The sequence below is a fragment of the Cannabis sativa genome, chromosome 9, assembly GCF_029168945.1.
Source record: "Cannabis sativa cultivar Pink pepper isolate KNU-18-1 chromosome 9, ASM2916894v1, whole genome shotgun sequence".
Classification (NCBI taxonomy): Eukaryota; Viridiplantae; Streptophyta; class Magnoliopsida; order Rosales; family Cannabaceae; genus Cannabis; species Cannabis sativa.
The window spans coordinates 10787222-10931400 of NC_083609.1; the positions used below are offsets into that span (position 1 = coordinate 10787222).

The window sequence follows — 144179 nt, forward strand, 5'->3', positions numbered from 1 at the left end:
TTGCAAGGTCTTGAGATGTCTCATCTACAAGTCCTTATGAATTTTGTTCAACATGACTTGGAGCCCTTGTATGAAGCATGGTGGAGATACAAGGCATTTTTAGTGAGATTTCCATATCATGGGTTGTCCAAAGAGTGTCAATTAGAAATCTTCCTAAATGGGTTGAATCCAAGCACACGAAAATGGGTAAAAAGAGGAGATGGTACCACCAATTTCTACCAATTATCAATCGATGAAGCCTATTGGATGTTGGAAGACATGGCGGAGTACAATGAGTGGTGTTGTAATTGTCCAAACAATGATCATGTTTGGGAGGACAACTACAACAATTTGGAGCCAAATTTTGACACTTACACTCAAGTACCAAATGATGAGAAATTGAAGGATTTTCAAGAGTTCAACATAAAAGAAGAGCCTCATCAAATGGTTCAACCAAGCTCACTTGAGGCATTGATGATGGAGTTCATGGCGAAAAATGATGTCTTAATTCAAAGCCAAGCTTCATCCTTGAAGAAATTGGAGAATCAATTTGAGCTTTTGGTCAATGAGTGGTATGCTAAACCCCATGAAACTTTGGGTATTGATAGGGAAAATTCAAGGGAGGAAGAAGAAAATGAAAATATCATTTTGAGGAGTGGTGATGAGTTGGAGATACTTGGGGAAAATTTTGAGCAATTACAAGAGCTCACTTCAATCCAAAGTGGTGAAATAAAAGATAAGGAAGCAAGCATTCCAAGTTGGTCAACATTTATTGCTGCTCATAATGCTGTAGCATTATCACAGCAAAACTGCCCAGTTCTTGATTATTGTGATGTCAACACATTAGAAAGTAATCAAGATTATGCGATTAAATGAATTCCTATGATTTATCAGTATACAAGATTAAACTGATATGATAATCTACAGCGTAGTTTGCTTGCACCTTGGATAAGTGCTATGTCCTTTCTAGAGCATTGGTAAAGTAAGCTTGGATTAGATATATGGCATATGCATCGGAAGGGACCGATATTGAACTTGGACAAGATATAATAAACTTACTGTAATATCTATCTAATTCAATATCACCTAGTTGATCTTAGATCAAATTATCTCAATCCTGAGATGGTTAGGTTCTAGTTCAATTGTATTATTTATGTTCTTCAATTTGTTCGTTAAAGTCGACCAATGGATCTTCTTGTGACATACAGATTAAGGATATGGTAGTTCAATTGAGTGAGAGTGCTAATCATAGATACAGAATCTATAGCTTCTATAAATGCATAGAAGTGAAATAATGATTTCCTTCGAGCTTGGCTTAATAGAGATAAATGTCGGAGTACTCATTTCGGTAATTATATTAGTTTACTGAAATATCATTTATAGGTAGCTAAGTGTTTTAAGGATAAAATACATTGAATGGTGGAACAGTAAATTTGTCCATACTCGATCTAGATCATTTATAGAGGATCATTGATTATTAGGATTATAATAATGAATAATTTATAGCATATCTATATTGTGAAATATATAAAGCATTCTATATAATTAAGAGTGTAATTCCGAATCTATAGTGGCACTAGGGGTGTTCACTAAGTATCCGATCCAATCCAATCCGCACAATCCAATCCGCAAAATGCAGATATCCGCACTTGTGCGGATTTGATTGGATTGAAAAATCTAAAATCCACACTTGAGCGATTGGATGTTGTTTGACCTTAAAAAGTAACCGATCCAATCCAATCCGCACTTAATAATATATATTTTTAAAAAATTATAATATATAATATATATTAATTTTCTAGTAATATTAAAAAAAAAAAGACACAAACTTCTAATTTTTTAATTTTTTTTAGTAATGTATTGAGTTGGTGTATTTTATTTGTTTTATAATAAAAAATACCAAAAAAATTATTCTTATTCACATAGACACATGCACATAAATTTAAATATACATACTAACTTATTTATTTTAGTAATGAGTACATATATATTTTAGTGTAAATCTAAAGATGAGTACATATATATTGACATATATGTATATTTGTTTGATTTATATATAAATGGAGATGAAAATAGATTATTATTGGAGATTAATAAATAATAGTCTTTTTTTAATTTTTTTTCTATGAAATATTAAATAATTTATCATTAAAAAAATAACCGATCCAATCCGCACTATTGCGGATTGGATTGGATTGGATTTAAACTGTTATGCGGATCGGATTGGATCCAAAATATGAAATCCGCACTTAGTGCGAATTGGATGTTGTTTGACCAAAAAAGTGTGGATTGAATCGGATGAACACCTCTATGTGGCACAAGGAGGAATTAAAAGTTAGAGAATTTACTTGGTAAATTCTAGAGCTACTTATTAGAAGCTTAATTATATAGGCTCATAGTCCCCACACTAGTTGAGACAGTACTGCTTGTAAGACTCAGTTAATTGGTTTTAACTAATTAATTATAATTCTAAAATTAGACTATGTCTTATTTATGAATTTTCACTAAGCAATGACTTAATTGTGAATAAAGAGGTTTTAGGGTTTATTTGTTAATTAAGAGACTTTGTAAAGTCTAATTAACAAATAAAATAAATGACAATTTAATTTGATAATTAATTATAATTATTAAATAAATAATTTTGGTATTTATAGGATTAAAATTGAAATATAGGGCATTAGTAAAATAAATGATAAATGGTTAAAAAATAGTAAAATTATAACAAGTGGGATCTATTTATATGGAAGGCCACTATATGCTTATTTTGTTATTATTTTGTCATTTTTTATTCCATACGATTTAAATCTTAACCCTAGGTGGCGTTTGGTTGGAGGTAATGAAATGAAATAGAATAGAAAGGAAACAATTTTCATTCTATTCATTTGTTTGGTTGCATTTTAAAGTATTGGAATGACATTCTAATGGAATACTCTTTTCACCATTTTGGTGGAATGACTATTCCATTTTGAAAATGAAGGAAAGACCATTCCAATGTAACAAGAAAAAAAAAATTAATAATTTTTTTATCAATTTTTTTATGCATCTTAAATTTTATTTTATTATATTCTTATTCTTATTCCTATTCCCATTCTCATTCCTATTCCTATATTTTCATTCCTCCCAACCAAACGCCACTTAAGTGAAATAGTATTAGGGGTGTTTATCCGATCCAATCCGCACTTTTTTGGTCAAACAACATCCAATCCGCACTAAGTGCGGATTTCATATTTTGAATCCAATCCGATCCGCATAAGAGTTTAAATCCAATCCAATCCAATCCGCAATAGTGCGGATTGGATCGGTTATTTTTTTAATAATTAATTAATTAATATTTCATAAAAAAAATTAAATAAAGACTATTGTTTCTTAATCTCCAATAATAATCTATTTCCATCTCTATATATACAAATTAAACCAATGTATATACTTATCTTTAGATTTACACTAAAATATATATGTATATAATTACTAAAATAAATAAGCTAGTATATATATATTTAAACTTTTATGTGTACGTGTCTATGTGAATAAGAATTATTTTTCTTGTATTTTTTATTACAAAATAAATAAAATGCACCGATTCAATATATTACTAAAAAATATTAAGAAATTAGAAATTTGTGTATTTTTTTAATTAATATTTATTACATATTATAATTTTTAAAATATATATATAATTAAGTGCGGATTGGATTGGATCGGTTACTTTTTGAGGTCAAACAACATCCAATCCGCACAAGTGCGGATTTTAGATTTTTCAATCCAATCCAATCCGCACAAGTGCGGATATCCGCATTTTGCGGATTGGATTGGATTGGATCGTGCGGATTGGATTGGATCGGATACTTTGTGAACACCCCTAAAAAGTATAAAAGGAATAGGATGGTCTCATTCTCATCCAATGCACAGTTTACATTCTGTCAGACATTTAGAGTTTTTGAGAGCCTCATTTCCTTGTTAATTTCGAATCCCCCTTTATTGTTCTTCATAAATTTCGAACCTATAGTGAAAGAGTACATGCCCACCCATAGTAAGTCAAGTACTCAATCATAGTGTGTAAGACTGAAGAATCCAACCCTTGAAGGAGAATCGAGCTCAGATCTTGATAATACTCTGCGACAGAAAGACACAAGGGTTAGAGATCTGAGTGGGAGGAGACATATTATTTTGCTTCCATCAATGTAAGGTTACTTAAACTTTATATGTGTTTAATTACATTATTTTAGAGAATTCATATTTAAGGTGTTAATCAACATACTTGTTAGTAAATCTAGCATCCTGGTAAAATATATTCCAATAATTCCATTGCTGACAATCAACTTAGGTTCATATATTTAAAGCAAAAAAAAAAGAGGTTCATAGGTTATTGACTTTTCATTGCGATAATATAAGTCAGTCGAAGTGTGATAAGTAGGGGATGTTCATCCAATCCAATCTGCACTATTTTGCTCATAATGTATTTGATTAACAACAAGTGCGGATTTCATATTTCGAATGCAATTCAATCTGCATAAAAACTCATATCCAATCCAATCCAATTCGCAAAATGCGGATTGGATTACTTATTTTAGATTTGTTACTTTTTAATATTTACTAAAAATATTTTTTTTCACATAACTAATGACAAATAATAAAATAAATTATTATTATTTTATGTCTCCAACAATAAATTAAAATAAATGAAACAAAAATAATAAATTGAAGGGAAGAAGAAAAAAATTGATCGGAGGAGCTTCCGTGATCGGAGGAGCTTCCGTGATCGGAGGAGCTTCCGTGATTAGAGGAGCTTCCATGATTAGAGGAGCTTCCATGATCGGAGGAGCTTCCATGATCGGAGAGCTTCCATGATCGGAGAGCTTCCATTATTGGAGTTGCTTCCGTGATTTGAGGAGCTTTCGTGATTGGAGGAGCTTCCATGATCGGAGGAGCTTCCGTGATCGAAGAAGCCTCCATGACTGGGGAGTATCCAGAATGGGACTTTACCAAGGAAATCAATTTTTGTATTTTTGGCCGTAACTTTTCACTTGAATGTTCGTTTTAGACGTTCTATATACTGTTTTAAAGCTTGTGACGAGCTCTACCATATGGTTTATAAGTTAGAGCCGAACTATGTATTTTTATAAGGGTGTTTTCACTTTATAGTTTGGTAGAAAAACCCTAAGTTCTATTCGGGTATTAGAGAAGTGTTCTAGAGTAAACATTATTGGGTTTTATGTCCTAAATAAAACTCCATTTCAATGTAATCTTTATCTTTTAAATATCAATAAAGAAACAGAAGTATTTTTCATCACTTTGTGTGTCATTTAGTTCATGTTATCATTTACTTGTTTATTTGATTTATAAATTCATCCAAACCCATGTCACATTTATATTCTTGTTTATTGTGTCGTCAGCACAGTAGAAAGTAATAAAGATTATGTGATTAAATATATATTCCTAGATTTATCAGTACACATGGTTTAACTGATATGACAATCTACAACATAGTTTATTTGCACCTTGGATAAGTGTTATGTTCTTCCAGGCATTGGTTAAAGTAAAGCTTGGGTTCGATGCATGGTGTATGCATCAGAAGGGACTGATATTGAACTTTGATTCAGATATATTAAACTTACCGTAATATCTATTCAATTCAATATCACCTAGTTGATCCTAAATCAAATGATCTTAATCCTCATATGGTTAGGTTCGATCTCAAGAGTATTATACATGTTCTTTGATTTGTTAGTTAAGCCTACTTTTTGGTCAGGGTGATACGTACATTTTGGGAACATGGTAGTACAATTGAGTGGGAGCGCTAAACATAGATATGGAATCTATAGCTTCTATCTAGCAAATAGAAGTGAAATGATGATTTCCTTCGAGCTTGGCTAAATAGAGATAAATGGTTGAGTACTCATTTCAGTTCACTAAAATAAGGGGCTAAGTGTTTTAAGGATAAAATACATTAAAGGGTGTAACGGTAATTTAATCCCTATACAATGTAAATCATCTTTAGAGGATCATTGATTATTGGATTATAACAATGGATAATTGATAGCGTATCTATATCGTGGAACATATAGAGCGTTCTATATAACTGAGAGTGCAATTCCAAGTTCTATGCGTGGATGCAATAAGGAATTAGTAAGTCAGTGAATTTACCTGGTAAGTTCTTGGTCTGCTTATTGGAAGCTCGGATATATAGGCCCATGGTCCCCATACTAGTTGAGACAATACTACTTGTAAGACTTTGTTAATTGATTTTAATTAATCAATTATAATTCTAAAATTAGACTATGTCTAGTTTATGAATTTTCACTAAGCAAGGGCTAAATTGTGAAGAAAGAGTTTCTAGGGTTCATTTGTTAATTAAGAGACTTTGGTTAGTCTAATTAATAAATATATTAAATGACAATGTTATTTAATAATTTAATTTTTAGTTATTAAATAATTAGAATTGGCATTTAAGTGGTTAAATTGGAAAATTAGCGTTTTTGAGAAAATGAGATGTCGAAATGATAAAATGGCAAATTTGCAAAAGTGGGGCCCATTATCCTATACATGGCCGATCACTTATGTAGCTTATTTATCATTTATTTTTTTCATTATTTTAATGCCCAATAAATCTAATCTAACCCTAGGTGGTTGACTATAAATAGGTAGTGATGACTTCAGGAAAAATATGATGCATCTCATTCCTTCAGAGAAAACTCAAAGCCTTCTTCCTAAACCTAGCCGCCACCTTCTCTCTCACTTTCTCTCTTCTGAAAACCGAACCCTATAGTGAGTGAGTGAGTGCCCACACACATCAAGTGGTACCTCAATCATAGTGTGGAAGATTGTGAAGAATCCAGATTCAAGAAAAGGACATTCGGGCTCAGATCTTGGTGATACTCTGTGATAGAAAGGATATAAGGGTTAAAGATCTGAGTGGAAGGAGACATTATATTCCGCTGCAACCACTGTAAGGTTTCTTACACTTTATATGTGTTTATTTCATATTGTTTTAGAAGTTCATATTTAGGATGTTAAATAACATACTTGTTAGTAAATCTAAGATCTTGGTAAAATATTTCCAACAAACATTTATCCGTTTTACATTATGACATAGGCCTACATTTAGCACGTGAATTTCCATTTAGGTTGATTGACACACTTGAATCAGGAAACGAGGTAAGACTAGCATAGAATGTATGTATATGTGTATGTGTATTATATGCATGTTATTTGTATGATTCATATACCACTACTACAAACCAAGCCTTTAGATGCACTTTTTTCAGCATAATATTAAAGAACCGACGGCATAGGGTTGGGAAGTTTTGGAAGGAATTTTGACGCCACTTATGGCGTCAGTTATTTGGAAATAACTGACGCCATAGGGTCCACCCCAAAAAACCGACGCCAAAAGGGTTTATAACCCTAGCCCAGCCCATCGTCTTCCTCATTTGACCAGCCAACCCAGAAACCCCCAAACTAGAGAAACCCCAAACCCTCTCCGCCAACCACCACGAAAAATCACCCCCATTTCACCATTTTTTTTTACCATTTTAGCTCATTTTTGTTTCTAAATCTTCTATTTGTCATACCTAAAATTATATACCTTAAAAGATCACATTTTTCTCATTTTTTAGGGTAAACCGAAGGTAGAGGTAGTGGTTGTGGTGGTTATACCTTCGGCCACCGTTTTTAGTGGAGAAAACATTGTATCTCAACGTCTATTAAGGTATGAATCTAATTTCTACTAATTTTAGTAATGTACATTAGGGGTGTTCATAAAAACCGAAAAACCGAAACCGACCATCAAACCGACCAGACCGTAACCGAATTTTCGGTTCCACGTCATCACCGAATTTGGCGGTCGGTTTCGGTTTCGGTTTTTTTGACACGGCGGTCGGTTTCGGTTCTTGAAATAAAAAAATAGTTTAACCAAAAAACCGTCAAAACCGCCAAAAACCGCCCAAAACCGCCAAAAACCGCCTAAAACCGCCAAACCGAAAACCGCCAAAAACCGTACGGTCGGTTTTATACGGTTATAATTTCTAAACGGTCGGTTACGGTTTTCGTAAAATAAAAACCGTAACCGACCGGTCGGTTATAAAATTTTAAAAACCGACCATAACCGACCGATTTTCACCCCTAATGTACATTGCTTTATTTTTTATTTTATAAATTTTTTTAGGGTTTTTCTATATTATTAAATATGTATTGTCCTGTATTGAATATGTATTGTGAGTATATATTGTAAATGAGAAATGTATTGTGTGTATATATATTGTGAATGAAAAATGTGATATAGTAGAGTATATATGTATGTATTTTGTGTTGTATTGAATATGTATTGTGTGTATATATATTGTGAATGAGAAATGTGATATGTAGGAAAGTATTTTATATATTGTATATGTATATATTGAGTATTTTAAACTAATAGTTTTGTTAAATATTGTGAATGAGAATGAGATAAGAGAGTATTAAAATAAAAGTTTAGAAATTATTTTCTAAAAAATTAGTTTAGAAACAAAAGTTTAGAAATTAACTCTATTTTGTATCAATTTTTTCCTATTTTCAATTTTATTCATGTGTTTTTATTTTTTTAGTAGCTAATAGATAGTTAATTACAACTACTTATCAAGTTACTAATTTTCATTCTATTCATGTATTTTTATTACTAACTAGTTACTCATAAATTATATAACTAGTAAGTAGCTAAATAAAAAAAAAAATGTAATTTTGTAGTATTTCTTTATGTTGTAGGTTGTGAGGTCAATTTGCAAGGATCTGACTTATTTGATATTGATCGATTTCTAGCTAGCTCGAGGTATACATTCACTAAATTTTATTATAAATTAATTATGAATGCTTAGTAGAGTTTGAATATCTTAAATATTCATCCGTAGTGAAGTAGGTTCTGTAATATATTGTACTGCGTCGATCGATGGACAGAATAATATGCATGTTAGATGAGTTTGAATATCTTAAATATTCATCCGTAGTGAAGTAGGTTCTGTGAATACATGTACTGCAGTCGAATGGGTAGTAAATTTTTATATTGCTAAATGTTGTTGTGATTATTTTATATTGGTTTGAATTGTGTTTTGTTGTTATTAATAGGTTTGAATTTTTTAGAAACGTTCAATTATAGCCGTTATGCTGCCAAAATTTCGGTAGAATTAAGATAATATTTAATTTTAATTTCTCTTAAACTTGGTTGTTAGGATTTTATCGGAAGTGACTTTATCGGAAGACAAGTACATAATTTTTGGTATAAGGTATGCTTTCTTTAACCTACTTTTATAAGAATATTTTTTATATATATTTAGATAATTCTTAAATACTTAGAGTAATTTTAGAATAATATTGATGTAAAACATAAGATAGATATTGTTGAGTGTTAAGGATAGATATAGTAAGTTATAAAAAAAATACAAAAAAAAGTCTATTGCGATTTGAATTTGTGACCAAAAGGATAAATTAATAAGTCTTTACCAATATACCAAAACACAATATTTGTATAAATTTGCTACTATAAATTTTATTTAAATATTAGAAGAGATAGAAAAGCAAATTAGTATTGCAATTTTCACTGTGGTAAAATTAACAAATACATTATAAACATTGATTCTAATACTTAAATAAGAATTCTAGTTTATTTTAAGTAAAATAGCAACAAAATAAAACACAAAAAATTAGGTGAAATGGGTGCATAACATGAATTTAGTATACAAAACAACATTTTTTTGAAAAATTGGTTGGCCAAACCGCCGTTGGGTTGCGTAGAACGCAAAAAAATACCCAAGTTTAAAAAAATAAATTGCCTCAAACGGACAACCGGATAAAAAATTATTAATGTTCAAAGTTTTTAAAAAATTTCATGCAAAGTTTAGCCCTTTCCTTACAAAAATACAATATACTACAAAAATGATACTAGTATACTAAAAAAAAATTATAAAAATGATACTAATATACTACAAAAAGACAAACACATCATATAAAATATTAATAAAAAGATAGCTGATATACAAACACTTAGAGTAATGTAGATGTCTATTTATTCAACTTTTCAATTTAATTTTTATTTACAGTTATTATATATAATTTATACTTAATTTAATTATATTAATAATAATATAATATCCATATAAATTATGCTAAAATACAAAATTGTAAAGCTGAAAAAAAACCATAGGAAGACTCTATCGCGTCGGTTATTTCTTAATAACCGACTCTATATGTGTCCTATGGCGTCGGTTATATGAAACAACCAACGCCATAGGACCCCTATGGCGTCTTATAATAACCGACGATGGGGTCCTATGGCGTCGGTTGTTTTTACCCCTACAGCGTCAACCGGAACAGCGTCGGTAGCGAATTTCGCCAAAACTGACGCTGAAAGCCCTTAAAAACCGCCTCTAAAGCCCAATTTTGTAGAAGTGTACTATCAACACTCGTACGGTAGCAGTACTGAGTTCATTCATACAACATATGATGTTTAAGGGTACAATCCAGTGTTACCAACACTAGTACAGTTATGTACATGGTGCATGTTGTACAACACTCAGTGGTACTCGGGGTACGGTTTAAACCCTACCAACACTAGTACAGTAGTGGTACGTAGTGCATGTGGTATAGATGTCATACCTTTATTAAGAACGTTCTTAATCATCTGTTAAGTCTTGTGGATAGGTGTATGAGCGCCTAGATACAAGCCGGTGATATATTGTATGTTATATGCTTTTCTTATTAAGTCTGTCGACTCACAGTTATTGCTTGCATGTGTAGGTAAAGAAAAGGCTAAGGCTGAGCATCAATGAATTCGGAGCTCGAGGATGATTGTACATGTCAAGCGGGTACGACCTGGAGAGTTCGATCTTAGGACGACTCAGGCTTATTTTGTAGTCGCTTTTAGGACTGTACAAAAAAATTAGTAAACCACCCAAACCAAATAACCCGCCCAAACCAAACTGAAAAAACTGATAAAAATTACAAACCAAAATAACCCGAAAAAAATTACAAACCACCCAATCTGTTGGGCGGGTTGAAAATAAGTCCAACTCGCCCAATTAAACCGAATGACCCGACCAACCTGATTTTGGATTTTTTTTTACTTTTTAGTTTTTATTATATATAACATAAATAATTAAATATATAATAATACAAAGTTATATACTTAATTGTTAGTTTCAAAGTCATATATATTGTGTTGTGCTTTGGTGGAATGTGATATTTTTGTTGACCAAAAGTCCATCACTCATTTATTTTGATGATAAACAAATATTTGATTATTATTTGTTACTAATCTTTTCTTGATCATTTTGCAAGCAAGTTCACAAAGTATCCATATTTGCTCGGTAAAGTCAAACATAATCAAAGAAGTAGATTCAACAAGTATATAAACTACTTCGTACTTCATAAGAGCAAAAGATTCATCAAGGGATCAACAAGTCAAGACCCTATTCAAAAGAGGTCTTCAAAAAGCTCAAAGTCAAAAGTCAACCCGAAAGTCAAAGTCAAAGTCAAAGTCAAAAGTCAAAGTCAACTCTCGGGAAAAGTCAACATGGGATCAAAACATGCAAATCAAGCTAGGAAGCTCATCTACATCAAGACTACAAACAATCAAATGGTATAAATTTGCTTTAGTCTTGTTAAAGTGATTTGCATAGTATACTAGGATTTATAAGTTCAAAAGTTTGGCTCACTAACTTGTGCGACAAGTTATTTCACAAAAAATGATATCTAAATTTTCTAAATTGATTTTTAAGATCACATATTATTTAACTAAGAGAACGCAACTGGAATTTTTGAAATCGGATAAACGAGTAAAAAGTTATGCACGTTTTAGTTCGAAAAAATGAACCTTTTGCATCTGGAATTCCGGTTCCCATCCGGAATTCCGGTTGCCAACCGGAATTCCGGTTGTAACCAATCCGGAATTCCGGATCATGGCTGAAGTGGCCTCGAAAAATGTGCTAACGGCTATAAACGGCTAGTTTTCATTCCTACACTATATAAACTCGTTTTTCACTCAAAAATGCAGGTTGGTTGAGCTTCTATTCATCATATAATATCATTCTAAGTGTTCTAAACTAAAGAATTATCATCTTTTCATAAACACACCAACCACACACACTTGAGCCAAACTTGTTCTTATCTTCTCTAGTGTGCTTGCAATTCTCTCTAGGATTTTACTTTGTTTTCCATCTTATTAGAGAGAGTTTGCTTTGTATTTCAAAATTACATATTCATTGTATTGAGAGGTGAGGTTGGCACCGGTAGAAAAACAACTCGGTTGTAGGTGAGGTTGACACCGATTTTGTAAACAACCCGAGAAAAGTGAGATTGGCACTTCAACAATCCGGCGAGGTTGATAGTCCTTGGAAGGAAACTATTGTGAGAGGTTTGGGAAAAACCTTGGTGAAAAATTCCCCGGTTGTAAGGGTTAGTCAAGCCCGTTAACTTGGCTTGATATTGGAACTCAAAGCTAGGTCCATAGCTTTGAAGACCAAGGACGTAGGTGGCATAGTTCTACCGAACCTTGTAAAAATCGAGAGTTTGCATCTTCTAATCCTTAAACTCTTTATTTTACAAGTTTGATTATTTGTCATAATATATTGCTTGCCATATTACTTGCTTTTATTTGATTAAGTGGCTAATTGCTTAATTTTGTGTTAAAAGTTTTGATTTACCGAAATTAGTATAAATTTCCAATTCACCCCCCCTCTTGGAAACATATCTTGGGCTAACAATTGGTATCAGAGCAAGGGCTCAAATTATTTGATTAGATTTCACAATCTAGAGCATGGCGTTTCCAAGTAATTCACACAATAACATGCTAGAAGGTTTAAGCACAAGTAGAGCACCATTCTTTGATGGGGTAGACTTTCCTTATTGGAAAATTAGAATGGAAACGTATCTTCAATCCATTGATTATGATTTGTGGCATATTGTATGTTATGGTCCTTACATTCCTATGCATGTTGTAGATGGTGTAGAAACTGTAAAGAAATATGATGCATACAATGAAAATGATAAAAAGATGATGTCTAAGAATGCTAAGGCTAAGTATGCTTTAATATGTGGATTAGATAGAGATATATTTAAAAATATTGAGCAAGCCTCCTCGGCTCATGATATGTGGAAAATGTTAGAAGTAACTCATCAAGGAACTAGTGCCATGAAAGAAACTAAAATTCAACTTTTAGTTACTCAATATGAAAATTTCAAGATGTTACAACATGATACCATTGCTAACATGTATACTCGTTTCACAACTATTACTAATGGTTTGAACTCTCTTGGCAAGGTACTTACACAAAAAGATATGGTCACCAAGATTTTGAGAAGTCTCACCAAAGCCTACCAAGGCAAAGTAGTTGCCATCCAAGAAGCCAAGGACCTCTCAACTCTACCATTGGAAGAGCTCATTGGTTCTCTCATGAATCATGAGATTTTCATGAATGCTCAAGAAGAAGAGGAAGTCGATAAAAAGAAGAAGAACACCATTGCATTCAAATCCACTTCACATGATGATAGTGAAGCTAGTGAGCATGGTGATAGTGATATGGAGGATATAACACTACTCACAAAGAAATTTAAGAAGTTTTTGAAGTTCAAGAAGAATGCAAATAGATTTTACAAAGGGAGTAACTCAAGGGAGAGCTCAAGAAAAGATGATCAAATTACTTGCTATGAATGCAAAAAGCCCGGTCATATGAAAACGGATTGTCCCTTGAGAAAGAGGAATAGAAGAAGGGCAATGGTGGCTACTTGGAGTGAAAGCGAGAAAGAAAGTTCCGAAGATGAACAACATGAGATAGCCAACACTTGCTTTATGGCCATTGATGATAAGGTAAGTAATCCTGACCATTCAAGTGATTTTGAAAGTGAAAGTGATGATGATGCACTTGATATGTCTTATGATGAATTATCAAAATCCTTTAATGATTTGTTTGTTGATTTTGAAAAATTGCTTGCTAAGAACTCAACTCAAAGAAAGAAAATAAGTTTATTGCTTGAAGAAGTTGAGGCTTTGAAAGTAAAAGAAAATGAGTTTTTGATTGAAACCCAATGCAAAAAGTGTTCCTTATTTGAAAAAGATGTTGTAAACTTGAAAGCTAAAATTGATGATTTAAACAAGGTGGTTTACAATTTTACAAAAGGAAAAGAGAATTTTGAAATGATGCTTGGGAGTCAAAAATGTGCTTTTTCAAAAAGTGGTATAGGATATAACACTAGTGTGAAACAAAAATTACTTAAGAATTTCTTTGTCAAGTCATCTAGTAATTTGAACTTAATTTGCACTTATTGTAATCAAGATGGTCACACTAAATCCTATTGCCATGTGAAAAAGAATGGCTATTTTGGTAAGGCTATTTGGATACAAAAGGTTTTAAAGACTAACATCAAAGGACCCAAAGTCATGTGGGTACCAAAAAGAAAGATATAAGTTTGTTTTGTAGGTATCAATAAAGAGGAACCAAAGTTGGCTCTTGGGTGTTGATGCTTAAAGAAGAATGCCAAGTTCCTACATTACCAACAAGTCTCAAAAAGCATAGAAAAAGAGCATGTCAATTCTTGAACACAACCCAAATTAACAAATTTGGGAATCGGTAATATCATTCTTATTAATTTTACTTATTTTGATGAGATTAAGATACACTAGATGAAAAGAAAATGAAATTTGAAGTGTTTGGCTAATTGACTTGCTTTTGATCCTTCTTGTTCACTCTCTTATGCATACATACATAATTGGTATGTCACATACTATTTCTATGAATAAAAGTTTTGATTAGTTGAGTCTTGACATTCTTGAACTATACATGCTGAAAAATTCAGATTATAGGTTATTATGCAAATTTTTGGTGAACTTTGGACATACCTTTGAACTAGTGAATATATGAATTTTTACATATTTGGCTAGTATATGTGTTTATATGTTTGAACATGTCCAAATGAGTGTATTTAGCATTCCTAAAGGTTTTTCTTGATTGAAATATACTTTGAACAAAATTTTGGTATGTCATTTGCTTATTTTTAACTTTTTAAGGCCATAATGGGTGAAATTAGCCAAAATTTCATATTGTTGAGAAAATTGTTGTTTTGAAAGCTTGTACATCTCTAAATACTCATATATAAACTGTCTCAAAATGAATTTTTCAAAAATAATGCTCAAATCTTGATTTTGGTACTATCTTGCATAATTTTGACTTTTTGAGACCTAAAAGAGTGTTTTTCTCCAAACGTGCTCAATTTTTATTATTTTTCAATTCCGTAAGTTTGTACACCTTACATTTGATATTTTTGACCTACTGGAAAAAGAATTTTTCAATTTGGTTGCATAGAACTCATTTTTGGTAGATTTCTAGTTTTTAAGCAAATCGAAAAGCTTACCGAAAAGTTAGGATTTTTGACTTTTTTCTGATTTTCTTGTTTGCGCATGTTTGTTTTATCATATATCAGCTGTCAAAAAAGATTTTGCATGAAAATTTTGCATAAAATCAATTTTTAGTAAGTAAGTTGCTTAAAATGACCTTATATGACCAAAATGAGTAAAACTTGCCAAAATCTCTCATTTTTGAAGCTTTTTCTATTTTTCCAGCTTGTACACTTCATATTAATCATGTTTAAGCTGATACAAAAAGAATTTTTCAAAAAGGATGCATGAAACTAATTTTTGGTACATATGTTGTTTTTGCTTAAATTTTTGAAAAACTTACCAAAAAGTCTCAATTCTTGTCATCTTAGTGATTTAAGTGCATGAACACGTTAGTTTTATCATACTTGAGTCATAACCATGCAATTATTTACCTGCATCTCTTATTTTCAAGGTTTTTGACATATTTTGTTTTTGGTAGATGAATGTTTAAACTTGTTTTGACTATATGAACTTTCATCTTTTTATGCATTTGAAATTTCTCTTTACCTATTGTGCTTCATTGATACAAGTCATATCTTGTATAATTAAGGGGGAGAAATAGCTTGACCTTGCTTCCTATCCCACCCTTTTTGATGAAATCAAAAGGGGGAGAAATATTAGAATTGATTATTTTGGCATTAATCATATTATGTTTTCAAGTATTAACAAGTTTATTGAGTATATGATTAAGGGGGAGCTTTGTCATGTTAAGAAAAGTTAACAATAAATATGCAAAGGTAAAACGGTATAAACAATATATGCATATATTAAGGGGGAGCTAAACTCCACATGTTTCAATTTACTTTTTCTTTCCTTTAAAATAATCAAATATTTTGATATCATCAAAAAGGGGGAGAATGTTGACCAAAAGTCCATCACTCATTTATTTTGATGATAAACAAATATTTGATTATTATTTGTTACTAATCTTTTCTTGATCATTTTGCAAGCAAGTTCACAAAGTATCCATATTTGCTCGGTAAAGTCAAACATAATCAAAGAAGTAGATTCAACAAGTATATAAACTACTTCGTACTTCATAAGAGCAAAAGATTCATCAAGGGATCAACAAGTCAAGACCCTATTCAAAAGAGGTCTTCAAAAAGCTCAAAGTCAAAAGTCAACCCGAAAGTCAAAGTCAAAGTCAAAGTCAAAAGTTAAAGTAAACTCTCGGGAAAAGTCAACATGGGATCAAAACATGCAAATCAAGCTAGGAAGCTCATCTACATCAAGACTACAAACAATCAAATGGTATAAATTTGCTTTAGTCTTGTTAAAGTGATTTGCATAGTATACTAGGATTTATAAGTTCAAAAGTTTGGCTCACTAACTTGTGCGACAAGTTATTTCACAAAAAATGATATCTAAATTTTCTAAATTGATTTTTAAGATCACATATTATTTAACTAAGAGAACGCAACTGGAATTTTTGAAATCGGATAAACGAGTAAAAAGTTATGCACGTTTTAGTTCGAAAAAATGAACCTTTTGCATCTGGAATTCCGGTTCCCATCCGGAATTCCGGTTGCCAACCGGAATTCCGGTTGTAACCAATCCGGAATTCCGGATCATGGCTGAAGTGGCCTCGAAAAATGTGCTAACGGCTATAAACGGCTAGTTTTCATTCCTACACTATATAAACTCGTTTTTCACTCAAAAATGCAGGTTGGTTGAGCTTCTATTCATCATATAATATCATTCTAAGTGTTCTAAACTAAAGAATTATCATCTTTTCATAAACACACCAACCACACACACTTGAGCCAAACTTGTTCTTATCTTCTCTAGTGTGCTTGCAATTCTCTCTAGGATTTTACTTTGTTTTCCATCTTATTAGAGAGAGTTTGCTTTGTATTTCAAAATTACATATTCATTGTATTGAGAGGTGAGGTTGGCACCGGTAGAAAAACAACTCGGTTGTAGGTGAGGTTGACACCGATTTTGTAAACAACCCGAGAAAAGTGAGATTGGCACTTCAACAATCCGGCGAGGTTGATAGTCCTTGGAAGGAAACTATTGTGAGAGGTTTGGGAAAAACCTTGGTGAAAAATTCCCCGGTTGTAAGGGTTAGTCAAGCCCGTTAACTTGGCTTGATATTGGAACTCAAAGCTAGGTCCATAGCTTTGAAGACCAAGGACGTAGGTGGCATAGTTCTACCGAACCTTGTAAAAATCGAGAGTTTGCATCTTCTAATCCTTAAACTCTTTATTTTACAAGTTTGATTATTTGTCATAATATATTGCTTGCCATATTACTTGCTTTTATTTGATTAAGTGGCTAATTGCTTAATTTTGTGTTAAAAGTTTTGATTTACCGAAATTAGTATAAATTTCCAATTCACCCCCCCTCTTGGAAACATATCTTGGGCTAACAATTTTTAATTTATCTTTTTTAATTTTTTATTGATTTTGACTTTGAAACCAAAAAAAAAAAAAAGTTGCCCAAACCGTTGGTCGGTTTATAGATTTGTTTTTTAAATTGGGCGGGTTGCACTTAAATTTTAGCAACCCGAACTTTAGATTGGGTTAGAAAATATATAGAATAAACAGCCCAAACCGATCGATGTACAGCCCTAGTCGCTTTACGAAAAATTTGTAAAGTTTATTTTGATCATGTAAATAAGTTTAAAAGCAAGATTCTGACCTTTTTGTATAATTATATATTTATAGTTATAAAAATTTAATGTTAATCAAAAGTTTAATTTATCACAACTTTCGAGAAAATCCTTTGATTAGCAAAGGAGTGTACAGTAATTAAAAAATCACTGTAGCGTGCCTAATCATTAGGACATTACAATATTTGTAGTATTGACACGAGGTATACATGGAAACTCTGTTGTTAATATAATTTTGGCCATCTACAATAATAATGTGTGAAATGAACAAAATAAATATAAAAACTATAAAAAGAATTACAAATTTAACTAAATTAAAAGGTCGCAAGTGGTATAAAAATATATTGTGCGACCATGTGCGATCCTATGCGAACTTTATGGTCGTCGTACATAATTTTAAAAAGATTTGAAAATAGATTGGGTGACCGTGTGCGACCTTAGTGGTTGTTCAGAGCAAATTCAAGTTTTTTAAAATTAGTTGAAGAACATAAAAGACCATGATAGTCGCATAGTGTAAATTCAAGGTCGTTTATAATTGCTTAGAGCAAATTAAAGTTCTTTAAAATTGGTTGAAGAACATAAAAGATCATGATGATCGCATAGTGTAATAAATTTAAAGTCATTTATGGTAGTTCAAAACAAATTCAGGTTCTTTAAAATTGGTTGAAGAATATAAAAGACTATGATGATAACATAATGTAAATTCAAGGTCGTTTATGGTTATTCATAGCAAATTCAAGTTCTTTAAAGTTGGTTGAAGAACATAAAAGACCATGATAGTCGCATAGTATAAATTCAAGGTTGTTTATGGTCGTTCAGATCAAATTCAAGCTCTTTAAAATTGGTTGAAGAACATAAAAGACCATAATATTCGCATAATGTAAATTCAAGATCGTTTATGGTCGTTTAGAGCAAATTCAAGTTCTTTAAAGTTAGTTGAAGAATATAAAGGATTATGATAGTTGCATAGTGTAAATTCAAGATTGTTTATGGCCATTCATAACAAATTTAAAATATTTTATCCATAAAATTACAAAAATCAGAATTACAATCCAAAAGACTATAATAAAAAATATATGTTACATGTTCATGTTCATTGGGTGGTGTGTGTATTGTGGTTGATGCATCATTTATTGATTCTATTATAATTCCGAATGATTAGTTATTACAAATAAGAGACTGAAAGAAGAAAAATGTTCATGTCGACAACTAGAAAAGATTAAAGAAAAGAAGCAAAATGAGAAGAGACAAGAAAATTATTTGGAGTTTGCTTCTATTGAAATAAATGCCAAATTATTTTGTCTATAACTGTTACCATTTGCTACTATTCATGAAGAAGAAAAAGAAAGAGAAGAGAAAAAATCGTTCACTTTGTACCATTTATGAAAAATCTTCCTACTTGCACGAAGAAAAAAGAGGAGGAGAATCTTATTCTTCTTTGTAAGAAAGTGTTTTTTTTTTTTTTTAATGAGGTTTTAATTGATTTTATTTAGTACTAATTCAATTTTTTAAATGAATTAAGAGCATAGTATAAAATAAAAGTAATATAAAAAGAAAAAAGAGTTATTTTGCAAATTTTATTTTATTGAAAGGTTATTTTGATAATTTTTTTTAACTCATATATTATTTTTGAGTTGCTCAATTATTACTAGATTTTGATTTAGGTTGCTATTTAGATTTTCGTAAAATAATAAAAAAAACCTGCTTAAAAATGAAAAAACCACCAAAAATGAGAAAAAATTGATGAGATGCTACCTCAATTCCCTTATATAGATTTGTAAGTAAAATATATAATTGAAAACCCTAGCAGTGAAATTTGTTACGAACGATGGCCGGAGGAAACCACGGCAAGGGCTCCTCCCACAAGCCATCTATTGCTTCAACCGCATCCTCCGCCAACCACCGCAAGTCCCGATGGGATCCTCCTCCTTCAAATACCAACAACAATTCCAATGCCAAACCCAAAACGACGACCACCACCAAATCTCCAGCCACCGATTCCAAACCCCCAAAACCTAAAATCGACTCATCTCCCAAGCCCGGCCCAACTCCTACCGCGGCCCAACCTAAGCCCACAACGAAGGACACGCCTCCGTCCCGTCCCGGCAACCCACCTGCGGTCCCTTCTCCTGGATCTCATCAATTCCCGTTCCCCGACCCCGCCGCGCTTGGCCCACCTCCGCCGCCGGCATACGGTTTTCACATGCTTGAACGACGCTCGATCGCTCTTGCTGATGGGAGTGTACGGTCCTACTTCGCTCTCCCTCCCGATTATCAAGAGTTCCCTATGGGGAGGTTCGGTCCACCGGGTCCGGGTTATGAAATGGGAGGGATGGACCGGCGTTTCCCACACGGCGGACAGATAAGTCCCGGTGGAGGAGGGTATAACCGGAACCAAGATTACTGGAATTCGCTTGGGCTTGATGGGCGCGGTGGACCCGGTGAAGGGTCACTGAAGAGGAAATACTCGGAAGAGGAAGAGAAGGATAAAGAGAAAGAGAAGGATCTTATGGATGATTTCGCTAAACGAAGGCAGCATCAGCAGCAGTACATGCCGTATGGGAATTCCAATGGTTTTTCGGCGGGTCCTAGCCATCGCGGCAACAAATCTGCCGACAACAATGGCGAAGATTCGAATTCTAACAAACATACGAGGGATGTTCGGGGTCATGATAATAATTTAGGTTTCAGGCAAGGTTCTGGTGGTGGTGGTAATCAAGGGACGCATAAGCATCTTGAAGTTGACCAGAGTGAGCTGAAGAAGTCGTTTCTTCGATTTGCCAAGGTGATTAACGAAAATGCTAACCAGAGGAAGAACTACTTGGAGAATGGAAAGCTCAGCCGTCTTCATTGTATTGCTTGTGGCAGGTTTGACGAAATTGGGTCTTCTTTTAGCTGCTACCATTTGAAATGTTTCCTCTTGTTGATAGTTTTAGGAACTACGCTACATGGACTTGTGGGATTTTTATGCTCAACTTTCTCATTGGCCATTTGCTAGAGTAGATGATAATGTTGTGATATTTCTTATGTCATGCTGTTTATAGTCCCATTTTTAGGTACATTTTGATAGCCGGATAGATTAGTTAAGTATTGGCAGATTTTAATGGCTGTTAAGTGTGCCCTCCTGTGGATGCTAATTAAATATAATCTCCGTACCTTAAGTTTGGAATGAGTTGATGGATAATGGTCCTAAACTCAGCTTTGATTTGCATGAGCGAATTTGTTTGTGTTAGTTTTGGTGCCAACCATAGTGCACGGTCAGTTGTGCTGAAAACTGTAAATGTGATTGTGATAGGCGTAGGAATTGATTACTATAATGGTATTATTTCTTTAATGTAATTCAAGGTTTTGGTGTGATTATGTCACTAGGTAAGTGCCCATTAGTTTAGGAATTAGTATCAGCTGTTTGATTTACATAAACTAAGTCTTTATAATGGGATATGTTCTCTAAGTTTTTCTAATGTGATTGATTGAAACTTGAACTTCTACCATTCCCTAGTGTATTATTTCGGTTGCATTTAAGGATTAGCTGTGCATTGCTTACATTGATACCAGCTTGGTAAATATGCAGGAAGAAGGCTTTCTTTTCTGTTCAATCTTGTGATATTTGTGAATGTAAAGTTATTTCTGTTCAATCTTTGCTGTGTTATTGGAGATCACGGGGAAGTTTTGTTCCTCCTGGGTTCTTCTTCACCTGTTGACATTGGCTTGTTTGCTGTCCATTAATCAATTTCATGAACCTTGACAATGACATAGTTGTTATTTTAGTTTACAAGATTCATTATTAATTTGTTTACTGGATGTTCTTTGCAAGTTCTATTTTCAAGTTATCTAATCCTGTCTTTATTTGCGACTGAAAAGCTAGTTTGAAGATCTATGCAATTTCTGAATTGAATTCTTTCTCATTGGTTATTGTTTTGGATGGCCAGTAGTCCAGGTCTTGAATTTCTTTAGTCTCTATTAAATGGCAGCTTAAATTCCTCTTTAACCTCTAGTGAGCTTGTGGATTTTTATGGTGTTGCTGCTGCTTATAGATGTATGGTATTTTAAATGGACCTGCTGTATTGATGGAAACTAAAACCTAGTTGCTCCTGGTCAAAAGCTTACTGGGTTTACTAACGTTTGATTGTGGTTGCTTTCAACAAAAACTATTTGTAGCCTTAAATTGAAGTTTCAATTTAGCTCAAAGGAGACTGCTGAGAGGATTTTCTACATTTATGTAGCGATATACATCCATTGGTTTATTTGAAGACGAATAAGGATGTGTGATTTTCATGTTTAGGTGTGGGTTGATATCTTGGGTGATTTTCAATGCAAAATTTATTCTCTTTCGTACGTCATCAGTTCAAGCCCTCTCCTAGTTTGTGTATATTGCCTTTTCCTGACCAAGTTGTACTACTTTGTATAAGTAACTGGCCTGAAGCTTGCATCACACTACAGGCTGTTGGGCTCTGCACTTAAGATTGTATAGTCCATATAGAGCTTGATCGTTATAGAAGAAACTAATATTGAGGTTGGGTTAGCTGGCCTAACCCAGATTTGTTTCTTTAAGTATGTGTTTGCTTGCGTATGTAGTTCTATTTCCTATTTCTATTTTTACTAAATAGATGGAAGGTCAATCTCAATGGTTTCCTTAAATGTTCTCAGATGTTCATGACCTAGTTTTCAACTCATAGAAGAGTATATCAATGATAATGATTGCCTGTAGAGGCTGGGCAGTAAAATCTGTTTTTCTTGGTAACTAGTAGTTCTTTTTTCTTTATTCCAGCCTGGTTTTTGGAGTCCACTTCCATTACATCTTTTTTTCTTAATTAGATTGTTTGCAACTCTAATTATGTGAAATGCTTAGGTGGTCAAACAATCTAATTAGAGGAAAATATTATGCAATTGTATTTTCTGTTTGAATTAGGTGGACAGATTTATATTACTATTCACGGATAAGTCTCTTTGCAAATGAACACATTATCATCATTTATGTTCATGATCTAATTACCTGATCACGCCATAATAAATATGGCTCCTTTTGCTTTAGATCTAGCTTGACATCAATTCTTTGTTAGTTTCGAAGCCTTTATATATGTGTAGTACCGCCCTTTTTAATGGGTGTAGTTGCTTATTGGTATTTTTAAAACTCATCAAACCCCTGGCTATCTTGATATTAGAAGTTTCGAGGACATGATTATGATTACTAGGTTGTTGTGGAGCTTTATAGCCTTACATGAGAAGTGATCTATAACCTTTATGTGTGCTGATGTGGAGGCTTAAACTTTGTTCTCTAGATTCATTTCTGAGCCATAGAGTTTGAAATAAAATAACTTTTAGCTGCTGCATGCAGTTGAAATATATATTGATTATACTTGCGCCGGTGGTTTAGAAACTAGATGTTTGTAAATCTGATCAACATTTCTTAAAAAGTAGCAATGGACTTTGCTTGGTCTTGTTGGAACTCTAGAGCTAAACTCAACTTCTGCTTGTTTACTTGCCCTATAGTTGGTGATTCTTATAGCAGGTTGCTTCAGAGAAGCAAGAAATATTATTTTGAAGGGAAAATGTGCCTTCATAGTTGCTGTGTAAATTATAGAGAGGTTAAGAAGTAAGGTTGAGATTGGCAAATAATGACTTTCACAACTTTGTGGTATGGCCTTTGTAGTACATTCTCTAGTAATCCAAGTTTATTTAAAGTTTAAACATTTGTATTGTTTGCCAATCTCAATGACTTTCATGATAGATTTGAACTTGTTTATTTTAAATTTCATTGTCGGGGACACTGAAAAAATTGGGAGGCACAATAATGCATAGGTCAAGTTAAATTTCAATGTTCAAGTTATGTTTCAATCAAAAAGAAAAAAAAAATTCTTTGTTCAATGACTTTTGTGTTAATCTTGTGATTACTTACTGCCATTGCTCTTCAGTTCTTTTTCTGGAAAAAAGTTTAATATTGAAGTTGATGTTTACTATCTTGTTTTGTGAGAAAGTAAACATTGGTTTGTGATGTCTCATTTTCATACTGTCTTTAAGGCACCCTTATAATGGTGAATCCATTTTCCTTCATTTCATATAAGCTTGACATATAGGCCTGTGATGATGTCTGAAAACTTCTTTATAGATATGTTTTTCAATTCCCTTGTATGCAACATTTCAGGTCTTCTAAAGATTTTCCGGATATGCATAGTCTCATCATGCACGCTTACAATGCGGATAATGCTGACTTGCGTGTGGACCATTTAGGCTTGCACAAAGCTCTATGTGTTTTAATGGGTTGGAGCTACTCAAAACCTCCTGATAACTCAAAAGCGTACCAATTTCTTTCTGCTGAAGAAGCAGCAGCAAACCGGGATGATCTGGTTATTTGGCCACCAATGGTTATAATTCATAATACATTAACAGGAAAGAACAAAGAAGGGCGGATGGAAGGTTTGGGAAACAAAAGTATGGATAGCAAAATTAGAGGTACAATGCGCACTTTAAGTTTTTATTATTGTATTGTCACTCTTCATGCTGTTACCAGAATTGTTTCTCTTCAGAAAGTCTATAAGAAGGCAAGTATTATTGCATTTTAAGTCTAGTCGAGGGTCCCATGGTCTAGTATATGAGGTTGATGTTAATAGGTTGAAGTTTTGTTTATTTTTTTAATTCTTTGAAGATTTTCCAGTCTTAAATGTAGCGAGATGTGTTGATAAATGTGCTCACTATGTTGTCAGTGTCACCCTCTTGGGTAGTTGAGGATAAGAAGCATTCTAAAATCAGAACCTTCTCCTTATTGTCAGTATTTTAAAGATGTTGATGTCCTGTGAAGTCGGATATTCGGACAGTATAGTAGAGTAGTAAAAAGGAGCTGTTGTAGTGATTTTAATAAGTGCCTCTTATCAACTTTCACTTTCTTGAAATTAGTTGATATGGGGCTGGTAAAAAAGTTACGAGACCAAGAAAAGTAAGGAGTGTAGTAGACATTGGAGGCTGAAGTAGGCAAGAGAATAGCAATGATAAATAACTCTTCATATTGGGCACTGCAGTAGCCAAGAAGAGGACGCTTAAAAGCCAGCTCATCTTTTGTAGTTTGTTCCTTGTGATCATTGTACATTACTACATTTCACATCTAAGTGATGCTTTGCTGGAAAAATGGTTAGAGCTTGCAAAGCCAACTAGTTTTAGCCTACAGGGTCCACAATGCTTTGGAAAAGGGAGTAGTTGAATGGTCTACAGTATGTTGACTATCAAGAACATTGGAGCTACCTTATTGCTTATGGTTTTCTAGTTGTCTTTATAGGGAAACACTGTCTGTTCTTCTCCACATTGTTGGTTGATTTTCCTTATTGAAGGTTTATTTATGGCAACTAGAAGAATTAATGATAATTTTTGTTCAAATCGTGTCAGATCTGCTTTTTAATTAAGATATCAACAAATTAAGGAGATCATGTAAATTTAATTGAGGATTTTTATTCCATTAACTGTTATGGAATATGTAGGGGTCTTGTCTCTTGTCGAATTTCTTAAACATGGAGGACCAAGGCATTGCCAATTTTAGTTTCCATGAAGAGGCCCCTTAACTCTTAACACTTTTTTAACCTTACTTTTTTGATGATGGTGTTAATCTTGTGGGGTATTCCATTACTTTTTGAGTTATGAGCCACCTTGATGTTGGTATGCTGTTGTCATCTTGGTTCCTTACACTAATCGTAGCCAGATTTGGCTTTTCTGATTTTTGGTTCCATTTTCCTTACTTTTTTTTAAAAAATAAATGTATGGCTGATGTGAACCCCATAATTTTTATCTGAACATGGCGGTTTTGAGATCCAAAATGTGGCTGTGTTGTTTAGATAATTAGTGCTACAATACACTCTAGTATGATCTTTATTAACAGAGACTATTGCTTATAACTAGATTCCTTGGTTCACGCCTTGTCTATCACTTTCTGAACTTGCATGATTTGGGCTTGCAGCCTGATTATTATAGTTATTATTATTTGGTGATTGATTGTGAGGTGAGTAATTCAAATCTGCCAATTAGTGAAAGGTACTTAGTTTTAGGTGGGTTTTGGTCAACTATGTTATATCGTCAAATTGTGGTCTCTTGTCTGCAATGGTGTATTTGCCATTGGATTTAATTAAAGGTAGAAGAACTAAGGTTTTTGTTGTTGTATGTAACAACATTTGATGTTTGCTTTCTGCTTATTCCTTTTTTTTATATCTTACTGGCAATTGTTGTCAGTCAGTTGTGACACTCACTGCTCCATTAAATTAAATATCATAAACTAATTATGCTTGCTGTTGTACGGGAAAGGCAGCCTCCACACCAATGTCCTCACATACTCTAAAGGAAAAAAATAAAATCCAGGCAATCAGTTTGGAAATAGTGCATGGACCGAGTCCTTGTGCTGTTTTTAATATTTGAATACAATTCCAGTTTATTTTTGACAAGTCATGTCTTTGGTTTGGCATTCTTTGTCTTTTCAGAGTTTGGATGCACTGGTGGTAAGTCAAAATCCTTGTATGGTAGAGAAGGCCATTTGGGTACAACACTCATCAAGTTTTCAAGTGACCAAGCAGGCCTTAAGGAGGCCAACCGCTTGGCACAGTATTTTGATCAGGATAACCGAGGACGCGGAGCTTGGACCCGTCTACAACCTTTAACACTAGGAAGCAAGGATGATGAGAACAATCCACACCTTATGAAATTTGATGACAGAACGGGAGAGAAAAAGAGGATTTTCTATGCCTATCTTGGAACTGCCAGTGATCTAGACAAAATTGACTTTGATACGAGGAAGAAAATCGTGATTGAAAGCCAGAGGGAGTACAGATAACCAAATAGACTTTGAACAAAATTGACTTTTGAGGTATTGTGGTAACTTATTCACATTACACTTTTAGTTTAAGCACATTTGGTGCCGATCTTTTTATGGTTGATGTGGGTGGGGACTGTCTTGTTGGTAGGTGATTGAAGCTTTTATGTAAATTTAATAGCCAACAGGGGTGTCATGAGGCCAATAGAGCTCCATTTTAAATATGCCTGCTTATAATTATTGGAAATTTGGAATGCCGTTTTTTGTTATTATTGTTACTAATCTCTTTTGGGTGGATCAGATTGATTTTTCTTGAGGTTTATGTCATCACAATATTTTGTTTTTGCATTTGGCATAGCATTTTTATTTCAAATCTCCTCGTGGAAGAAAAGTTAATTTACCTTGTACCTTACTCTACTTTTTTGAAAGGTCATAGTTTAACGAATTATCTTGTATCTTAAGCAATGCTCTCTCTTTTGTAAATAATTATTCGTTTAGTTTGGGGCTGAATCTAAAAAGTTGGCCTTGTTTTACTCATAGGGGTTTGCTTGGTTCTTCAGTATTACTATGAGGATATGCATATTATGCCTACTTGATGTAAAAGTTGAAAGAAGATGGTTAAGTTGAGTTTATTATTATTTTTTTCCTGTACTTTGGTTGGATTTTGTTACAAGCAAAATGGATTCTGAAAGGGTTAATGCTTTGTTGAAGGATTATCAAATTTGCCTTCACATTTTGATTTCTTTGAAATGGCTTTACATTTTGATTATTGTTACCTAATTCCACATTTTCTGGCTGCACCTACATAATATCATATTACTCTTTACAAGTTGTGTGTAGTCTGGAAAGATCTTGTTTGGATTTGTACCATTTTAAAAATAAATTATATATTATGTATATTAATAAATTTGACGTGCACACCATTATTAGTTCAGTACTGACTGGGACCCATGAAAGCGCGAGTGGTGGTAAAATAATTTAAAATTGAAAAAAATGATAAAACCAATCCTTGCTTAGCCTCCCTAGGATCATCAAATCATTTCGGTTGCTGACCCCATGAGTGGTCCAAAGAATCCTATGGGCCGGGTTGTCCACGTCACGTGTCAAGAATCTAAACTATTGGGCCTTCAAGTGGGCCCATGGCATTTTCTATGTGGGTCCACACCCAACTCAAAACAGTTATCTCATCAATCCTACAAACCCTATTGGGAAACACCATACAAAATTTGAAGGAAAAATACAGTGTGATTAGATTCCAAGGACACCCCTAACATATACTTTTTATTTCTAGTTTTAGATTTTTTTTTTGAACAAACTTACCACCACCACGATATGTGTGTGTACGTGGCATGGTCTTAATTTTTTTGGGTCACGCTTGGTACAGTATTAGCAGCTGTAGCCTGTAGTAGTAGACAATAGGCAGTGTAGATAAATATTCATCCCTCAATGTCTTTACTTTATCTGACTCTACCCATGTGGTGGTCAGTGGGCCTGGCCCACTCCACTTTTGCTTTTTATTTTTTGTTTTTTTTTTTTTTCTATGATCTAACTTCGATTTCCGGGAAAGTGAAGAACTAATTCTCTTCTCTGTTCTACTTCATACGTTCTCCCAAACACTCCCTTCTCTTATCTTAACCTCACCAGTCACCACCTCATCTAATCATCATCATCATTTCCCGCTTTAGAATTTACCAAAAATAATATTACTCTATAGTAGTTCTACACACCATGTGCGCACTTTAGCCTGCTCTCGTGCTCACTCCGCATACACCAAACTTTACCTGTACGCACCCTCGGCGCATTCTAGAGTTGCCTCTTGTTGCAACTTTTTCTCGGACAGCCGCCTCCACGTGTCTCCTTATCAACCGTCCACGTCATCTCAGTGTCTTCTTCTTTGCTCCTCTAGCTTTATCCTTTTTTTTCTTTGCCAATTCTCTTTCTCTCTGCAATTCTAGGGTTTCAGTTTCTGCCTTTACTCTCTTCTTCTTCTTCTTTAGGCTACTGATTACTGAGTTGATACAGTGCTAAAGATATGGGGTCTATCCCCGATCCTGGCGAGTTGACTGAGTTAACTCCGCCGAGTTTTGATGAGTTCCAAAGGCAGACTTCTCTGATGACGAGTTGTACTCTGCTGTGGAAGGAACTCTCTGATCACTTCACTTCGTTGGAGCAGAGCCTCCTGAAGAAGTCGGAGGTTATCAAACGCAAAATTCAGACTCTGGACAACGAGACCAAGGAGTCACTCCATGAGCTCGAGAAGCGTGAGGTAACCATCGAAGGTAGTGTCAAGATCGCACTAGGTAAGGTTGAGGTGAGCAAGGAGGCTGCGATCATGGCCATGGATAGAGGTCCTGGGGACGAGGATGGAGAGGTCGACGATGGCGAGGGCCTCCTTTTGAGGCTGAAATGTTTTTGTCTGAAAATGGATGCAGAAGGTCTCTGGAGGTTCGTGACTGGTAAGAAGAAGGAATTGGATGCTCTTAGAGCTCAGATGCCTCTAGCTTTGGCTGAATGCGTTGATCCGGCAAAGTTCGTTCTGGAAACGATATCGGAGGTTTTTCCGGTGGACAAGAGGGTGGATAAGAGCGATAGAGGTAACGATTTGGGTTGGGCTTGTGTTCTGATGCTGGAGTCGCTGATTCCGGTGGTGGTCGACCCTGTTATCGGAAAATCCAGGCTTCTGGTGACGCCAAGCGTGAAGTCACGCGCCAATAAGATTGCGGAGACATGGAAGGCGAGCTTAGAAGAGCGCGGTGGCATAGAGAACGTGAAGACCCCAGATGTCCACACATTCCTTCAACATTTGGTGACTTTTGGAATTGTAAAGAAGGAAGACGTGGGTTTGTACAGGAAGCTTGTGGTTGGGTCTGCCTGGAGAAAGCAGATGCCTAAGCTTGCAGTTTCTCTTGGTCTCTCTGATAAAATGCCTGGTACGTTCTGCTTCTCTCTCCCTCTTTGTATATTCGAGTTCTCTCTTAGAATTTTTGATATTAAGCCCATGTTGTGGTCTTCCTCATTGTAGATTATACTTATTTCTTTATCACCCATTTAGGAATAGATCATTGATGTGCTCACCAGGTTATGGGTTGTTGATTTTTACCTCAAACAAGTCTAATTGAGTGATTCACTAATGAGAGCTATTTACGATAAATTGGAAGGGTGTCTGATGATGTTCGTGTCATTTGTTTTTGGGGCACGGAAATGGAGTTATGAACTTTAAGTATTAATTATGAAGAAACTATGTTCTGTTTTGTATAAGCTATACATGTCAAGGTATCGGTCTTTGCTTCGAATGTTTACACTTGTTGCGTTTGTAATGGTGAAGTGTTTTTTTTTTTACAGATATGATTGAAGAATTAATTGGAAAAGGGCAGCAACTTGATGCTGTGCATTTCACTTACGAAGTTGGCCTTGTGGACAAGTTTCCTCCTGTTCCTCTGCTCAAAGCTTTTCTCAAGGATGCTAAGAAGGCTGCAGCTTCCATTTTAGAGGATCCCAGCAATACTGGCCGAGCTGCGGTATGTCTTTCTTGATTGCATGCCATAATGTAGTTGTTACATCTATTCTAAAGCTGAGCCCGTGCCCCCTAGTTACCTGTTTATACTTCTGACATGTAGTTTTGTTATGTTCTTGCAAGTATCAACTTATGTCTTTTGTGCCGCTCATATAGTATAGAAGTTGTGTTCTGAGCTTGAATCTTAATGTACAATTTTTCTGTGAACGTTTTTTTAGGACTGTAAAGATTGCTAATTTGTTTATCAATTTTTGTGTGTGGTTTTAAGTTTTGACTTTTTATGCTATTGTTAATAAAGGTGAAACTGCTAATCTGGTCACTTCATTGGCTTGTACTTCGTAGGAAGATAACTTATTGAAAAAATAAGTCTTTATTTTTTATCTATTTCACTAATTGGGAAGGAATCAGTGGAAAAGGTTTACATTTTCAGCTGACCAATGTACTTTTACTTCAATTTTCCACAGCACCTAGCTGGCCGTAAAGAGCAGTCTGCACTCAGATCTGTCATCAAGTGCATAGAAGACTACAAACTTGAGTCTGAGTTTCCTCCAGAAAGTCTCAAGAAGCGCCTTGAACAGCTAGAGAAGGGCAAGCCAGAGAAGAGAAAGACAGTCCAGGTTCCCGCCAACAAGCGAACACGAGCCAACAATGGAGGTCCTATGCCTCCAGCCAAGGCTGGCCGATTGACAAACGCATACGTTTCTTCATTCCCTGCTGCTCCAACATTTGTGAGGTCTCCTTCACATGCTCATTACCCTGCTCCAGTTGCCCCATACCACTCACCACCAACCATGTATGGAAGCAGAAGCCCACCAACAAACCCCTATGTGTACTCACCCGAGGCAGCCTCCATGGCTGGATCATATCCAGGAGCTCCCATGACCTATCCCGCTTATGGCGGTTATGCCAATGGCATGGCACCAGCTTATCAGCAGGCTTACTACCGATAGACATGACTACTCTTAAAGAAGATGGTAACCACTGATATATATGATGATATATAATATATAATATGATATGACCCCAATCTCATCTGCGTTTAAAATGGTGTTTGTCTGTAATCACTAACCTTTTAATGGTAGCGATATGGTCTGTGTGTTAATTAATCTGTGATATTTGTCATGCTTCTTGCTTTTCTCAAAGTGAGAAGCTGTATTCCTAATGTTGATGATCAAACTGTAGTACCTACTTACTAGGTTATTGTGGAAGGTAATTAGGATGACCGCAATACCACCAATGTTGTCTTGTTTAGTTTTTGTAGAAAAAAAAAACAAACAAAAAAAAAAACCTTTATTACTGTTTCTTCGTAATATTCTCAATTGTGGTCGAAATGAAACAAATGCAATCAGTAGTTAAGGTTTTTGTTCTGAAAAGACACTCAAATGATGGTATGTTTTAGTTATGGATCATTTAAAATTTGTTTTTAAAGAATTTTAGATGACATAGACATAGCTTTTAGAATTTGATTAGTTTCTTTTACTGTAGCTTAAGGGTGTTTATCTAATTTAATTTGCACTACTTTGTTCACAATATATTCGATCCGTACTAAGTATTTGATATATTTTGGATTCGATTCAATCCGCACTAAGTAATCGATATTTGATTTGCACAATTTGCAAAAATTCAGATTAGATTGGTTATTTTAAAATGGTTATTTTTAATATTAAATTATTTAATATTTATTAAAAAATATGTTTTTTTCACATAATTAATTATAAAAATAATTAATTATTATTATTTTATATCTCTAACAATAAATTAATATAGTAAGAAAAAAATTGTATGTAAAAACGTAAATTTATTCTAAATTGTTTGTAGAATAAAAAAAATTAATTATATATAAGAATGAAATATATATTTAATAATTTTGAAATATATTTGTATTGTATGTATTAGAATTTTAAATTAATATTTTTTTAAATTAAAAAATTATTTAAATATGTGTGAATTAGATTGGATCGGTTATTTTTATATATCAATCAATATTTAATTCGTATATTTTAAATTTTTTAATTAATCTAATTCGTATAAATGTGAATATTTATACTTTTGCAAATTAAGTTGGATTGATACATAAATTAAATTGACTATTTTATGAATGCACCTAGTGTCAGCCACCATAAAATTAAGTTTGCACCAATCTATTAAAGTTGGAATTGAAAAAAGAAGAAGATAAAAATAATAAAATTAAAGAACTAAAACAAAAACTATGAAGAGAAATAGGTTAGAATTGTTAAATAATTCCAAATTAGCATTACTACAATAAATGGTATAGCATAATTGAGGTTTGTCAATTAGAAGTTCAAACCTGTCAAAAGATTTTTCAAAATCCTTGGGCTTTTTTGACTCGTTAGTAAAAATGATATATTTAAAAGCTAAATTAAGTGATCAGTTACTTATGTATACAAATATGAATTAATTTTTGAGAAGTTTGCACTCAAACTCTTTTATGTTTTCATTTGTATGCACTTAATTCCTTTTTTTTTTTTTTTCAAAATTATCTTACATTTACTTCTATTTGTAAATGTGAATCATTTGTTAATTTTGACTGTTAAATGCCATATTAGATTGCCACTGTGTATACTTGTGTGTTCACGTGACATGTGTTCATTGGTCCAAATAATTTTAATTATTTAAACTTTATAAAATTAATTTAAAAATTAAAAATATTAAACAAAATGAAAAATATACAAAATAAATAATAATATAAAAAATAAAAACCTTAAGTCACGACCTAAGTTATTTCTCTCTTCCTCTCTCTCTCTCTCTCTCTCTCTCTCTCTCTCTCTCTCTCTCTCTCGTGCTGGTGACTGTAGATGTTGGGGAAGTCAAAGGCATTTCCGTGTGGCCAATGGCGAACGATGGTGGTCGTGTCTGATAGAGAATCACTAGAGAGATGGGATTGGGGTTTTATAGATCTCGACAGAACACGACTACCTTCATAGTGATCGACACCAAGTATCTTTGGAAGGTCAACACTCTACAACCTCCAGTGTGAATATAACTGAGGGAACGCTAAATAACTCCAAGGGTCCAACCTAGGAGACATAATGCGACAAGAGAGCTAATGCGAAGACAAGAACCAAAGATTAGAGTAGGTGATGACATTATTTACAAGTCTCCCAAGTCAAAGGATATCACTCAAGACAATCAAAAGTCGATTGCTAATATTGTCAAAATTGATGCCCACCTAGTAGTTTTGTATGAAATAGGCTTAGTCTGTGTCATGAAGTCAGCCTCGCACAAGTGCCAAGATGATTTGGGGGGCAAATGTTTACACGAAAACTAGCCTTGGTGATGTGGAATTCAATGTTTGACACATGACAAGAAAGAAAACATCCCAAATTTGAGTAGTCACGAGTCATAGTAGTCGACCTGGGAGGGGTCCGTAGTCCTGCACCCAGGTTACTCCAAAATGGGTGTTTGTATCCTGCCAAGTTGTTTCCAATTCACCATCTTTCAGTATTTTGAACAATTAAGAGAAGAAGAATCTAAGTCCAAGGCTTGGAAACTGAAAAGAGACTAAACAACACCTTGAAAGTCAAACCGGACGCCTAGGGTTTTCACTTAGCGCCCAGGTTGAGATTCCAACGAGGGTTTCAATTTTCGAGTTTGTCTTAGTGCCAATGGCTCAAACTTTGTATGTTGACATGAATAAGACCTGTCACGAACATTTTTGAGGCATAAAAATTAAAATCAGAGCATTTTTCAGTTTTAAGCACCCGAGGCACCAGGTGCCTATGGCACCCAACGCTCAGGTTGACATAATGTCAACCTCGAGCGCATCCAAAAATAGTTAACAAGATGTCTTCTGTGCATATTCTCTGTTTTCGTCAACAGTTAAGATTTGGGTGCTTTCAGAAACATACAGAGTCATCTGGGAGCCAGAACTAGGACCTAGCGCTCAGGTTGACTTAGGTGTTGGGCCCAGTGCCCATGTTGACATTTTGTCAGCTTGGGCCATTTCTAATCAGTTTTTTGAAAATTCTTCCTAGCATACTTTGTTCTCATAAATAACTGAGATATGAGTGTTTTTGAGAATTAAATGAACTATTTGGTGGAAAAAAAACTGGACCCAACGCCCAAGTTGACATTTTGTCAACTTGGGCTATTTCCAGTCATTTTTCTTGAAAAGTGTTCCGAACATCTTTTTTATTTTCAAAAATAACAAAGATACAAGTGATTTTAGGGAGCAAACAAAATCTTATAGGGTCAAAACAGGGACCCAATGCCCAAGTTGTCAAAAATGGGGTAGAGACCTCGTTCGCAATCTCAAATTTCTTAAAAGTATCAAAAAGCCCTAGGAAGCCACCCGAGAAGCATCCAACGCCCATGTTGACGTATGTCTTGGTGCGTTGGGTTCTACTTATCGAATTCTAGTTTTGTCTCGAGGATCTGAGTATTTGTACGTAGTAAACGAGAGCTAAGAATTCTGACAAGGAAAATTCACTTTGATGTTTCACCCTTTCAACAAGGTGGAATATTAGCAAAATCAAAAAATTTTGAGTTTACCTAATTTCACCAGAAAACAATATCTCTGAGAACTGGTGAACAACTTCACCAAATCTAAAAAAATGGCCAAGTGATGTTAACATATCATTTAGGCATCAAAAAATACAAGTCTGTAATGTTTTTCACTTACCCAGTGTCCAGGTTGATGTTAGCATGTCAACCTAAGCGCTTGAGGTCAACCTGGGCGCTGGGTTGTCAATTTGGGCGTTGGGTGTTGATTAACCTTCAGTAAAATGACAACTCACTCAATATTGATTTGATTGACGCAATTCAAGTTGAGTTTCGAACCTATTTCAAAGATCTATCAAGTCATGTCTCACACCCATATCACAATTTTAAAGATTTCTAGTTCAAAATTTGTCATTAAGAAAGTTGCAATTTTTTCCGCATATTATCCAAAAACGATCCAACGAACGAGATTCAAACTCTAAAAATTGACAATTTTCATCAAGAGTCAATTTTAGCCATTAAGATCATCATCAATGGTCAAGATCAACTCAAAGTGATTTTTTTTCTTCATATTTTTTGTATATTTTTATTAATATTTTAATGGGACCTCTTTTCCTATAAAAAGAGAGTTTCTCTAGTTCATGTTTAACCTTCTACTAAGTCCCCATAAGGTTATAGCATCTCTCTCTCTCTCTCTCCACTTTCTCTCTCTAGAAATTTGAGCTATTTCCTTAGTCAATTCTCTTGTAATTATCGTGAGAAATAAAAACTCAAAGTAGATGTAACTCCATTACCATTGCGACATAGAGAGTGAACTACTATAAATTTTGTGTCTCTCTTTAATATTTACTTAACTCATTATTCATCTTGCCAATCTAGCGAGCTAGTGTTGGCCATTCTCCAGCGTCAATAATCTCCACTATTGGTTGAGTGTGTTACTCAAGGAAGAGTAGTTTCTCACGAGTTAAGAAACTAATATGTAGTTCACACTATACTAAAGTGGCTCTGTTAATAGACCTAGTGAATGGCAAAAAGACCAAAAGGTATGTCGGACGTTCTTACCACACATTTCTAGAAATATATCATTAAGAGTGATATAGTGTACTGAAACCACTTAAGCTAGTGTCTATAAAGTCATATATAATAGAAGGCCTGGAAATAAATCTAGGACCAACTATGTGAGATAATTGATTCATGATGGAATCATACAAACTTTTATGTGAAAAGATAATAGATCCATTTATAAACATTTGAGAGAAAGTTGAGGCACTTCACATAAGACAGACATCTAGAGAGATGAGACTAAAATTCCTCGCATAATAGATTCACCAATGATAGAAACCTGATTTGTTACCCCACTGAGTAAGAAATTCAATGCGTAAGAACACGTCATTGATAAATGGATAGTTTCAATTCTAACAAAATAATAGGTCCCATCTAAGGATGGTTAGTGTTGGTTGCTACGAATTTAAGGTTTAACCGAAAGGTTTAATGAAATTCAGTTTTTGAGAAACAAGCATCTCTAAAAGTTGCAAATATGTTATAAGAATTTTACCTATATGAACTTAGAGGTGATGCCGCCTCTCATGGGAGTAGAGTTTTCTCCTTGGATAGTTCATGAATGGACTAGCACAAGGCCATAATAGTGCTAAGCATGTAAAAGTTGGAGTAACACAATGAAAGTGTGTGGATGTTCACTTGAACGCAATACCACTAATCTTATCATTAAGGACTTGGAGGTTCAATCCATATGAGTACTGATTAGCACCGATAAGGCTTTGTAGTGCTTCTACTAAAGTAATATTCAACTCGAAAGAGATATTGTTTTATGCACCGAACATTGTCTATTTAGAGATGGGAAAGGCATAAGTATTTAATCAAGTGGGGAGATTGTTGGAATTGGTTAAATACTTAAGGTTAAAATATGAAGATTAGTATAGACTAATCAATGAGATATGTTTAACCTAATAATGCAAGTTAAAATACCAAAACACATTAAGAGAATGTGTACTTTAAACTTGTATTTGTAAGACGTGTTAAAACTTATTTTTGATCCTAAAACTTAGTTTTGAGTAAGCTAAGTCACCTGAGAAGTTTTGGGTTGTTCGAAAGTGTCAAATGCATGTTTCAGAGAAAAATGCACAATATTGGGTGACATGTTGCCTGAAACATTTCTAGAATTACGGTAAATAATAACTATCAAAGTCACAGGAGATATATCGCCAATTATAGGCAATATATTGCCTGAGGTGAAATGTTGCCTAATAAGATAGGATTTGAGTTTTTACATTTTTTATTTCCCGATGCTGCGATATATTACCCAGTGGTTGGTGATATATTGCCTTGAGCTTTGCATGAAAAATTTCAAGGTTTCATAAAATACAAGAAATGACCCAAATGACCTCATTAAGTGACCTAACCACATGGGTTAATACTAATGAAGATTCCTACACTATATAAGAGTGTTACGAGAGTAAAATGATATGATCACTCAATTTTATCTCTCCTTCTCTCTCTCTAACACCTCTCTCGAAATTTTCTCTACTTCTCTCCAAGTTTTGTTCTTAGGGTTTTGCTAATCCTAAAAAAATCAAAAGCTTGGAGGCTGTTTGGCTGTATTTTTCAGTTTTTAATTTTTAGAATTGTGTTTTCTAAATTGACAATATAAAATAGTTTCTTTTATCTTTTTAAAAATTTAATAGTGTTTGTCTCAGGTTTTTTAAAACTATTTATATATTTTTTTTACAAAAAAAAAATCAATATTCTACACCATACCATGACATGAACCCATCCAATTCGGACCGAAGCTCGGACCCAGACCTGAACCTAGACCCCGACCCTCAAACCCAAACCCGGTCCCAAACCCCAAACCCAGACCTAGACTAGGACCCAAATCTTGGTCAGGGTCTGGGTCGGGATTCAAGGTACGAGTCCTATTCCGGGTTAGGCTACGGTACGGGATCAGGGTCCAATTTTAGGGTCTGGGTTAGGGTCCGATTTTAGGGTCTGGGTTGGGGTTGGGGGTATGGGTCCTGGTCCAAGTTAGGCCGGGGTCCGATGTCTAGGGTGTGAGTCCAGTTCTGGGTTTGAGTCTGAGTCTGGGGTCCAAGTCTGGGTCCGTGTCTGGGTCCAAGGTTCGGGTCGGGGTCAGGGTCAGGGTCTGGGTTTGGGTTCGAATTCAGGGTTCAGGGTCGGGTCGAGGTTTGGGTTTGGGTTCAGATCGGGGTAGGGGTTCGGGTCAGGTCGGGGTCGGGGTCCAGGTCCGTGTTGGTGTCTGGGTCTGAGTCTGAGGTCAGGGTTTGGGTTCGGGTCGAGGTTGGAGTCATGGTTCGGGTCCAGGTCTGGGTCCCAATTTGGGGTCGGGCGTCGAGGTCTAGGGTTCGGGTCTGGTCTGGGTCCCGATTCCATGGTCTGGGTCCAAGGTCCGTGTATGTGAGCAAAAATGTAAAATATAATATGTTAGACAAAAAAAATTGTTTTTGAATATTGAAAACTACATTTAGATGCTTTTTGTTTTTCAGTTTATTAAAACTCTATTTTTAAAAAACTGTTTTAAGAAAATTTGGCCAAATAACTCCTATTAGTTCTTAAAAATTATTGAAAATATTTTTTAAGTTATGAAGCCAAATAGATCTTTGAAGTCCCAGATCTTATTCCATTAGAGAAGCCATTAACAATTATTGGAGGGTTGGAGTAAAGATTTTTTGGATAGGCGTTAATCTAACCCGACAAGCCTTCTTTGATCAAAGATTGATTCTAAAAATCAATGGTGATGTTTTCTAACTATTCTTTATGCTACTTGTGTTAGTTTTTTATTCTTAGTTATTTTTTTTTTGAATTAGTCTTGTTGTTCATAATAAGAGCATTGTTAATGTTCTTATGATATTATTGTTGATTTAATCCTTTTGTTGTTATTCTCATTGTTGTTGATCTTTATATGTGTTCATACTGCATTAATGTAATGTTAGAATCATAAGAATCCTTGTAAATTCACAACAATTCAAACTCTATTTCGGTGTAAGCTTTTGCTGCTGCGAAGAATGGTAAGCTGTAATGCTTTGTATTTTTTTTTATTGACTTTGGTTTTGAGGTTGGATAAGAGGTGGAAGATGAAATACCCATGTGTTTTATCTATGGGAACACCTTTCTGGTTGCTTTGAGGATGGTTTCATGTCAGTTTAAAATTAAACATTGATCTTCTCAAACTCTGAATGTTTCTCTAAATTAGATGTGCCGTCGACAACCATTATGGGTGCAATTCGGCCAACCCTCAGAGCTGCATTCATTGCAGCAAAAACATATTGGAAACTATCATTTTCCTTCTTTTAAATGTCAATTATTGTTTTAGGGTTTTTTTTAGCATGTACAAGTATTTTGGCAAGAGGCAGATTCTTTTGCGTTTCCACATAGCTGATTTAGTGCGTGTTCCCTACTATCTCAAGCCTTCATGTAGTTCATCTTTACTCTATATCTATCTTTCAGTTCACCTTTTATATTAGTTGGATTGCACTTTGTTTTCAGGCTGAGGAACTTTGCTTGTACGCAATCTGCTATAAATTTTGTGGTTGCTTGTCGTTGATCCCTGAATTTGATAGGTATGCACCCATGTTCTTGTTCATAACTTCTTATTATGAATGTTTGCATGTTCCCATTTTTAGAAGTCTTTAAACTCCACTTGCAATTTGAGTCCAAATAAACAATATTTTATTCTTTAGAGTATGATTTCAACACTTGATATTAATGAAAGGTTTTCTTTATCGCAAAGAAGTATAAGGTATTTATCAATGTATCTTTGTCTTTATATATCTGTCTTTTTTCTATCGTTCCGTGACGTGGATCTGTGATGATAAACATCTATGTGTTGTCAACTTCTTCATCTTCTTTCTGGTTGTTCTGTAGTTTCTCTACAATTTCTGTAGCAACAAGCCTCGTATAGTCAGTAAAGTCAAAATATTCACTTGCTTCTTTTGGCGTTTGCTTTTAGTTCTTTTCTTGTTGTATGGTTGATTCTACTGTTAAAGTACCAGTATCAACTAAAATAACATTACTTGAAACTAGTCCCCGCCTTTGAGCAAATTAGAGTTATTTTGTTGTTGTTGTTGTTGTTGTGCTGTTGTCAGGTTGCTGTACAATTGAGTATCTTGAGTGATGGTCACTTCTAATTATTATCACATTGTTGCACACTATTACTTGGGTAGCTGCAAAAAAGATTGTATTTCTGTTGTTTTTGTATTGTTGAAGGTGTTCACATACAATGGATTTCAAGTGAATCAATTTCCTTGGTTAATAATAGATTTATGTAAAACAACATACTTTTGTAATCTTTGATTTAGAGTGGTTGACAACCTTCCGTTAGTTAGTATTTCAGTTGTATTTAAGTTGTTTCAGGATTGTAGTTCTTGGAAAATTATTCGTACTAGTTCAGCTTAACGAAATCTTTTGATATTAATTGTTCACTTGATTCGTAATTAACATAATGTTTGTTGTCATCCCAATAACCATTGATTTGTACTACTATTTGCAGAGGTTTTATATTCTGAAATTATTTTATTTGTTCGGAATATTTTGTATCAATATTTCTAAACAACTTTTTTAATCTACAAAAACAAACGTATAAACAATTATTTTATGACAACTAACAGTAAATGACCTTAAATGTATAAATAGTTGTTTAATTATAAATTAGTTGCATAAATTTCTTCAGATCAACAAATTTACACTATGAATGATGTTTGGTCTGATTGAGAAACACTAAATAACAACTTAATTATAAAGAAAGACAGTTGAAATATTGGTACCTTATATTTTTTGTCAAATTCTTCCAAATTGATTTTGGGTAAGCTTCGATTCTCATTTCATTGTGTTATTATCAAATATTTTGCACACTATAATTTGAATTGTTGCTTTTCAATTATTTTCTTTTGAATTAATAGAGTTAGAAATTTCTGTGTTTTTTCTTTTTGCTTACCTTTTAATTTTAGATTTGTTAGGATTAGATCGTTATGTTATTGAGATCTACATTGTAGCTTTGTTATTGCACAGAACAAAAATAGAAGAGAAATTTATGCTCTCGTGCAATTGGGAACGAAGAAGAAAAAGGGGTGTGGTCTTTTAGTTTAAACCATACTTTTTTTAAAAGAAATTACGAACTTTGAGTCTAATAAGCCTAGTATAAAAAAAAGAGTAGAAAAAAAGTATATTTTTAGATGGTAAAAATGTAAACATCATTAGAAATATGTATACGTTACATTTTTAAAATAGGCTAGTGCATTGCACGTATATTTAGTTATATTTTTAATTTTTATTTTTAATATATGTATTTTAAAATTTTATAAATTAAAAAGAAATCACTTATTAATTTTTTAATTATTTTTTCAAAATAAAATTAAAGTTTTAAAAATTAAAAAAAAAATAAATATAAAAATTAAAAATATTAAAATTAAACATAATTTTAATATTAAAAATAATAATAAAAAAATAATATTATAAATAATATATTAATATTTATATATATATATTTAAATTAATTTAAAATAAATAATATTAATATTTATATATATTTATAAAACTAACCTTACTAACACCATTAAATTTAACAGAATATTCTTTTATTTATAAAGTATATTTCGTTAAATACCAACCAAAATAGTTAGATAACCACTTTTATATATATATATCTTTATATATTAAAAGTGTCTATTTAACGACATTTCTTGGTTTAACAGAATATACTTTAAAAATAAAGAATATTCTGTTAAATTTAACGATTAGGTTTGATCTCCCGTTAACAAATAAATCCAATAATTAAACCCAAAAAATTAAACAATCTTTTAAATATTAATAATCTCTTTTTAAATTAAAAAACTCATCTTAGCCACATATCTCTCTAACAAACCTCACGTTATCTAATTTTTTAAAAAGGAGAATATTAATAATTTTTTTTATTTATTTTTTAAAAAGGAAAAATCTTTATATATTAAAGTTAACCTCACGTTATCTAATGTTTTCTCTGGATAAACATAGGAAGCAGAAATACCACTTCTATCTTTGTGTGATTGCAGATATACCACTTCTGTCATTGACCCACTTTTTAGCTTTATAAATGGAGATGTTCATATAATATTAACACTTTACAGAATATTTATAGATATAAACTTACATTACAATGCTATGTTAAAAAAAGAACTAAATAGAATAATCTACTACTCCAATAATAAATTTATTTACAATTTTATAATTACACTAATATTATTTTTAATACATTATTAAATAATATTTCAAATATAAATATTTAATTTTTTCAAACAAAAAATTTGTAATCTTTAAAAATAAAATACATTCAAAATCTTAAAAAGACCAAAATCTTAAATGAAACTAGCAATACGTGGCTCGGCACGTACATTCATCTAGTATATATATATATAAAGTTTATCTACTGTAGGCCCCTTTGTTTCTACCTCATCACATGGGGAAGCTTTTTGGGCCAATGAGAATAAAATGAGTAAATGGTACATGTTATGGTAGTATTTTTTTAGTTTTTTTTTTGACAGAAGTGATCTTTTTCTAGTTTAAATAAAAAAAAAATTTCAGTTGTTTTATTGAGTCGGGGCTGCTTGTTATATGGGTTTGATTGTTGTTGTGGTTTGTTATTTAAAAAAATAATATGTTTTTTAATAAGAAGATGTGATCGGGGAGCAAACTTCACTCAATAAAATATTTTTAAATAAAAATATTAATACATAATTTATATAAATATTATAGCGAATTAATTTGAAAGATAATTATGACAAAACTCGTTGTCTAGTTTTATTTGTTACTATTAACTATTTATGTAAATAAATTGGTAACGAAGGTACTTAAATGATCAATTTTGTTATAGTTCACTACTAGTATAAGAAAATTAAAGCAAAGTTCCTAACTAAATATTTTTTTTACAATTAAATACCTACATAAAAATAATTCAAATTAATTTCGAAAAATAATAATTATAATTTTAATTAAAAATTAATAAATACCTAATGCTATGACTATTTCTAAATTTAAAATATTTCTAGATAGACCACTAATTACAACAAAATTTACTATTTTTCGATTTGCCATCTAAGTATTTATATAAGTAGTTAACTTCACTAATAAAACTGCATTAAGAGTTATTCCTTTAGTTTTATTTGAATTTATTGTGTAGGTGATTATTTATTTATTTATGTTTAAATATAAGTGAAGTGAATACATTATTAATTTGTATTATTTGGAAAAAAAAATATACTATGTAAAAGCTCATCAAAATAAATCTTTAAAAAGTTATTTTAAACTTTTAGTTTTTTACATTAATTTTATGAAAATATTATTAAGAAGTAATTTTTTTTTTTTGAAGAAACAACAATTTCATTAAAATTAGCATTCCGAATATAAGATATCCAACATAGTAGTGTGAGCGTTAAACTCATAAATGCTACAATCACAATAGACTCAAGCTAGCCTTGCAACAATATATGTTAGTCGATTTGACTGTTTTACAATATAAATTTTAACACGATCGAGACAAAGAAAGCAATACAAATTGACAATCCTGAACAATAATACCAATAACAGAACTTAAATGAGAATGATTGTGAATAGCTTGAATTGAGAGCAAACTGCCAGATTCTAACTCAACTTATTGCACCCAACCATTTCTAATTTTGACTCCGCTTAAAACTTCCTTGATGTCCATTATGTCAATAACTTCAGGAGCAAAAGAGCCACTACGGTAAGTAGCTTTGGCTTCAATAAGAGCACCTAAATATCACCTAAATATTTTATATTTAAGTATTAATGACAACCTCATCTTTATGCTATTTTGTAGTAATTTTTTCTCCAAGTTATCAATTTGGTAGTAGTAGTATATGCCATTCTTTTATTTGTAAAGTAAACCAATTAGAAAAAGGAGATTGTCCTATTTATAATTATACATCAAGTGGAATAATACAAACTAAACACTACTACAAAAACTCCCTTTAGAGGCGGTTTTTAAGCCCTTTCAGCGTCGGTTTTCGCTAAATGCGCTACCGACGCTGATCAGGGTGACGCTAAAGGGTTTATATGAACCGACGCCATATGTACCCCTATGGCGTCGATTATTAGCTGGGAACCGACGCCATAGGGGTACCTATGGCGTCGGTTCCTAGCCAATAACCGACGCCATATGTGGCGTAGCAACCGACGCCATAAGTACGCGAATTTCAGTTTTTTTATTTTTTTTTAATTTAATTATATAATTTTAATTACATTTTAATTATATATTTATTAATTTATATATTATTTTATTTAATTTAAATTACATATTTATTTAAATTTTAAATTACATATTTATTTAATTTAATTATATATTAATTACATTTTAAATTAAATATTATTTAAATTTGGGTAAAAACATAATTTGATTTCATAAAAGTAATTAAATATTACACAAACACTAATGTAAAATTAGTTAAAAATATTAATAAGTTAATAAATCTAACTACAAGTTAATCTATAAAAATTACATAATGAAGAAAAATTCTTCGACCTTTCAACCTCAATCGTCACCGTGAATCACCGCCATCAATTGTTCGATCCACTTTCGCTGTAGTGGTAACAATTCTATTTTTGGATCGTATTGCTTCTTACCCCCAAACTGTTAAAAAAATTAAAAATTTATATTAGTTTATGTATATGTATATTATATATTTGTTATTATAGAATTTATATACTATAATCAATAATTAAAACTTACAGCTTTTTGATCTTGTATGTAACGGCTGGGGTTGGCACGTGCGACGATGTCACTGACAGTCTACAACAACACAGCTTTCAGATTAAAAAATTCTTTTTTAAAACCATCATAGACCTGAACCCCGTTCTCATACAATTCTATTAAATCGTCAATCAATGGTTCCAAATATACATCGATATTATGTCCAGGTTATTGCGGGCCTGATATCATTAAAGAAAGCATGTTAAATTTCATCTTCATCACTAACCAGGGAGGAAGATTGTACATAACTAGGAAGACATGCCATGAACTATGACGACTACTTAGAGATCTATGTGGATTTACTCCATCCGCAGACAGACCGAGACGAATGTGTCTTGGTTCAAATTTGAATTCAGGATTTATGTAGTTTACTTTTTTCCAAGCTTGGGAATCTGCAGGATGTCTGAGTTTTCCATCTTTCACTCTCTTGGTCTCATGCCAAATCAAATTTTCAGAATGTTCTGCACTACGATATAATCGTTTCAGTCGCGGAATCAAAGGCATGTACCACATCACTTTTTGGGGGATAAGTTTCCTATTCTCCTTACTCTTGTTTACTTTATGGCGAGATAAACCGCAAGTCGGGCAATAATTCATGTCTGCATATTCCTTACGATATAAAATGCAATCGTTCGGACATGCATGAATTTTTTCATACTTCAATCCTATAGAATTTAACGTTTTTTTCACTTCATAAGTAGATTCCGGGAAGCAGTTGGCAAATGGTAAGATATCTTTAAAAGCAGCTAAAAATTGAGTAAAACATTTATCGCTCACTCCATTTTCTGCTTTTATGTTGTAAAACTTTACCATTGTTGGTAATCTTAGTTTTTTACAACCATCGAACAGAGGTTTATCAGCATCACTAAGAAAATTATCGAATTTCTTAGGATCATTAAGAAATTCCTCCTGTGCTTCGTTAAGCAAGTCCAATGGATAATCATCGAAATCATTACCCTCGATATCATCTACCCCCCGCTTTCCTAATGGATATGGATCATTAGGTAAATGTTCGCCATGGTAATACCAATTAGTATAACTTCTATTGAAACCTCGTAAATACACATGGTCCTTAATCATTGTAATATTCCCTTTAGATACATTACAACAATCTACACACGGACAATGAATACGATCGTGATTTTTAGAATTCTTTAAGGCAAACTCTAAAAATGCATCGAACCCTACTTGAAATCGCAGTGTGTCTCTCTCCTCACGCATCCATGATTTATCCATAACAAAAATCCTATCCAAAAAAATTCAGTATTTAGTAACTAATTATAGCTAGTTACTAATTACACAATGTAACTAACTAAGTTTCTCACAATTTATTCATATTAATTTATAAATTACTCAAATTCTCGTTTTAGATTAGTTCATATTATTAGGTTGTTTTGTTGATTAGAATGTTGGTAAAATGTTAAATATTTTTAATAAAAAAAGTTGAGGGGAAAAGTTTTTGGTAAAGCAATAAGGGTATTAACTAATATTTTTCCCTTTTAATTAACTTTTGCTCTTTATTTTCTTTGAAAAATAAAAATCCACATTGAACCTCTCAAATGAAAGAAAAAAAAATAAAAAAAGAAGGATTTTATATGTTTATTTTGTTAATGTATTTAGTAACTAATTATAGCTAGTTACTAATTACACAATGTAACTAACTAAGTTTCTCACACAATTTATTCATATTAATTTATAAATTACTCAATTTTTTTTTTTAGATTAGTTCATGTTATTAGGTTGTTTAGTTGATTAGAATGTTGGTAAAATTAAAAAGTTAACATAAATGTGAATATTATTATTTTTTATGTGACCTAACTTCTTATCACTATATTATAATTAACTAGTTATTTGTATTATGTAAATATTATGAATGGTTTTACTAAGATTTATCCTAATTCTACCGAAATTTCGGCAGCATAACGGGTGTAATTGGACGTTCCCAAAATTTTTACAAGTGCCTAAAATAACAAACAAAACAGATAAACAATACAAAATTAATCCACCCATCCGACCGCAGTACATGTATTCGCAGAACCTACTTCACTACGGATGAATATTTAAGATATTCAAACTCAACTAACATGCATTGATAATTAATTATATAATAAGAAAAAGTTAGTTAAAGTATATACCTATAATTGCAAGCCCAAATACGCTACACACAAAATTATGCCGAACCCCTACAATATAAAGAAATACAACGAAATTACAAAATTAATTATTTCATTACTTATAACTAGTTATAAAAAATTTTAACAAGTTACTTAGTTACTAAATTATACATACATATATATAATCAATTATATCTCACACTATTATCTCAAAAAAATAAAATTATATCACACACTAATTCAATTTTAAAATTTTTATTTCTAAACTAATGAAATCCCTCCAATGTCATTTTATTCACAATAAATATATATTACAAAAAATATATAAAATACAATTACAAAATTTATTTCCATAAAAAAATATACACACACTATATACACACATTATATACAAATATTCAATAAAATATACAAATACATATATATACTATACATTGAGGTATAAATTATTACCTAATAACCGCAATCCGACGACCACCGTAAAAAATCCCGGCACTATACACATAAAACACAATAATATTACTAATAAAATAAAAAAACTCAAATAATAATTTACAAAAACAAAAAATAAAACAATATACATAATACAAAAAGAATAGAAGCAATATTTATACCTTAAACGAGGTTGAGATTCAACAATTTCTCAAGAAAAATCGGTGGCCGGATTTCAAACCCAAACTTTACTATTTGGGTTCGGATGACACTCAAAGAGGGTAAAAAATCAAAACTTTTTAGGTGTATGTTATTAAGTATCGAAAATGGAGGATTTAAAAAAAAATAGGCTAAAAAGGTTAAGAAATGGGGGAGATAAGGGTGGGAGAAGGTGGTGGAGGCGAGGCTTTTGGCTGAGAAGAGCTCTATGGTTTTTTGGGTTGGCTGAGTGAAGTGGGGAGGAAGAAGATGATCGAACCCTATGTACAAGGGTCGACCCTATGGCGTCGGTTCCTATGTAGGAACCGACGGCATAGGGTACACGGTTTGCTGACACGTGTACCCTATGCCGTCGGTTCCTATGCAGGAACCGACGCCATAGGGTAGTTCAGAAAAAAAAAAAAATAATTAATTTCCAACCGCCTCTAAATGGTATAATGCAATTTTATACCTACGATTTTTATCAAAAAACCGCCTCTAAATGTCAATTTCGAACATAGCGGGTATTTTCACACCCTTTAGCTTCCCTTTTTATAAATGGGGTTGAAAAAACTGCCTCTAAAGGCTAATATTGTAGTAGTGAAATATGGTTGATAACATATATTTAAAAAATAATTTTTATTAGTGGTGATTGTAATTGGACAGTTGATTCGATAAATATATGTTATTATAAAATAAAAATATTAGTAGAAAAAAAATAAAAAATAACAAAAAAAGAAATTAGTTTAGCATGTATTATATATTATGTGGTGTTAAGTACTTCTCCATGCCAATGATTTTCAAAGAAAAATTTAAATTGATACACATTTAGTAAATAATTTCCAAAAACTCAAATAACAAAATTTAAATAATTAAATGGAGTTTGAAAAAATTTCAACTTACTTATTTTTACGGGTTTCAATTTTTTTTTTTTTTTGAAAATAAAGGAAGCTTTATTAATAAACTTCTTTCATGATTACATCACAAACATCAGGAGTAAAATCATTACTCCTAAAAACACGATCAGCGACAAAAGATGAAGCTCGAGCAACAGCATGAGCAACACCATTAGCAGATCGTTTAACAAATAAAATAGACACATCACTAACACCTTCCAACAATGTCTTACAATCGGAAATTACACCCCCAAAGTATGAAAACATAGGAAGTGGACTACGCAAAGCTTGAATCACCGTAAGACAATCAGACTCAATGGTAACTCGATTCCAACCTTTCTTTTTGAGCCAACTCAATGCCTCCCTCACACCCATAGCCTCAGCTAATTCTGGAGTTACAGCCCCGATTTTACAGCTAGAAATTGCTTCCAAAACATGCCCCGTAGCATCCCTAGCAACACAAGCAAAACTATACCTGTTAGGATCAGAGAAAAGAGCCGCATCGGTATTAATTTTGATCTCTCCTGTTGCTGGTTTTTGCCAAGAAAGAGCACCATCGGCTGCTGTCAAAAAAGCAGCAGTAGGAACGTACTCTTTGCCTTGCGCTTTACTCCATTGTTCCAACATACTCGAAGCCAAGACAGTGACAGTCGCCACAATAACACTTTTATCCTTCCAAACACAATCATTTCTAACCTTCCATATAGCCCAACAAGTCATGGCTATGATCTTCCTTTGATCCCCCTCAAAAGTTTGAAAGCAAGCCTCTATCCAACCTGTGAAAGTACCAACATATTCCAAATCAACATCTATTCCCGTATTGATCCAACAAGCCCGAGCAAAAGAACAATCCACCAATCGATGCAGTATTGTTTCATTATTGGAAGAACACACAGGACAAATTGTATCAATGTTGACATGTCTATACCGAAGCATGGATTTGGTTGGTAAACAGTTTGAAGCCGCTCTCCACAATAAATCTTTCACCTTCGGAGGAACTTTAAGTCGCCATAACTTACCCCAGAAATCAGACCCCACCAGCTGTAAATCATCTTCCTTTCTTTGTTGCAAATGTCGATACATACTTTTTACTGAAAAATTCCCTGAGCTCTCAAAAGACCAGAACCAAACATCATACATACGACTTGAATTTAAGGGAATACTCAAAATGAGTTGAGCATCCCTTGTATTAAACAGATCACGCACCAAGTCCACATCCCAGGCTAAACATTCAGTAACCATAAGAGCATCAACATTATGATTTAAAAGAGCAGGATGACTCGAACTGATTCTCGGATTCTCATCACATGGAAGCCAATGATCTAAAATAATATTAATTTCAGACCCATTTCCAACCCGCCTGCGAGCCCCCATTTTAACCATGTCTATTGTTTCAAAGATACTACGCCATACAAAACTGGGATTACTACCCAATTCTGCACTCAAAAAATTCTTCCCCGCATAATATCGTGCCTGAAACAAACGACTAACAAGTGTATGAGGCCTACAAAGCAAACACCACCCTTGCTTACTCAATAGGGAGAGATTAAAATCATGAAGATCCCTAAAGCCCATCCCCCCTTTTGATTTGTGAACCGTCAGCTTATCCCAACTCTTCCAATGAATCCCTTTATTATTCTTTGAAGAGGACTTCCACCAGTACTTGCACATCAACTGCTCCATTTCATTAACAGTCTTCAAAGGAATCAAAAAGACATTCATGGCATAACTAGGCAAGGATTGAGCAACAATTTTTATCATCAGCTCTTTGCCTGCTTTAGACAAAAATTTCCTTCCCAGCTCTGAATCTTCTTCCTCATCTTCTCTTTTAAGAACCCCAGTAAAGCATTTTTATTTCTACCCAAGATGTTTGGAAGACCCAAATAAGTACTTGTTTCTCTTGCCTCTTGAACCTTCAATACAGAACATATTCTTGCACGAACATCCATCCCAGTATTGGCACTAAAGAAAACAGAGGACTTATTCAAATTTACCTGTTGTCCAGAGGCCAACTGAAAACAATGTAGGAGCTCCATCACGTTAGTTGCTTCCTCCTCAGTAGCCCGACAATACAGATAACTATCATCAGCAAAAAACATGTGGGTAATAACAGGAGCTCCACGAGCTACTTTACAACCCCTAAGCTTTCCTCGCCTCTCAAAGTCTGAAATAAGTGCCGACAACCCCTCCGCACACAAGAGAAAAAGATAAGGCGATAGAGGATCACCCTGTCTTAGACCTCGTGTAGGCACAATAGGACCCAATTCCTTTCCACCCGAAAGGATATTGTATGATACCGAACGGACACAACACATAATCAAATGAATCCATTGTTCACTAAACCCCATCTTCTTCATAATTGCCTGAAGAAAACCCCATTCAACCCTATCATATGCCTTACTCATGTCAAGTTTGATAGCCATAACTCCCTCCTTGCCTGAGCTCTTGCGTTTCAGATAATGCATAATCTCAAAGGAAATTAAGATATTATCAGTAATAAGCCTCCCAGGAATGAAAGCACTTTGAGATTCTGAATTGACATGATGAAGAACACCTTTCAACCGGTTGCCTAACACCTTTGAGACTATTTTGTAAATCACATTACAAAGAGCAATGGGCCGAAGATCATTCATAGACTCAGGCTTAGACTTCTTAGGAATAAGAACAATATGGGTGTCATAAAGATTAGTCGGAAACTCACCAAGCATAAAAAAGTTTTGCACCAGCTTCACTATATCCGAACCGACTATGTCCCAGAACTTCTAATAGAACCCCGGATTAAAACCGTCAGGACCCGGGGATTTATCTGGATGCATTTGGAACAAAGCTCTCTTCACTTCTTCACTATCAATCGGAGTCACAAGATCATGATTCATCTCAGTAGTTACTCTTCCTTGGACACAATTAGTGACTCGTTCCCAGCTTATATCCGAAGCAGCAAAAAGAACTGTATAATAGTCAATCATCACCGTAGCCAATCCACTATCCCAATCCACCCACACACCATTGTCATTCTTGAGTGAAACAATCTGGTTATTTTTCTTTCTCGTATTTGCACAAGCATGGAAATATTTTGTGTTCTTGTCCCCTGCTTGTAACCAAAGTTGCTTTGATCGTTGTCTCCAAAAGACCTCCTTCTGTGTAAGAATCTCAAAAAGTTGTTCATGAGTATCCTTATATTTCTGTACCGAAGTATCGTCTCGACGCCCTTTCAATTTTTTCAACTCCTTGTTACATCGAGCAATACGATCCTTAAAGTTTCCAGTTATATCTTTTCCCCATTCAGCAAGGGAGGTGCTACAACACTTAATTTTCTGGTACAAAGGATCATCATTAAATATTTCTCAACTATCATGAACAATCTGCCTACACATAGGCTCCCTACTCCAAGCATTCTCAAACCGAAATCTTTTAAGAAACACCTCCGGTTTTCGAAAAGCAAGATCAAGCCAAAGCGGAGAGTGATCTGAAGCTGAGACTTCCATGTTAAAAAGCTTAGCAGCCAAAAAAAGAGAGTTCCAAGCATTAGAGATTAGAGCACGATCAAGTCTAACTTCAATCCAATTTGGCGTACCTTTCCCCTTCTCCCAAGTAAAAGGATGCCCGATAAGATCCATATCCAGCAGCTCACACTCATCTATAACTTCTTGAAAGCCATCAACAAGCCACCCTGGATAAGGGCGCCCCCCACGTTTATCTCCTTGAGACAAAACGTTATTAAGATCCCCCATGAGACACCAAGGCAACGTAGATTCCTTGGAAAGTTGCCGTATTCTTCCCCAAGTATTCGATCTTAAACTTCTTTGTGGCTCTCCATAGAAACCGGTAAAACAAAATTTCGGATATCCATCCAAATGAAAAACCATATCAATATGATTAGTGCTATAGGTTAGGAGTCTACCTTCATGTTGGAACTTCCATATCATTGCCAAGCCTCCACTATGTCTGACAGCATCAACAACAAAACAAGCTTCATAACCCAAACTACTTTTTACAAACTCAACTTTTTCTTTTTTACTAATAGTTTCACACAAAAAGATCACATTGGGCTTCTTTTGGAATACAATTTCCTTCAAGAATTGAACCACCCGAGGGTTCCCAAGCCCCCGACAATTCCAATTTAAAAAACTCATAATCCTTGGCGGGTCCCATTTTTGGTACCCGCCTTTAACTCGTTTTTTTGAAAAATATCATCTTCCTCTCTTATTGCTGCTGGACCGAATTTATCCCCCATCCCAATCTCTCCTTCGTCAATATGTAGGCCCATATTAATTTCTGTTGCATTCAAGTTGGCCCTACCCACATCACCACTCCTTTTATCAACCAAACTTTGGGCCGGCCCAATAGCTTGAGTGTGATCATGGCCCACTTCAGAAAACTCATCAACTCTCCTTCGTTTTGGATCCGTAAAAATGAACCCTCCATTTTCAAAGCCACTTTCCTTTCCCGCTCCCTCATTCATCAATATCCCTGAATTTGTGGAGATTTCCTTTCCACCGTGATCCCCTCCCATGATCCCATGATCCACGCCTACACTCTCCTCATTATTACTCACATAAACTTCCATATCCTCCATATCCTCACCCTGATTTTTCGAAGATTTTCCTGCCCTGGAACTGCTCACTGTCGTCGGAGAACTGCTGCCACCAGCCGATTGCAACGGTCGGGCCATATTGTCTCGGAGCCATCTCGCACCAATCTGCTTCTGGGAACGTCGATCTGGAGCTTTCATGAATAGACCATAGGGCTTCACTACCTTCTCAACTGGTTCATCAAATAGCCGGGGACAAAAACGTTCACCGTGTCCGAGTACACCACAAATAAAACAAAAAGTGTGCACTCTTTCATATTTGAAATTAGCCCAGAAGTAGTCTTACTTAATTTTTTAAAATATGGTATAAAGTAATTGTTGTCTTAGAAAGAGAAAGAGATTAAGAGACAATAGAAGTGAAAGAAAGGGAAAATAAAAATTGAACGTAGCCTTAATAGTAAAGTTGGTAATTAAAATTATTTTTTTAAAATAAATACTTGCATAAAAAAATTTAAACTAATTTTTTAAAAAATAATAATAATTTAAATTAAAAATTAATAATTTTTTTATAAATTATTAATATTATTTTAGTTTTTAAAATAAATATATAATTAAATATTATTATAATATATAAAATTTTAATTATATACATACAATCGAGTCTTATCGTAAGAGTATACACTCTATTTTATAATAATCACACAATCTTTCTAAAATAACTGGTAAAAAGAAAATCCTACGAATTTTTACTAGATCCTACTACGGCTAAATTCTTGAATACATGATTACATAATATGATTATGTATGTTTAGCAAGCAGCTTAATATTTTTACACGAAAAAAAAAAAAAAACTAAAGCCTCGCAAGTTAAGAAAACAAGTTAACACATAATAATAGGAGGAAAAAACATAATACTAAACTATGGCCATGCACCAGTAAAGAAAACAAGTCATCACATAATAATAGTTTCGTTGAGGGTAGCAGCTGTCTTCACACACGCGGCCACTCCGCCCGGCTTTGTCATCGGAACGGGGTTGTTCAGCAGCTCTGCTTTCACCACCCCTTCTGCGTCCTTCTGTGTCGCTCTTTTGTCAGCCGGAAGTTTCGCACTCGCATCCTATAAATAATAAAACTTCTTAATTAACAATAATATATAAAGAAATTAGGCATAATGTGTAACTTGTAAGTAATTAGATCGATCATGTACGTACGGTGAGAATATCTCGGAGCTTAAACTTGTAGCACTCGTCCACATCAATACCACAATTGAAGGTGGCCGTTGATTGAGCCACTGAGGCAAGGCCACCTGGTGTGACGTCATTACTACCTGTTCAATAAACTGTTAGTAAAATATAAGAGTGAACAATATTATCGAATAAAAAAATTTTAGGTTGAGTTTCTTTAGGACGTTCGTGACACTGTCCAGGAGTGTGCAAGCAGTCAGAATTTACCGATCGTCAACGGGATAAAACAGTCCAATCACATTATATCAGAATCCCACTGCATTGTAGAACACCATCGAATACACTCAAAGATATTTGATATCGCAAATAGAATTTAAGTATTTATAAAAACTCTATTTTTTCTGAAATAAAATAATGTATTCTATCCATCAATTTAATGTATTATATAGATGAATGGATTGAAAAATCATAACAAAAATATTTTATAAATCGTGAAGTGAGTTGGTTTGAACGTGTCTATACGATTAAGTAATTAATTTCAATTAAATAAGTTTCTTAATTAGATTAAAAAATAAAAATAAAAAATAATTATTTTATTAAATAATTTTTTTGTAAAAAATAATTGAGTGCTACACCACACCAACTAACCTAGTTCGAACGCACATGTATTTGGTGGATCAAATGTGTGAGTCCTCAGCTATTCGCATAAATTGAATAGCCCTAAACTCAAATGTCAAAATTTCACTCTATATACCCTTATAAATAAGTGTTCATGTTATGTGGGACTCTTTCCACTTCACACACAACACCAACACTCTTATATTTTGTTAAACGATTCATCAAAGTTACAACACTACCTGTTGCTCTAGCCTCCGCAGCTTGAATGGCCGCCGCGTCAATCTTATCCACCGCCTTATGCCCAAGGGTCTTTGCCGTCGCTTCTAGAGCTTCTCCTATTGTTATTGCACACGACTCACTAAGATCATCATCAGCAACTGATGAGACCCTCCGCTGCTGTTGATGACCATACTCACTAACAACCTAATTAATAATATAAAAAGATTAAAATAAATCAATTAATAATTTCAAACTAAACATCTATATAATTAAAATGGATCGCACCTGCCCACCGACTGATTGGTTGTCAGTGACGTCAGTGGTGCTCTCCATAATCTCGACACCTTCCCCTCTAGCCAAGTTGGAGACGTCTAAACCGTTCCACTGGGCCTGGCTCTGTATGGTCGATTGTATCTTCATGGAAGTTTCCATGGAAATGTCGTCGTATTTGACCTGTTCTTGGTCGCCTTGAGACCTACGTGGCTGTTCTTGGCTCATTTTCTTCTTTCTTTTAATTTGGGTTAATTCAGTTTATAAGTTGTGGCTTTTGTCAAAATACTACGAGGCAGCGATATATATAGCTTGTTAAATTTAAAGGTTTTTCTTTTTCCCCTGAATTGTTAAATTTATATGAACAAGATAAGTGTGATATTAACCTAATTTAATATTAAGTCTTATACATTTTATTTTAATAAATAATATAAAAATTAGTTAATCAATTATAATAATTCACCGAGATCTGATATTTACTAGTAACAATATTCTACCGGTCTCTTTTAAATATTTTTCGCTCGTTATTATATGCATAGTTTTTCTTTTTTTTTTGTCCTTGATTGAGTTTATAAATACGTGTGATGAGGCTAGGGCTAACACCTGGGAAGTGAAGAACTGAGATGCAGTTTGGTTTTACACGTTAGATTATTTGTAAAGGACACTTGCATGCACTTACACATGTGGGCTGTCCGCATTTATCCAAAACTAAAGGATAATGACATTAAGATCAGGATAGTTATCTTCGTTTTTAGAAGTATCAAAAGCTTCCAAAAGTACTCTGATTTGTGTTCTCAACAAGTTTTATTTTTAGCCGATGTTTAGAGAATGAGCTTCATAAGGAACTAAGAAATAGTAGTCAAACGAAACTCTCATGTATAAAAGTTAATATTGTTTCCCCTATGCCATTTTGTCTCTAACAAATAGGACAACAAAATATCATTGGAATCTTACAGATGATTTATTCCATCCCAGCCATTCTTAGGTGGTCAACACTGATAAATAAATGGTTGATTTAATATAGTGTTGATATATGATATTTTAAAGTGATTAAGAGGTAGGCATTTAACATTTCAGATAGTATATAAGCGCAGTCTTACCAATATATCTCTTTAATACTAAAATTCAAATTAATGAATAATGTATACCATATATTGAGCTAATTAATAATTCTATTGGATAGAACACTACAAATATGGATTAAAAGTGATAACTTCCGGGTAAGTAATATAATGCCATCTGTAAGTGGAAGCGTCCCCCATGAAGTTGGTGTGCAAGTGTCCTCCATGGAGTTGAGAGTTATCACCAAATTATAGAAAAATGTTAAATGTATTTGTAGCATTAAATATTATTACAAAGTATCATAATATTAATATATAGTATTAAATTTTAGGAAATTTATATAGTATACTGATTTTTGTTATTTTTTTACAAAAATACTGTCAGGCGGTATTTTTTACTTTTTTACTGTGTTTTTTTTATAAGTTTCATACTGCAGTATACTGTGTTAAGTTTTCACTATTGTTATACTGGTATTGTGTAGTTGTTCAACTGTTGTTTGGAGTTGTTCTGTTTTGTGTTCTACTGGTATTTTATAAAAACACAGTATTTTGAAAAAAATTTCGTGTGACAGCATATTTTTGTAAAAGTTAACCCAAATTCCAGTATTTTTTTAAGTTTTCCTGAAATATTTAAAGGTAAATATATACTATTTTGGACCTTGTGTTTTGCAAAAATTATTAATTAGACTTTTTGTTTAGTTAAATGATAAAATAGATCTTATATTTTTTAAAAATAGTAAAAGTAGGACACTGAGTTCAATTTTTAATATTTTTTTTTCTTCATATAACTAACTTTAATACAATTTTTAACACGAACAAATACAGAAAATATAACTAATTTTGTCATAACATCTCTAGATCATATTATTATTAAGTTTTATTTTGACAAAAAATCAGTTCAGGGTCCTATTTGTACAATTTTAGAAAATACAAGGTTTATTTTATCATTTAACAAAATAAAAGGTCCAATTAATTGGTAACTTTTGCAAAACATAAGTTCCAAAATAGTATTTACCCAATTTTTAATTTTACATATCTTTAATAAGAAATTATTAACCATGTATTATTAAACAGTATAAGAGGACTCACAATAGGCTATTGAAAAGAGAAATTTAACAATCTATGCTTTAATTGTGTTTAGGGATTCAAATTATACTATTTCTTTTTTTATCATGGAAAGTTTCAATTTAATACCTCAAAAAATTAAAACCCATCAATTTATTCAACCATAAACTTTTTCTCTATCTCTCCCCCTCCTTCTCTCTCGTCTCTCTCTAGGAAAGTCACACCACACCCACACTTTACCAGTTGGATCACCCGTTGCCAGAGCTACTGTCGTTCGACCACCTTACATGACGGTGGAGTTAGTTGGACCACCTTGAAACTACAACTTTTAGAAACCAATCCCTTCCAAAAATAATGAGTATGTAATTTATTTAGTAATTGTTGTTAGATTTAGTTGTATTTAGTTTGATATGAATAGAAATACACATATCATTATTTTGATTTGGTTGTTTTGTTCCTGAAACGAACTTCAGTGATCCTGCATTTTTTGGTTTTTTTTCTTTGTGTTTTAATAATTTTTAGCAATGTTGTTAGCAATAAGCGAGTGTGTTGAAGGTTAGAGATGACATTTCACGATACTCTACGATGCTGATAGCGATATTTAACGACAAGAGAGTGTATTAAAGGTTAGAAATAACGTTTAACAACAAGTAGTGATGTGTAGCGATGTATTTTATAATATGTTATACGTTTGTTGTCTGTATATGATTTTGGCGATGCTTATCGACATTATTTGCAATATTTATCGATATATTTAGAAAAGAGTGTTTGGGGAAGTCAGAAATGACATTTAACAACAAGTAGCGATATTTAGCGATATAGTTGCCGATATGTTGCAATGTTGCGTGCGATATTTCATGAAATATTTGTGATCTAAATTAATTTTTTGTTCATTTTTGTTTGCAGATTCAACTGTCTTTGTAGTTGTACTGTATGATTGGGTTTGGGCAATTGAAGGTTTCAACTGGATATTCAATAGCCCAAAAAGTAAGATGATGTTTGAGGCTGACACTACTTTATAGAAGATGCATGAAATTTTGTATGAAGAGTTGGAAGTAGACCCTTTTGTATATGAACTGAAAATAGAAGTGTGTTACATGTACATGATAGACAATATGATACCGCTGAAGGTTTTAGTGAAAGATAGTCAAGTAAGATATGAAGGCAAAAATGAGTGTGGAGAACTTGCTGCCACTATTTGTGACTAAGGTTAAGAGGCATGAGAATTTGGAGCCTAATTCGCCAACTGTCCCCCTACGAAGTGTTGTTGGGACTTTTGTCCCAGAAACAGATCATGCGGTAGGTTTGAATGAGCAGACCCCTACTAATATAGATGAGCATAGAACTGATAATGCATTTGATCAATTTGATGAGTTTGATGCTCCTTCTTACAACAATGATCCCGTGGTAGATTTAAACGAGAATGGTGATATCGAGTTGCAGGTTGATGAAGCTGTAGAGGTACCTACTTTGAGGTTATAGCTACCTCTAAGGAAACAGAGTGCAGAGTGAGAAATAAAAAACCCTCGTAGTGAAAATCACCAAACACCAGGCACTAGTAGCAGTCGACCAATTCCTCCTTGTAGTACTGTACCATCAAATTTTGAAGTTTGTACAAAATTCAAGCCTCTTATGTGGACAAGGGAAGACATAGAGGAAAATAATGTTTATACAACTTCTCTTAGTGTTACACCTTCAAGGGGAATACATATTGGCAAGTTGTACAAAACAAAACTGAATTAAAAAGTGTAATGGGATGATTTGCATTGAAATTGATTTTTGAGTTCATGGTGAGGAAGTCTGGCATCGATGTATTTTACGTAACTTGCAAGAATCTAAATTGCAAATGGAGATTGAGGGGGAGGAAGAAGGCATGTTGTGACATGTTTGAGGTCACTGTGTTCCACAATAAACACACATATAATCTAGATTCTAGACATGTTGATAATCGTCAAGCAACATTGTGGGTTGTTGGCCACCTTTTTAAGGGAAAGTACGTATTAGATGGAACTAAGTACAAGAAAAAAGACATACATATATATATTTGACGAATATAGAATCAAGATTAGTTATGAAAAGATATGGAGGTGGAGGGAGAAGGCACTTACATATGTTAGGGGTATGCCAACACAATCTTATACGAAGTTACCTGGTTACTTGTACATGCTAGAATAGAAGAATCCATGTACTATTAGAGGACACCCAAAATTTATAGTAGTTCACTCCCCATGTTGCGATGGTAGTAGAGCTACGTCTACTTCGATTTTTTATTTCTCACAAGAATTACAGAAAAAAGCTAAGTGTTTAAGCTTTAGTTTCTAGAGAGAGAAACTAAAGAGAGCAGTTTTGACCTTATGGGTAGTTTTATGAATGTAAAAAATGAGCTTATAGAGCTCTCCTTTTATAGGTGAAGGAGGCCCACAAAAATAGGAGAAAATTACAAATAAGATATTTTTGACCATTGATGATGATCTAACGGTAAAAATTAGCTCTTGTTGGTAACTTGGAGCTTATTTTCATAACTCCCTTGATGTTGAATTTTGACGACGATAGCTTCAAAATTACGTCTGGTGTGTGAGACATGACTTCATAGAGCATTTAATTAGCTTCAAATGAATCACGTCAATTAGATCAAAGTTGAGTGAGTTATGGTTGTTTTACTGAAGGCAGTTCATGACCCAGCCAACAGATTGACATCCAACGACCAAGTTGACATCCCAATGACCATGTTGACATATGACATCAACCTGGATGTTGGGTAAGTGTAAGAGCATCCAAGGTATGTACTTTAAGATGCCTAAGTGATATTTTGACATCACTTAGCCTGATTCTGTGTTCTGGCAAAGTTGGTCACCAGTTCTCGGAGATGTTGCTGTTTTGTGGAAATGACAGACTCGAAACTCTTCATTTTTGAGTGAACTTGAAACGAAAAAAAATGCAAAGCTGTGAATTTGATTTTTCTGACTTCATGGATCTTTGTCATTGTGAAAAACTAGATGGACGGTTGAAAATGCATCAAATTCAAATAAGTAGAACCCAGCGCACCAAGCCATTTGTCAACCTGGGCGCTGGGTACTTACTCCCGAGCTCCCGAGCTCCCAAGATCTTGTTTTTCATACTTCCAAGGCTTCTAAACTTGAAGACGAGGTCTCCTATTCTATTTTTACCATTTCGAATTCAATTATTGCGTCAATTTTTACATTTGAGCAATTGGAGACAGCATCCCAGGTTGATTGTCAACCTCTGCGCAGGGCCCAACACTAGGTCAACCGGGATGCTGGGCCCTATTTCCAGAGTCTTGAGTTTGTGGTTTTCTCCCCGAGTTTGCTTGAATCTTCATTATTTCTAATGACAGAAAAAATGCCAAGGATAATTTTTGCTGAACTTGATCGAAAACTACTTAGGTTGACAATATATCAACCTAGGTGCTGGGTCCCTCTTTTGCCCCTTCAAAAATTCTGTTTGGTCCTCATAAATAGTTAAATCTCAATATTATTTGAAAACAAAGAAGATGCTTGAAAGTGTTCTTGAAAAACTCCAATTGAAATGGCCCAGGTTGACAAAATGTGAACCTGGTCATAGGGCCAGCCCTAGGTGTCAACCTGGGCGCTAAGCTCTGTTTTTGTCACCCAAAAATTGTTGTTTCTTCTTTGGAAGCACCTATTTTCCCATTTTTTATGAAGAAAAACAAGATGCAAAATTTGGATCTTTGATTGGATACTTGGAAGGTGCCCCGATTGACAGATTGTCAACTTAGGTGCTGGGTGCTCGGGGCCCTAGGTACTCAAAAATCAGCTTGTTCTGATTCTGATTCTAATGACTCAAATATTTTTGTGGTATGTCTAGTTGATGTCCCAATGCAAATTTTGACCCCTTTGCACTAAGACGGTCCCAGAAACTTAAACCCTAGTTAAGGATGTCAACCTGGGCGGCAGGTGAAACTCTAGGTGCCCAGGTTGGCTTCCGGGTTGCAGGTTCATGTAATTTCAGCTCCCAGTGCTTGGATTAGGTTGTTCCATGTCTTCATGGTACAAAATACTGAAAGATAGTGAGTTTGATTCAAGTTATTGACGTCTAAACTTCAATTTCGGAGTTCCCGAAGTCAACCTGGGTGTAGGGCTAGGGACCCCTCCTAGGTCGACCTGCTATGACTCGGGACTACTCAACTCTGAGATGTCATCTTTCTTGCTCATGTCAAACATTGATGTCCACATCATTAGGACTACTCTTGGTCTAAACAATATGCCACCATTTATGGTGTTTAGCTCATATCTTAGCGTTTTCCTTATCACTCCAATGAATGGTGTATAATTTAAGCTAAAAAAATGAGTCAATATTATATTTTATCCAAATTTTATAATAGTGCTCAAATGCATTTAGGGTAAAATTAAACCTTCTTTTAGAAAGGTGTAATAAAGTTTACAAAAGCATTAAATTTTTATTGAAACTATGTAAAAATTCTATTAAATATATACAAAATGTAAAAAATAATTAATTACATTAATATAGTGGCAAAAGAATAAATAAAAAGGTAATATTTATTTTGGTGTAAAATTTGGACCATGCTTTCATAAAAAAAAAAATTGACCCATTCTATATTTTGTGTCAAATTTGACATAATTTTTAGCATGTGCTAAGTTTGGACCACTTTATACTAGGACTAAACATTATGAGCGGGTTCGACCCGAACCTGAGCAACCCACTCGAACTCGAATCGGTGATCCCGCAATTTTTTTTTTTTAAAAAAGTTCCGGGTGGGTCGGGTTCAACCCGGTACCCTTCAGGCGGGTTCGCGGGTTGAGATTTTTAAGGTACCGGGTTTCGGGTTGAACCCGAGAACCCGCCCGCCAACCCAGTATATAAATTTATTATATATATATTTTTTAATTTTTTATATTACAGTTTTTATATATGTATATTTTAAAGTATTAAGTAAAAAAATAAAAAACCCTAAATTTGTAAATCATTTACATTTTAAAGCAGCCCTAAATTCAGCCTCCGCAGTCCACGACTCCACACCCACACGACACACAACCACACACCACTCCAGACCAGACCTCACCTCACGAACGATCCGCCACCACCAGCCACCTTTCTCCAGCAGCGTCCACTAGCCACAACCCACGCCACGGCCGACGACAACCCAAGGGAGGGATCGACGACGACCTCGGCTCCTCCTCCTCTTGGCTCCAGGATCGGTGGCTCCTCCTCCTCCACGACTCCGTCCGCTCGAGTCGCCCACGACCCACGTCCCCCTCAGATAGGCTAGGGGAAAGGCCAGGTGGGCTTTCACTATCATCTCATTTCTTAAACATTTTCTTTTTCTTTTTCTTTTGCTGGAATAGAAAATTAAAAATGGAATGTGTTTTCTAATAAACTTGAGCATCGTACCTGCATTGCTTTGATAAAAAAAAATATTTATATATGGATTATCTCTTATCACAGAACAATAATTATTATAGTGATAATGTAGGCCATATATTATATATATGATGATCTGATCAGATTTGTAATTCCAACCTCACATTTTCTCTTATGATTGAAATTTCTTTAGTGCTACTTTGTAACTAAAACAATAATTGCTTGGAAGGAACTATTTAAATAAATAAATTAAATAAAAAAATAATTATTTGAATAAAAAAATTATTTTTTTAAAGAGTTGACCGAGTTGACTGAGTTGACCGGGTCAACCCGCCAACCCGCCCTACCGAAACCCGCCAACCCATGCCCTATTCGGGTTCGGGTTCGTTTTCAATTTTTTGAACCCGAAACCCGTTAACTCGAAACCCGCCAACCCGAAATCCGGTAAACCCCGCCCGATGTTCAGCCCTACTTTATACACCACCATTAGAGTTCACTTTTATGAAGATGGACTAAAATATGCATATACACCACACTTTTAGCTCTTTATTAGAGATGCTTTTAATATGTATATATCTTTATTCACTTTAATTAGAATTTTAACTTTTTCTTTCCAGTAATACATAATTTTGTAAGATTGTTTTTTCACTTGTTGCACACAGCTTAGGTGAGCTTTTCCTATAATCCTTTGCTATTTTGTATTTTCTCAAACTAAATAAGATTATCTTAGTAATTTGTGTTTTTTTTTGTCAAGTTTGGAGTTGTGTATTTTTTTTTGTTTGTACCAATTATTAATATTTTTGTCCTTTTTTTAAACCTCACCTTTTCTCCCTTTTCTCAAAAAATTTCTCTCAATTTTTTACTCTATTTTCTCTTTTAAAATATCTTTCTAAGTATTTTCTACATTTTTACCGTCTTTTTTCTCATGCGTTTTTTCAATTTCTTTTTACTTTTTTTTTTTTCTAATTTTTCTTCTTATTTGTTTATTAGTAATTATATAATAGTGTCGAAGTCTATACGAGCATACATATAATATTAATCATTCTTCTTTGTTTTTCATTATTTTTTTTAATTATTATTTTATTTTTCTTCCAAATTTTGCTTATTAGTAGATAATTTCAGCGAATCACATGGGCTTACATTTAGACAAGACGACTGATGATCTTAGTTTCAATAAGTGAACATATACCATGCTATGCATGTCCTTGTTTAAACATATTTTTTTTAACAATTACCAAAATAAAATTCATGAAATTAAGATATACTACCAAAAACTATTATATTTAGTGATAATTTTTTAGTCACAACATAAATTTTTTGTGATTAAATGTGACTTTTAGTCACAACAAAAAATTATTTGTGATTAAAACATAGCATTTAATCACACTTGAGAGATTGATATGTAATTAATTGTTGTGAGTTGAGTCTTTCCTTTTGGAAGGGGCTTGAGGGTGTATTTGCTTGGTTCGATTAATGAAGTTCTCTTCTTGATAAAAAAAAATATAGCATTTAGATACAAGTTGTCGCTAATTTAGTTTTAGTCAGAACAAAAATTGTCACTAAAACTACATTTAATTACAACAAATTATAATTTTTGTGACTAATACCTTTAGTCACAACATACAAATTGTGATTTATAATAATTAGTCACAATTTTTTTTACTTTTAGTCATAAATTTTGTTGAGACTAAAAGTAAGATTTTTTACAATAATATATAATTATAACCTATTATAAATATTAATAATTATGTGGATGTTCAAATCTTTTATTTATTATTATTAATTGTAATCAACATTCTCTTTTTCTTAGTTTCTTAATATTTGACTCTTGTATGTGTATGAATAGGAGATCACCCATTGTAATAAAACACTAAGAAAATTCTCATCTCATCTCTATTTTTTTTCTCTAAATTAATTATAATATTACATAATACTAATATTACATAATACGTTATCAGCACGAGCCTCTAACCAAGGTATGATAATGTTTTTTTTATATGTGATCTCGAATTGCTTCAAAGTCATGATACACTAAATATATATATATATATATGTGTATATATATACTCATTTGATTGAAACACATTCGAGTTAGCCCTTTTTTTATTCTATTATTTATTTTGTAATGAATCAATATTTATACAATATATGTCTATGCTTATATATATCTATAAAGATGTCGATGTATTATATATGTGTTGATTTGTTTATCATATTATATTGTTTACTTTTATTATCTTATTCTATATTTTAGCATTGTACTATATTTTGTTGTATTTTTTTCAAAATTTATATATATGTCTAATAATTTACACTTTATATTGATATAGTTTTCTTCATGGCAAACCTTGCAAAACTTGATTTTGTGGCACTTGATATTTCTGGAAGAAACTATTTATCATGGATTCTTGATGCTGAAATCCATTTAGATGCTATGGGTCTTGGAGACATCATCAAAGATCAAAATATTGAAACAAAACAAAATAAGGCCAAGGCTATGATTTTCCTTCGCCATCATCTCCATGAGGGGTTAAAATCTGAATATTTAACAGTAAAAGATTCTCTTGTGCTTTGAAAAAATTTGAAAGAAAGATATGACTACCAAAAAACTGTTATATTGCCAAATGCTAAGAATGATTGGTTGCACCTTAGGTTGCAAGATTTTAAATCAGTAAGTGATTATAAGTCTGCAATGTTTAATATCACTTCTAAATTAATGTTGTGTGGATAAAAAGTTATTGACTATGAAATTTTAGAAAAAACATATTCTACTTTTCATGCCTCTAATGTGCTCCTGCAGCAGCAATATAGAGAGCAAAATTTTAAAAAATATTCAGAATTGATTTTATGCCTTCTAGTAGCTGAACAAAATAATGAAAGTTTGATGAAAAATCATGAATCTCGCCCAACTGGGTCTGCTCTATTCCCTGAAGTGAATGCGATAATTTCTAACAATCATAATCATAGTCGTGGTCGTGATCATGATCAAAGTAATAGACGTGGTCGTGAGCATAATCAAACTCGCGGTCGCGGTCGTGGTTGAAGCAATGTTTGGCATCGTAATGGCCAGAATAAAAATTCGTATACTCCAATGAAAAGCACAACTACTGAGAACAAGGGTAAAGGTCCTCAACATAGTAATGGTAGAAATTCTAAAAATTTATATTTCAGATGTGGAATAAAAGGACACTGGGCACGTGACTGTCGTATGGAAAAACACCTTGTTGATCTTTATCAAGCATCTGTGAAAGGAAAGGAGAAAATAGAAGCAAATTTTACCTATCAAGATGATGGTTTTTTCAAAGAGCCTTTGGATATTACGCACTTGGATGTTGAAGATATCTTAATGAAGGTCCCATGAATAGCAACATGAATATCGATAATGGAGATGGGAATGTCCACAATTAGTCACTTTTCTTTGTTATGTTTTTTTTATTATTTATTTACTTTAAGGTAATTATTTTATTTGACATGTTTATGTAATGAACTTTTATTATTTAAGTATTTATATTTGAACTTAATATATTTTTTTTGGTTAATGAAGTAATGGATATTTGTCATCCTATACATGATTCTACAAATAATGGTGATGATATGTGTTTGGTGGATAGCGCAACCACTCATACAATACTTAGAAGTGATAAATATTTTTCATCAAGAATGAAGGCAAGTGTTAATACAATGCCTAGAGGAACAAAAATTATAATAGATGATGCCTTATTATCCACCAAATCAAAAAGGAATCTGTTGAGTTTCAACGATATACGTCGTAATGGATATCGTATTGAGACAATAGATAAAAATAATTTTGAGTATCTTTGCATTACGTCTATTATTTCAAGAAAAAAGTGCATATTAGAAAAATTACCTGGTTTGTCTTTAGGTTTGTACGTTACACGTATAACTACAATAGAAACTCATGTTATTGTGAACGAGAAGTTCACAAACCAGAAAAATTCATTTGTTATTTGGCATGATCGGTTAGGCCATCTCGGTTTAATCATGATGCGTAGAATAATAGAGAACTCACATGGTCATCCATTGAAGAACCAGAAGATTCTATTATCCAGTGAGTTCTCATGTGCTGCTTGTTCTCAAGGAAAGTTAATCATTAAGCCCTCACCGGTAAAGGTTAGAATTGAATCCTCTGGATTTCTTGAACGAATTCAGGGCGACATATGTGGCCCTATTTGCCCACCATGTGGACCATTCAGATATTTTATGGTATCGATAGATGCATCAACTAGATGGTCACATGTTTGGTTATTATCTACTCGTAATGTAGCATTTGCAAGATTGCTTGCTCAAATAATCCGATTACGAGCATAATTCCCAGAGTATGCAATAGGGATAAATGTAGAACATCACAAGCTTTTAATGATTATTGTATGTCAATATGGATAAATGTAGAACATCCTATTGCTCATGTACATACACAAAATGGTCTAGCAGAATCATTAATTAAGCGCCTCCAGTTAATCACAAGACCATTACTTATGAGAACAAAACTCCCAATTATAGCTTGGGGACATGCTATTTTACATGCTGCAGCACTTGTACGCATTAGGCCAACATCATATCACAAATTCTCACCATTACAATTGGCTTTTGGTCAGGAGCTAAATATTTCTTATCTAAGAATCTTTGGTTGTACATTATATGTTCCGATTGCTCCACCACAACGAACAAAGATGGGTCTTCAAAGGAGGCAAGGAATATATGTTGGGTATGAATCTCCATCTATCATTAATTATCTCGAACCCACAACTGGAGATATATTTACATCAGGTTTTACTGATTGTCATTTTGATGAGACAACTTTAAGGGGAGGGGAAAAGAAACAGCTGGAAGAAATTATATGGAATGCACAATCATTATCTCAATTTGATCCTTGTACAAATCAATGTGAACTTGAAGTTTAAAGAATAATTCATTTGTAAAATATTGCAAATTAATTACCAGATGCATTCACTGACCCAAAGAAAATTACAAAATCATATATTCCAGCTAAAAGTACTCCAATTCGAATTGAAGTCCCAGAAGGACAATTAGTTAATGATTCTAAAGCACGTTTGAAACGTGGTAGACCAGTCAGTTCCCAAGATAAAAATTCTCGAAAAAAAGGGAGCAAATAATCAAGATGGCCCTAATGAAGAGGCTAATTTTTTTGAGGAAGATGTTGACATAAACAAATCTCTTGCAGAGATTCAGGTGCCTGAAAATATTAGAAATAATGAGATCTCAATAAATTATGTCAATACAAGAATAGAATAGAACCTACTCGAAGTAATTGTCGAAAATATTTTTGCTTATAATGTAGCGTTAGAAATTGTAAATGAAAATGAGGATCTTTAACCTAAATCTATCAACGAATGTCAAAAAGGAAAACATTGGCCAAAATGGAAAGAAGCAATTCAAGCAGAATTGAATTCACTTACTAAACGCAAAGTATTTGAACCTATAGTCCAAACACCTGAAGGTGTAAAACCCGTTGGATACAAATGGATATGTTTACGTAAAAGAAATGAGAAAAATGAAGTTCTGAGATACAAAGCAAGACTTGTAGCTCAAGATTTTTCTCAAAGGCCAGGTATTGATTATGATGAGATATATTCTCCTGTGGTGGATGCAATAACATTAAGATATTTGGTTACCCTGGCTGTGAGTGAAAAACCCGATATGCGATTAATGGATGTAGTCACAACTTATTTATATGAATCACTAGATAGTGATATTTACATAAAGATCTCTAAAAAATTTAAGATGCCTGATGCATATAATTCAAGCAATCGAGAAATGTGCTCAATTAAATTACAAAGATCATTGTATGGATTAAAACAATATGTGGTACAATTGACTTAGTGAATATTTATTGAAAGAAGGATATCAAAATGATCCTATTTGCCCATGTGTTTTTACAAAAAGTTCAAGTCATGAGTTTGTTATTATTGCTGTTTATGTTGATGATTTGAATATTATTGGAACTCCTGAAAAACTTTCAGAAACTGTGAAATATCTAAAGAAAGAGCTTGAAATGAAAGATTTAGGAAAAACAAAATTTTGTCTTGGTCTACAAATTGAGCATTTAAAATGTGGAATTTTTATTCATTAGTCAACTTATACTGAAAAGATTTTGAGGCAGTTTTATATGGATAAATCACACCCATTGAGTAGCCCAATGGTAGTTAGATCACTTGATGTGGAAAAAGATCATTTTTCGACCTAAAGAAGAACATGAAGAGCTCCTTGGTCCAGAACTATCATATCTTAGTGCAATAGGAGCATTGATGTATCTTGCGAATTGTACAAGACCTGATATAGCTTTCTCTGTCAATTTGTTAGCAAGATTTAGTTTAGCTCCAACATATAGACATTGGAAAGGGATTAAGCACATACTTCACTATCTTCAGGATACTATTGATAAAGGATTGTTCAATTCTAATAATTGCGGGTCACAACTTATGGGCTACGCAGATGAAGGATATTTATCTGATCCACATAAAGCTAGATCTGAAACTGGCTATTTGTTCACTTGCGGTGACACTGCTATATATATATCCTGGCGGTCAACAAAGCAAACTCTGGTGGCTACTTCCTCAAATCATGCTGAGATACTTGCAATTCACGAGGCAAGTCGAGAATGCATTTGGTTAAGATCATTGACACAACATATTCGAGGAACATGTGGATTAACATCTAATAAAGAAGTACCAACAATTCTCTATGAAGATAATGCTGCTTGCATCGCTCAACTTAAAGGAGGGTACACTAAAGGAGCTAGAACTAAACATATTTCACCAAAATTCTTCTTTGCACACAATCTTCAAGAAAATGGTAATATCGATGTTCAACAAATTCGATCAAGTGATAATCTTGCAGACTCATTCACAAAGGCATTACCAACATCAACTTTTGAGAAGATGGTTCACAAGATTGGAATGCGTCGATTAAAGGATCTCCGTGAATACCGAAATGAGGGGGAGTAATTTCATGCCGCACTCTTTTTTCCTTGGCCGAGTTTTGTCCCACTGGGTTTTCTCAGCGAGGTTTTTAATGAGGCAGTTATTATGGACATCCAAGGGAGAGTGTTATAAATATTAATAATTATGTGAATGTCTGAATGTTTTATTTATTACTATTAATTGTAATCAACATTTCATTTTTCTTAGTTTCCCTCTTTCTTAGTTTCGTAATATTTGACTCTTGTATGTGTATAAATAGGAGATCACCCATTAGAATAAAACACTAAGAAAATTATAATCTCTTCTCTATTTTCTTTCTCTAAATTATAATATTACATAATATAACCTACATATTTTAAGGGGGTTGTGTCACGTCCTTCACGCCTAGTATATTTATATATATATCTATATATAGGTATGCTCTTCAATATTTAAGTGTTATTTTTTATAATTATTATTAAGAGTATATTCTCTAAGATTCTCTAAAATAAATTTAAATAATATACAATTAAATTTATTTACTAATTTTCTTTTAAAATTAATTTAATCAAACCAATTTCCATATTTTTTTTAATTGTATTTCAAAACTAAAAAAAATTTAGACATTTGATCAAATATATATAAAATTATTTTTTTTAATAGCCAGTCCATGCAAAGGCATAGTTACGCAACATTATATAGAAGACAAAAATGAAAATGAAAATCAAGCAGCTGAATAAATAGACAAAAGGAAAATACACAATTCCCACTATTAATTATTCGTTCTTATATTTCTCAAAACAGAAAAAAGAAAAACATAGTACTACTTAAGTGAAGGAAAGAAAAGAAGTGCCATGTAAATTAATATATAAAAGCGCGCAAGTACGTATGATCATATAGTTGAAGTTTCGTTGAGTCTAGCAGCTGACTTCACAGCTGCCGCCACTCCGCCCGGCGTTGTCACCGGAATCGGCTTGTTCAGCAACTCTGCTTCCACTACCTCTTCCGCGTCCTCCCGTGTCGCCGCCTTGTCAATAGCCAGCTTCAAAGTTGCGTCCTATATATATACGTATCAATATATATTATATTTATAAAAGATTCGGTATGTGTAACTACTTAAGCAAGTAGTATACGTACGGTTAAAATATCTTTGAGCTTAATCTTATTCTTCTCGGAAACAGCGCGATTCAAGGACACTGCTGACTGAGCCAACCCAGTGAGGCCACCAGCTATTACCACATTACTATCACTGCCTATACATCTGGCCTCCGCAGCTTCAATGGCAGCCGCGTCGTTCTGGTCAACCGCCTTATATCCGATGGTCTTGGCTGTTGTTTCTAGAGCTTCTCCTATTGTTATTGCACTCATCTCACTCAGCGGCGCCTCACCTGTGGCCCTACTCGGCTCACCATACTCATGATTAACCACCTAATTAATCAAATTATAAAAGAGTTGATCAAAGTTAATTAACTATAATTTTAACGTTTCAAGGATGATTATATATATATCTATATAAATATATATATATTTATTTCTAATACCCAAGCCACAGGCACGTCTTGATGAGTCTCCTCGGCTACAGAGACACCTTCGGCTTCGGCTTTGGCTCCAGCCATGTCCGAGTCGTCCACAAGGCCAACAAAGCCTGAACTCTCGTTCTGGGCCTGGCCCAATGTGATCGATTCAGAATTTTGCATCATGTCCACGGGAGCAATAGGTTTATCTGCGAGTTCATCGCTTACAATGAAAACATCGCCGTATTTGATCGGTTCCTGGTCGCTTTGAGGCTTACGTGGCTGTTCCACCTGGCTCCTCATCATTTTCTTCTTATCTTAGTTTGGTATTTCCGAACGTTAGGGATTCGTTGGACAAAGTATTATATTTATATAAGGCATGCTGCATGCATAAATATCTTATTCTGAACAGAAGTGTACAGACATATATAATTGAATGAGGTGCTGACACGTGGGATGTGGTGAGTACGTGGAAAATGACGAGGACAGCTTTGGTTTACACGTTGATGTAGTGACTATTGACTAGTGACTAGTGAGTTTGTAATCTAGTAGAAAATTCCACTGTTTATAAGACGACGTTTACTTGAATTTACAGATGCCGCCAAATTAGCGAATTATACACATCTTTCCAACTATTATGAGCATCTTTAAACGAAGTAAGTACTACCACTACTATGAAATTTTAGTAATGTTTTATAATTGGTTAACAACTTTTAATCTCCAATAAAGGTTAATTATAATCACTACACCAAAAACAACATTTAATAACACTTAAAAATGTCACAATAATACAATTTTAGTAACATTTATAATAGCTTTTGTAACAATTGTAAAAAATGTAAGATATGCTCATGTGAGGTAAAGTAAAGTGTCACTAAATAGTTCACTTTAGTGACAATTGAAAATGTCACTAGTAAATATTTAATATATTTATTTGTTATATTTAAAATAATTTTAGTGACATTTTAAAATTGTTACTAAATTATATTACTAACATTTATAAAAATGTTATTAAATTATAATTTTTGTTATTTTAAAAATAATTTTAATGTCATTTTAAAATTGTGACACAATTATAGTACTCGCATTTATAAAAATATCATTAAATTATTATTTTTAAAAAATATATACACATTATTAATTTTGTTATTAATCGTATACTATTTAAAATGTTATGATTTTATTAATATTAATACCAATTTATTAACTTATTATAAATAAATATACTATAATAACAAAAAATAAATTATAATAAATACTATAAATTATACAAGCATGTCTCAAAATAAAGTCTAAATATTTCTTAAACAACAATAAAATTACAACAGTATTATTTATAAACAACATATGGTGAAACCTTTATTACAAGGAAATGGAAACAAACACCAACCAAAAAGAAATATATAATTTACAGCTTTACATACACAAGTTCAAATTGTTAAAATTTAATTTTTGTTTTTATGAATTAATTTGCTGTAATGATTATATGTCTTAGTCTTTGTTGTTCATTTTCTTTGGCTCTTCTTATACTTCTACCTGTAAAACGCAAAGTATAATACGAATTGAATTAGTAAAATATTGGTGAATAAACAATTAAGGAAGATGAAACTTGTTAAAAGACAAATAACATACATACATTGTGTTTTCTTTCATCACAATATCTAACTAAAAGAACACCTTCCTTGTAATCTCATAAGAAATGAATAATTATGATTTCTATAGGTAAAAAAACGGAAAACAATGAAAAGGCATTACATATGAAAAAGCATTACATAAATAATAGTTATATGAAGAATTAAATTGCATAACTTACTTTATTTGTGAAGATCATGAAAGAAGAGATGAAGATATAGTAAAAAGACCTTTGGACAATAAGAGAAATTTGAAAGCAATGGGATTGGTTTTATATTTTAAACTCTTGTTCGTGGAAACAATGGTGGCTGGCTTGGAATTAATGGCTTTTTTTTTTGGACCTTGGCCTGAAATGGTTACAATATTTTAATGAATATTTTGAGGATAATTGAATGAGTGTGGTGAGTAATATGATTATATGAGTATAGTGGTGAGTAGTTGTGAGATGTAGGAGAGAAAATCAAGGGATATGAGAGCATACGTGGGTTTTTTTAATATATTTTTTTGTTAGCAGTTTAAATTTTAAGTTATTATTTACAATTATTATTGACAAATTAAAATTGCTACTAAATATTTTCAGTAACTATTTTTTTTTTTTTATTTTAAGTGACATTTTGAAATGTCATCATTAAATTTAATATTTTGTGTCCTTTTTACAAATGTTAGTATTAATATATTTTAGTGATATTTTTTAAATGTTACTAAAGTTAAATATGAAAAAACTAATGGCATTTTTAATCAAATGTCACTAAAGTATATAGATAGTTACATTTTAATAAAATGTTATTAATTAAAATGTCAAGTCTTCTCTTTAAAGTGACATTTCCTATCAAATGTTACTTAAATGATATTATTATGACATTTTTTACAAATGTTACCAATCCAAATGTCACCAATTCTATATTTTGGTGTAGTGTTAGAAATAACTTACTGCAATAAAAGTGGGTTAGCTTGATGTACAAATAGGATTTTGAAAACCCTCAACCTCCGATGCCTTTCCTTGCATCTGAGCCTTTTTCTGGCCGCCTGTGATTGTCGCCGTGGTCGCCTACTCCCTAGGGTTTAGTCCTCTCCGGTAACTTAGAGTACAAGCTTAGCTTAGCTGTGACGCTCTCCGTACAAATAGGGTTTTTAAAACCTCAACATCCAATGCCTTTCCGAGCCTTTCTATATATTTGTCTCTTTTACATGATTAATAAAATTAGTATTTTGTGAATAGTTTGTAGTTTATTCAAATTGATTTATGATTGATTTGTATATTTTAATAACAAGGTTCATGTCTTGTTATTTTTCTATTGATTTATAGTTTTTTTTTTTTAATTATTATTTTATAGTTATTTTATAATTGCTTTTATGTTGTTGTTTATATGTTTTATAATTGTTTTATAAGTTTCTATGTTATTTTTATGTGTTTTTTTTTTTTGTATAGTTGTTGTTTAGTTTATGTGTATCTTTTATAGTGTATATTTTTAGCTTATTCCACATTATTGTTTTGTTGTATATATGTCCATTTATTTAATTTGTTAACTTTAAGTTATTTTTAAGTGGTTTTCAGAATATTTTTTTATTCAACAATTATTTTTTAGTTGTTTTATTTATGTATATTTTTTTATGGTGTATATTTTTAGTTTCTTTTTCACAAAAATTGTATGTGTGTTGCTTTGTAGTTTAAATACATATATAGTTTAATTTATTTTCACATATTTTATTAAAATACAATAATTTATTTTTGTTTAATTACATATTAACCATTATATTATATACCCCATTTTAAAATTATAAGATTTTATTATTTCTATTATTAATATAATTATTTATTTATTAACTTTTGATAAATAAATTATCATAGGAAAAAAAGGTTGAAAGTATGAAGGTGTAACAACAAATTCTATGGAAAAAGGGCGTGCGAGGTTCCCCTGCTTCTCCCATGGTGAAGAAGAAGAGGATCACTCGAAAGCTAGTCAATACCATCACGGTGAGTAATGATAGCGTCGAAGAGCTCCCATTAATCCAAGAAGTAGTTACCGAACGTGAGCAGGTGTAAGAATTCCATGACACTTGCAAGAACCTGATGATAGATACAAGAATTGAAATCGGTGGTGAGGAACAGAGCACTCGAGTTTCTCCAAGATCTGGTAGCTGGGCTGAGGAGGTTGAGAAAGCTGATTTCCAGTCAAGTGCAAAGGAGATATGGAGCAAATTCAATTGGAAAACCGGTGATGATTGATAAGGTTACTCAAGAGCGATCTATGGTGAAGTTTGTTCATGTCCTTGTTGAAATTGAGATTTCAGACGATCCACCAAAGATTATATGCTTCATTAATGAAAGAAAACAGTTGGTTGAGCAGTCAGTTGAGTATGAGTGGCTCCCAACTAAATGCTCGACTTGTGCTAATTTGGGGCATACTATTGCTAATTGCAATAAAGAGAAGAAAATTATAGGGAAGAAGAAACAAAGTGTTGAAAAAGAAAAAGTGCTAGACAAGCAAAAAGCTGATATCAATCAAGATAAAGATCCAGGGAAGATGGCTGATCTTAGGACAGTTGTTAATGACTCGAGACTAGATTAGGGAGATAAAGTAGTGCAAAAGCAATCAGGGGTGATGAAATAGATAGAGCTGAGAATGACAGTAATTGGATTACCCCCAAAAGAAGAGGGCTGAGACAGAGTGAAGGTTTAAAAAACCTGGAAGATCCTATAATTGCCAGAAGGAATAATAGATATGAAGTGCTGCAGGCTGCTGCAGTAGATGAGGTTTTGGTTACTAAACTCTAATCTTTTTGATGGATGCTTGTAATATGTTAGGATGGAGTGTGAGAGGTTTGAATAAAAAGGATAAGCAACTTGCTATTCTTGATGTGTTTAGATTGAATAAAATTGGTTTTATAGCTTTATTTGAAACCAAGATTAAACATTAGAAAATATTTGATATTATGGAGAATAATTTTCCTACTTAAAATTTCCATTCTAGTAATGTGGTTGCTGGGAGAATTCTGCTTCTCTGGCAGAAGAATTATGTCCAGGTGAATGTCATTAGTGAGGACAACCAGCTTGTTCATTGCAAAGTCAAGTTTTGTGGGCAAAAGAGATCTTTCTTTGTCACAGCTATATATGGGAGTAACTCGATGGAGACCCAAAAATATCTTTGGGATAAACTTGCTAGTTTTGGGAAGATTAATGAGCCTTGGATCATCTTTGGTGACTTCAATGCTATGTTTAGTTTTCAAGACAAATATGTGGGGAGACCTATTCAGAGTAAAGACATTTTAGATGCTCAATCTTGGCTTGCATTGGGTCAAGTTGAGGAATTCAAAAGTTTTGGTTCCTTTTACACATGGACTAACAAGCATGAGGTAGGTGACATGATTTTTTCTAAACTTGATAGAGTTTTCATTAACAACATTTGGTTGGACGAATTCCCCAACACAGATGCTTGCTTTAAGTGGGAGGTTGTCTCAGATCACTGCTTGTGTTTAATTCGTAATCAAGAGCTTAACAATGTTGGGGTGAAACCATTTCGTTATGGGAATCACTGGTCTTCATACTCAAGTTTCGATCAAACTGTCATGGTCAGTTGGAACAAGCCTGTTGCTGGTATTGGGCTTGAAAGGCTAGCGCAGAAAATGTTCGTATTAAAGCATGAGTTGAAGATCTTTAGCAGGAACAATGTTGGGGATGTTGCTATGGAGTACAAGGTAGCTAAAGATAGTACTGCCTCATCCAAGAGGAAGCTGCTACTAATTCGACTGATGTGTTGCAGCAACTTCCTGTTTCAAATTTGTAGCAATAATTTATGATAGCTAAAGACAGATATACTCAGTTGCTTAGGCAGCAAAGCAAGATAAAGTGGATTAAATTCAATGATAAAAATTCTAGATATTTTCATATGGCTATGAGGAAAACAAGAATGGAGAATAGAATTACCACTTTTATGAAAGGAGATACAATTGTTGATAACTTATAAGAAAGTGGTAAAACCCTTTGTGAATCACTTTGAGACCTTCATGGGCAGCAAGAGTAATGCTTCTGGCAGTATTGATGTCAACTGTATAAAGCAAGGGAAATGTCTCAACTTGGAACAAGTCAATTTGATTAGACCTTTTAACAAGGGGGCGTCAAGAAAGTTTTATTTAGTATTCACCCTGCTAAAAGCCCAGGGTTAGATAGTTTTGGCTTGGGTTTCTTCAGAGACACGTGGAGCGAGATTGGAAATGAAGTTTCAAATGTAATTTTGGGGTTCTTCACTAGTGGTAGACTTCCTAAACACTTAAATGAAACTTTTATCTCCTTAATCCTAAAAATTGCCAACCCGACTTCTGCTAAAGACTACAGGTCGATTGCTTGTTGTAACACAATTTATAAATGCATTTCAAAATTGATTTGCTCCAGACTTTCAGAATTGCTCCCCAACATTGTTCAGAATAATCAAGGTGCATTTATTAAAAATAGATTGCTTGCTCATAATATCATGATATTTCAAGACCTTCTTAAAGGGTATACAAGGAAAAATATATCAGTAAGGTGCATCATGAAGATTGACCTAAGTAAGGCTTACGACACTGCCGATTGGAAATTTGTTGAGGATCTTTTAAGGTCTTTTTGTTTCCCCTCACAGTTTATTATGCGGATAATGACTTGCCTGGAAGGAACTCACTATCATTTATTATTAAATGGTAGAATTCAAGTCAACTTCAAAGGGAAAAAAGTCTCCGTCAAGGTGACCCCCTGTCCCCATTGCTCTTTGTTGTGATTATGGAGTATCTTACTAGACTATGTAATCAGTTTATTGAGAAGAATGGGTTTGGTTACCATCCACTGTGTAAGCACTTGCGCTTCACTAACTTGTATTTTGCAGATGACCTTGTTATTTTCTGTATAGGGAATGTAAACTCGGTGAAGCTTATTTATGAAGTTTTCATGTGTTTCTGCAAAGCTACAGGGTTATCGGCCAACATAGCAAAATCTCACATCTATTTTTCGTCAATGAAGAGACCAAATTTTGACTTAGTTCATTTCGAAGAAGGCAGCTTCCCTCTCAAATACTTGGGAGTCAATCTTCGTCTAACCAAATGGAAGCTCTCGGATTGTGGTGTGATCCTTGATAAAATAAACAAGAATCTGAACTACTGGGCTAGTAGGAACTTATCCTTTGTTGGTCGGGCGCAATTGATTCACTAGGTTTTACTTGGAATCAGGAATTTTTGGATGAGCATATTCGTTATTCCTTCCAAGGTCACATCTTCCATTGATAAGAGTTGTCGAGATTTTCTTTGGGGAACCAAAGGGAATAAGAGCAAGCTTCACCGTGCCTCTTGGGAAAAAGTTTATCTCCCTAAGGGTCTTGGTGGAGTTGGGTTCCGAGAAGGTAAAAAATGGAACAAGGCTCTAATGGTGAAATTTCTTTGGGCTTTATCTAACAAACAAGATTGTTTGTGGGTAAAGTGGATAAACTCTATCTATTTGAAAGACAATGACATTTGGAGCTTCCCAAAAAATCGTGATAGCAGTTGGTATTTCAAGAAGTTGCTGAATCTTCGTGACAACACAGATGAAGCCAAGTTGAGGCTTGCTGTGACAGGTACAAAGTTCAGAGCCAAAAAGTTTTATAACCTGCTGTTAGAGGGGTCTAAAGCTAAGTATGCTAGTGCTATTTGGAACAACTTATTGGTGCCTAAGCACAAATTTATTTACTGGCAGGTTGTTAACTCACAATTGCTCACTAGAGACTTTCTGAGTAGACTGGTTTCATTGCAGAACACATTGTGTCTGGTCTGTGATGCTGAGTTAGAAACTCATGACCATGATTTTTTCAGCTGCATCTTCGCCAAACAAGTGCTTGAAGATGTGAACACTTGGCTGGGAGTTTACAATTGGCCTAGTTCAATTTCCGATCTTGTTAGCAGGTGCAAAAACAAGGCGCAAGACCTCTAAAATTGGGTCCTAAACATGGTGACAGCTGTTACTTTGTATCAGCTTTGGTAAAATAGGAATCGATGCATCTTCGAGTTGACTTGTGCTTCTCCTAGAAGCCTAAGTTTGAAAGTTAGGAAAGTTGTTCAACTTGTAATTATGAGTAAAGGTCTTTTCAAAATTTGCTAAAGAAATTTGTATTTACTAAATGTAATTAAAAGTTGGTAGTGTTGTTAAATGTGGCTGCTGCCGTGAGGTTGTGTTTGGCTCTTGCCTTGGTTGTTTGTAGCTTGTTCGTTTTTGAATAAAAATTCCTCTTTTTTTTTTTTTTTTAAGCAAATTCTATGAAAAAAAATCATGTAGTAGTACAAAAAGATAAATCGAGTTGTCAAAACTAAGTAAAAAAAAATTAATACAAAAACATATTGAGGAGTTAGATATTATTTTGCATATTGCAATTATGTCATTATTTTATTATTTTTCTATTGCTTTATAGTTATCTTTTGATTGTTTTATAATTGTATTCATGTTATTTATTAAGGTGTTTTAGAGTTGCTTTTTTTTTATTATTTTATTAAAACACAGTATTTTTGTAATTTTAAAACTTTAATACAATATTTTAAAAAACTCAGTATAGTAAAAATGTAAAAAAAAAAAAAAGAGTGAGCAAAAATATAAAAATGACAAAAAAATTAGTATTTTCGTAAGATCTCCTATAAATTACTCCATAGGATAGGATGGCCCAATTAGTTTTCATTACACGGCCCATTAACAATTGGAAGATAGTAATCTTATCCACTCCAGTGCTCCACCTCAATCCTTGAAACATAGCTCTCACCAAAGAAAAGGACTCAATTCAGTTCCTACCATGGCCACCCTTCACTTCACTCCATCTCCTTCCCTTCTTCCGCCGAGACAAAGGCACCCCAACAAACCCATCACTTCCGGCTTTGAGCTGCATCTACGGCGGAGACTCACTCCAACCTCACAGCGTCGCTCATCCTTGACCGTACGATCCTACAAAGTGGTGGTCGAGCACGATAACCAGTCGACCGAGCTGGAGGTTGACCCGGACGAGACCATACTCTCCAAGGCCTTGGACTCGGGCCTTTCAGTGCCTCATGACTGCAAGCTCGGTGTGTGCATGACCTGCCCTGCTAAGCTCTTGAGCGGTTCGGTTGATCAGAGTGAAGGTATGCTGAGTGACGATGTGGTGGACCGCGGCTACGCATTGTTGTGCGCCGCTTATCCCACGTCGGATTGTCATATTAGGCTCATACCGGAGGAGGAGCTGCTTTCTCTTCAACTAGCTACTGCTAATGACTAAAACTGGGTTCTTGGGTTGTTTAGTAGTTTTGATGGTGTTTATTTAAATTGGGCTGGCTTAGATTGTTCAAGTTGGGTATTTGATATGTAATAACAAGTATCAATTTTTGATGACATTTTCGAAATTTATCATGTTGTTGTGTGAGGTCATTATACATGATGACACTAAAACAAATTTATAATATAATTAAGAAATATTACATGGAAGAGATCTAACTAGCTAAGTTCGATTGACGGTGTACCAAAACGAAAGCAAATTATTTCTAATACAAACATGTATTTGTTAAATCTTTACCTTTTCTTTTTCTTAAGATCTGAAGTTATAGATGGGAGGACCCAATTTCCTGGGGTTCCTTTGCTTAATTTTCACCTTTACATTAATCCCATTATCAATGATTGACTGAAGCACAAGTCCAAGCTTTCCTTCCAACTTGTCTCCTTTCCTTGGTGTATAAACTACATCATGTATATCATCAGCCAAAGCTCTCTGAGCAAGAACTGACCCTACAGCAGAGCAAGCTGCTGAATTTCTAGTTGAAGCCAAATCAAACTTCATATCCTTGGATATTGAATGTGCCACAACCACAACCTTACTAGTGGCACGATGAACAATGCAGGCACGAACAGAAGCATTTGATATAAAAATGTCCAAGCAGAAAGGTTCATGGTAAGGACCTGTAAGCTGATTATAAGTGGGATTCCTCAGCTTCTTCTTCTTATCATTGTAAGTAGTGTCCGTTTGATCCAATGCAGTAAAACCATTACCATACCGGTTTCTCATGACACTGGAAAAATCTTCAGAATTGGAGGCCAGATTTGGAGATTGGGTGTCCCTTACTGTTTCTTCTGAACCATATTGCTTCCTCTTATTGTCTTCTAAATCACAATTTTTCTTGGAAGAAGATGGGTTGTCCCTTAGTCCTTTTGAATCATTCTTGTTCCTTTTGCTCTCCTTAGGATCATCTTTTTTCTTGGACGATTTCTTCCTACGATGGAAGTCAAAACTGTACTCTTCAAATTCTTTCGAATCACGATCGATCTTGTAAAAAAGGCTACCACGGATTCTCAAATTATCAATATCATCCATATCAGGGTCAGCTTCATTAAATGGTGAATTGCTAACACCCAAGTCACCAATCCCTTTCGGTGATGAACTTGTTGTGACTGCAGGTTCTTCCTTTGTTCGCCAAGCTTGGGCCAAACCCGATGAAAGTTGCCAAGAGGAATCATCCACGAGCTCAATGTCATAACCACCAAAATAAGGGTTGCAATCAGGGAACAAGGGAGAAAGATGGAGATTACTAGAACAATTAGTATGAGCTAATTCACTTTCCTTATCCAAAACAGACGAGGATGAGGCTTTGGGGAAAGAACTCCAAGTGGTTGACAACAAATTAGGTTTCCCCTTCAACACAGAGCTGATTCCTCTCCTTAAGAACATTACTAAGATCTAGGTTATCGAACTTATATACGAAGAGACTCTCTTGGGCGAAACATCAAACACCTGATATGCAACTCTGGATCAAACAGTAAATCCTTCAATTGTCAAATAATCTTACTTCTTTCGTGAACTTTTGGCTCTTTGTTGTTCTTCCTACAAAGATAAATGTTTTTTGAACGTGAATCTTAAATCGAATTGTAGAAGAGGAAGAAATCAAATATATGAGAGGGGGAACCTAGTTTGATCTTAAGTAGCCGAAATCCTTGGAGGTGAGGGTTGAAGGAGAGCTTTCACAGTAGCTAAGTCGCTATGGCTATACTGACTACTTCCATATATTTTTGTGCTTTTTTTTTTACTTCTTCCTGTTACAGAAATTACAAATTTTATAAGCTTTTTATTGGTGAAATTCAAGAAAGAATTTATAAAATATGAAAAATTAAAATAATTAGGCTAATTAGTTAAATTTTAGGTAGTCATAACTTATTGTCTATATAAATAGATATATATATTTTAAAACAAATTAAAAATTATATTTTTACAAATTTATACCAAAACTATAAAAATTAAAAAAAATTATTTTTGTATAGTGTATATTATCAATATTATAAAAATTAAAAAATTTCTTTTATTATATCAAAATTTTATAATTTAATATTTTTAAAATTAATATTTATAGTTAAATATATTTAGTATAATATTCATTAAAAATAGTTCTATATATGATGATGTTGAATTTAATTTTTAAATGTTATAATTAAAAATATCTTCATATCCATAAAAAATTGCAGCAAAAGTCTTTAAAAACATTAATTTGATGTAGATAAGTTCTCAAACTCAAAAATTAGTGGTAATATTTGTTAGCTTGTTCAAACTGCCACAAGTCGAAGCATTATTAGTCCAAATAATAATTTAATTAAGAAATAAATAAATTATTTAAAAATCATAAAAATGATTTCTTTTTTTTCTTTTTTATATCTTTTCTTTTTTCTTTTTTCTTTTTCTTTGATATTCTTCATCTTTTTCATCCAACCTAACCCTTACCCATATGATCTCGATCCACCCCAACCTCATGACCTACACGGCCGCAGTAGTGTTCATTGGATCACATCCAATGGATTTGGACCTAACCGATTCAATTTAATTATATATTGGATATTGAATTTTATCATCCGATCTAATCCAATCGAATTGAGTCATCCGATCCGATCCGATCCAATAGATGTATTAGATTGGATCGGTTCCAACCATGCATTGACTGGTTTTTTATTGGATTGGATTCATTCAATCTATTTTAGCTATCATTTTAGTTAATTTCATTAAATATATATAAATATAATTTAAAACTTAATAATCCAACATATATAATAAACATTAATTTAGTCCAACCTAATTCTCATAATCTCATAATAAAACTGTTAAAAAATTAAATTTATTCAATACATATTGACAATTATATTAGCGTTTAGGAAGATGAGAATTAATATTTAAATCTAAGATTTTTTTTAGTTAATCTCATGTGTTAAATATATATATATATATATATATATTAAATCAATTAATATATATTTTTAAATAAAATATATTCAATATATAAAATTATAAATGTATTTTAAAAATATATAAATATAATTGGATGACCATTGGATGATAATTGGATCAGTTTGGTCGGTTATCCATTGGATCGGATGTCCAGTCCAACAACCGATCTGATCCGATTGGATTTTCAAAATTTACATCCGATCCGATCCAATTATGATTGGATATCTGATTCTATTGGATCAGCTGAAATTAGATCGGTCGGTTGTAATTAGATTGGATGACTTTCTGCACACCCTTAGGTCGCACCCCTGCTCTTGTCAACTGGCCAGTAAAAACCAACCACCCATCCTCTCGATCTCTCCCCCTCACTGAGATATCACCCTCTCGATCTATCATCTCTCACCCTCTCTATCACTCCTGTCGTTCTCCTTTGGATCTAACGAATCGCACCAAAGTTTTCACCATGACAGCAAAGTCTTTGTTCTTCTCTGGCTCTGACAACCACGACAGCAAGTTCTGCATTCGTCTCTAACTCCAACTAGTTTTTGACTATTAATTCCTCTAGTTGAAGGCCAAGGCAGCACCACTGACTTTCTCAGTTGAACCCAACATTTGCATTTGAATCTTGAGTAATGGGTTTGGGTTTCAAGTTTATATTTTGGGTTATTTTTTGTTGTGATATTCATTGATTGAATAAGGAATTTTGACTATTGATTATGTTTAGGGATTTTCCATTATGAGATCTTTGTTACTGTTTTTTTATTCTCATGGTGGTAGTCTTGCCAGGATTGGGGTCTCGTCAGGGTTTGGGTTTTTGTTGGTGGAGGTGGTGTTGGGTTTTGGGGTGGGGCTTAGTAGATGGTGGTTTTTAGGGGTGGTGGTTTCTAGGCATCATGAAGAAGAAGAAGAAAGAAAATAGAAAAAATAAATAAATAATTTATTTAGTTTTTTTTTTTAAAAAAAAAAACTTTGAATTATTTTCAATTAAAAATATGATTATGACCAATTATTTGTTAACATGTGTTGTTGCCCTTGATTTTGCCCATGTGGACCTGGATAAGGATGACACGTGGATACGAAAAAGACCAGCACTTATGGAAATTAGCTAAGTCTTAGACGAGGGAAGAATGACTCAGAAAGGTGTCTCTCGGAGGAGACACAAAGAGTATCTTTATGCTCCCAGAGGCCAAAGACGTGCTAAGACAGTTTCGGGAGGTACTGGAATCTATTGAACAATCACCTCGCATTTAATGCCGCATGGGGAAAGACGTATTGAAATCTCCATAAATGACATGACAGAGGGCGTAACCCCCCTTTTTCAGCTATTACACTATGATCAATAAGGCTAGTGACGACTACTTTATGAGGAATCACATCAATCAAGAGGGGATAAAAGATTATATCCACCTAACTCCTAAGATACCTACGGTATAGGTCATGTATTTCCTATTTTGCATCTTCTGGGAATATGTGCCCCTATGAAGCTAACACAGAAAAACAAGTGATCCATTCCTAGGGATCACCCCCATAAAAACACTATAAATACCCCCACAAACATACTGAAAAAGGGGTCGAGGATTCTGGCTTCAAAGGAATCAAAGAGAGGAAATAGGAGAGAAATCCACCAAGAACATTCTCTATAATAAATACTCTCATTAATAACAAAAACTCGTGGACTAAGACTCATTAATGCCCCAACCACGTAAAAATCTCATGCGCTAAACTTCCTACAGCTTTTCTTATATATTATTTGACTGGTTGCCAAAAACCTCGGTCAACACGTGTCATTTTAAATTATTAAACATATCTGTTAGTAAAAAAAAAATACTAACATAATTACAAATATGGTTACCTTAGAGACTATTACTACTAATTTTTGAAGTTAAGAATTTATTTACATTAAATTGATGTTTATGAGGACTTATACTGCAATTTTTCTAAATAATTAATATAAAGATTTAAGAAAAGAAAACATAACACTAATTTGAATATATATATATTATTAAATTTTAAAAAAATCCCTTTAAAAAAAGTTTTTAGAAAAAAAAAATGAAAAATATTAACCTTTTGTTTTTCGGTAGGTGGGAAATCTATGCCAGAATTCTAAATTTATTCACATTGTAATTTTATTTAGATAGGGGATTGAAGTTCACACCACTCATCCATGAAAATGTACTTGAAAAGATTGTTAAGTTGAATTATATCTAATTACCTCAAAATTTTAGAACCCTATAAATTGAGGGTTTCTAGAAGTGTCTAACTACAAAATATACACAGAGGCATGTTGACGATGAGAACTCGTCAACAAAATATTAAAAACCAAATGTAATATTCAAAGATTTTAATGGAAGAACAATCAAAGAAAAATCTTAGACTCTTAAACTCTCTTTCGAAAACTACTGTTTCATTGATCTTTTTTCCAAAAAAGTCCCCTTTACAATTACCTCAAAGACCCTATTTATAGTGAGTTCCCTACGATTTTAAATTTCATCAGATCCCTTAGTTTGAGAATGTCAGGTCACTTTCATACTAGGTAGACTAGTACCTCAGATAGTCTGCTATCCCAGGCATCCTCCTTAGCACAAAAACTCTCTTCCACTTGTACCTTGGGTGGGGTAAACTTTGTCTTCATTATCCATACTTATTGTGTAGTCTCTATATTGTTTGTAATTTTCTTGCTTACACGACCCTAGCCTCAGTCTTTTCTCCTTACTTTTATTTGTATGAGGAGAAAGTAAAAGGAATGGAAGGAGGTATGAGGAGGTTGGGCGCGTGGGAGCTGGGCACGCGCGAGGAGAGAGGCTGGGCGCGTGCGAGGAGAGAGGATGGGCGCGTGCAGGGAGGGGAGCCTAGGTGCGTACGCACGGAGAGGAGGCTTGGCACGTGTATGGGGATAGGAGGCTGGGCGCGTGCGCGAGGAGAGGAGGCTGGGCATGCGGGGCTTCGCAGGGGGGAGAAAAGGCTGGGTGCGTGGGCAGATATGATAGGGAGATGTGATGAGAGGGACAAGGAAAAAAAAAGTGGGGGCCATTCTTTGTGCCTTTTATTTGTTTTGAGAATCTTACATTATTCCTCCCCCTTATTTGTTGTCCAAAAGAACATTCATTTATTGAATTTTTGTGGTTAAAACTTGCCCCCAGTTTAAAAGAGCACTTTTAAGCGATCTTTTTGACTGCAGTTGAGCCATCCTTTAGGCCCTTTGTGGCGCACCTCGTCTGGTAGAGTAGAGTATCCGACATGACTTACCGAAACATTAATGAGATCATTCAATGAGGTAGGTGGGTCACATGTTGCTTCTCATGTGTGCATGTAACTAACCTCGTCCATTGATCTTATTTTGATCCAATGGTTAGTATTCACTTCTTCACCTTATAAATAGGTTTCTACTTTCACCTGTCCCTTTCTCATTCTTACTTCCCATCACTTTCTATCTTTCTTTATTTTCTATTTCTTCCAATCTCTTCCTACATTCCAAGCCCTTTAACGTTTGTTCTTTCTTTGAGTTCCGACGTAGCGAGTCTCTTCTTACTCAAGTCAATCTTGTCAGGTACCTTCTTTCCCCATTTATATTACTTTTCTTTTATATTTATACACCCACCATACTTGTGAACACAATTCAGCTACTCTGACTTTTTCGGCGCCGGCAACAACTTGGGTGACTTTTTCGACACTGACAGCTACTCCGACAACTTTTTTGGCACCGACAACAAACTCCAGCGACTTTCCGGCCCCAGTGACAACTCCACCGATCACTATAGTTCATTTATTTTATTTTTTTTAAAAAAAAAATATGAAGGGAATTTTAATATTTTTTATTGTAATTTAAAGTGGCATATCCCACATATGTTACGTTTTTATTTTAAATAACATCTTTTTTCCTATTAAGTTTTTTCACTATATTTATGTAAACTAACTTTATTTTTCTCATATTTATGTAAATACCCCTAAAATATAAGATTTTACTTTGTTCTTTCATCCATATCATTTTTTATCACTTTACGGCACAACCATCAGGTAGGTTGTGGGTGGGCAGTTACTTTCACCCCTAGCAGCGCGATCATGGGGTATTTGAGGACGTTTGAAAGCTTTGTCGATCGATTTCATTGTGTCGGCAAGGTAGGCACTCGTTTAAAATTATCTCGTGGCTAGCATACGTGATAGTGTATGAGTGATTTTTTTATTGATTGTGTTGGTAGGCTCCGTGCTCGTGCATCGAACTACCAATCCTCCAACCTTCTTCAGTGTTGCTACAAGAGTGCTACTCATTTGAGCGCAACGTGGTTTCCTATGTTTGCTACCTCAGACAGAATGATTCATTTAGTTGTCTTTTTCCTCAATTCTAAAAGTCACCAAAATGGACCCACACTCTATTATTTAATATATTATTAAATTACTTTTAATGTTTTAAATATTATATTAATTATATCTTTTAACAGAAAAATTATAAAAAAAGAAAAGAAACATAACCCACTTATCATTGCTTGACAGTAGCAATTGTAACTAGGGGTGCACAAAATATGAGCCAAACCATTCAATCAGGCCAACCCTACCCATTTTTTTTGTAGGTTCATTGTGTTGAAAAGTGATAGACCATATAATTATGGGTTGGTTATGGGTTGGACACATTTTAACTTTATATAACCCAAACCAGTCCATTTCTTGAAAGGTGTTTCAAATTTGAGACAACTTTCATACATAAAATATATTTTACATCCACAAAATATATACAAATATATATTTTACGTTTTTATACATAAATAAATGGAAAATTTACATAGTATACTAATTTTTGCCCTTTTTTTTTACAAAAATACTGTCAGACAGTATTTTTTACTTTTTTACTGTATTTTTTTATAAGTTTCATACTGCAATATACTGTGTTAAGTTTTTATTGTGTTCTACTGGCGTTTTTTAGTTGTTCTACTGTTGTTTTGAGTTGTTCTATTTTGTGTTCTACTAGTGTTTTATAAAAACACGGTATTTTTGAAAACTTTTCCGTGTGACAGTATTTTTATAAAAGTTAACCCAAATTCCAGTATTTTTTTAAGTTTTCCAAATAAATTATATTATGAATTAACCAAAATACATCACTAACATGTAGTCTATAGTTATCCTACTACTTCTACCAATAAGCCTAATGTGAGAATCAATCACTATTATTAACTTTGCTACTCACACAATGATACCCTTACTACCTTAATTTTTTTTTAAAGTACTATAGTACACATATATGTATCTTTTTTTTTTAATGTATGCACTAGGTTGAATAATTTTATCCTATGTGTAACATAAATATTAAAATTTAAAATATTCATCTCAACCCAATGAATCCCACCCAACCCACCCCAATATTATTATAGTTGGGTTGTACAATAAAAAAAATTGAATGGTTTATAACTTATCTAAACCGCAATCATTAGGTTGGCCTATTAAAATACCTCTAACCCAGCCAACCAGGCCATGTGTTACGTGCAGTCTATGATGGCACGTTACAAGCTAAGTGATGCCCACAAGTTGGCCAAGTCGTGGCGCATGTTGTGGCGCATGTTGTGGTGCATGCAGGTGGCATGCTGATGCTTAGTTTGTATGCAGTGGCATTTTCGTAAATATCTTCAATATTGTCCGGAATGGGACGGGACTTGGTATTCACCATTTATTTGGGTCTACAAATAGAATGGTGCAATCGGTTTGGCGAAACTAGGTGATTTGGTATATGGTGCTTCCCATATGTCTACAGAGCAAAAATCATCTATGTTCCTGGTAGAAGGCTAAAAGTTCAGAATGCTCTTTAAGGGGGTACCCTGGTGTCAGCTCTCCACCACCCCTTTCACCTTGGTGCTAAGTGAGCTACTACTAGCCAGTGGGGACTAGTAGGGCGGGCATATGAGGACCACGAGGGGACTCATATGTCTCCATGAGTTGGAGTACTCATGGACATTATCGGGCCGACCCGGTAGTGCGTCGAAGAATGCCGCCAGAGGTTCAATGGTACGTTTCCCTTGGCTTGCCGGTATGCCGCTTGCACGGGACGTGGCCCAGATCCTCCTAGAGACGTTGTGGTGCGCCTAGACCACGAGTCTCAACACGAGATGACACGGGTAGTCATTCGTGGGCTAGTTTGCATATGCGCATGGGACGGATGCACCATGTTGGAAAGGGGCAAAGGTCTAATGTATGCAACTGGTTTGGTGGCTTGTCTTGAGGGCCTGCCAACATGCGTGGAGGCATGGCGCCTTGAGGATTGGTCCATGGACGTATGGGAGTCCTTGGGCGACGAGGGAGACTATTCGGACAGTATCGAATGGGGCATGATAGAGGCGTTGGCACGTTGGCTTGGTGTTGGCATCTCGCCACACATGCTACCTTGGTCACGAGTGACAAGGTGAGCGTCGGTGTTGGGATTTGTCTGACCATGGTGGGAACCTATGGATAGTGCGAGTATCTTGGCTAGAGAGTCTCGGTACATGAATGCACTCATGGATGCTTGCGAGCATGACTCGGCGGGAGTTGTTCGAGAGACGGGAGTGTGCCCGAGGGCACACGGTCGCGTGGAAAATGAGCCCATTGTTACTCGGATGGTTGGAAGGCTGACCTTGGCTTAGAGAAGTCAAGGTGCCGCACGGGTGTTCCGCTGCCTGAAAAGGTGAGCCCGTGACAGTTGGTATCAGAGCCAAGTTCATCTCAGTGGGAGGTGAACCTGGTTGGCCTATCCTAGAGAGGATGTAGGCGTGTGGACGGACCGAGATGGTCCGAATGTTGGAACAAGACGTCGTTGAGCCAGTTAGTCTTTTAAAGAGGATCAGTAGGTTGAGATGGAGTTAAGACTTGGTTGCTTCTCTTCATGGGAATACCGGACATCCTAAAGAGGAGACATGGATGGTTGCTTCGAGTCAAGTTCAGGGATGCTAGAAAGACAACTACCACGTGAAACTGTAGAGAAGCGCAACAGAATGTTTGAAACTCGTTGGCATAGGACAAGGTTGAGGGGATAGTCCCTGTTGTATGCTTGGTACACTAGGCCAAGTTTGCCTGAGTGACATTGTAAGCCGCAGGAGGCGCTTTTGTTGGAAAGGAAGCTTGCTGGCAGGAGTGTGGAAGTAGTGCAGGGACCGTCAGATTCTTGTTAGTCACGACAGAGGTCGAGAGTTGATAACCGAGATGGTTCAGATGGGGACAGACATGGAATGCTTCGGTTGCTACATTGTGTGTCGAGAGGGACGCACATGGAGACCAAGGCAGGCAGAGGCCGCAATCGTCAGAGGATGGTTGTACTTGGAGGTGTTCGCATGTGAGTTTTATTTGATCCATATGGAAGCGCCGAGGCAGTTGAGTGGAATGTGTTGGCTTGTTAAATCGCCATAGGGCGTAAGCCACACCAAGATATCGATAGAGTTGCGGAGTTGTGGAATAAAGGCATCAAGGAAGCCAGCAGGGCTAAGAAGACCGAGCGCAAGCATTGAGATGGCGCTAGAGTTTGTGTGGAGGCCAGAGGGCCGTGCCAGTGAGACTTAGTAGTCATGTTGGCCTGCGAAGGTCGAGAAGGGTGCTACAGTTTGCATGAAGGCCAGAGGGCTGCGTCATTGGAACTTAGTACACCGTGGGAGCCAGAAGGGCGTGATGCAAGTGTGAATCAGTTGGATGGTTGAGTGGGAAGTTAGTGCATGCATGTGGAAATCGACAGGGGTGCTAATGAAATAGTTGACTCGAGAGTCACATCCTGCGGGATGCACTCTTAGATGACATGGTGTGCATGAAGAGTTGGGGCGGTCAGGCACTTGCGTGTGAGCATGTTGTCGAGGACGCCAACAGATGAAGTGGGGGAGAGACCTTCACGGTTCACTCAACAAGACTACTTATTCATTGCAAGCATCGAGATGAGTATCATGGAGATTGATTGTTGTTCAGGATGTAAAGTCAAGAAGACTCAGGACACAGGCGAGCCGAGTTATACAGGGTGAAAGTCCGCGGGACTCGAATGTACTAAGATAACACCATGGCAATGTTGGCCGAAGGCAAAAGTCAGTAGGACTAGGGTACTAAGGCAACAATGAAATGTCGAGGGGCGAAGAGTCAGAATGATCGAGGCATTAGTTCAACATCTTCATCAAAGTGAAATGTGGAGTGGAGGAACCGTATGCGAGTATGCGGTTAGCTTGCGAGCTGTACCTTGAGAGGTATTCCTCTTAGAGAGAAGTTCTTCCCAAGTTGAAGTGGGGGAGCCCACTGATTCATGTGTTTGAAGAATCAGGGTACTTGTTCAGTTTTGGTGTGTGAATCCAGAGGGAAACACTACAACAGATTGGTTGTTCAGGGTGAAGACTTGCATGATTGCTGCAAGCTGCAGATAGACAATATGCAAGGGCGTAGACTGAGATCAAGACTGAGCTAGTTTGCGGCATGTTATGGGCATGTTTTGTGTTTATGGGACACTGGTGTTGTATGGGACACTGTAAGTCGAATGATTCAGAGAACATATGCCGATGGGAGATAGCGGATTGGGATGACTTCAAGTCTTAAGAGTAAGACTGGGTGCCATCAAGTTTATCGAAAGTTAACGAGTCATCAGAGGATGCAGGGTTGATCTTGGGAGATAAACTTGTGACAGTATTTTGGGAGCCGACACAAGCAGGAGCTCAGAGGAGCGAGTGTGCAATGGGTCAGTGGGGCCTTTTGCATAAAGCCGTGGGTATGCGGTTGGGCCGGAGGGCCAATGTTGTGAACTTCGCGAAGAAATTGGGTGCAAGAGTGCACTTGGTGCTGCATTGGGTGCAGTTGGCTTGCGAGCCTCGTCCAGGTGGGACGCACCAAACTTTATCCTGCGATGAGAGTGTCTTGCTCGATTGCCATCAGGAGGATGGTGCGCCATAGAGTTGGCGTGTGTAGTTTCCGAAGGGACTTGTCCAGAGGGACTTGGCTTCAGTGAAAGCGTGTTTTGTAGGTGCCGTTGGGAACGGTTGGTTTGCGAACCTCACCCCGAGGGGTGCACCATACTTTGTCCTTGTCGAAAGGAGTATGCATTGGACGATTGGCGAGTGAGCTGCAATCAGAGGATGTGGTAGCTTCAGGGTCAGTGTTGCAAGGGCTACTTGGTTGACTGGAGGGACGTTGTGATGGACTCAGAGGAGTTCATGTTGGGAGAAGCGTGGGGTAAGCTTAGGAGTCGAGATCAGGGAGATTTGCCTGCGGTCCGTCGATGAGGGCATCGACATGTTGAAGTGGGGGAGAATGTTACGTGCAGTCTATGATGGCACGTTACAAGCTAAGTGATGCCCACAAGTTGGCCAAGTCGTGGCGCATGTTGTGGCGCATGTTGTGGTGCATGCAGGTGGCATGCTGATGCTTAGTTTGTATGCAGTGGCATTTTCGTAAATATCTTCAATATTGTCCGGAATGGGACGGGACTTGGTATTCACCATTTATTTGGGTCTACAAATAGAATGGTGCAATCGGTTTGGCGAAACTAGGTGATTTGGTATATGGTGCTTCCCATATGTCTACAGAGCAAAAATCATCTATGTTCCTGGTAGAAGGCTAAAAGTTCAGAATGCTCTTTAAGGGGTACCCTGGTGTCAGCTCTCCACCACCCCTTGCACCTTGGTGCTAAGTGAGTAACTACTAGCCAGTGGGGACTAGTAGGGCGGGCATATGAGGACCACGAGGGGACTCATATGTCTCCATGAGTTGGAGTACTTGGGCGACGAGGGAGACTATTCGGACAGTATCGAATGGGGCATGATAGAGGCGTTGGCACGTTGGCTTGGTGTTGGCATCTCGCCACACATGCTACCTTGGTCACGAGTGACAAGGTGAGCGTCGGTATTGGGATTTGTCTGACCATGGTGGGAACCTATGGATAGTGCGAGTATCTTGGCTAGAGAGTCTCGGTACATGAATGCACTCATAGATGCTTGCGAGCATGACTCGGCGGGAGTTGTTCGAGAGACGGGAGTGTGCCCGAGGACACACGGTCGCGTGGAAAATGAGCCCATTGTTACTCGGATGGTTGGAAGGCTGACCTTGGCTTAGAGAAGTCAAGGTGCCGCACGGGTGTTCCGCTGCCTGAAAAGGTGAGCCCGTGACACCATGCACCCCTAATTGTAACAGCCCACACAATCTTCTTTAATGGTCAAGCAACTTTGATTGTTGTTCTTGAACTGACAGAAATCAGCCCACACAATCTTCTTTAATGATCAAGCAACGTTGATTGCTGTTCTTGGACTGACAGAAATCTAGTAAGATGAAAATTAGGCGTTGGAGTTGGCGGAAGGAGCCAGTTGTTCAACTTTTCTTATCCCCTGGAGCTGTTGCATTGGATCTTAGTGCTTGATTTTCTTGGTGATGCCCCTGCTGCTGCCAGCCGTTACTCTTTTACCCCTTTTACTTGCTGCCTTTGCCTTTGAGTGCAAGAAATAGAACGTTTAATGAAGGACGGTTCCCTACTGTTTGTGGTATTCAGGTTTTGGTTAATAATTATTTGTTGACAATTAATTTGAATCTCTTTGTTTCCACCACAAACTCTGTTATTTGAGTCTTTGGTTTATAAGATGGTTCTTTCAGCAAAAAAAGAAAAAGAAATGATGGCTGATTAAAGTAAATTCATTTCGTGGACCTAATCCGATTAACAAAAGTGATATATCATGCCTAAATTGCTTTGTGCGGTCCATTTAAATGCTTGTTAATTTCATTTTTATGGCCCCCAATCCCCTTTTTTTCACTGGGGTTCTAAACTGAACCAAATCTATTCTAAAAACACTGAAATAGAATGCAATTCTTTGGTACTATGAAGAAATTTAGATTGTGTAATTTTTTCCACAACAAATCAAGATAATGGGTTTTCAAAATACACTAAATTTACCTCAAAATTACAACGGCCTTTTGTTTATACATTTGACTGGGAACATTTTCTTCTTCTTCATCATCTATCTCAGCTGAAGAAATCCTGAACACCTTTACCGGCGAAGAGTTGGTCGGAGAGCTCAGCCAAAACGAAATTGAGAGTGAGCAAAACAACACTAGACCCAGCTATCACACCCAACACAACCCCAGTCGTCCCCAACACCTTACCAAACGCCGGCCACTCTATTTTCCTAATCTCCTCAGCCACTCCGTCCAGGAAACCCTCCTCTTTCTCCGCCGCCTTCCTCTCCTCCATAGCCTTCTTTATCTCCGACCCCAATTCACTCAACTCCGGCTTTACCTCTCCCACTTGGTCTCCCACATTCGCGGATTCTGAGCTCCCTTGGGTCTCTTCCACGGCTTTTGTGGCGAGAAAAAACTGGCTTCGTTTCTCGGTGCCATTGATGCTCGTTGATCTTTGTTTAATCAGAGAAAGGTTGATGAAAGATGCCGGTTTTGATCGAACGGCTGAGGTTGGATGAGCATTGGTCGTTGTTGTTGTTGTTGTTGCTGTTGCTGAAGGTGTCACCGGGAACCGTACGGACATAGCGAGTGTCATGCTGGACTGGGTTTAATACCAAATTCGATCAAAACAGAGAGACCAAGATACACATTAACAGAAAATTGATTATTTATAATTGAAGTGAAATTACGACGAAATTAACATTCTCCTTTAAGATAGTGCAATTTTGCTTATAGAACAATGAACTGAAACCCATAACATGTGTTGAATTATGCAAAAATATGAACAAAGAAAGAAAGGAAAAATGAAGATAAGAAGGGTTTGAGAATAATACCTATGAGATGAGAGAGACCATAGAGTGAGAAACAAACGGATGGCGGGTGTGAGCGAGATAGAGTAGGTTTGGCTCTGGTCTGGTCCGGTGGTGTTCGACAAACTTGATGGATTTGGTTTGGTCGATGTGGGCCTAGCAAATGTTCAACTAACTTGGGCTTTTTTAGCCCACAACTTGCAAACTGGACAAGAGTCATTTGGAGGTAATTTGGTCCGACAAATTTTAATGCGATAAGTTGAAAAATACTTTTTTTTTTTATCCATTAATCAAAAATACCTTCATATTATTTTTTATTAAAATATACCTACTTTTCTGAGTGGATTGTCTAATATACCCTTACTCTCTACTTAAGTCTAGCATATTATTTACATAACCTAAGGGGTCTTATGGGAACATCATCCATAAAAGTGGGTATATCTAAAAAAATATGAAAATAGAGGTAAAAATTAAAACAAGTAAAGTAAAGTGGGTATACAATGTAATTTCCTCAATTTTCATTTAGGAAAGGGCTATTTACAATATGAAAAAAAAGGATTATTTTCAATAATATCGGAAAAATTATTAAGATTATGATAAATATGACATAAAAAGTAAATGCCACTAAATATGACATTATCTAACCAATCAAACTAAAAATATAGTTTTTTTTTAAAAAAAAAACCATATAAAACATTGAAAAGAGAATCTGAATTTAAGATTCATAAAAAATAAAAACTTAATTGAATTACCATAAAAAATATTAAAATTCCCTTCATATTTATTATTATTTTTTTTAAATAAAACAAAGGAAACTACAGTAATCACCGTAGTTGTCACTTGTGCTGAAAAAGTCACCGGAGTTTGCTGACGGTACTGGAAAAGTCGTCGGAGTATTTGTCAGTGCCGGAAAAGTCACCAGAATTGTCGTCAGCACCGAAAAAGTTATTGGAATTAGTATTGTCGCTGAAAAAATCATAGGAAAAATCGCCAAGGTCAATAATGACTATTGTGTTGAGTTATAAATATCTCGGGCAAGTGGTACTCAGCTTCCACTCTTGCCCAAATCTGATCTTTGGATTGGTTTATTCCTATAATTGAATTTTGAGAATGTCATATATACACAACATAAATGTACATCTTCTTCAAGTGTGTATATGACAAAGTTCTAGTTGAAGATATTTTGAAAGATAAATTAGAAGGGAGAGAAATATACTGAAGATGTGTATTCATTCAAAGAGTAATATGCTCTTATATAGGGGTGTAAAATGGCTTGATAATATTATGTTTCTTATCTTCAAAATTTTTGGAAGAGTAAAATTTTAGATATGATTTGACCTTACCATCCAATGGTTGAAATGATGATCAAATAAATCCAGTGGCCCAAATTTATTCATCAAGTATCTTTACTTCAAATTTTGGGAAGAGTAAAATTTTGGATATGATTTGACTATACAAAATCTAATAGTTGAGATGATGATCAAATAAATCCAGTGGCCAAAATTTATTCGTCAGATATCTTTACTTAAAATTTTGGGAAGAGTGAAATTGTGGATAAGATTTGACTATACCATCCAATAGTTGAGATAATGATCAAATAAATCCAGCAGCCCAAATTTATTCGTCAAGTATCTTTACTTTGAATTTTGGGAAGAGTAAAATTTTAGATATGATTTGATTATACCATCTAATGGTTGAGATGATGATCAAATAAATTCAGCAGCCCAAATTTATTCAAGTATCTTTACTTAAAATTTTGGGAAGAGTAAAATTTTGGATATGATTTGACTATACAATCTAATGGTTGAAATGATGATCAAATAAATCTAGTGGCCCAAATTTATTCGTCAAGTATCTTTACTTAAAATTTTGGGAAAAGTAAAATTTTGGATATGATTTGACTATACCATCCAAAGGTATAGATGATGATTAAATAAATTCAGCGGCCCAAATTTATTCGTCAAGTATCTTTACTTAAAATTTTGGGAAGAGTAAAATTTTGGATATGATTTGACTATGCCATCCAATGGTTGAGATGATGATCAAATAAATCCAGTGACCCAAATTTATTCGTTAAGTATCTTTACTTCAAATTTCGGGTAGAGTAAAATTTTGGATATGATTTGACTATACCATCTAATGGTTAAGATGATGATTAAATAAATCCTGTGGCCCATATAAAATTGAGAGAATTTACTTTGTAAATTCTAGATCTACTTATTGAAAGCTTAATTATATAGGCCTATGGTCCCCTCACTAGTTGAGATAATACTGCTTCCAGACTCAGTTAATTGGTTTTTATTAATTAATTATAGGAATTATTACATAGAAAATATAAATTGATATTTTATTTATAAAAATACCTCCATAAGGTAAAGACAACATTTATACCTTTTATGTGATTTTAATTACTAAAATACCACTTACACTATCATCACTTACACAATCAAACGATGGTTGCAGGGTGGTTGCTGCGTGGTTGCATCAGACGAATCAGACGATAGTTGCAGGGTGGTTGCTAGGTGGTTGGTCGAAGGTTGCATCAGACGAAGGTTTCAATCAGACGAAAGTTTCTGGGTAGTTGCTGGGTGGTTGGCTGAAGCTGCATCAGACGAATGTTTCAATTAGACGAAATAACTGTCAGCAAAATGTTTAGGCAACTATAATGCAACTGTTGTGAAACATTTAAAATCATAATAGTGTTTCCACATACGTAACTCTATTGACATGTCTCTTAATGATTTAATATGAATAAATTCACCATTAGAAATTTGGAAAACAACAAAAATACACCAAGATAAACATTTTACTATAGTATTGATGTAATTTTTTTTGAATTATACTTGAGTTGGATTGTTTGGGAACTCCAGTTGAACTTTTTGAGATTTGTCTTTCATAGATCTAAAAACTGAAGTCAGGACATTAGTTTTATGCAAATTAAATTAGATTTCCAGTTGAATTTTAGTTTCTTAGTAGTTTTTCTACACCCTTTTTATGAATTCGAAGCAACCCCTGTTTTGATTAATTCTGGTCGTCTTCTAAGGTAAAGTCGCCGGAATTAATGGTGGTTCTGTTGGATTTTGTGCCCTAAATAAAACCCTTTACAATCTGGTTAGTAATCAATATAAGAAATTTGAAGTGATTTATGTTTGCATGCATTTTACATGCTAATGGTTTAATATGTTTATTACATTTACACATAAAATCAGTTAAGTCCAGATCATATGTTTATTCACAATTACAGTATCGTCAACACAGTGGAATGTGATTGTGATCATATGAATCAAAAGACTAAGTCCTTGTTTCATCAGTGTTTTGGATTTACACTAATGTGATAATCAGCGATGATGTGTACTTACACTTGGAGTAAGTGTTATGTTCTTTCCAGGACATTAGTAAAGTATACAAGTTTCGAATGTATGGAGTATACATTGGACTAGACCGATATTGCAACTTAGTTAAGATATTATAAACTTACCGTCATATCTTTCCAAGTCAATATCAGTACTTGATCTTAAGATTAAAAGAATCTAAATCCTGATATGCTTAGGCTCAACTCAGGAGTACTATTCATGTTCTTTGATTTATTAGTTAAGCCTACTTTTGGGTCAGGGTGATACGTATATTTTGGGAACATGATAGTATGATTGAGTGGGAGTGCTGAACATAAATATGGAATCTATAGCTTCTACTGGTGTATAAAAGTCAAGTGATGATTCCCTTCGAGCTTAGCAAATAGAAGTAAATGGATGAGCTCTTGTTTAAGTGATTAATTCTTAGATCACTAAACATCATTTACATGTAGCTAAGTGTTTTAAGGGGCAAAATACATTGAGGGGTGAGTACGGTAAAATTATCCCATCTCGATGTAAATCATCTATATAGAGGATCTTTGATCACAATAAGATTATAACAATGGCTAAATGAGATAGCATATCTATATCGTGGAACATATAATATGCTCTATATAAGTCTGAGAGTACAATTCTAAGTTCTAAGAGTGGATTCAACGAAGAATTAATAAGTAGGAATTTACTTAGTAAATTCGGTTCACTTATTGGAAACTCAGCATATAGATCCATGGTCCCTATTCTAGTTGAGAACATACTGCTTGTAAGACTCAATAATTGATTTGTGATTAATCAATTATAATTCTAAAGTTAGACTATGTCTGATTTGTGAATTTTCATTGAGCAGGGGCAAAATTGTAAAGAAAAGAGATTCTATGTTTATTTATTTATTAATAGACTTTATATGTCTAATTAATAATTAAATTAAGTGACAATATTATTTAATAATCTATTTTAGTTATTAAATAATTAGTTTTGACATTTAAATGGTTAGAATTGGAAAATTGGCGTTTTTGAGAAAATAGAAATAAAATTCGTGAAAACTGCAAAACCAAGTGGGGCCCATTTCACACACCATGGTCGGCCACTTAAAGTGGTTTTTCAAATTGATATTTTTATTATTTTAATGCCAAATAATTCTTAACCTAAACCTAGTAGTTGTCTATAAATAGAAAGTGATGGCTCAGTCAAAATTACACTTTTCATTAGTTTTCTGTCAGAAAATTTCTCTTCAGAAAAACTGAGCCTTCCCTTTCTCTTCTATAGCCGAAATCTCTCTCTCTCTCTCTCTCTCTCTCTCTCTCTCTCTCTCTCTCTCTCTCTCTCTCTCTCTCTCTCTCTCTCTCTCTCTCTCTCTCTCTCTCTCTCTCTCTCTCTCTTTTCTTCTTCATAAATTTCGAACCTTAGTGATAGAGTAATTTCCCACACACAGCAAGTGGTAACTCAATCATAGATTGGAAGACTGTGAAGGATCACACACAAAGAGAAGGACATTCAGGCTCAGATCTTGATAATACTCTGCGACAGAAATGATACAAGGGTTAGAGATCTGAGTGGAAGGAGACATTAATTCTGCTGCATCAATGTAAGGTTTTCTTAACTGTATATGTGTTTATTTATCGTTTTAGAAAGTTCATATTTAGGGTGTTAAACAACATACTTGTGAGTAGATCTAAGATCTTGGTAAAATAAATTCCAATAGGTTCTCTTTCTCATTGAATTTTTATTTTGTTTGCGTTGGGTTGCTGCGTAGTTGCACGATAGTTGCCCAGGAAGCATGGATCCTGAGTTGAAGGTGTGTGTAAGTGGTATTTGTGTAATTTTTTTTATTTGGGCTGTATATTTGTTTATTTGGCCAGCTGAAAGTATTTTTTTTAATACCGTTTCAAGAAAAAAGTATTTTTTTTTAATATTGTTACTTTTTTTGGTTAAAACTGAAAAAAAAACCCATTATTATAATTCTAAAATTAGACTATATCTTATTTATAAATTTTTACTAAGCTTGGGCTTAATTGTGAAGAAAAGAGGTTTTGTGATCTATTTATTAATCAAAAAACTTTGTATGGTCTAATTAATAAATAATATAAGTGGCAACTTAATTTGATAATTTATTATAATTATTAAATAAATAGTTTTGGCATTCATAGGAATAAAATTAGAAATATGGTATTATTGAAAGAAGAATAACTGGTTGAAATAAAGTGGCAAAATTGTAACTAGAGATTGGTCCTTAAGTGGCTGGGCACTCTAGTGATTTTCGCCTAATATTTTATTCTTTTTAATTCATATAATTCAAACCTAAGCCCTAGGTGAAACACTATAAAAGGAACATGATGCTCTCATCTCATCCAACTGAATTATCCACTTCAACCAAATCAAACCTAGTTTTCATTCTCTGACAAATAGTAGATGAGAGACACCTTCTATAGTGACTCGAACCCTCCTTTATTGTTCTTCACCTATTTGGCCTTAGTGATAGAGTGTCATGCCCACACATAGTAAGTTAAGTACTCAATCATAGTGCGGAACGGTGGTAACCAACCTGAAGGAGAGTTAGAGATCCAGACTCAGATCTTGATAATACGTCACGATAGAAAGGAACAAGGGTTAGATATCTGAGCAGAAGGAGTCATATTCCGCTGCAATCAATGTAAGGTTTTTTTTTTTTTAACTCTTATGTATTTAATTTTATTGTTTTAGAGATATTCATTCTTAGGATGTTAATGAAACATACTTGTTAGTAAGTTTAGATCATGGTAAAATATTCCAACAATGCTTTGCACATCAAAAAGTGATGATGATGTCGATATTGAGGATGATGGTGATGATGTAGAAGTCAGTTTCGAGGAAGATATAATGAGGACAAAGATGATGATGGGAAAGAAGATGATGATGGCAATGATGATTGTGGGGATGATGGATGATGACGATGATGATGGCGCTGGAGATGATCGTGGATAGGATGTGTCTGATGTTGAAAAGGTTAAAACTAATGAGGCATGTGTTGTTGTTGATGTTTGTACAAAGGTTGATGAACGTGCGAAAGATGCATCTACTGCTCAAGAAGGCACCAAAAATAATGATAAAATAATTGTTGTTTTAGGAATTCTTGCAGATCTCAATGAGGTTAAATTTTTTAGTTGTTTTAACGTTATTTTACTGATATTTTGCCATGCTTTGTGTTTTATAAATTGATTATTTTTAAGTTGTTTTTGCTTTTTTTGTGCATTGAAGCATGATTTAATTTTGAAAAATGATGATGATTTTGTTGATGTTGGTGCTAGTATGGATTGTGGTGTTCAAGTTGTTGAGAAGATGGTATTTGTTTTCAATAGCTATCTTATTGTTGTTTTTGGTTTGTTTTAAGATTTTATCTTTGTTGTTTTGATATTCTTTATATATAATCAGTTTGACATTAGTTATTTTATTCTAGATGGAGTATTCTTCCATTGTTGCTGGTGAGACTACCGTGTCTTTTGGTGTTCAAGGTGTGGAGGAGAAGGTATGTTTTTTGATATAGTGTTTTATTGTTGTTTTGGCTTTTTTTTTAAATAAATTTTCATTCATGTTTTTTGTTTCCTTGTACGTGTATCTTGACATTACTTATTTTATTATAGCCTCAATCTTCTGGCAAAATTACTGGTGACTCTTGCCGCAATGATTTGGGTCAAAATAATGTTTGTGATATTGTTGTTTTCGAGGAGACTCCGATCATAGTTCCTGGAAAGAGGGATAGAAATAAATGAGCTGTTTCAAAGTCTCTATTTATGGAACTAGGATTTGGTGATGCTAATTTAGATTCAAGATCTGAATCTCCTAATAAATCTGAGTACAAAATTATGAAATATGTTTCGGGATTATGTCCGTTGGATGATAAGATTGGTGAACCTGTTGACCCATCTTTGGAGGCTGAATTCAATGTTTGGCTATGGCAGGATCTGAGATCTAAGAAATCAACGTAATTGTTTAATTTGTTGATTAGTTTCTTATCAGTTTTTATTATTTTTAGATTTATTGTATCTAATTATATTGTAAACCCTTATTAAAATATCTTTTTTTTTTTCTAATTTTTTTAATTATTAAAATATAATTACAGTTGTGTATAATAACATCGGGTTATTTTTTACCTTTTATTTTTTTTATTTACTTTTTTTCCTCAAAAAACATTACAGCTGTCTAATTTTTTTTTTTTTTAATTTAAGATTATGATATAGTGACGCACCAGGTGAGTTGGGACATATTTACCCAATCGCGCATGACGTGTCACTATAAATCAGTATTTTTCAAATTAATAAAAATTAGAAAAAATAGATTTTACTCTTCATTGACTCTCTATATTTTTAGTGACGCGCATTAAAAGAGACTAACATTGAATATTTAGAGTCTAATTTTGCGTGTCACTAAAAATCACTCCTAATTCTTTAGTGGCCCACACCTTTTGTGCAGGTCACTAAATAATGTCATTAAAAGGCCAAATTGTGGTAGTGATAAATTTTCTCGCCCCTTTTGTTTTGGTATTGAGGAAGTGGATACCAACATAACATGTCAACATGGGTGCTAGATGTCAACCTAAGCGCTAGGAGCAGAACAACCTCAGTAAAATGACCATAACACACACTCAATATATTAATATGTTTGACACGATTGAACTTGCATTTTGAAGCTATTTCAATGATCAATCAAGTCATGTCTCACACTCCAATCACAATTCTAAAGTTATCAATTCCAACTTTTGTCCTCAAGAGAGTTACAAACTTAAGCTACAACTTACCCTAAGTGAGTCCCACAGATGCAACCTCTAGAGTCAATTTCACCGTTAGATTATCATCAACAGTCAAAAATAGCCTAAAAGTATTTTTCATATTTGTTGGAATATTTTATTATTATTTTAACAGGACCTCCTATAAAAGAAGCTCCACTAGCTCATTTTTAAAATTATAAAAAGTACACATAAGGTCAGAGCATTACTCTTTAATTAGTTTCTCTCTAGAAATCAGAGCATCCAGACTTAGCTTTTTTTTTTTTTTATTTTGTAATCCATCACGTGAGAAATAAAACTCGAAGTAGACGTAGCTCCATTATTGTCGCGACACAACAGGAAGTGAACTACTATAAAATATTGTATCTCTCTTATTTACACTTAACTCTTAATACATTCTCACCGGTCTAGCAAGTGAGTGTGGCCAAATATCTGTATCCTAATTTTTATGTCCAAACACTATGTGTAAATTTATTGGGCTTTCCTAAAATACTAAATAAATTACTTTTGTTTTGGTTTGAATTTTGAATAATGAATGAAGACAACATAACAAAGTGATAAAATAAAACAACTCATACAGGGTGCTAATTATATACAAACAAACAAGAAGAGGTAGATATATCCAAAATGTAAAAAGTAGAAAGAAATATAGAACTGTGCAGATCATACCAATTTCCAAGAAGAAAAAAGAAAGCCATTGAGTTGAATTGAATTGGAATAGTTTCTGGCTTGCCATTTTTAGATAGGCATATCAGAGTTGGTTTTTTTTTTTTTGGAGGCCGGGAAAGACATATCAGAAATTATTACAACAGATAGATTTCGTTACAGTACTGTTTTAATGAAATAACACATCAACTGTAACAATTATTTGGATTTTAGTTTTTTGTTTTTCTTGATGATTCACTTACACTCCACTCCTACCTAGCTTTTTTAATACTATATATACTTATTGATCTGCAACACGAAATTAATAATTCAAACCCACTATTCATTTAATAATTAAGAACTGCATATAGAGCTGCTAAATTTCAACAAATTATATTCACTTTTCTTTATATACCAAATAAAGGCACAACCCTATTAGTATGATTTATATAAATTTTGATCGTAGTCTTATGATTCATTGTTATAATCATTTTCAAACTTATATATATTTTATAATAGTGTAGTTTAAATATAACATCAAACATATTATTACTACCCAATTCTCCAGTTGACGATGCATGTCGTTATCATTTTTTGTTAGAGGGGTGCATGTTTATATATGTCACAGTTATTCTTACACATAAAAATTTAACTAATAATGCAGTAGAAGGGGTTATTAACAACTTTCTAATATATATAATGGAAAAAGAGAGAGCTAATAAGAATTAATTGTTCGAAGCTAGCTAGCGCAACTAATTAATTAATATATATATATATATACGTGGCATTTATAGATATATGGTCATTCTAGCTGCCACCATAGGGCACAGAAGTTAAAACATATATGGAATAGGAGTTTAGATTAGATGGTGTCCCAACCAAAAAGATCACTAGGTCCACAAATCAGCTTTGACTTGATTGAGGTGAAATGTGTCCATAATATTATTCACACACTATATATGCTACGTTAAGGCCTTTTCTCCAAAGTTTGCATTATTTTTCCAATTATTTGTATTGATCATACATATATATATATAAATATATATAATACTATTACTACAAGTCTACAACCATATTCGTTTCTCTTCTTCTCATTTCCCTAATCTAAATATCAAAAAAAAAAAAAATTCACTCCGACCAGTACAACACCAAAAATATATAATACTTTTGAATTAAAAAAATATCAATAATGAAAAAATTAATATGTTTTTATATATATAAATAAATTAACTTAATCTGATATATGAACAAAACACACTTGTTAATATAGAATATTTATCTGACAAGAGAAAGGTGATACTAGCTAGACAAATGAACAGATTCTCTTGAAATGGTTTCTATATTTAAGTGTTTTTGGCTTACTATTATGTGGACGGTTACCTCTCAAACATGTGTATTTGGCATTTTTGAAGCCTTTTTTATTTCTAATTTTTTTTTTAGTATATTTTAATTCATGTGCTTTTGGTACTTTACATTATCATGAATAATCCCGCCCCCCACATGGAAAAAATGGTGAAAAAAAGGGATGTGATCAGAAGCAAATGGAAATAGGAAATGATTAAAAAAAAAAAAATTAATTTTGGGACATCATTATAAGAAAAGACAACTTTTCTGGTATTAATCCTACCTAAACCAACCAACTTTACAAATAAATTATGGTATAAATAATTAATAATATTATGAAAGCATCTAATTCTAAAGCAGTAGTTATTGGTAATCTCTCTTTGGATCCTCTTCGTTTGTCTCACCATTCTGTCGTCTCTACAAGAAAAGAAAAGAAAAGAAAAGAAAGAAAGAGTGAAACCACGCTGTACAGCCTCCTTTCTCTTTTTCTTTCTCAATCAATATTCATTCAATAATATACCATATATTATATATATATATATATCCCAAACAACCAAAACCTTGTTGTTGGCTTCTCATCTTTCAAATTTTTTGAGGTTTTCAATGATTTAATTTGCTTGGTAATATGTACATCTCAATTAATTAAGCTCCTATTAACCATTGATATGATGTATATGCAATTGTTTGAATAGTCGATTTAAAAACTAAAATTTTTAAACTCTAACACAAGTTTAATAACCCTTTTATTCTTTTTTTCCCCTACTGTTAGGCTAAAATTAGTCTAAGTTTCGGGTCATATTTTCGGTTAGTTTTCACTCTTTGTTTCTAGTTTTAGGGCTATATTACGCTTGATTCTTTAGTTTCAGGTCCTCGGGCATTTAAAGAAAGTATGTTCAAGAATTGAGGAAAAATGGTGAAAGAATCGAGAAGAAAAACCAAGATTGGTGTCGCTGCCTGTTCCAGTCGCGACGGGAACTGGCAGAAAGTTTTCAAGGATTCGAAGTTGAACTCCCGTCGCGACGGGGGCTTTGCCAGTCGCGACGGGGACCCTTATGACGGGATTTTTGGGCAGTTTCGTAATTTCACGAATTTTAAAGATGAGAATTGGTTTAAATAGTGAGGGTTCGTGAAAATTAGGGATTATTCAGAATTGGAACCCTAGAAACAAAGGAGGAGGCTAGAAGAGCGGCTTGTGGCGACCCAGATCAATTGCTTCAACTAGTTATTTCTCTTCTCTTTAATTTTTCTATGTTCTTTTCTATTTCAATGTTAATTATGGATTTGATTATGGATGTTTTGAACTAAACTCCTATTTAGGAAGAATGATGAATGTTGTTTAAGTTTTTCCTAGTTAATGATTAATTGCCATTCCTCCATCTTGATTGAACACTATTCATATTTGTGTTTAATTTCCATGTGCAAGATTGATCACCTTTTACATGTTTTATGATCTCAATTCGAAATCTGAAAAGTGAGAATTGAGAATGCTAAAATTGGATAGTCTAGGTTTTGATGTGAAACGAAAGTATTTACATAGCCTTTGTGACATTTAGATTATTGCTTAATGCTGATTTCATGTTAGTTTAATTAAGAGATTAATTAGAGAGCATGGGATTTAGAACCTAGAAGATCTGAAAAGAGCTAGGTTAATTCATAATCTGTCATTCACTTCAAGAGAAGGATAACATTTAGACATTAACATTGGTAACTTAACAACAGGATTCGTCTCCCTATTTTCTTATCTTGATTAATCTTCCTTTGTTATTTTTAATTTTCTGAATTGTCTTATTTAATTCATAAAAGTATTCTTTTACCAGATAGAATCAATAGTATAATTTAGTAGTAATTTAATATTACACAAAATTATACTAACTTCTACTTTGGTATATTTTCTCTTGCTGATTTTCTAACCTTTCTCTTGCAAAAAAAAAAAAAAAACTGTTCTTATCTATTTCAGGTATTTTGAGTGCATGCGCCGCCAAGGGCAAGCAGTTATACTACCCATCGACCCTGAAATTGAGAAAACTTGTAGGAGAAATCGAAGGAATAAGAGGCAAGAAGGAGTTTCAGCAACTGCTGAAACAATAGAAATCATGGCTGCTAATGTGAATGCGAATGCTGCAAATAACGGCAATAATGGTGGTGCCGTGGAAGACCAAGCTAATGGTCGTAGCTTGAGAGATTACATTCTCCCTACTCTGATGGGAGTGCAGTCATGTATCAGGCCACCGGCAGTGGATGCGAATAACTTTAAGATCAAACCTGCCATACTTCAAATGGTGCAGTCTTCAGTTCAGTTTGGTGGCCTCCCTTCTGAAGATCCTAATCTGCATCTCTCGAACTTCATGGAACTTTGTGAGACTTTTAAAGTCAATGGAGTTAGTGATGATGCCATTCGTTTGAGACTGTTTCCATTCTCACTTAGAGAAAGAGCCAAGAGTTGGTTAATCTCCTTGCCACCAAATTCCATAGCAACATGGACAGACTTAGCAACTAAATTTTTGTCTAAGTTCTTTCCCCCAGCAAAGTCTGCTAAGCTGCGAGGAGAGATCAACAATTTCTGTCAACAAGAGAATGAGTCTCTCTATGAGTCTTGGGAGAGGTTCAAGGACTTAATCAGAAAGTGTCCTCATCATGGTATTGAGAAGTGGATGCTGGTTCATAATTTCTATAACGGGTTGGTTGGTAACACTAGAACCCTGATAGATGCAGCAGCTGGTGGAGCCTTTATGAGAAAGAGTGCTAATGAGGCTTATGATCTATTGGAGGAGATGGCTCTAAACAATCAGCAGTGGCCAACTGAAAGGAGTCAAACTAAGAAGGTAGCTGGTGTGCTAGAGGTGGATGCCATTACAAAGCTGACAGCTCAGGTTGAGGCCCTAACAAAGCTGATCGCAGTGCAAGCCAAACAAGCTCAAGTGGTTTGTGAGATATGTGGAGGTCCCCATCACTTTTCTGAGTGTCGAGCATGTGGATGATTTGCCAATGGATCAAGCAAAAGCCATTGGAAACTATTCCCAAAACAATAATTATGGGCACAACCAACAGGGGTTCTACCAGCAGAGAAACCAGCCCCAACAAAACCAACAACAGCTGCGACAACAAAGTTCTAGTGGAGGCTCCACTATCCAAGCTGATTTATTGCTCCAATTCATGATGGAAACTAGAGCCTCTATTAAAACTCTAGAAACTCAAATGGAACAATTGGCTACTCAAGTGGAAAAACAAGCTCAAGGAAATTCGCCTAGCACTAATGATGCAAAAAGAAAAGAGCAATGTAAAGCAATTTCCTTAAGGAGTGGAAAGAAATATGATGGGCCTGAGATGATACAACCAGTGGATGAAGAGATTAAAGTTCAAACAACACCAACTCAAGCATCATCAGATAAGAAGATTACTGATAGTCCAGGACCACCACAGCAGTCTCCACCAATCAGTATTGATCATCATGTGAAAATACCCTATCCTCAGAGACTCTGAAAGACCAATCTAGACAAGCAGTTCACAAAATTTCTAGAGGTCTTTAAAAGACTGCACATCAGCATTCCTTTTGCTGAAGCCTTGGAACAAATTCCCCGTTATGTGAAGTTCATGAAGGAGATATTGTCTAAGAAGAAAAAATTGGAAGACTATGAAACAGTGGCATTAACTGAGGAGTGTAGCGCCATTTTGCAAAATAAACTACCGCCCAAGCTTAAAGATCCGGGTAGTTTCAATATTCCATGCTCTATAGGGGGTTCGGTGGAAACTAAAGCTCTATGTGATCTGGGAGCAAGCATTAATCTAATGCCCTTGTCTGTCTTCAAAAGGCTAGGATTGGGAAAGGCAAAGCCCACAACAGTGACTTTACAACTAGCGGATCGTTCTTTGACTCATCCTCGTGGGATAATTGAAGATGTACTGGTGAAGGTTGGTAAGTTTATCTTCCCTGCTGATTTCCTAATTCTTGATATGGAGGAAGATTCAACTATTCCCATTATTTTGGGAAGACCATTCTTAGCCACAGGCCGAGCATTAATAGATGTTCAAAAGGGAGAGTTAAAGTTGAGAGTGCAAGATGAAGAGGTCAATTTTAATGTTTTTGCCCCAACCGACATTCCTACATGTTGCAAGATTGAGATGGTGAAGGGTTCTTTTGTTAAAGCTGATAAGAAGAAAGCAAAGCCTAAAGAGCGACTTCGAACGATTCGACGTCATTGGAAAAGATTGATGTGTGGTAGTTATGAAGGTGAGCTTACTCTTGTGCGAAACTCTGAAATCAACACGATTGGTGGTAAATTTTCTTCATTTAGTACGAGGGCTCTTTTGGATGAAAAGGGTCCGCCCAACCCCTTCTGATGGGGGTTCAGGTAAGTCCTTCTCACCTTGAGTATAATAGCACATTGGGGACAATGTCATATTTAGTTTGGGGGAGAGACTTAAAATTTTTAAATTCTGCACTTTAATTTCTGCTTTAGTTTTTTTTTTGTTTTAGTTAAGGAATGGCAATAAGCTTGACGATAGTTGTATATTGCTGATTAGTGTGATGTGTTCTGAAATTGTAGAATAACTGTGTGCTTGATTCTGTTAACTCTTTGGATTAGTTTGGATGCTTAGGAACCTGTGTTTATCTGCAAATACTCAATCTGTGAAAATTGTTATAATTGTTTTACGATGGTTTGTGGTAAGATTGACAGGATAGCTTAGAACTTGCATGTTTATTCTTTTGAGACGAAATCCTTGATAGTGTTCAATTGGAATATGACTTAGGCATTTGTTGGATAGTTTGATCCTTTCAAGCCTACCGTAATAATGTGTATCCCTAGTTAACCTTTTGAGCCTAAACCTGTTATGTTTTTCACCCATCGATTTGAAAAATTGCAACCACATTATTAATTTTTCTTCACCATGTTATCCATGATATCATAAGCTACATGATTAGTTTGGGGGAGGAGAAACATTTAGTGTGAGGAAATAGTGAGAGTGAGAAAAACTTGTAAGATTGAGAAGAAAAAAAATTGTGTAATTCAATGTCACTGAAAAAAAATGAAATATGATGAAAAAAAAAAACACAATAAAAAGTTAAAATATGTGTGAAAAAACAAATTTCAGTGATGTTGAAAAATAATAGAGACGCCTTTTATCAATCTTGGTAAATTCGGGAATATTATGGGATCTTAGAAAAAAAGAAAAGTAAAAAGCTTGTGGGTTCTGTTTGTGTGCTTATGATATCTTGAGCCAAAACTGTCTTTAGCCTATCCCTGACTATCTGAGCCATATTACCTAAGCCTTGAAAAGACCTAATGATTCCAAAGAATACTGTCAACATTAGTGGAGAAAGGTAAGCATGCAAGCTTATGAGTTATCGGGCTGTGGAATTGTTGGAAAGAGTAAAGCTTTTATAACAATGTTTCACATTTGAATAAATTCTTGCAGTTGTACATAGTGTTATAAATTGAGCATCTGAGTTAATTGTTAGAGTTAGTAGGATCGAAATTCTAGTTTATGCAAGGAAGAAAACAGAGCATGAGTCAGCAGCGTAGTGATTATCTGACAGCGTAGTTAGTTTTTTTTTTCCTCGGGGGCGAGTAAGAAGCTAGTTTGGGGGAATTTGTTAGGCTAAAATTAGTCTAAGTTTCGAGTCATATTTTCGGTTAGTTTTCACTCTTTGTTTCTAGTTTTAGGGCTATATTACGCTTGATTCTTTGGTTTCAGGTCCTCGGGCATTTAAAGAAAGTATGTACAAGAACTGAGGAAAAATGGTGAAAGAATCGAGAAGAAAAACCAAGATTGGTGTCGCTGCCTGTTCCAGTCGCGACGGGAACTGGCAGAAAGTTTTCAAGGATTCGAAGTTGAACTCCCTTCGCGACGGGGGCTTTGCCAGTCGCGACGGGGACCCTTATGACGGGATTTTTGGGCAGTTTCGTAATTTCACGAATTTTAAAGATGAGAATTGGTTTAAATAGTGAGGATTCGTGAAAATTAGGGATTATTCAGAATTGGAACCCTAGAAACAAAGGAGGAGGCTAGAAGAGCGGCTTGTGGCGACCCGGATCAATTTCTTCAACTAGTTCTTTCTCTTCTCTTTAATTTCTCTATGTTCTTTTCTGTTTCAATGTTAATTATGGATTTGATTATGGATGTTTTGAACTAAACTCCTATTTAGGGAGAATGATGAATGTTGTTTACGTTTTTCCTAGTTAATGATTAATTGCCATTCCTCTATCTTGATTGTGAACACTATTCATATTTGTGTTTAATTTCCATGTGCAAGATTGATCACCTTTTACATGTTTTATGATCTCAATTCGAAATCTGAAAAGTGAGAATTGAGAATGATAAAATTGGATAGTCTAGGTTTTGATGTGAAACGAAAGTATTTACATAGCCTTTGTGACATTTAGATTATTGCTTAATGCTGATTTCATGTTAGTTTAATTAAGAGATTAATTAGAGAGCATGAGATTTAGAACCTAGAAGATCTGAAAAGAGCTAGGTTAATTCATAATCTGTCATTCACTTCAAGAGAAGGATAACATTTAGACATTAACATTGGTAACTTAACAACAGGATTCGTCTCCCTATTTTCTTATCTTGATTAATCTTCCTTTGTTATTTTTAATTTTCTGAATTGTTTTATTTAATTCATAAAAGTATTCTTTTACCAGATAGAATTAATAGTATAATTTAGTAGTAATTAGTCCAATTCCCTGTGGTTCGACCTCACCTGTGTGAGTTTACTACTTGATTGCGTATACTTGCGTAGTGATCATAATTTTCGTAACACCTACCCACATTGCAAGGTTCTCCCAAATTGGATATGTGGTCTGTGAATCTTGAAAGAATCGTGATTCAAAAGGTTTAAAACATCTCCAATAAAAATGTAAATACGTTATATAAAATTAAAATATAATTTTTTTAAGTGTAATCTAATAATATTTTACAATCAATTAATAGTTTAATAACTTAAAAGTCTTGGGTTCGAACCCATGACCTCTCTCTTTTTCCCATCCCTCCCTCACCACTAAACTAGTATTAGTGGCTTAAACTAAAATATGACTTATATAATAATAATTTATTCTAATAGTATGTTAAAATATTATGTAAATTTAGCACATAGCAAATATTATGTTAAATTTGATATAATATTGTCTACGATGCAAAATTTGCACACATACTTTTTTGTTTACTTTTTGTTACCCATTTTTTAGCTAAGTCACGTGACATGCAATTAATAAGAAGACACATCATCGTTGAAAAAGTTTGCAAGGTACGCTCTGCAAGAAAAGAAAAGAACGAGGTCCAAAAGGCCCCCAAGTGATACACCTGGGCGACATGTGCAAATGCATGACGCCTAGGTAGTCCTTGGGCTGTAATTCATCAATCCCGAGTTGCCTCTCTAAGCAAGTGGTCTGATATGCCAGCCCTACACGAAGAAAAGGTAAAGCCCAAGCACACACTTGGGCAGCATACACTGTGCCGCCCATATATCTTGCTTATCACTTGGGTGGCATGGGGATGTTTTCCTTGAGGCTTTCAGGGTGAAATTTGTCATTTTAAGTCGTCTTTCAAAGAAAGGGCAATTTGTTATGTCACATAGGAGAAAAAATTGCGATTCGGAGTGCCCAAGTTTGGAGCACACATGGGCAGCATACACTATGTCGAACAAACATATACCTCCTTCACAGGGGTGGTCTATTGTTCTTCCCCAAGAAGTTTGGGGTGCAATTTTTCGATATCAGCTTATCTTTCGCACGCCCACAATTTTGAAACCCTCCGAAAGAAGATCAAACACGGGAAATCAACTATGTGTTTTAGCAACATGAAGTTTCCCCTTCCTGAGTATACACCTAGGAGGTGTGCAACAACCCCCAAGGGGTAAGCCTGTTGTTGTGAAAAATTGTGTACGCAAGTATACGCAATCGTAACAAGTAATAAAGTGATAAATCGAGTATCGTCTCCACAGGGATTGAAAATTGGAAATTGATTTATAAAACTAATTACTCACAAATTGGTTTCAACAATAATAAAATAAAGTGATGAGAATATGTAAAAAATTAACAAACACAAACTACGAGGAAAGCAAGCTAGAATTATTAAATTGGTCTAAAAATGCAAAGTTGATATAATGGTGCTAAGGAGTATTGTTGTAAATTGATAATGTCAACTAGGAATTTAAAATGTCATAATCCTTTTTCCAAAGGGTTTATGGTTTAATTCTCTAATTAACTAACATATTCCTATGCCCAATTAATTTTAAGAATACCAATTTAAGCACAATTCCTTCAAGCCATACATGGTAAATAACATATTCCTATGCCATTTACAAACTACATTTTTCCAAAGTGATATTCATGCATCATTCAAGCAATTCCACTAACCCTATTTTTTCCAAAATCAAGATTAGCTACTACTTACTAATGGTGATCAAGCAAAAGTAAGCAATTGCACAATAAACACACTTGAATGAACAAAACCAATTTACTAAACATAGCAACAAAATACCAAATTACAATTTAAGTCAACAAAATAATTCTAGCAAAATAAAAATTAACTCATAATTGTGCAAAAATTACAAAGTTTAAAAGAAAAGAGAGATAGAAATAACAACCCATTTGGAGCTTGTCACAATACTCCAAGTTCCTCTTCCAAATTTCTCTTCTTCTTCCTTTGAATAATTGCCAATCTCCAAAATAAAAATGCTAGATTAAAACCCTAAATAAAACTCTCTCTCTCTCTCTCTCTCTCTCTCTCTCTCTCTCTCTCTCTCTTTTTTTTTTTCTTTTTCTTCTTTTTCTTTTTCTTCATTTCTTCACTGTGTGGTTGCTGTAGGCGTCAGGGCTCCAAAAAGACCCAGCCGCCTCTTCTATTTATGTTCACGCCCCCCTCCTTTGTGATATAATACCATATGCATATATGCTAATCATTTAGGTCTTCATGGCACCACGTGTCCTCTAATTCTCTTCACCTTCTTTTTCTTTTCTTTCAACAAATACAATAAAGGAAATATGTAATTACAAAGGAAGAACCAAGACTTAGACAAATGGCAACTTCTGATTCAACAAATAATGGAGCTTTAAATAAACTTGTGAAGTGGCACTCTCTAGCTGGACATTGATGTGGATGCATTAAATCTTTTTCTTATATTGAGCACATTAGAGTTTCTCATTTAAATTTACCACTTTAGTTTTATTTTTTTTTTAACTTTTAACCATAATTTGACTCCATAATTACATTTAAGTTCTACAAATAACACAATATTGAGAATAATATTTTTACAATGGGAAACTAAATCAACTTGACAAAATATTACAAAATTAATCTAAAAAATATTAAAATTAAGATTTATGGAAAACTAAATAAAACTAAGTAAAAATTATTTTAATAAGCTAAAAATGCTTAAGAACAAAACTAATTTAATAGACAAAAAGAGCCAAATAACTCTATTTTCATAGAGTTATCACCTGTGAGGCATACAGTCAGGGTATAGAGAAACAACGTCAAAGATTCAAGCTTATCTAAATCCCACCAATTAAGGAAGCTAATTTTGGTGTGGATTCATCTAATAAATTTTGAATGGGGTGCAGATTTTTTTAATTAATGCTAATTTATTTTCTTTTTACTATAAATATAAGCTTTCCATCAACTGGAAAAGGGATTTGACATATCATTTGTAGCAGAAACTCTGCAGAAATTATTGTAATTCTCTCTATTCTCGAGAAGCTCAACCTCACTTGAGCTATTCTTGTGATCTTGAGTTCAGTATACCTAAGAAAATACAGCTAAAAGGGAAGTAGACTGCTGCCACTAAAGTTGGGATCAAACCTCTATAACAATTTGGTGTCAACATTGTTACTGTATTTGCTGTCGTTTACTTATTGTCTATTTTTTATGTCGATTTTGTGACTCCGAGTCAGTTGATCGAAATTTGGGTCAACACTTTTGTGTCATTTATATTATTTTATTAATATATTTAGTTACAACATTAAATTAAAGATTATTTATATTTTTTTTTATTGTTTTACATAATAAATTAATAATAAGCTATTATTATTATTTTTTAATAATTTTAATAAAAATATTAACTAAAAATTTTGATCTAAGTTTTACAATTGTGCATTTAAGTCACACGCTAAAAATTAATACAAATACATCATAAAGTTATTTTTACACCAAATATAGTGTTGAAATACAAGTCATCATAATAGGATCACCACCAAGCAGCTACACCTAACCAATTAGTGAAGGAATCAGACCCTATTTTGAGGCATGCTCGAAAAGAGGAAGTACTCTATTGTATTAATCGGGCAAAATTTTTATAAATATGTGTGTTTAATTTTTTCGTGTTAGACTTTTTATTTGGGCTTACATTAACTTTTACTGGTTTTAATAAACGTTGATTGTATATTTTTTTGTTGTGTTAGCCCATATTATTAGTGATTTATAGCTAATGGGCTTAGCATCTTAGTGTAAAGTCTAGTTGAAGTAAAAGTGTGGGGTTTTCTAGCTAATTGAAGCTTTTGATATGCAAGCATTCCAACTAGGGTTATAAGTCCCCTTCCTAGCTCTATAAATACATATTGTCTCATCACAATTGTATACTTTGATAATCAGATAAATAAATCTGTTTCTGATTTAGAGATTTAGAAAGAAAAACTTAGTTGATAGTGTTATATTATTTATCAATAATATAATGTGTAGATTAAATACATGTAACAAACTAATATGTAACATATGACATTATATATTATGTGTCATCATTTTGTAATATTTGGAGGAGTTGTTACTACGAGTAACTTCCACCATTATCACCAATTTTAAGAGTGTAAAAGGTGTTACACATCTTTATTTGAAATTCTTAATGGTATAGGAGTTATGGTGTGCATGAGTTACATCTCTATAGGAGTTATGGTGTGCATGAGTTACATCTCTTTATTGAGTCCATAACATCCATGGAGGTTATGACTTATGAATTTTGAATTTCAAATGGTGATATCCTAAACACTATATAAAGGAGGTCTATGGTGCTCATTTGGGAGTAAGAGATGTCAAGTTTTCTATCAAGAAAGCACATTGCTAGAAAACCCTAAAAGGCTTGATAATTCCCAAAGCTATTTCCTAGAGAGTTCCCTTAGTGCTTAGAGATAGGAGAAATAAGCTTTTGGACAAAGGTGTAATACCTTGTTCAAGTCATGGTGATCCCCACTAATCTACACTCAAGGTTGTGAGTGAGTGTTTATATATATATTATTATCTTGTTATATATATACATATATTATATTACATGTGTTGTAATCTTCTCTTCTACCTTTCATATATATATATATAATATATAGTGTATATATATATATATATTGTAACATATATTTAATCAATCTCTTATTTTAGTCCTTGTATTATTTTACAATAGAGTTGTAATAAATCTTGATTTTCTTCCATTGTTATAAAATCTCTAACAATCAAAAGCTTATCCCTTTTCAATGGAAGAGGTGATAAATCAAGATTTTGAGAATACAAGGATAAGGGATTTTGTGAAAACCATTCATGGGTGAGCATGGTAGTGTATATTTTGTGATTTACCAATTTATATGATAGTAATATATATGATATATATATATATGAGTTATATATATGTGATCATGTGTTTATATCATATTATATATATGATATTTGAATTTCATATCATGTTATTATATGTGTATATGTGAGATATATATTATATAACATGTATATATAAGTTGTGACAGTCAGTAGTCCCGTGATCCGTAAGGGGAAATACCGGGTAAGTTGTGCAATCCCACACCGCCTGGGGAAGGTCAAGTGAGATGATTCTGAGACTGTGTAGGTATGGGACTACACAGTTGAAGAGGGCTTAAATGGATTGATTGGTACTACCTATGTCAACAAGGTGCATCTTGTTTTTCGGTAGCTCATCTCGAAAGAACTCCACGGTTAAGCGTACTTGACCTGGAGCAATTTCAGGATGGGTGACCTCCTGGGAAGTTTTACCAGGAAGCGTGCGAGTGAGGACAAAGCACGCTGAAAACACTCGTGTTGGTTTGTAGGGTCAGTCGTCAGTCCATGAAGCAGCCAGAGTGACGTACTCGTGTATAAGAGTCATTATTCCGTGGGTGTAAGGACCCAATGGAGGCTTAAAGCGGGGGCGTTACAAATGGTATCAGAGCCTTGACCCAGCCGGAAGTGTGGTCGACGAGGACGTCGGACCCCGTAAGGGGGGGTGATTGTGACAGTCAGTAGTCCCGTGATCCGTAAGGAGAAATACCGGGTAAGCTGTGCAATCCCACACCGCCTGGGGAAGGTCAAGTGGGATGATTCTGAGACTGTGTAGGTATGGGACTACACAGTTGAAGAGGGCTTAAATGGATTAATTGGTACTACCTATGTCAACAAGGTATTTGTAACGCCCTAATCTATAGGGACGCCACGTGTGTGATTTTATAAACTAGTTTAATACTAATAGAATAATTAATTATTAAAAACTGCGATAATATTAAAAACTTCACTAAAATAAAACACTAAAAACGGACATTATAACGGCATAAGAAGTGTGTTCCGGGGATCCCTGTTATAAAAAGTTTTGCTAAGGAAATATATACCACAACCATTTAAACAAAAAATCAAAATACACAGCAGATACAGCCAGTCCAAAACAACTCCTGGCAACTCGGCACGCAGGCCAGTGAGGTCAATATGTACATTGCTGGAGAAGACTGCGACCTCATGGTTGATCTAGCTTTTCTTTGCCTTTACCTGCACCACATAGCACCCGTGAGTCACAAGGACTCAGCAAGAAAAGTAATAATAACAATCATATAGTTTATTATTCGAATATTGTCATTTATACACAATAAGAATCAAACCATCACACTTTGTTCATAAGATGAAATCCAAATCACTACTGGCATCTGCCACGAATAAACATTAGTATACGGATATTTGGTAATACAAAACCATTATACCAATAATAGAATTCATATTCATTTAATCATATAAATAATATATATGCTACCTCATAAAGCAACCATCTTCATGACATCATGTTGCCTAATCAGGCAAGTCGATGCTTTAATCTGATGATCTTGTATTGTACCGCCTAATCAGGCAAGCCCGTGTCATAGCCTGGCACCCATATGTCGCATAACTACATCACCTAATCAGGTGAGCCTATGCCAAACACCTGCACTCATATATCATATAATTGCATCACCTAATCAGGTGAGCTCGTGCCACAATCTGGCACCAATATATCGCATCGTCTAATTAGACGAGCTCGTACCTACGCCCGATACTTATCATATCACTGACGCCCATACTTACGCCCAGTACGTCGCCAGGAAAATCACACCACCTAATCAGGTGAGCCCGTACCTACACTCGGTACTCATCATATATCACTGACGCCCGTACTTACGCCCAGTACGTCGCTAGAAAAATTGTATCACCTAATCAGGTGAGCCCATATATCACATGCATAATAATATCACATTATCAATACTCAACCAATCAGTCTTTTCAATATATAACAATATTAACTATATCTCAATATTAATCAATTCATAACAATACTAATTGTATTACATACAACGTACTATGCAGTACAATATACTTTTCAATATATAACAATATTAACTATATCTCAATATTAATCAATTCATAATAATACTAATTGTATTACATACAACGTACTATGCAGTACAATATACTTTTCTTACCTTTAATCTAGGTTCATACAATTCGGCCAATCCAAGTGGAGAACTATTCCCGATGATCTCGGCCCTATGTCACAACAGCGATAAACTAACAAGTGTTTATCCCAAAACACTGCTTATATTCACATAAGACAATCTAGGGTATTCTACAAAACCCTGCGGTATAAATACACTAAAATAAAATTTATATTTTTATTCTAAAACACACACTATATTGTAGAGCTCGTCGCAAGCTTCGAAACGGTATATAGAATGTCCAAAACGGACACCCGAGTCAAAAGTTATGACAAAAATATGATTTCTGATCTCTTAGGAATTTCTAAAAACTATAAAACTCGAAAATCACAATTTTTCGCACTCACCGAAACACTATCAAAACTTATCCAAATCACTCCAAACTTCACAGGGTGCATATATACTATAAATATTACCATCCTTACGTAACAGAAATAAAAATCGACCCTTTAAATAAAAAACACCATTAATGTTCGGACTAAGCTTTAAAAAGTTCCAAACTCGATTTCTAACTCAAAATCACTTCAAATTCAACAAGTAAACACATAAACTAGTCCCATATTTACCAAAGAACAGTTCTACGAAGTCAGAATCTCCATAATCTTTTTAAATCATAAAGCCCTATATAAAACCAATCGTTTTTAAACTTAAAACGAAATTAAACCATACCTTAAGCTTTCCCTTTTCATGAATTTGCTATCCTGCTACTATCGGAGCTTAGATCGCTAAGTTTTGGATTGAAAATTGAAAAAAAAAATAGATATAAGAAGAGAAGGTTTTGTCAAAAGGAGAGAACGAGGGTTTCATTCCTTTCGTTCGTTCTGTACTGTTATAACTTAAAACTTAATATATATATATATTTTGAAACAAAATGAAACTACTATTTCGTTATATATATATAATAATAATAATATAATATTAATAATAATAATATAATATTAATAATAATATTAATAAGTCAAGGCTCTGATACCATTTGTAACGCCCCCGCTTCAAGCCTCCATTGGGTCCTTACACCCACGGAATAATGACTCTTATACACGAGTACGTCACTCTGGCTGCTTCATGGACTGACGACTGACCCTACAAACCAACACGAGTGTTTTTAGCATGCTTTGTCCTCACTCGCACGCTTCCTGGTAAAACTTCACAGGAGGTCACCCATCCTGAAATTGCTCCAGGTCAAGCACGCTTAACCGTGGAGTTCTTTCGAGATGGGCTACCGAAAAACAAGATGCACCTTGTTGACATAGGTAGTACCAATCAATCCATTTAAGCCCTCTTCAATTGTGTAGTCCCATACCTACACAGTCTTAGAATCATCCCACTTGACCTTCCCCAGGCGGTGTGGGATTGCACAGCTTACCCCGGTATTTCTCCTTACGGATCACGGGACTACTGACTGTCACATAAGTAATATATATTATATATATGTAGAGCATGCGATATAATATATATTAGTGAGATTGAATATGTAGAAATACTTATTTTTTATATATTTATATGAGACATACATATATAATATATATTATGTGTATATAATATATATCATGCATGCATATTAAAATATAAATATATGCTATATATATTTGTGAGATATATAACATAATAGTTGTGCAATAACTAATATATTATGTGTATGTTACACATGAGATGTTGATAGTAACATACATAATATATTAATTGGCATAAGATTATAATTTGAGAGTTATAATTTTATGTATGAGAGTTATAAATTAATTTTATATTAATATGTGAGTTACATAGCATGATAATAATGTTGATAGTAATAAAATAGTGTTTATCATTATTGTGAGAATTATTATCATTTATTTTGTGAATGAAGAATATTTTAAATTCCTTTTCAATTTGGTGGTGAACATCTCACTTTATGAGATAATAAAATATGGCTTTTGAGAAGTTACATCTTTTATTGGATTATAAGAGATAATCATCTCATATTATGAGATAAGAAAAGTGAACTACATGAGAGTTACACTTATGAGAATTGTCTTGTCATAGCAAGAACAAATGGATTAAAAGTGGATCCAAATTTGTGAAATGAGCTATAAATTGGAAGAGCAATTTTGGACTCAAAAGTAAATGAATCAATGTGGATTCAAAAAATAGTGAAGCAATTTTGAATCTTAAATAATCAAAGTTGTAAACAAAATTGATGAGAATTTTGTTAACTTTGGTATAATTTTGGGCTAATCTCAATGAGGAGATAACTTTAAAATTATGGTGAAAATAATCACATTATTTTATGAGTAGTAATGTGAGTTTGACATTTTAGTTTTGTTGAGAAAACTAAAAATGTCAAATAATATTTGTTAAGGTGACCTTAAAGAGTCATTTCAAGAGAAAAATACACAAAAGTGATATTTTATATACACTTTATGGTAGAAATGTGGGGGTAAGCCACAAACTTAATCAAAATGTGATGAGACATTGTTGATTAATCCATTTAATTTTGAATTCAAATTCTAAATCAAATTTGGCTATGTGCATATGTAAATTTTTGACATATTTTTGTGTCAAATTTTAGTGAAAATAAGTTCAAGAAAGAAATTAAATTTAAGAGAAATTATAGAGACAAAGTGGTCTTCTATATTTTTAAAATCAAGATATTATCTTGATAGTGAAATTGAAAAGTGTGGGGGTAATACTCCAATGTGAAAAGTTTAAAAAATGCTTGGTGTCTTAAAATAAAGTATAATTTAGACATGTTTGGTGTCTAAATTAGTGTTTAATTTTGATATGCTTGGTATCAAAATTATTGAGAATTTGAGTTGTGTGAAAATTAATCTATTGTGACTGAATTTTCAAAGCTTAAGTACTTAAGGAGAAAAGTGGTCACAAAGTGAACACTATATTATGGCATGCATGATTCACATGGAATCAATAGTGAGAGGTTATAACAAATCGCTTAATCTCCGTACAAGATTAAAGCATGAATTTTTGAGGGATGAGACCTAAACTCCCTTAGTGTTTTGCTCATTGATGGTAACCTATCTTAACACTAGTAAACATCTAGTCTTAAGTTCAATAGGTAATAACAAGTCAATAGAGTAAATATGGTACTCAATTGTCTCATCTATGAATGAGTACATGTGGTGAAAATTGAGGGTTAAAACCGAAAGGTTTTTTAATGGAGCTTAAGCTTAAGAAAACTCACTTAAGCTTAAGAAGTGTCTAAAGAGTGGTGAGACACTAAAACTCCACCTATATGGACTAGAGGTGGTGCCGCCTCTTATGAGAATTGGGAGTTATTCTCCAGAGAGTCCATGAATTGGAATTTTGCACATGGCCATTAACGGTGCAAGAGCGAGACATGCAGTCTCAAGTGAGCATTAGCAAGGGTGTGTGTGTTATCACCGGTTTGTATTAAAGGAATAGTGGTTCAATGCTACGGCAACCAAAATTTCATCAAACTTTGTGGTAATTACACTAAGATAAAATTCAAGTCGAAAGACATTTTATCTAATGCACCTAAGCAAGATTTCTTAAAAGTGTGTATTTAGTCAATCAAAGTGGGGGAATGTTATATTTTGATATAATATTTTTGATTGATTAAATAAATTTTACAAAAATTACAAGTTTGTTACTAAAGAGATAATATTTAATCTAGTGGGGGATTGTTATATTATTTATCAATAATATAATGTGTAGATTAAATACATGTAACAAACTAATTATGTAACATATGACATTATATATTATGTGTCATCATTTTGTAATATTTGGAGGAGTTGTTACTATGAGTAACTTCCACCATTATCACCAATTTTAAGAGTGTAAAAAGTGTTACACATCTTTATTTGAAATTCTTAATGGTATAGGAGTTATGGTGTGCATGAGTTACATCTCTATAGGAGTTATGGTGTGCATGAGTTACATCTCTTTATTGAGTCCATAACATCCATGGAGGTTATGACTTATGAATTTTGAATTTCAAATGGTGATATCCTAAACACTATATAAAGGAGGTCTATGGTGCTCATTTGGGAGTAAGAGATGTCAAGTTTTCTATCAAGAAAGCACATTGCTAGAAAACTCTAAAAGACTTGATAATTTCCAAAGCTATTTCCTAGAGAGTTCCCTTAGTGCTTAGAGATATGGGAAATAAGCTTTTGGACAAAGGTGTAATACCTTGTTCAAGTCATGGTAATCCCCACTAATCTACACTCAAGGTTGTGAGTGAGTGTTTATATATATATTATTCTCTTGTTATATATATATACATATATTATATTACATTTGTTGTAATCTTCTCTTCTACCTTTCATATATATATATAATATATAGTGTATATATATATATTGTAACATATATTTAATCAATCTTTTATTTTAGTCCTTGTATTATTTTACAATAGAGTTGTAATAAATCTTGATTTTCTTCCATTGTTATAAAATCTCTAACAGATAGTATTTCACTATTAAATTGCGGTCATTACTATTGATCAATCAAGTATGTATAACTAAGATTTATATATTATTGTTGTGTTTTATATATACAAATTTGCATTAGATTTCTCGAATTTTCTTTTTCATGTTTTGTTTTGTTCCATACGACAGATCGTTTAGATCCAAGGTTGTCATTTGTTTTAACTAAGGCAAAGGTACCAATAATGACTATTGTGTTTAATGTGGTACGAGTTGTGTTTGTAGGTTGATGATGTGTAAAATTCCTGCATATAGTACAGTTTTTATATTTAGGATGGTCTTAATTATATGAGTAAGACTATTCATCGAACATTTATTTATCGATAACATCTTATTATACTTTGACACATCTTAGAAAGCATTTAATTAAAGACATAAGTAGTGACTGAAAAGGATTTTTAGAAGAGAATCCTGGCTTCATATCTATATAAATATATATTTATTTTAAAGCTAACTAAAAGATGGTTAAAGATTTATGTAAAACTAAAGGAGTACGTACTTTGTCGTAACTTTACTTATAAATGGACATTCCAATGCATTTTTACTTTTTTATATTTCCCATATAGGACCCTTTAGGTCCCATATATATATATATATTATATAATTAAAAAGTAGAAGAAGATATATATCAATTTTTTTTATAAATTGTGGTTATATAATAGAATTTTTAGCTTATGATCAATTATTGGGTGATTTTTTTTTAAATAAAAAAAATAACAAATTATTAGATGTTGCCACGTAAAGGGTCAGCATAGTTAGTTAAACCTAAAAATAATTAATCCACCTAAAGTGTTGCAATTAATAATAAATTTATTCATATTATTTATTTTTTTATTAAAAATTATTTTCAAATATTGATATTAATTTAGAATTAGTTAAATTTTAAATATTATTTTAAATTAAATTTGAATGTTTTGATAGTTTAACTAGATGAGCATTTTCATTAATTCTGAAGATAAATTTAGGACAAATAATAAATTTTTTTAATTGCTATTACAAAGTATAATAGTAATTTTTGTTTTTATTTAAATCACTATTATATGCTTTCAAATTTCAATGATTATCACTACATTGAATATTATTAATTTTAAAATTATGATATTAAAAAAAACTAAAAACTAAAATAAAATTAACATACGTGACTTGGCACGTAACATCTATCTAGTATATATAAATATATGTACACACTTACTCACAACTTTAAGTGTAGAATAGTGAAGATTACCATGACTTGAACAAAGTATTACACCTTTGTCCAAAAACTTATTTTCCTCTATCTCTAACCACTAAAGGAACACTTATGGAAATAATTTTAGGAATTATAAAGCTTTTTAAGGTTTTCTAACAAAGTGTTTTCTTGATAGAAAACTTAATCATCCCAAATGAGCACTAAAGACTTCTTTTTATAGTATTTAGGTGATCGTACCTAGAATTAAAAAATACACCACCTCATTTCTCTTCCATAAATAAATATATTAATTTATGGGTAAATACCATTTTGGACCCTCTGTTTTGCAAAAGTTACCAATTGGACCCTGTGTTTTGTTAAATGACAAAATAGACCCTGTATTTTCTAAAATAGTACAAATAGGACCCTGAATTGATTTTTTTGTCAAAATAAAGCTTAATTATAATCCGATCTAAAAGTGCTATGACAAAACTGTTTACATTTTTTGTATCTGTTCGTATTAAGTATTGTCTTCAAGTTAGTTGTATTAAAAAAAAAAAAGTTGTCAAAAATTAAGCTCAGGGTCTTATTTTTACTATTTTAGAAAATACAGGGTCCATTTTGTCATTTAACAAAACACAAGGTCCAATCTGTAACTTTTGCAAAACACAAGGTCCAAATTGGTATTTACCCTTAATTTATTTTGTAACAACTACATCATCGTAATTTTGAATTCCTTAAACCAAATTGTGTAACAACCCTTTTATTACACTAATAATGTGTGATCAACACAAGAATTAATTACAAATGACAACAAATTGTAACTCCTCTCCAAGTTAGGTTACAAAAGTATAAGTTATAAAAATCATAGATTACACATTTATTTACCATACACTTAATATATATTATTCACATACTAATATATTTATCACATTTTAATCTATACTTATTATATTATAAAATAATATAACATTATATTATATATATATACATAAATAAAATTATATATGAAATTTAGCATGGAAATGCAATCTCAATTTTCTAGTGTGTTAGCCAATGCCCAATTCTTCACATCCATCCCTGTAGACTCTACAAATAATACCGTTAATAAAAGTACTATAGCAAATAATTATATAGCTATAAAAATTAATTAATATAACTCAAGTCCAACAATACACACACTTATATGAAAAATTAAATAAATATATAGAAAACGAAAGGACCTGATCTATCTTAGCTACACCTACATGTTAAGTCATTTTTTATCTCCCTCGATACAACACGACACATCAAGACTATATCTTTGTCATGGTTATGTGTGTAAATGCCCGGTCCCGACATGCAAGGAGGAACAACTTTATAGTGTTTTACAAGAGAAAGTAATATATATCTAACTTATTATATATAAGAGAGGACCACATATCCAATATCCAACTCTTAACTATATAAGGGACATGACATTAATTACAATAACCGAAACATTATATACGATCAACTACCACATTAAAAAAGAAAATTGTTCTTTGTTTTGTTTGACATTTATATCCTACACATTAACCTCTTTCATTCGCAAACAAAAAACTGTAATTAACTTATTTGTACGTACATAACGACAAAAATGATAAATGTAATTAATATATATGAACAGACATCGAGACAGACATTAACTTATCCCACGCTTCCCTTGGTTTTGTAATTAATGTCTCATATTGTTAAACTCACAATCACCCCCAAACAAAAACACCATTGCTATTAAGCACTAATAATATCTAATACTTTCTCGACGTGTCACGTTGCGATTGGCTAACGATACTCTTTAAAAATTATTATATTAAATTATATAGATACCGATACTTATTTAGACCAATAACTATACTGACACATAGACACCACCAATATCCTATAGCATTTCTCAAACAGAGCAAAAACTAATAGATAATAAATGTATATAACGAAATAATAATAAGAAGAAGAAGACACAACTATTCTGAGTTAATGTTTTTTATTTTTCCCTTATTTTATTTACTATTTTATTACTTTTTTTCCTCAATAATTGAAAGACAAAAATATATAATATTTATATATAATAATTGTCATTACATGCTGAGTCGTCTTACACAACCACTATGCCGCCGTCGGATCTTAATTTCACGGTGACGGCGCCCTTTGTCCGGCGCCGACAGCAGAGTAACGACTATATCAGTGAAAGCACTAATGATAAACTTGTGAGTTTCTTTAGGATTCAAAGCGAGAAAACACAAGAGAAGTTCATGAAGGTACTCCAAGTCGGTTCTCCCATCCACCAAAACATCCCGAGCTTCCATCATTTCCTGCATCGAACGCCGAAAGTCAACAAAAGGGTCAACCGAATATTTCGGGACCTCGACGCCGCCGGCGAATTGGGTCGCCGTCGTGTTTCTTTTCGCGGTGGCCACTGGCCGTAGAGGCTTGGAGGCGTGATCTGAGGTTATTGTACTGGACTCGATTATGGAATTTGACTGGCCCGGAGAGGAGAAGAAGAACCTGGGGGAAGCGTATACAGTGGCGAGATCAAACGCCGGCGCCGGTGGTAAGATTTCTGAGTCGCAGAGCTCATCTGAAGAGGAGAAGAAGTCGTCGGAGTTGGAGCTGGCGGCGAAGATTTCATAAACAGAGGAGTTGAAGGCTTTGATTGGCATAGAGGAGGAAGATGATGATGATGTCGTTTGAGTGTGGTCTCTGTCGTTTGGTGAGGACTGTGTTGTGGGGAGACATTTTGAAATGGAGAAGCAAAGTGGGAAACTTTTCTTCCAGAATATGGTGGACATGGTGGTGTGATCGATCTAATTAAGAAAGAAAAGAAAAAAAACAGAGAGAAAGAATAGGGGAAGTGAGAAAATATTGTTCTTTTGTTTTAGTAAGGAAAGTGAAGTGAGGTGGTTCTTTTTTTCTGTGTGAAAGAATTGAGTTTTGAGATTTTGAAATGATGAGTTAGAATTATTAATATGAAAAGGAATGCAAAGTTTGGCTTTACTACTTTTCTTTCTCGTATGTAAGAAAAGCTGTGTCATTAAGCAGAGAAAAGGAAGAAAATATTAGCCCTTTTTGGTCTGATTTTAGTTCAGTAGTTGGTGCTTAGAATAGTTGCTACTTTACTAGCTAATTCTAATATAAGATTAATTAATTGAGCAATTTTACTGTTTGGATTATTAAACTATATATTTAATTTTATGCTATTTTTTATGGACTCTTTGATCAGACCACTGATTCACAGATCAATAAAGAAAGTGGTTTTACTAAACATTATAATTTCATAATTATGACTAATGAACTTACCTACTGTTTTGTTTCATTTCATCCAATGAAAACTCAAATTTAGAAGTCTAATGTTTAGTTGTCCATATTAGCTGTATATAAGATAGCTAGATCAAAGTATCACTTTCAAGGAATAGGGTTGAATTAGGTCATTGAAATAAGCACAAAGATGAACATATTGGATTGACTTAGAAGATGTTTCATGTATGTATTTTTTATTTTGTTCTTATTTTGGTTAGTTAAAAAATTATAATTCAATTTTTTTTTATATATATTTTCATTTTCATACATTATAATTATTTAAAATATTCTCTTCTAACAAAGAAAATTAGTGTTCAAACAATTTGTTGCAAGTGTGATTTTTTTTTTCTTAATGTCTATTACAATCATGGCTATTTATATATGGAAGTGTTTTACAAATAACAATTTATTTCTACAATAATAGTTACTGAATAGTAATGGAAAAGACTTATAGTAAAAAGTTAGTTACTTGCTCACATAGAAATACTGTTTGTAGCAGCAAAATGATTGTAGAAATTAAAGATTGACACAAGAGAATTATACGTGGTATCATTATTTTGTCGAATAATAAAATCAATTAGTAAAATTACAAAGATTACAAAGTTTAGAATCCCTCTAAAGATTTGTCACAATCTTTTGTAATCCCCTTGTCTAATATTACCTTCGAACCGCATCAAACAGTGAAATTCCTTTAGGTTTTGATGTGCATACTCACTTCCTCTGAAAGTGAGTCTTTGATAAGTTCTCATGAAGACTTTTCTCTATTCAAGACAACTCTTCAACCTATTCTATGAACAGTAAAAGAACACTATTACAAAATTAAAACCTAGCTAAACACTCTAGGTTTTTACACAAAGAACACTCTTCTCGCAAATATGAAGTATGAAAATTATAACAATAGAAGATATATAACGTATGACTGCTTTTTAGGTTATATTTATAAATCATAAAAACTTTTGAGACAACTACAAACACATTTTACAGCTGTTAAAAACATTCCTTAAAAAACAAAATTACTCTTGAATTTTTCAAGATATGCAGTAATTAATAGCATCACTAGTTGATGTGGTAGATCAATCAGAATCTTATTTTATTTTCATATATATCATAGTCACGATAGCTTCATATCATATCATGTCATAAAAAGATCACACAATTTGCTATAACAAATTAATTTTTACCACATATAAACATATTATAAAAATATTCCCATAAAGAGAATTCCTTCTCTTTTATGTAAATATCTCCTAATAAAAATAAATTAGTCATAAACACAGAATAAATAAAAACAATATTTATTTTTCATCAAAAATACATATTAAATTAAATAATATTTTGACAACTAAATTATAAAATAATTATTAAAGGTTTCATAAAAAATGTCTGAAAGTATAGAATGTCTTGTCTTATGACATGTTTTTGAAAGTTTATTCGTACACTTGTTATTCTGTCTATTAGTTCTTCGGATTGGTTGATCGATCAAATGGCGTCAAGCAGTAAGCAGGGTGATGATTTGGTGGACAGGTATGAACAGATTCAATTAGAGGAGGAAGAAGAGGGTGTTCTCATAACAGGTGAGAATGAAGAAGAAGAGCAAGCTTTTGATGATAGATGGTGTTTAGTGGGAAAGTTTCTCACTGGAAGAACTATTGATTTTGATGCAATGAGACACATGATGGCTTCTCTTTGGCAACCGGGAAGAGGTGTGTACATCAAGGAATTGGATACCAATCGATATCTTTTTCAGTTCTACCATGAAATCGATATCCAGGCTGTTATTGACGGAAGTCCATGGACCTTCAATCGTATCCAATTGGTCTTTCATAGGTTGAAGAGGGGGGAAGACCCTCGATTGATTCGTCTGCATAAATTGGATATGTGGATCCAATTGCATGATTTGAAGTATGGATTCATGTCTGATTGGGTTGTGAAACATGTTGGTAATTATATTGGCACGTACGTGAAGTCTGACCCGAAGAATTTTGTCGGAATATGGCGGGATTACCTCAGAGTTCGAGTCACTATTGACATAGAGAAACCTTTGAAGAGGCGCAAGAAACTGATCAAGCCAAATGGGGATCGGATTTGGACTACATTCAAATATGAACACGCTCCTATGTTTTGTTTCATATGTGGCCTTATTGGTCACTCTGAAAAATTTTGTCCAAAGAGATTTGAAGAACACTATGATGACTCGATTCGTATGTATGGAGAGTGGATGAAAGCGCCTACTCGAAAAAAGAACTATTTGATAGGAGCCCAGTGGCTGCGTACAGGGCGTGAGGAGGAGGAAGGAGTTGCTGATGGTGGTGATCGGAGCCGGAGCAGGCGGGTGGAGGGGATAATTAATGATTCGGCTGTAATTGGGATTGATAGAGAAAATTATGGAGGAGATCATGGGATGCGTATGGATACAGCGCATAGAAATCGGCAGAGTGAGAAATTTGTGGAAGTTAATGCTAAGGAGAGTAATGACCAAGATTCTCATGAGGAGGTAAGGGTAATCAGTCAATCTGAAAAGGAAACTATGTTAATTTTGGAAACAAAAAGGAGACGTACAGAGAATGTTGAGCAGAGGACATCACGTATGATTGATGATACTATGGTAGATAATGTTGATGAAGTCAACTATAGCCAAAAAAACGAAGAGCAGGTGGGCCTTGGTGTTCAGGCCCACCAATCATCATGAGTGTATTATCCTGGAATTGCCATGGGCTTGGGAACCCGTGGGCCATACAATTCATTAAGGATTTAATTATCCAAAAGAAACCCAATCTAGTTTTTCTATGTGAGACTTTGTCAAAGAAGGACACAATAGAAAAGCTTCGTATTGCAATTAATTTTGCTGGTGCTTTTTCGGTTGATGCTCAAGGGAAGAGTGGTGGAGTGGCGTTGCTATGGAGAGTTGAAGGGGATGTTAACTTGCTTGGGTTTGGTCAGAATTACATTGATGCTTCGGTTATGGGAGGCGACAAAGGTAATTGGAGGCTTACTGGTTTATATGGGGAGCCGAATAGGAGCTTGAGAAGAAACACTTGGACCCTCATGCAAATTCTTAGAAATCGCTCAACACTTCCCTGGTGTATTGTTGGGGATTTAAATAACGTTACTTCTCAGTCTGATAAAAGGGGAGGGAACCCTTATCCCAACTGGTTAGTGGATGGTTTTTGTGAGACTTTGGATGCTTGTGGTTTGGTTGACTTGGAATTGAACGGTTATCCCTTCACATGGGAGAAGGGCAGAGGTACAAATGCGTGGATTGAAGTTCGTATTGATCGTGCTGTGGTATCCCAAAATTGGTTAGATTTGTTTCCCATTGCTAAGTTGCTAAACTTAGAGGTATCTACATCAGATCATTGTCCTTTATTATTGATGTTAGATAATGTAATTCAAGTTGTTGCCAGTCGTTCGTTCAAGTTTGAGAATTCTTGGCTCCGTGAACCAATGTGTTTGCAAATTGTTAAAGAAACTTGGGAGAGTAGTGGTGGTTGCTCGATTACCCAAAAACTTCACCAATGCGGTGAGAAGCTGAAGGCTTGGGGAAGTGATTTTAGTGGTAATTTTAAAAAGCGGATCAAAGAGTGTAAAGCGGACTTGAGATGTTGGAAGAAAGGCAGAGACCCCGTGGCCATTCAAAAGTATAAGGAAGCTGAAGTTAAGTTGCAGGAGGTGCTTCTTCAACGTGAAATTTTTTGGCGCCAAAGATCGAAGCAACTTTGGTTGAGAGAAGGGGACCAAAATTCTAAATACTTCCATGCTATGGCAAGCTCTCGAAGAAGAAATAATTCCATACACAAGCTTCGGCGGGAAGATGGTACTTGGTCGGATTGGGAAAGTGATCTGCCCCATGTTATGACGGATTATTTTCAGAATTTATTCACTTCATCTTCGGCCGACTGTGTTGAGGTGGTGAATTCCATTCCTCAGGTGGTTTCGAATGAGCATAATTTTTATCTCCAACAGCCGATCACAGATGAAGAAGTAAAAAAGGCTCTATTCCAAATGCACCCGGATAAATCACCGGGCCCGGATGGTATGACACCGGGTTTCTTTCAGAAGTTTTGGCATGTGGTAAGCATTGATGTTATTAACCATGTTAGAGGTTTCTTTGATTCAGGTTCTTTCTGTTCTGAATTAAATGAAACTAACATTGTGCTTGTTCCTAAAAAGAAACACCCCGAGTCTATGAGTGACCTTAGACCGATTTCGCTGTGCAATGTCATATACAAGGTAATTTCTAAGGTTCTAGCCAATAGAATTAAAGGAATTCTACCTTCGGTCATATCTGAAAATCAAAGTGCTTTCTTGGAGGGAAGGTTGATCTCTGATAACATCATGATCTCATTTGAAATAATGCACTATTTGAAACGAAAAAGGATGGGTAAAGAGGGGTATATGGCGTTAAAACTTGACCTCAGTAAGGCCTACGATAGAGTGGAGTGGGTTTTTCTTGAGCAAATGATGCTTCATATGGGGTTCAATCAGAAAATTGTCTCCTTGATCATGCATTGTGTCTCCACGGTTAAGTATAGTATTACTCATGGTAGTCATGTAATGGGGCCGATTACTCCAAGCAGAGGGATTCGCCAAGGTGACCCTTTGTCGCCTTATCTTTTCCTTGTTTGTGCTGAGGGGTTCTCTTCATTAGTCAGACGGTTTGTGCAAAAACGATGGATATCTGGGTGTCGGGTGGCTAGAGGAGCTCCTGTTGTATCTCACATGTTGTTCGCGGATGATAGCTACGTGTATTGCAAAGCTAATACTTTTGAAGCTACTAACGTTCTTAATCTTTTGGCCATCTATGAACAAGCTTCTGGTCAAAAGGTTAACATCAATAAGTCATCTGTGTTCTTTAGTAATAACACTAATGCTTTAATCCGTGATCAAGTGTGTAGTCTCTTGGGTATGGCAGCTGCTTCTGAACATAGCACTTATCTTGGTCTTCCCTGCACTATGGGGAGAAGTAAGAATGCCATTCTGGGATTCTTGAAGGAAAAAATGAAAAAGAAAATCAATGGTTGGGAGACTAGGTTCTTGTCTAAGGCTGGGAAAGAGATTCTACTGAAGTCTGTGGCCCAAGCTTTGCCTAGTTTTGCTATGAGTGTCTTCCTCCTTACTAAAGAGATTTGCTCTCACCTTGAAGGATTAATGTCGAAATTTTGGTGGAAATCACAATCTAACTCTACTACTAAGGGAGTTAGTTGGATGAGTTGGCAAAGATTGAGTCGGCATAAGGATGTTGGAGGGCTTGGATTTCGTAATTTAAGGGACTATAATTTGGCTTTCTTGGGTAAACAAGGGTGGAGACTAGTAACTAATGATAATTCTCTTGTTGCAAAGATTTATAAAGCAAGATATTATGCGAATGGGAGTTTCTTTAGTGCTGAATTGGGTCCGAATCCTAGCTTTATTTGGAGAAGCTTATGGGAGGCTAAAAGCTTGGTTCGGATGGGAGCTAGAAAAGCTATAGGGGATGGGAAGTCCACAATGATACTGAATGAGCCATGGTTGCCTGGAACTGGGTGTAATTTTATCACAACTTCTCACCCGAACCTTGTTGGCAGAACCGTGGATAGCCTGATGAAAATGGAAGACAAAACCTGGGATGAGGAACTGATATATGATATGTTTACTGAGGAAGAAAGCATGAGAATTCTAGCAATCCAACTCAGCGATTCTGATGCTGTTGATACCTGGTCCTGGTCTGAGGAAAAAACTGGTGTGTACTCGGTTAGCAGCGCGTATAAAATGTTGCAGCAGCAAAGTGGGGCGTGGCCGTGTACTGGTGCAGTATCATGTTGGCAGAAGCTTTGGCAGATGCAAGTTCCAGCTAAGGTGCATCATCTGGTGTGGCGTGCGATGTCGGGGTGCCTTCCAACAAAGGTACAACTCACAACTAAACATGTGCATGTGGATTTAACTTGTCCATTATGTAATGTTGAAGTTGAATCCATTTCCCATGTATTGTTACATTGTCCATTTGCAAGATCTTGTTGGAATATATCTATGGTGGGATACAATGGAGAGGCAGCCACTGATTTTCATAGCTGGTTTGGGGATTTACTAGAAAAAAACCAGCAGTCTGTTGTCGAAGAGGCTGCAATGGTAGCCTGGAGGATTTGGTTGGCCCGAAATGATATTCTGTGGAATAATAAGAGTACTAAAGCTTTGGATGTGGTAAAATTAGCTAGAACTAATCTTGTTAGTTGGAGAAATGCTCAAAACCAAAAATCAGAGGCTTTACTTAATGTGAATTATAGTAAAGATCTGGAGCATTGGAGGAAACCGATTGTGTACAAATACAAGATCAATGTTGATGGAGCCATCTTTGAAGCTGAAAATTGTTTTGGTGTGGGAATAATCATAAGGGATCAGGCCGGTTACCTAGTTGAAGCTGTGTCAACTAGAAAAATTGGTGTAGTGACTCCGGAAATTGCTGAAGTTATTGGAGTTAAAGAAGCATTAAGCTGGATTAAGAATCATGATCTCTCGGATGTTGAAATTGAGAGTGATTCTTTAGTTGTGGTGCAAGCTATTAATGGTGAGGTTCAAATGCCTTCCCAATTTGGTATGATAGTACAAGATTGTCGTCTGATGATCTCTACTTTAAATAATGTATTAATTTCTTTTGTTAAGCGATCTGCTAACAAGGCCGCGCACTGCGTTGCGAGAAAGTCTTGTTTTTTGTCAGGTTGTATCTTTAGTGAGCTTACTGCTCCTTCAGATTTACTATCTATTGTAATGGATGAACGTTCTGGTTAAATAAAATCTTATTCCATTTCAAAAAAAAAAAAATATTTTGACAACTAAATTATATAAAAAAAAAAACTTTACGACTCTCCCCTTTTGATAATCAAAATATTTTTTAATTTAAAAATATCCCTGCAAAGCAAAGTTAGCAAGAACCACGTACACGAAAATACCCATGAAAAGCACACAGAAATCATAACAAAACGTTGCTAACTTACCAAAGTTTAACAACACAAAACAGATTCAACTCCTCCTGGATAAGGGTCCAAAGCTTGAAAGGCCAAAGAACTCAAAAACAATATAGAACAGAAAATAACATGTTCTTAGCCAACCAAAATTGATGAAGAGGAATATTATAACACTATATACAAATTTTACACTATACAAAGAAAGAAATATATCTAGAGAGGGGATTTGACAGGCCAGGCTATGGAGAAAGTGACCCGGATCCTAACCGCACAGTAAAGAGTCTGGCTTTAGATGTAGAAAATCTTGTTGATCAGTTGGGACTTGGATCCAAATTTTATGTGATGGGATTTTCCATGGGTGGTCAGGCCATATGGGGTTGCCTCAAGTATATTTCCAATAGGTATGGCAGTGCCAGTTATATAATAAATTGTTGTCCTGTTTTAAATTGGTGATGTTTTAATTCTCAATTCTATCAAAATATATAAAATACTAGGACAGATATCTTCTTCTCAGTACCGGAGGTAAAGTTTATTCTGGCATTCTTTTATCTTGTTCTCTCTTTAATAAGATTAGAGTTAAGTTCTCTTTAGTCTTTTTGTCATTTTTTCATCAATGAAATGGTGTAAGTTTGTTCTGTTCTAATCAATGTCAAAATATATGAAGAAAATCTTTAAAGTTTTATATGGTGTTGTTTTCTTATAAGATGTACCATCAATTTTTTCTTTTGCATTTTAAATTTTGTATATTCTGTTTTTATTTTTATTATTTTTCTTGTATAATCTTGTTTTGATTGTTGTAAGAGGAAAGAGTACGGATGAAACTATGAAGTTTTCTTCAAAGAATTTATTGTCCGAAAATTTCTTGTTTCTGTAAAGTTGAATTGTTATAATTGGATATATTGTAATATTTTTGTTATTGGTTTGTTCGATATTTGCGCCATTTTTATGGCTTTGGCGCCTTACAAGGCTATAGCGCCTATTATATGGCTGGCCCCTAATTATTTAGGGTAGTTAGTTTAAAATTTTCACGGCTTCTTGTATTGAAAATATAATAAAATGTTGGCACAATAAAATTACAAAACAAACAAGTTATGCACTAGACAAATTTTATTAGTTGGAATATAAGGGTTATTTAAGTTAAGGTATGATGTAAAGAAAATTTTAAAATGATATTTTAAAAATATTTTTCAAGTGAAATAAGCTTTAAGGAGGATTAAGTTTAAACGATAATAGCTTTTAGCTATAGTTGGTTCATATTTTTAAGAATTATTAGCAAAAAGGGAAAATGATGGAATTTAATATTCAGATTCTAATATTATTATTTAAAATTAACCAAGTAATTTAAAGAATAATAAATACGAAGATATTGTAATAAAAGGAGGTATCTTGTCAAATGCGAATTTATTGTGTTCAGATATATTTGGGAAGTCAAATTTTATGGAATTTGGTTTGTAATCTATGTGGTATAGGAAGGTATCATTATAAATGTTTTTATGGTAACTTAAAAGGATACCATTTTTTGAAGTTTTACATGTTGTCTTTTGGAAATTAAAATAGGAATAATTATGTCATAATAGCTAAATTGAATTATTTTAAGTAATTTTAATTCAATATAGATTGATTTGATTATAATAAAATTTTACCATAAATAAATATGTATAAAAATTGCTATTTTGGGATAAGTACAATAAAGGAATTTCTAATATTTTAGAAATGGGGACATTAATAATGAATTAATATAGTTGATTTTGTCTATTTTGGGTAGGATTATGGAACTAATGGGTCATTAATGCTTAATAATCAAGGTTATTTTGTTTCATTGTATTGAATTACACTAATCATTGATAATCAAGGTTATTGAAGTACATTATTCGTTACTTACTTTATTATTGCGATAATTTTCAAAGTAAACTTTTGATATCCTATGGATTGGAGCATTGCATGATTTTTGTTATTACTAGATTACATATCAAAAATTTTAGGTTTTAGGGTCTTAGTAAGGGATAGTAATCCTAAGATGATGATGAAGTAAAATACAAGAGTTAAGTTGCTACTAGCCAAACCCTTTGGCTAGTTATAGTATTTTATATGGGGATCTAGTTTTTCAATTTTTGAGTTTTGAGTGTTTGATCGGATTGATTATTTTCTAATAATTTTTTTTGTTTTTTTTGATTTGTTTTCATTTTATTCATATTCGTTAGCTTTGGTGATGACTATCAGCAATGGGGAGATGTATTTCAACAAGTTAGGAGCGTTGTTTGAAGATGTTATAGCTTTATTGTCTAAATTTCCGGGGGCAGTTTTGTTCCATGTGGCTCGCTCTGAGAACTTAGCGGCCCATGGCTTGGCAAAGCATGCTCTGCGGTTAGACGATGAGCTATCCCGGTTCGAGGAGGTTCCAGCGCCGGTGGCGGACGTGAGCGTCGTAAATTCATGAGTGATTCTAATCACTTTGTCAAAAAAAAAAAAAATTGATGAAGAGAAATTAGACTTAGTGAGAAAGACAATGAATTAGTGGGTATTTTATAAAGAAAAAAGAGGAAAATAGAATGGTAAACTAATTCAAAAATGAAAACTTACCATTTAAGATCGAACTTAACCACCTATTATCAGCAAAGGAAAAAATCACTCCCCTTAATAACTTTATTTTATTATTATTATTATTATTATTATTATTATTATTATTATTTTAAATAACAAAAAGAAAACAACTAATAAAACACGCATTTTTAATATTAAATATTGAATTTTGAAGACATAAGAGAAGCACATGAAAAATAGAGATAACTTCAGCAACTGGAGGGGTAAAAGTCCTAATGCCAGGAGTAATTGCCGAAGCCATGCAGACACCCACATGATCATGAATAACAATCCCATACCCCATGCGACGAGACACCTCGTGCAGTCCAGCATCCACATTCAGTTTGACATGACCAAAAGAAGGTGGAATCCATGGGATGATTGAAAGGATAGAAGCCATAGAGAGAGACCCAATCAAGGAATTATAGTTGTATTCACCTCAAAAAAAGTATTGAGCAACTTATGGTTATGAATCCATTTATTACGACGATACCAAATGCATCACAGAAGGACCAATAATTTGCCCATATCAACCTTGGAGAGATACACCTCTTGTTCCTTAAGGAAAGTGTAAAGAGTGACACAAGCCACAGAAGAAGATGACCTGATAAAATCAACGTACTTCGTAATGGATTGGAGACTCGAACACCCCTAAAAAGCATATAAAGAAGTCTCAATCTCAACCCTACACATAGGACACAAGGAATCGGTCAGAACCTTATGAAGCTTCAAATTATGAGAACTGGGAAACCAATCGAGACAAACTCCGCAAATAAAAACCTTGATCTTAGAAGGGATGGAAAGATTCCATAAATATTTCCACTAAGAAGAGGGACCTGAAGAAGATCCATCTTGACCTCTACCTAATAAACGAATAGTATTCCAATATCCATTCTTAACTGTGTACCCTCCAGAATTGTTGTAATGCCATATTAATCTATCTAAAGGTTAGAAAGATTTGGGAATGGTCAAAATCTGTCTAGCCTCGTCAGACATAAAAAGCTCCTCAATAAGAATAATATTCCAATCACCAATGGAAAACTTAAGATCACTGACCCTCAAAATAAGAGGATGGCCTTTGAAGGAGTATGAGAGTGAAGTCGTAAGTTTAGGAATCCATACTTGAGAACGAATATCCATAGAATGACCTTCCCTAATAAGCCACCACCCACCCTCCACAAACAGTTGCCTACCCCAAGGAATACTCTTCCAAATATTGTAAGACCTTTTGTAAGTTTCATCCACTTGTAAAAACTCACCATAAGAAAAGTACAAACCTTTCATCACCATAGCAACGCGAGACCCAGGAACATAATAAAGTCTCTAAGCTTGTTTGGCCCGGAGAGCTATATTGAAGATGAAAAAATCCCAAAAAATCATATCCCCATCCATCTTATGCCAACATAATCTCTCTCAAGTACACCAATGCATCTTTCTATCATCATCATCTCCTCCCCACCAAAATCGAGCACAAAGTCAGTGAAGCTCGTCAATTGACTTTTCTTATGTATTCGCATTGGCTATAAAGAGCTGGAAGTGGAAACGGACTGCGAAAAGGTGGCTTTGCTCCTTGAAAAGAATGAACTTTGCTTTGCAGAATTTGGAATGGTGTTGCAAGATATTTACAATGTTTGTCGTAACTTTTGTTATGTTTCTTTTAAATTTTGTAATCGTTCTTCAAATTTTATTGCTCATAATCTTGCCAAGATGGCTCTCTCTAGTGACTTTGCGAGAGTATGGTGGCCAGATTTACCTGATTTTGTGTAAGTCTTCTTGACCTTTTTTTGTTTTTTTGCATTGGCATAATGAAGATTTATATTTTCTTTAAAAAAAATATTGAATCTTGAAAATGGCGGGAAAGAAATAAAAATTCATGTCAATATTTCAATAAATCACAATTAATAAGAAATAATTTATGTAAAGAAATTTAGCACAATTATTTCAAAAAATTGCATTAATCAATACTTATAAAAAAAATAACATTTGTTTTCTATTTCTACACATCAAGCCACTGCTTTTTTTTTTTTTAATTATAATTTCAGAAAAATATATATGTATATATATAAACATATAATAAAATTTATATTTCTCTAAAAATGCACATTTCTATTTTACATAAAAAGTGACGAAAATCATATTATTTGTTGACCTCGCTTCTAGCCAACGACAGTAAGTTAAAATAAAACGGTTAAATAAGATAAATAATAGAAAGCAAACAAAGTAAAGTAAAAAAAAAAATACCAATTAAATTTTAAAGAGGTTCGACCTCGTTAGATTAGTAATAGCCTACTCTCCTTGTATTTGTATTGACTTGAGAGAAGGAATAAATTACTTTTCCTCACTAAGCTCTTACAATATATCTCTGAGTTATTTTCTCTCTTAGATCACTATTCTCTCTCTCGAGTATTTCTCTGAATTAATTCTTTTGTCCCCTCAATAGTGTGATCATGCCACTATTTATAGGAGCTTATTACATGAAGAATGATTTTCCTTAATCTTTAATAAATAAAATAGGAAACTACATTAATTCTATAATTACAATGTAAATAAAAAGAAACTAAGGTGTATTGCCTTTATTCTCTGACTAAATCCCACAATTATAGGGATTGTCTTCATGTCTTAGAAGTGACGAGACGGATTTTTGAAATTGCCAATTTATAGGCCTTTCTCGGTTAGATAGGTTTATACCTTGATCAAACATCCTCCCGATTAACCTGTTCAAACATCTGAGTGTTAGAGATATTAAGATTAACCGCTCATAAGCTACTAGGAATACTGCTTTCTACCTAGGTAGGAAAAATATAGGACACGTGTCATCCATTCTCATTACCACGTCAAGGTACAAAAAAATAAGATAATATTTGCCCCCAAGTCTGCACGAAACCTTTTGGTTGCACATGGACTTCACTCAGCTCGAAGTCTTGTTCGGATGGGTGACGCGTGTCTTTAATGATGGACACTAATTCGATGTGACTCTAACTAGGGGTCTCTTCGATTCCTGACCTTTTGATGTCTATTGAAAGCTATACCTCGAATCAAAGTTCGATGTTTGAGCACATTTTGACAGTTACACTTCTGGTAATCAATACTTAACATCTATTAGAATTTTGAAATGATTGATTTCCTTTTCAGATTACTTATAAATAGAACCCAAATCCTTTCGTGATCCTTTTAGCCATTTCAACTTTTAAAGAACTAAAGAAAAAATTTCCAAGAAAGTTTTCTCTTAGATTCTTCAAAGAATTAATAGAAAATCTCCTGACGATACCATCCGAGTAGAGCAAAAAAGCTTTGAATCAGTGAGTAAGTTATTGCATTTCTTTTATATATTTGCCATGAAATGCATGCATTATTTCTGAATTCTCTACTATGGATTTTGCCTGTTCTTGAAATGTTCTAGGTTAACTGTAGAATAACTAGATTTAGGGTTTGGAAATTCCATTCATGTTTAATCGTAACGCCTAATTATCTGACTGCGCTTCAGTTTTAACCTTAAATTGTTCATTCCATCCGTCCATAAGATTTTAACAAAAATCAGATTCCAATTGAAGTTTTGAACTTCTGGCATTGGAAATTCCACTTCTGGGTGAAATCTTTTCTTTTGATTCTTAATTAGGCCTGGTTGGCATATACAATCTGTTTTCATTCATTATCCCGACCAACTCTTAATTTCTTGTTTCCCACCTTTTGTAGATGAACCCTAGTGATTTTTGAGGATGCGAGCATCATATCGACCAGGACTTGCTTCAACTCCTATACGAAGATCATCCCCGTCTCCGTGCAAGTCTATCTTCGTATAGTGACAATCTTTCAAATTCTAGTTTTAAAGATTGAGAGTAAGTAGCGAGCACACGCCTTCCCCGAAAACCGAGGTTCAACTCCATTTCTATCCCGACTAGATTCATGGCGAAGAATACGACCGTTTCATCTGGGAACTTAAGAAAGGTTGGAGATGCCATCTTCCTGCTATGCTATCTGGATGTACAGAACCATCCGAGCATAGTTGACACTTTGCCCGAGGGCCACCAAATTCCGGCTACTAAAGTAAATTATGTTGCCAAATTTGCTGTGACTATTGCAAGGCGCACTTCTGATAAAACTCCATCCAATCGTAAAATGAATGCACGAACTAAGTAGACTGTCAGAAAACCCTCGTCTATCGTCCCTCAGTGCCTGTCTAGCTACTCTAGCTAAGGTAGAACAGGCCCGTCCTACGGTCGACGAGGAGACTATTGGAGACATTGAGGTCCAAGAGATGGAGGACTTGGGCGAGGTCCGTCCTGCATCTCTTCCCGAGGCTGAAGGTGAAGAGGAAGAGGGGGTAGCTTGGGTGCTGCCCTTTGGTGGCTTCAATGGAAAAGGAAAACCTGTTTCGGAGACAAGTGATGTCTTGGAAGCTGGCCGGGAATACGTCGAGGAGGAGTACACCAAGGCTCATCCTGTAAATAGGAGAGGTCAAGGGAAACTCGATGGATTTCTCCACCATCCATCCTGACCATGAAGAGATTGACTAATCTTTTCGAAGATGGTCTCTTGGGGACTTTCAAATGCTTCCTTTGATTAGATCACTACCGACCTTGGACAGGGTTATTTTGCTTGGTCAGAGCCTCACATCAAATAGGGTGCAATGCTGCTTTTGTATCCTTACTTCAAGAAGATGGCCAATTATTACCATATCAGTCCAACCCAATTCATACCCACCGGCCTTAAGTACCTATCTGCCCTATTCGTGTTATATGCCTCTCAAGGATGGGGTCAGCCATCCCCTAACAATACTAACTGGCTGTTCGACCTGAAGTCGAGACCTAAGCAAAGTAGGTCTGGGTATTTTTATTTTTCTTAGATCAAGGAGTCGTGGCTAAACGATACCACGAATACTGAGGTGACCAAGATAGGTGGCTTCATGGAGGACTATTACTTTGTCAAGGGAATGGACACATATACCAGTTTCTAACATATTCCATCTTACTGCCAACCTCCATTCACGCTGGAACTTAGGAAGAGGGCTCAAGAAATTCTCCAACTCCCTTTAGATGATCGAAACATCTCTCTCATGGCCATTGAAGCTAATTTTTTCAAGTACAAGCTCTACCCATATGACTTTGTACCAAGGACCGAGGAGGTAGCAGGGGAGGTTGTACCCGAACAGAGGCTCCGAGCAAGAAGAAAAAGAAGAGGAAGGCTCCTCTAAGTGGTCAAGTACCTATTGAGCGGGCAAGAAGCAAACTTTAATTATCTCAATGAAAACAAAGAGGCATATCTTAGTTTTTGTGAGGCCCAAAAAGACAAAGAAGAATCTGACGCAGCCAACATCGATGCTCTGACCAACCAAAGCGATGATAACCCAACCGCTGACAGTACCTCTGACCCGTACAAAGAGCTGAGGACTCCACCCATTTGAAGTTTCTTTTTTTTTTTTTTATCATTTTTCATTTTTTTTCTTTTTTAGTTCGGCCCATGGGCCTTTTTTTAGTACAATATGGCCGACCGAGTGGCTTTTAAGTTTTGTAATATTTCATTTTGTTTCAAGATAAGTAGCTAACCGAGGAGCTTTTAATCCCAAAATTATCATGCTTTGTTATCCTTTAAAATAAATATTTTCTCTTCAGTTAAATAATTACACATGCACATGTTTTTCTGTTTTTCGAGCTTGTTATTTACCTATGCTTTGTACGGGTATAGTTGCCCCCCAAGAGACCGAGTAGACTTATGACTCTTGGTCACTTGTATTGCACAAGTTTGGTTTTGTCTTTTTGGATACCGGGTTCAAGCAAACCCTTTGTACACATTTTTAAGTGTAATTACATAACTTGCTATTGAAAAAAAAATAATAGACACAATTAAAATGATAATTATAATATATTTATCCATTCATTAGTTTGGATATTTTGTTACCGTAGTAACATACATTTATTAAATTATAAAAGCTATTATATGAACTAATTGATCTTTAGCTAATTAAAACATAAAACAATTATTTTTCTAGACGGATTGTACTTTAAAGATGGTCATCCGACCTGAGTGCCAGTCATTTTTTCTGAACCTTTGAGCGAGGTCTGCTCGAAAGGCCATCTATTTAAGAATAGATGTTTGAGCATTATAAACTTTGTAGGAGTCATCAGACCTTGTACACTTTTTGGTAGTATTTTCTTAAATGCTTCCCATTCCAATACATTGGTACCAGAACCAGTTCCATGTTTTCATTATACCGACCAAGTTTATATGCTCTAGAATTTGTGACTTCTGTTACTTGATATGGTCCTTCCTAGTTAGGTCTGAACATGCCAGCCGCACTATCTTTTGTGTTTAAGAAGACTCTTCTCAGGACCATACCCCCTACAAAGAATTTTCTCCCCCTCACTTGCTTGTTGAAGTACCGAGCCACCTTTTGCTGATGAGCTACTAGCTTTAGGTTTGATGAAGTTCTTTTTTCTTTAATTTCATCAAGTACCAAGAGGGCGTGATTGGTTTCTTGATCATAAGTTTGTTTTATGTGGGATGGAGGCTCTAACTCAACGGGAAACATTGCCTCATAACCATAAGCCATGACAAATGGTGTCTGCACGATTGTTATCCTTTCTATTATTCGGTACGACCACAATACTTCTGGTAGTTCCTCCGGCCAATTCCCTTTGGCCTCTTCAAGCCATTTTTCATGGTATCTTTGAGTGTCTTATTGACTGCCTCGACTTGCCCATTTGTTTGAGGGTGTGCTACTGCAGAGAAACTCTTGATGATTCCACGTGCCGTGCAGAAATCTGTGAACATTTGGCTATCAAACTGCTTGCCATTGTCTGAGACAATCTTGTGCAGAAGTTTAAACCGACATATACTTTCTTAGATGTTATGGTTTCTAGGGGCTCGACTTCTGTCCACTTTGTGAAGTAATCCACTGTGACCACCACATATTGTACTCTGCCCTTTCCCTTTGGCAACTGTTCGATCAGGTCTATTCCCCATATGGCAAATGGCCATGGACTTTGCATTTAAATTAGCTCATTGGGTGGTGCACTGAGGATCTTTGAAAATCTCTAGCATTTGTCACACTTCCTTACATGGGCCTTTGAATCTTCTATCATGGTTGGTCAGAAATATCCTTGCCTTAGTGTTTTCTTTGATAAACTCTGCCCTACCGCATGATTACCACAAAATCCTTCATGTACTTTTGACAGGAGCCGTACAACCTCTTCTTTTGTTACACATCTAAGTAATAGCATGGAGAAGCCTCTTTTATATATCACACCTTCTACTATGATATTGTATCGCGCAACTTTTCTCATCATCTTTTGAGCCTCGTTTCTGTCATTTTGGAGTTCTTCAGTGTTGAGGTAAACTGTTATGGGTGTCATTCAGTTTGGTGTCGTGTCTATTATTTTGCCTTCTTCCGTGCAGTTGATGCTGGGTTTTTCTAAGAATCGGATTAGGACTAAGTTGGCCTTATCTGTCACTGCACTGCTCGCAAGCC

The 144179-nt window shown here is 34.2% G+C and overlaps 12 protein-coding genes, 1 long non-coding RNA gene and 1 other non-coding gene across 15 annotated transcripts; 7 read left to right on the forward strand and 7 right to left on the reverse strand.

Annotated features, from left to right (window-relative positions):
• Positions 1–12760: 12760 nt before the first annotated feature.
• LOC133031227 (uncharacterized) lies at positions 12761–14407 on the forward strand. The gene is made up of 2 exons (XM_061104680.1): positions 12761–13111; positions 13265–14407. Exons 1-2 carry the CDS (start codon positions 12761–12763, stop codon positions 14405–14407), a joined length of 1494 nt encoding a protein of 497 aa, XP_060960663.1.
• Positions 14408–19793: 5386 nt separating this feature from the next.
• LOC115721859 (uncharacterized) lies at positions 19794–27072 on the forward strand. Its single transcript, XM_030650947.2, has 3 exons — positions 19794–20858; positions 24133–24440; positions 26444–27072. Exons 1-3 carry the CDS (start codon positions 19819–19821, stop codon positions 26791–26793), a joined length of 1698 nt encoding a protein of 565 aa, XP_030506807.2. The 5' UTR covers positions 19794–19818; the 3' UTR covers positions 26794–27072.
• A 416-nt stretch (positions 27073–27488) lies between these two features.
• LOC115721860 (FRIGIDA-like protein 4a) lies at positions 27489–31659 on the forward strand. The gene is made up of 3 exons (XM_030650948.2): positions 27489–29702; positions 30115–30290; positions 30751–31659. The coding sequence occupies exons 1-3, from the start codon at positions 28805–28807 to the stop codon at positions 31234–31236; spliced, it is 1560 nt and encodes a 519-aa protein (XP_030506808.2). The 5' UTR covers positions 27489–28804; the 3' UTR covers positions 31237–31659.
• Positions 31660–32104: 445 nt separating this feature from the next.
• Positions 32105–40140, forward strand: LOC133031113 (uncharacterized). Its single transcript, XR_009684599.1, has 2 exons — positions 32105–39342; positions 39868–40140. It is a non-coding gene; the product is annotated as an uncharacterized LOC133031113 (long non-coding RNA).
• Positions 40141–50924: 10784 nt separating this feature from the next.
• Positions 50925–52295, reverse strand: LOC133031228 (uncharacterized). The gene is made up of 2 exons (XM_061104681.1): positions 51585–52295; positions 50925–51476 (listed from the first exon to the last, which is right to left on the reverse strand). Exons 1-2 carry the CDS (start codon positions 52293–52295, stop codon positions 50925–50927), a joined length of 1263 nt encoding a protein of 420 aa, XP_060960664.1.
• A 1004-nt stretch (positions 52296–53299) lies between these two features.
• Positions 53300–55404, reverse strand: LOC115723867 (late embryogenesis abundant protein D-34-like). The gene is made up of 4 exons (XM_030653332.2): positions 54999–55404; positions 54734–54917; positions 53904–54019; positions 53300–53809 (listed from the first exon to the last, which is right to left on the reverse strand). The coding sequence occupies exons 1-4, from the start codon at positions 55209–55211 to the stop codon at positions 53645–53647; spliced, it is 678 nt and encodes a 225-aa protein (XP_030509192.2). The 5' UTR covers positions 55212–55404; the 3' UTR covers positions 53300–53644.
• Positions 55405–68667: 13263 nt separating this feature from the next.
• LOC133031229 (secreted RxLR effector protein 161-like) lies at positions 68668–69456 on the forward strand. The gene has a single exon (XM_061104682.1). It carries the CDS (start codon positions 68668–68670, stop codon positions 69454–69456), a length of 789 nt encoding a protein of 262 aa, XP_060960665.1.
• Positions 69457–70047: 591 nt separating this feature from the next.
• Positions 70048–71210, reverse strand: LOC115723801 (late embryogenesis abundant protein D-34-like). Its single transcript, XM_030653271.2, has 3 exons — positions 70953–71210; positions 70549–70839; positions 70048–70468 (listed from the first exon to the last, which is right to left on the reverse strand). Exons 1-3 carry the CDS (start codon positions 71109–71111, stop codon positions 70304–70306), a joined length of 615 nt encoding a protein of 204 aa, XP_030509131.2. The 5' UTR covers positions 71112–71210; the 3' UTR covers positions 70048–70303.
• Positions 71211–79290: 8080 nt separating this feature from the next.
• On the reverse strand, positions 79291–81235 carry LOC115723163 (uncharacterized). The gene has a single exon (XM_061104445.1). The coding sequence runs from the start codon at positions 81233–81235 to the stop codon at positions 80102–80104; it is 1134 nt and encodes a 377-aa protein (XP_060960428.1). The 3' UTR covers positions 79291–80101.
• LOC115723165 (ferredoxin C 1, chloroplastic) lies at positions 79337–80001 on the forward strand. The gene has a single exon (XM_030652597.2). It carries the CDS (start codon positions 79337–79339, stop codon positions 79793–79795), a length of 459 nt encoding a protein of 152 aa, XP_030508457.1. The 3' UTR covers positions 79796–80001.
• A 12299-nt stretch (positions 81236–93534) lies between the features above and the next one.
• Positions 93535–94625, reverse strand: LOC115724137 (preprotein translocase subunit SECE1). Of its 2 annotated transcripts, none has more exons than XM_030653604.2 (2): positions 94468–94625; positions 93535–94235 (listed from the first exon to the last, which is right to left on the reverse strand). In XM_030653604.2, exon 2 carries the CDS (start codon positions 94227–94229, stop codon positions 93699–93701), a length of 531 nt encoding a protein of 176 aa, XP_030509464.2. In that variant the 5' UTR covers positions 94230–94235; positions 94468–94625; the 3' UTR covers positions 93535–93698. The 2 variants fall into 2 exon arrangements, with proteins under 2 accessions (XP_030509464.2, XP_060960429.1); XM_061104446.1 differs by having other exon boundaries at positions 93535–94230; positions 94468–94604.
• A 12450-nt stretch (positions 94626–107075) lies between these two features.
• Positions 107076–107182, reverse strand: LOC133031602 (small nucleolar RNA R71). Its single transcript, XR_009684705.1, has one exon. It is a non-coding gene; the product is annotated as a small nucleolar RNA R71 (small nucleolar RNA).
• Positions 107183–125850: 18668 nt separating this feature from the next.
• Positions 125851–127155, reverse strand: LOC115722068 (transcription repressor OFP16). Its single transcript, XM_030651183.2, has one exon. The coding sequence runs from the start codon at positions 126686–126688 to the stop codon at positions 125978–125980; it is 711 nt and encodes a 236-aa protein (XP_030507043.2). The 5' UTR covers positions 126689–127155; the 3' UTR covers positions 125851–125977.
• A 1524-nt stretch (positions 127156–128679) lies between these two features.
• Positions 128680–129885, forward strand: LOC133031230 (uncharacterized). Its single transcript, XM_061104683.1, has one exon. The coding sequence runs from the start codon at positions 128680–128682 to the stop codon at positions 129883–129885; it is 1206 nt and encodes a 401-aa protein (XP_060960666.1).
• Positions 129886–144179: the final 14294 nt, after the last annotated feature.

Bases quoted from the DNA above. Each gene is read 5' to 3' on its own strand.
- LOC133031227 (XM_061104680.1), top strand. From the start codon at position 12,761: ATGGCGTTTCCAAGTAATTCACACAATAACATGCTAGAAGGTTTAAGC. The intron at 13,112-13,264 runs GTAACTCATCAA...TCTCTTGGCAAG, and splicing joins ATATGTGGAAAATGTTAGAA to GTACTTACACAAAAAGATAT.
- LOC115721859 (XM_030650947.2), top strand. From the start codon at position 19,819: ATGGCCGGAGGAAACCACGGCAAGGGCTCCTCCCACAAGCCATCTATT. The intron at 20,859-24,132 runs GTTTGACGAAAT...GCAACATTTCAG, and splicing joins CATTGTATTGCTTGTGGCAG to GTCTTCTAAAGATTTTCCGG. The intron at 24,441-26,443 runs GTACAATGCGCA...TTGTCTTTTCAG, and splicing joins TATGGATAGCAAAATTAGAG to AGTTTGGATGCACTGGTGGT.
- LOC115721860 (XM_030650948.2), top strand. From the start codon at position 28,805: ATGGGGTCTATCCCCGATCCTGGCGAGTTGACTGAGTTAACTCCGCCG. The intron at 29,703-30,114 runs GTACGTTCTGCT...TTTTTTTTACAG, and splicing joins TCTCTCTGATAAAATGCCTG to ATATGATTGAAGAATTAATT. The intron at 30,291-30,750 runs GTATGTCTTTCT...AATTTTCCACAG, and splicing joins GCAATACTGGCCGAGCTGCG to CACCTAGCTGGCCGTAAAGA.
- LOC133031228 (XM_061104681.1), bottom strand. From the start codon at position 52,295: ATGAGTTTTTTAAATTGGAATTGTCGGGGGCTTGGGAACCCTCGGGTG. The intron at 51,477-51,584 runs GTGTTTCTTAAA...CCTTTGTACCAG, and splicing joins TTGCTTTTCGAAAACCGGAG to AAAATTAAGTGTTGTAGCAC.
- LOC115723867 (XM_030653332.2), bottom strand. From the start codon at position 55,211: ATGAGCCAAGAACAGCCACGTAGGTCTCAAGGCGACCAAGAACAGGTC. The intron at 54,918-54,998 runs GTGCGATCCATT...ATTATTAATTAG, and splicing joins ACCAATCAGTCGGTGGGCAG to GTTGTTAGTGAGTATGGTCA. The intron at 53,810-53,903 runs GTACGTACATGA...TATTATTTATAG, and splicing joins AGCTCCGAGATATTCTCACC to GATGCGAGTGCGAAACTTCC.
- LOC133031229 (XM_061104682.1), top strand. From the start codon at position 68,668: ATGTGGAAAAAGATCATTTTTCGACCTAAAGAAGAACATGAAGAGCTC.
- LOC115723801 (XM_030653271.2), bottom strand. From the start codon at position 71,111: ATGATGCAAAATTCTGAATCGATCACATTGGGCCAGGCCCAGAACGAG. The intron at 70,840-70,952 runs GTATTAGAAATA...TTGATTAATTAG, and splicing joins AAGACGTGCCTGTGGCTTGG to GTGGTTAATCATGAGTATGG. The intron at 70,469-70,548 runs GTACGTATACTA...GTATATATATAG, and splicing joins AGCTCAAAGATATTTTAACC to GACGCAACTTTGAAGCTGGC.
- LOC115723165 (XM_030652597.2), top strand. From the start codon at position 79,337: ATGGCCACCCTTCACTTCACTCCATCTCCTTCCCTTCTTCCGCCGAGA.
- LOC115723163 (XM_061104445.1), bottom strand. From the start codon at position 81,235: ATGTTCTTAAGGAGAGGAATCAGCTCTGTGTTGAAGGGGAAACCTAAT.
- LOC115724137 (XM_030653604.2), bottom strand. From the start codon at position 94,229: ATGACACTCGCTATGTCCGTACGGTTCCCGGTGACACCTTCAGCAACA.
- LOC115722068 (XM_030651183.2), bottom strand. From the start codon at position 126,688: ATGTCCACCATATTCTGGAAGAAAAGTTTCCCACTTTGCTTCTCCATT.
- LOC133031230 (XM_061104683.1), top strand. From the start codon at position 128,680: ATGGCGTCAAGCAGTAAGCAGGGTGATGATTTGGTGGACAGGTATGAA.